The sequence below is a fragment of the Fusarium subglutinans genome (genome assembly GCF_013396075.1).
Source record: "Fusarium subglutinans strain NRRL 66333 chromosome Unknown NRRL66333_c0000020, whole genome shotgun sequence".
In the NCBI taxonomy this organism is placed as follows: Eukaryota; Fungi; Ascomycota; class Sordariomycetes; order Hypocreales; family Nectriaceae; genus Fusarium; species Fusarium subglutinans.
In genome coordinates, this window is record NW_023502083.1 from 80,246 (window position 1) to 216,555 (window position 136,310).

General features: G+C 49.2%; 37 protein-coding genes across 37 annotated transcripts; 21 read left to right on the plus strand and 16 right to left on the minus strand.

The window, feature by feature from the left end:
• Window positions 1–4,871: 4,871 nt before the first annotated feature.
• On the minus strand, window positions 4,872–7,759 carry FSUBG_2376 (1-phosphatidylinositol-4 5-bisphosphate phosphodiesterase; the record flags this gene model as incomplete). The annotated part of the gene is made up of 4 exons (XM_036680141.1): window positions 4,872–5,046; window positions 5,560–7,034; window positions 7,103–7,678; window positions 7,736–7,759. 4 exons carry the CDS (start codon window positions 7,757–7,759, stop codon window positions 4,872–4,874), a joined length of 2,250 nt encoding a protein of 749 aa, XP_036542053.1.
• Window positions 7,760–8,858: 1,099 nt separating this feature from the next.
• Window positions 8,859–9,227, plus strand: FSUBG_2377 (uncharacterized protein; the record flags this gene model as incomplete). The annotated part of the gene is made up of 2 exons (XM_036680142.1): window positions 8,859–8,935; window positions 9,026–9,227. 2 exons carry the CDS (start codon window positions 8,859–8,861, stop codon window positions 9,225–9,227), a joined length of 279 nt encoding a protein of 92 aa, XP_036542054.1.
• A 4,130-nt stretch (window positions 9,228–13,357) lies between these two features.
• Window positions 13,358–16,638, plus strand: FSUBG_2378 (SNF5-component of SWI SNF transcription activator complex; the record flags this gene model as incomplete). Its single annotated transcript, XM_036680143.1, has 2 exons — window positions 13,358–13,764; window positions 13,818–16,638. 2 exons carry the CDS (start codon window positions 13,358–13,360, stop codon window positions 16,636–16,638), a joined length of 3,228 nt encoding a protein of 1,075 aa, XP_036542055.1.
• A 2,926-nt stretch (window positions 16,639–19,564) lies between these two features.
• On the plus strand, window positions 19,565–20,659 carry FSUBG_2379 (cell wall protein; the record flags this gene model as incomplete). The annotated part of the gene is made up of 1 exon (XM_036680144.1): window positions 19,565–20,659. The coding sequence occupies one exon, from the start codon at window positions 19,565–19,567 to the stop codon at window positions 20,657–20,659; it is 1,095 nt and encodes a 364-aa protein (XP_036542056.1).
• A 1,864-nt stretch (window positions 20,660–22,523) lies between these two features.
• FSUBG_2380 (myosin heavy chain) lies at window positions 22,524–30,793 on the plus strand (the record flags this gene model as incomplete). The annotated part of the gene is made up of 2 exons (XM_036680146.1): window positions 22,524–22,619; window positions 23,720–30,793. The coding sequence occupies 2 exons, from the start codon at window positions 22,524–22,526 to the stop codon at window positions 30,791–30,793; spliced, it is 7,170 nt and encodes a 2,389-aa protein (XP_036542057.1).
• A 680-nt stretch (window positions 30,794–31,473) lies between these two features.
• On the minus strand, window positions 31,474–33,646 carry FSUBG_2381 (fused signal recognition particle receptor; the record flags this gene model as incomplete). The annotated part of the gene is made up of 4 exons (XM_036680147.1): window positions 31,474–31,719; window positions 31,774–32,300; window positions 32,356–33,337; window positions 33,413–33,646. 4 exons carry the CDS (start codon window positions 33,644–33,646, stop codon window positions 31,474–31,476), a joined length of 1,989 nt encoding a protein of 662 aa, XP_036542058.1.
• Window positions 33,647–34,353: 707 nt separating this feature from the next.
• Window positions 34,354–35,508, plus strand: FSUBG_2382 (Slh1p interacting factor; the record flags this gene model as incomplete). Its single annotated transcript, XM_036680148.1, has 4 exons — window positions 34,354–34,638; window positions 34,699–34,900; window positions 34,964–35,289; window positions 35,347–35,508. 4 exons carry the CDS (start codon window positions 34,354–34,356, stop codon window positions 35,506–35,508), a joined length of 975 nt encoding a protein of 324 aa, XP_036542059.1.
• Window positions 35,509–36,128: 620 nt separating this feature from the next.
• FSUBG_2383 (integral membrane protein Mpv17 PMP22 family) lies at window positions 36,129–36,887 on the plus strand (the record flags this gene model as incomplete). Its single annotated transcript, XM_036680149.1, has 3 exons — window positions 36,129–36,227; window positions 36,293–36,372; window positions 36,419–36,887. 3 exons carry the CDS (start codon window positions 36,129–36,131, stop codon window positions 36,885–36,887), a joined length of 648 nt encoding a protein of 215 aa, XP_036542060.1.
• Window positions 36,888–37,331: 444 nt separating this feature from the next.
• Window positions 37,332–38,495, minus strand: FSUBG_2384 (gtpase-activator for ras gtpase; the record flags this gene model as incomplete). The annotated part of the gene is made up of 4 exons (XM_036680150.1): window positions 37,332–37,765; window positions 37,922–38,044; window positions 38,102–38,196; window positions 38,401–38,495. The coding sequence occupies 4 exons, from the start codon at window positions 38,493–38,495 to the stop codon at window positions 37,332–37,334; spliced, it is 747 nt and encodes a 248-aa protein (XP_036542061.1).
• A 2,658-nt stretch (window positions 38,496–41,153) lies between these two features.
• Window positions 41,154–45,272, plus strand: FSUBG_2385 (sensory transduction histidine kinase; the record flags this gene model as incomplete). The annotated part of the gene is made up of 1 exon (XM_036680151.1): window positions 41,154–45,272. The coding sequence occupies one exon, from the start codon at window positions 41,154–41,156 to the stop codon at window positions 45,270–45,272; it is 4,119 nt and encodes a 1,372-aa protein (XP_036542062.1).
• A 984-nt stretch (window positions 45,273–46,256) lies between these two features.
• FSUBG_2386 (carboxymethylenebutenolidase) lies at window positions 46,257–47,200 on the plus strand (the record flags this gene model as incomplete). Its single annotated transcript, XM_036680152.1, has 4 exons — window positions 46,257–46,374; window positions 46,428–46,599; window positions 46,672–46,819; window positions 46,871–47,200. 4 exons carry the CDS (start codon window positions 46,257–46,259, stop codon window positions 47,198–47,200), a joined length of 768 nt encoding a protein of 255 aa, XP_036542063.1.
• Window positions 47,201–47,330: 130 nt separating this feature from the next.
• On the minus strand, window positions 47,331–48,259 carry FSUBG_2387 (uncharacterized protein; the record flags this gene model as incomplete). Its single annotated transcript, XM_036680153.1, has 2 exons — window positions 47,331–48,110; window positions 48,161–48,259. 2 exons carry the CDS (start codon window positions 48,257–48,259, stop codon window positions 47,331–47,333), a joined length of 879 nt encoding a protein of 292 aa, XP_036542064.1.
• A 1,162-nt stretch (window positions 48,260–49,421) lies between these two features.
• On the minus strand, window positions 49,422–51,191 carry FSUBG_2388 (minor histocompatibility antigen H13; the record flags this gene model as incomplete). The annotated part of the gene is made up of 2 exons (XM_036680154.1): window positions 49,422–50,217; window positions 50,269–51,191. The coding sequence occupies 2 exons, from the start codon at window positions 51,189–51,191 to the stop codon at window positions 49,422–49,424; spliced, it is 1,719 nt and encodes a 572-aa protein (XP_036542065.1).
• A 733-nt stretch (window positions 51,192–51,924) lies between these two features.
• FSUBG_2389 (peptidyl-prolyl cis-trans isomerase) lies at window positions 51,925–52,476 on the plus strand (the record flags this gene model as incomplete). The annotated part of the gene is made up of 2 exons (XM_036680155.1): window positions 51,925–51,957; window positions 52,018–52,476. 2 exons carry the CDS (start codon window positions 51,925–51,927, stop codon window positions 52,474–52,476), a joined length of 492 nt encoding a protein of 163 aa, XP_036542066.1.
• Window positions 52,477–52,936: 460 nt separating this feature from the next.
• FSUBG_2390 (transcriptional activator) lies at window positions 52,937–54,255 on the minus strand (the record flags this gene model as incomplete). Its single annotated transcript, XM_036680157.1, has 2 exons — window positions 52,937–53,986; window positions 54,187–54,255. The coding sequence occupies 2 exons, from the start codon at window positions 54,253–54,255 to the stop codon at window positions 52,937–52,939; spliced, it is 1,119 nt and encodes a 372-aa protein (XP_036542067.1).
• A 1,951-nt stretch (window positions 54,256–56,206) lies between these two features.
• Window positions 56,207–57,271, plus strand: FSUBG_2391 (GCN5-related N acetyltransferase; the record flags this gene model as incomplete). Its single annotated transcript, XM_036680158.1, has 1 exon — window positions 56,207–57,271. The coding sequence occupies one exon, from the start codon at window positions 56,207–56,209 to the stop codon at window positions 57,269–57,271; it is 1,065 nt and encodes a 354-aa protein (XP_036542068.1).
• A 389-nt stretch (window positions 57,272–57,660) lies between these two features.
• Window positions 57,661–59,569, minus strand: FSUBG_2392 (hexokinase; the record flags this gene model as incomplete). Its single annotated transcript, XM_036680159.1, has 4 exons — window positions 57,661–57,755; window positions 57,831–59,208; window positions 59,267–59,346; window positions 59,473–59,569. 4 exons carry the CDS (start codon window positions 59,567–59,569, stop codon window positions 57,661–57,663), a joined length of 1,650 nt encoding a protein of 549 aa, XP_036542069.1.
• A 3,512-nt stretch (window positions 59,570–63,081) lies between these two features.
• FSUBG_2393 (mannose-1-phosphate guanyltransferase) lies at window positions 63,082–64,374 on the minus strand (the record flags this gene model as incomplete). The annotated part of the gene is made up of 4 exons (XM_036680160.1): window positions 63,082–63,978; window positions 64,036–64,182; window positions 64,273–64,316; window positions 64,368–64,374. The coding sequence occupies 4 exons, from the start codon at window positions 64,372–64,374 to the stop codon at window positions 63,082–63,084; spliced, it is 1,095 nt and encodes a 364-aa protein (XP_036542070.1).
• A 3,655-nt stretch (window positions 64,375–68,029) lies between these two features.
• Window positions 68,030–68,789, minus strand: FSUBG_2394 (double strand RNA binding from dead end 1 domain protein; the record flags this gene model as incomplete). Its single annotated transcript, XM_036680161.1, has 2 exons — window positions 68,030–68,376; window positions 68,759–68,789. The coding sequence occupies 2 exons, from the start codon at window positions 68,787–68,789 to the stop codon at window positions 68,030–68,032; spliced, it is 378 nt and encodes a 125-aa protein (XP_036542071.1).
• Window positions 68,790–75,681: 6,892 nt separating this feature from the next.
• Window positions 75,682–77,424, minus strand: FSUBG_2395 (farnesyltransferase subunit beta; the record flags this gene model as incomplete). The annotated part of the gene is made up of 5 exons (XM_036680162.1): window positions 75,682–75,934; window positions 76,000–76,311; window positions 76,402–76,519; window positions 76,578–76,705; window positions 76,847–77,424. 5 exons carry the CDS (start codon window positions 77,422–77,424, stop codon window positions 75,682–75,684), a joined length of 1,389 nt encoding a protein of 462 aa, XP_036542072.1.
• Window positions 77,425–80,889: 3,465 nt separating this feature from the next.
• On the plus strand, window positions 80,890–81,969 carry FSUBG_2396 (uncharacterized protein; the record flags this gene model as incomplete). The annotated part of the gene is made up of 1 exon (XM_036680163.1): window positions 80,890–81,969. One exon carries the CDS (start codon window positions 80,890–80,892, stop codon window positions 81,967–81,969), a length of 1,080 nt encoding a protein of 359 aa, XP_036542073.1.
• Window positions 81,970–88,366: 6,397 nt separating this feature from the next.
• FSUBG_2397 (C6 finger domain protein) lies at window positions 88,367–90,902 on the plus strand (the record flags this gene model as incomplete). The annotated part of the gene is made up of 2 exons (XM_036680164.1): window positions 88,367–90,746; window positions 90,802–90,902. The coding sequence occupies 2 exons, from the start codon at window positions 88,367–88,369 to the stop codon at window positions 90,900–90,902; spliced, it is 2,481 nt and encodes an 826-aa protein (XP_036542074.1).
• Window positions 90,903–93,732: 2,830 nt separating this feature from the next.
• FSUBG_2398 (ubiquitin) lies at window positions 93,733–94,707 on the plus strand (the record flags this gene model as incomplete). The annotated part of the gene is made up of 2 exons (XM_036680165.1): window positions 93,733–93,970; window positions 94,028–94,707. 2 exons carry the CDS (start codon window positions 93,733–93,735, stop codon window positions 94,705–94,707), a joined length of 918 nt encoding a protein of 305 aa, XP_036542075.1.
• A 569-nt stretch (window positions 94,708–95,276) lies between these two features.
• Window positions 95,277–97,441, plus strand: FSUBG_2399 (cytoplasmic Zn-finger BRAP2 (BRCA1 associated); the record flags this gene model as incomplete). Its single annotated transcript, XM_036680166.1, has 2 exons — window positions 95,277–96,188; window positions 96,242–97,441. The coding sequence occupies 2 exons, from the start codon at window positions 95,277–95,279 to the stop codon at window positions 97,439–97,441; spliced, it is 2,112 nt and encodes a 703-aa protein (XP_036542076.1).
• A 1,851-nt stretch (window positions 97,442–99,292) lies between these two features.
• On the plus strand, window positions 99,293–101,697 carry FSUBG_2400 (glycerol-3-phosphate O-acyltransferase; the record flags this gene model as incomplete). The annotated part of the gene is made up of 2 exons (XM_036680169.1): window positions 99,293–99,517; window positions 99,613–101,697. 2 exons carry the CDS (start codon window positions 99,293–99,295, stop codon window positions 101,695–101,697), a joined length of 2,310 nt encoding a protein of 769 aa, XP_036542077.1.
• An 828-nt stretch (window positions 101,698–102,525) lies between these two features.
• FSUBG_2401 (sucrose cleavage protein) lies at window positions 102,526–103,794 on the plus strand (the record flags this gene model as incomplete). The annotated part of the gene is made up of 2 exons (XM_036680170.1): window positions 102,526–102,969; window positions 103,069–103,794. The coding sequence occupies 2 exons, from the start codon at window positions 102,526–102,528 to the stop codon at window positions 103,792–103,794; spliced, it is 1,170 nt and encodes a 389-aa protein (XP_036542078.1).
• A 1,470-nt stretch (window positions 103,795–105,264) lies between these two features.
• Window positions 105,265–105,731, plus strand: FSUBG_2402 (uncharacterized protein; the record flags this gene model as incomplete). The annotated part of the gene is made up of 3 exons (XM_036680171.1): window positions 105,265–105,334; window positions 105,388–105,528; window positions 105,580–105,731. The coding sequence occupies 3 exons, from the start codon at window positions 105,265–105,267 to the stop codon at window positions 105,729–105,731; spliced, it is 363 nt and encodes a 120-aa protein (XP_036542079.1).
• A 704-nt stretch (window positions 105,732–106,435) lies between these two features.
• On the minus strand, window positions 106,436–106,987 carry FSUBG_2403 (uncharacterized protein; the record flags this gene model as incomplete). Its single annotated transcript, XM_036680172.1, has 1 exon — window positions 106,436–106,987. One exon carries the CDS (start codon window positions 106,985–106,987, stop codon window positions 106,436–106,438), a length of 552 nt encoding a protein of 183 aa, XP_036542080.1.
• Window positions 106,988–109,042: 2,055 nt separating this feature from the next.
• FSUBG_2404 (chromatin-associated swi6) lies at window positions 109,043–110,154 on the minus strand (the record flags this gene model as incomplete). Its single annotated transcript, XM_036680173.1, has 6 exons — window positions 109,043–109,120; window positions 109,175–109,532; window positions 109,589–109,668; window positions 109,718–109,760; window positions 109,809–109,986; window positions 110,145–110,154. The coding sequence occupies 6 exons, from the start codon at window positions 110,152–110,154 to the stop codon at window positions 109,043–109,045; spliced, it is 747 nt and encodes a 248-aa protein (XP_036542081.1).
• Window positions 110,155–113,037: 2,883 nt separating this feature from the next.
• On the plus strand, window positions 113,038–115,078 carry FSUBG_2405 (uncharacterized protein; the record flags this gene model as incomplete). Its single annotated transcript, XM_036680174.1, has 3 exons — window positions 113,038–113,657; window positions 113,702–115,022; window positions 115,067–115,078. 3 exons carry the CDS (start codon window positions 113,038–113,040, stop codon window positions 115,076–115,078), a joined length of 1,953 nt encoding a protein of 650 aa, XP_036542082.1.
• Window positions 115,079–115,502: 424 nt separating this feature from the next.
• FSUBG_2406 (lysyl-tRNA synthetase) lies at window positions 115,503–117,434 on the plus strand (the record flags this gene model as incomplete). Its single annotated transcript, XM_036680175.1, has 3 exons — window positions 115,503–116,074; window positions 116,124–117,370; window positions 117,424–117,434. The coding sequence occupies 3 exons, from the start codon at window positions 115,503–115,505 to the stop codon at window positions 117,432–117,434; spliced, it is 1,830 nt and encodes a 609-aa protein (XP_036542083.1).
• Window positions 117,435–117,736: 302 nt separating this feature from the next.
• Window positions 117,737–119,227, minus strand: FSUBG_2407 (cytochrome c oxidase assembly subunit 15; the record flags this gene model as incomplete). The annotated part of the gene is made up of 2 exons (XM_036680176.1): window positions 117,737–118,811; window positions 118,869–119,227. 2 exons carry the CDS (start codon window positions 119,225–119,227, stop codon window positions 117,737–117,739), a joined length of 1,434 nt encoding a protein of 477 aa, XP_036542084.1.
• A 446-nt stretch (window positions 119,228–119,673) lies between these two features.
• On the plus strand, window positions 119,674–122,425 carry FSUBG_2408 (antigen LSA-1; the record flags this gene model as incomplete). The annotated part of the gene is made up of 3 exons (XM_036680177.1): window positions 119,674–120,120; window positions 120,171–122,192; window positions 122,243–122,425. The coding sequence occupies 3 exons, from the start codon at window positions 119,674–119,676 to the stop codon at window positions 122,423–122,425; spliced, it is 2,652 nt and encodes an 883-aa protein (XP_036542085.1).
• A 906-nt stretch (window positions 122,426–123,331) lies between these two features.
• On the minus strand, window positions 123,332–124,900 carry FSUBG_2409 (Ca2+:H+ antiporter; the record flags this gene model as incomplete). The annotated part of the gene is made up of 5 exons (XM_036680178.1): window positions 123,332–123,492; window positions 123,545–124,061; window positions 124,109–124,339; window positions 124,389–124,600; window positions 124,654–124,900. The coding sequence occupies 5 exons, from the start codon at window positions 124,898–124,900 to the stop codon at window positions 123,332–123,334; spliced, it is 1,368 nt and encodes a 455-aa protein (XP_036542086.1).
• Window positions 124,901–128,086: 3,186 nt separating this feature from the next.
• On the minus strand, window positions 128,087–130,857 carry FSUBG_2410 (glucan 1 3-beta-glucosidase; the record flags this gene model as incomplete). Its single annotated transcript, XM_036680180.1, has 5 exons — window positions 128,087–128,103; window positions 128,160–128,584; window positions 128,637–129,024; window positions 129,075–129,219; window positions 129,268–130,857. 5 exons carry the CDS (start codon window positions 130,855–130,857, stop codon window positions 128,087–128,089), a joined length of 2,565 nt encoding a protein of 854 aa, XP_036542087.1.
• A 1,706-nt stretch (window positions 130,858–132,563) lies between these two features.
• Window positions 132,564–134,983, minus strand: FSUBG_2411 (uncharacterized protein; the record flags this gene model as incomplete). The annotated part of the gene is made up of 6 exons (XM_036680181.1): window positions 132,564–133,231; window positions 133,284–133,443; window positions 133,731–133,770; window positions 133,820–133,873; window positions 134,042–134,792; window positions 134,848–134,983. 6 exons carry the CDS (start codon window positions 134,981–134,983, stop codon window positions 132,564–132,566), a joined length of 1,809 nt encoding a protein of 602 aa, XP_036542088.1.
• A 271-nt stretch (window positions 134,984–135,254) lies between these two features.
• On the plus strand, window positions 135,255–135,722 carry FSUBG_2412 (RIB2-DRAP deaminase; the record flags this gene model as incomplete). Its single annotated transcript, XM_036680182.1, has 1 exon — window positions 135,255–135,722. One exon carries the CDS (start codon window positions 135,255–135,257, stop codon window positions 135,720–135,722), a length of 468 nt encoding a protein of 155 aa, XP_036542089.1.
• Window positions 135,723–136,310: the final 588 nt, after the last annotated feature.

The following is a 136,310-nucleotide window of genomic DNA, read 5'->3' on the forward strand; positions in this document are numbered from 1 at the left end:
AGGTTTCGTCTTGCCCTACCTTGTTCTGCATTGCATACTGTCAGGCTGATCTGATCGGCATCTGGCCCGCCAAGTGCCGCTGCTTGCCTACTAGCCAGCCATGGGTAGATCTGGTTACAGTGCAGATGGAAGCTGCTTATCTCGGCTGTATGGCTGTATGTATGTTCGGTAGGTACCTCATCATACCTCATTTGGAGCTGAAGATATTTGTGCAGGTTCGGTGGCTGTCTTTTTATGGTGACCAAAGGGTAAGACTACAGTTTTTTATTAATCTATCAACTCTTCGAATAGGACGTGCCTCAAAAATATCATGCTGCAACCAGTCCACCCAGTCGAAGATGTCCCTTCTTGTCCAAGCAAGGCTCACATACTCTATATAAGTGATTGCGGTCATCCAGCGCTAGTCTTATGGCTTATATGAAAGTAGCATAAATGCGAGAAATGTTTCGAGTAAAGAAAACCTTGGCTTCTCTCCACGAGTGGTTTTCGTGGAAAAGCTCCTCCGTGGCTTTAGGTCGTATAGTTCCTGGGAAGCTCTAGAACTCTTCCAGTGACATACCAACATCGTAGTCCTGTCATCGTTAGTTGTGAGCGGCCCCCCCACTACACACAACCATTAATAGTTGAGCTAGCCTAGGTTAAGCCCAGCTGCATGTCACAGCTGAAATCCAACGTTTTGACTCAAACGATGGCTTTAAGTACACAGTTTAGGGTTTACACGACTCGTAAATGACAGGAAGGGGCCAGATTCTTGATTCTTCAACCTACAGAGGTATTGCTTAAGGAACCTAGGAGTACCTACCTGCTTACCCATGAAGGGTTAGGTTTGTAGTACAAGGTGCTAAACATCTTCCTATAGGCGGGATGCTGTAGCAGGGGTACCCTTGAAAACTGCGCAGTCAAAGATGCATCTACCCTGCCTGCCTGCTTGCTGTAACCCCTCGTCTTCATAGCCCCTCCTCCAATCGACCTCGATTGAGAATCGATCTCATCTCGGCTTCTCTAATCTTGAACTCAAACTCAATTTTAGCATGAGATCTTCCTTCTCCATTCCCATGCCTTGTGCTGATTTGGCTATTTCCGTTGGCAATGCACAAGTACCGATTTTCGTAACAGTGAGCGATATTGCCGTCACTATTTGAGCTGATGGCACCCTCGACGCTAATAAAGCTAGGTATTCACCAATGTGCAAGTTGTCTAGGTTGTGTTCGAAAGATAGGTAGTTCCAACGGGGAATTGCTTTTTTACAGACAGTCTCGGCGCTGACGCCATTGACGTTTATAGACTATGGACAGAGTAGAAATTTTAATTTTACCCTACAATGCGCCAGCGATATACCTCAAATATCCAATGATATCAACGACCTCGACCAGAATACCCAAGGTAAGTATGTGAGGTGCCTATCAAAACCCATATTGTTGGCTACTGCGTACGATCACCGTAACCCCCCTAGCAAGCCACGATCGATTCGCTTCCAGGGGGTGGGATGAAAGTTTTTTTTGCGCTATAATCTTTAGGCTGTATTGTTAGAGGTACTTAGATCTGCCTTAAATCTTCTAATATTCTGAGGTACCCTTGATACTAGCAGCTTGATTAGATTAAGGATCTATAAAAGCCTTAGTGGTGCCTTCTGGTCCTTAAAGGGATACATAACAGCCGAATCAGACTTTACTTTTGTTAGGCATGCATGGTCTTGACGCGTATAGCTACCTAAGGTAAATTGTATGTAATGTCTATCATCCCTCCTCACCTACCCAGCTACCTTAGCCTTCAACTTCATGTTGCTTTTTCGAGCTCCACTCCTCGTGTCTACAAGTCGGTTCTTCGCCAGCCACTGCGAAAATGACCAGTCCTTAATGGAGGGATATCGTTTCCGACGGGTGCCCAGCCAGCCGCAAACAGGTCATGCCAGATTCTCCTTTACGAACCCCCTTGAGTCGAGCCTGAGCAATTCTTGCTACCGCGGCATACTGCAAGCGTTCTAGGTTAACTGACTGGCACTTACAGCCATCCACCGCATAACCTCGAGTGGTATAATAAATCAGACAAAATGCTTGCTGTAAGCGTTTAGTAATACGCCTAGGGGACGGGGGTACACATGAGACTGTCTCACACCGAAATCCACCCATTTCCCAAACTTCAGTCTCGTGTTTTCGTCCCTACCAACCTAAACCCGGAAGTGGCTTCTACTGCGCGTCTTGACTCCGTTTAAGGATGCACCTACGGAGTACTGTAGACTGGTCGTTGACCCACTGCAAGGCAAGGCTTAGGTGCATCAGTTGAGTTAGATTTAGCCAACATACTTAGCAAACCTGACCTGGCTACCTGGCAAGGGGATGTATCTAAGGTGACAAAAAGCCTTAGGTAAACTTAAGTAAACGTAGCATAATCTAGTATAGATTTAGAGGATCTTAGACTAAGTATTTTTAGCACCTCAAATCAACCTCAGAAGTCTTCTTACACCCCTGGGCCTGGGCAAATTCGTCATTTTTGGTCATGATAACCCAACAACCAAGCCTCGGAACGACTCCACACCACAGTAAGGTAGCCACAGGTAGGCCTCATCACGGGACCGTTGAGACTGCAGCCACAAGTCAGTATCAATGACTAGCTCCGTCGAATGCCACAGCTAGATCCATAAAGCTCTTCCCTTGCTGAGACAAGCCCGCCGTTGAACCTTGCATGAGACGTAGCGTGCGCTGTATTGTGGAAAGGGAGGGACCTTGGCCACGATATGGAAAGTTCAAGCATTTGATACGATGGAGCGTGTACCAACGAAATCTCCAATCCATCCTGAAGGGTTGAATGTGGAACGTAGGTGTTGGTCTAAAGCCTCTAATGGCTACGAAGTACATACGTGTACAGCACTTGATGAAGGACATAACGAAATACGCACTGGCAACTGATCGTGATTGCAAATGGGAGGATCATGTCCGAGGTTCTGAAGGATCCGCCACAGTACACGAACAACATGATCGACTGCCTTGAGCTGCTCAATGACGGGCCAATGACTTTAATCAACAGTCAAACAACTTGGGATGCGATATCCAGGCTCTACTCCGTATCGTTTGTGGTCAGTCGACTGAGGCTATTTTGTTCGGAAATCAACTCCTGTCACTGCGAGCAAAGGACACGGCGCATATTCCGCTCTACAGCTGAGAAGAAACCATGGGTATTCCGAGTCAAGCCTAGTTTGCGATGGACAGATCGGGCCACGGCGCAACGAGATGCATGGAATCTAGGGTACCGTTATGCTGTTCGAATATTTAGGCCAGTGACAAGTAGCAAACCTTGTGCACCAGCCCCATCGTCCCTCTCTGGCACCAACAATCACCCTGCAGACTGGTTGCATCTACGGAGTAGCCGCGGCGACTATCGATCTTGTCCCCCTAGGCCTGCATGTGACTATCTCTACTGTATGCACCTGTGCTCAACTCGCCTTCAGATGAACTAAACTAGTACCGCTTGTGCCCGATTGGAATTCCCGGGCCTCTTCAGCCCTTTCAGGACATTAACTAGATTGGAAGATATGCAAGCTGAATGCACGACCACACGGCAATATTTGCACAATCTCTTGCCATCATACGCCCCAGACCTAGCTTACATATGCAGTGAGAGTGCGAGCGCCCAGCTCTCAGGACTACCATTATCACCATGGCCAATACTATAGCCTCGAGGTTCCTCGAGTTGGATAACGTTTAGTACTCATAAAAGACTGGCCATCCTTTGCAACATAGAGACCGCCACACGAGCCAGGCTTAGCACTATAGACTAAACATACCGTATCCCGTCTGATGAACGATTAGTGAGGTCCCTCCTACTGCGCTAGGGATTCCGAGGGGCGAAGGGTTAACACCAGCGGTTTGTTGAGGATGAGCAGTATCGCTACTACTTTTACTACTGTGTACTGTTGACAGCCGGACATATCAGCGCTTCGATACTGGCCAAACAAGGACTTGGCCCACGCTCATCTCCTTGCAAGTCCATAGTACCTTAGAAAACCAGGATGCTGAACCACAATGCCAGAAAGTTCCCAACGAGGTTTCGACTTGCATAACAGCGAACTGTGAAATTGCTCTTTCTGGATAGCTACACGAGCACGTTTCAAATAGAGCAAATTTTGATCAACTCATGACATGCGAGCGGGTAGTGTCCTCGCAGTGTGTATGCAGTAGTTTACTTGTGATGCATGTTAAGTGCCGCCAGGCTGGCACGCCAAGCTCCTAGCCAGGTGTTGTGTGTTCTTTATGCATGCAATGTCGCTCGATGCTGCAGCGGGTGAGAAAGAGCTATGTAGGCAACTTGGACGTCGTCTGAGCACTACCTATCATACGGGTGAACAAAGACGTTCCTCGACTCACAAATAGCCGGACGAGCAACGCCAATTCGACTCAGCACCGACTACGACAAACGGCGAAAAGCTCGAGGGCAAAGAGAAATGGCACAAAGTATTCATGGTTCCTGGGTATCCCAAAACTCCTGTCAAAATCTAACCAAAATCCCAGCAATACAACTATCAGCTCATTGAAACACCACCACAGAGAGCAAAACGGGTGCCAGTTACTTAGACCCCCTCCAAAATGGGGACTCATCCGTGTACACGATCTGACCGTGACTCGACACATTTTCACGAAGGGCGAAAGTGCCTGAAAGACTTGACGGAGCTAAACCTCAGGATGAAGAAAGTGCAATATGCTGGCAGCCAAAGACCTATGGTCAGCCAGTGTGTGACGCGGATCGCTGTAGACGCTGGCGTAGTGCTGTGCAGCATGCACAAAGCACCATCACAGCAGGAAGTTGCCACAGTACATGAGTAATGTCCTTGGGATCTGATGTACAGCATCATTCGCAAGGATGAACTATGCTATCGGTCAAACCAATGTCTTCTCAATTTTAACCAGCAGCTTCCCCCCTGGTACAACGCGGGGCTTCGAGTCCATGAGTCGGATGAAACGATAGCCGGGTCGTAGACGGTCTAGGCGGATACAAGCCCAGGCAAGCAGTGGCGAGCTGCCAAGCTTGGCTGAATCGTCCTCGACCTTGAACCTAGGGAGTTTATCGAATTAGTACGATATAAAACAAGAGTTGCCGACCAACAAGCTTTGCGTCCCGCCCCGCCCCGCTAACTGACTTGGCGGACCTTAAGGATGGGGAGGTGAATGACACGAGTCACCATCATGGTGCACCAGATATGACCATACCAGTCTAGATAGTGTGGGAAACGGCAAATAGCAACCCGATGATCAAACATGATTAACCGCATTTGGATCTGTGATCTGCGCCTCCCTCAGACCGAACTGGAGGTCTGTGTCCTGGGGGCAAAGCGCGTATTGGACAGCAGCCGATCCTTGATACCCAAGGAAGCCGATGAGTTATAACTACCACCGTAGGACAGAAAGGAGCTCACCGCTATAGTGTAGGCTCTTTGAGCGCAAAAGACTCACTGCAGTGTTTCCACGACACACCTGTGATTGGCAAGACACAGGAGACGGTCCGAGAGCAGGGGGTGGGAAGGTGGGATGCCGATACATGACAGAATTGAGAAAGTTGTCCACTAACCTGATGAAACTGAGCTCTTCAACCACCTTGGGAATGTTCAAGAACTGAAGGGTCGAGCCGTGGGGGCCGAAATCGGGATGGTCCGTCTTACCAACATCTGTTTTATCTTTGTACTTGTGCTCCTGCGTATATGCGTCACGTTCAGGGTCGGTTGGTTTGTCGACATGGAGCTCTGCCTTTATCAACGGCCTTAGGGTGCTGGCTGAGCGACCGGCGTCTGCTGAGTCGCCAGCTTGGATCGGAATGTGTTGTCCAGCAAAAACTATGATCCTCAAATTAATGGTACGACCTGGTGTGGCTTCGCTCTGAGTCTCCGCAGACTTGTTTGAACTTTGATAACCCTCTGGTTTAAGGACCCAACCCTTCTCATCTGCAAACATGCCTTCGTTGAGCATCATGCCTTCATCCAGATACTGCCAATTCATGGCGACCATCTGAACACCGCCACGCCAAAAGAGACTTGGGTCTGGATTTGAGCTATCGAACCTTCGACCTGCAGGGAAAGCGCGCATGAAGTATCCCTTGTTATGGGTAAACATGTCGCGATGCTGCTTCTGGTTAAGTTCCAGGATACGATTCTCGCTGATAGAAAAAATGTGGGCAGGGATTTTGGCTTCCTTAGTTGCGAGACCCTTGTAGTGCTGGCTGCGTGTGTACACAGCAAGCCTGCCAAGGTTCTCACAGATCCGGACCTTGGAGCTTGTGTTCTTTTCGTGTGAAGGAAACGTACTGTTAGAACCTGTCAGGGATGGACCTGTGGACTGCGAGGGATGCTCATCCTCAGACCCTGATGCATCCTCGTCATGTGCGTAAATAGCAGGTAAATCCATAGTGCTGGGCGGCACCACGATCTTTGCAGAAGCTTTCTTGACCTTTACGAGAATTCTCTTTCGCAGCTCGCCCAACTTCGGGAGTTGCAATCTCGGGCCAGTATCATCGAATGCTTTATCCACAAGCATCTCACCCCATTCCTCTTTCATGATTCTAACCATGACCTCTTGCTGGTCCTCGTCTGCGTGCACCTCAAGGCTGACTATAATTGGAAGGTCATTGTCGACGAATGCAGATTCGCCAACAGTTCTGCACACCTCTCGAAATCCACACGGCGCAGTCAGAGTCCATCCATGGGTCACAATTGGCTCGTCTTTAGGGAACGACTGCCTTGTGCGTGGTGAAAGAGGTTTGGCAACGTCCAGGCAGTCTCCAGATTCTCGTGTCTCGAGCGAAACGTGATTCAAACTCGATCGTGGGGAGGAGTTTCGGCTCCCTAAGCTGGTGCTGCGAGAGCGATTGGCGGTTTTGTCACCAAGATAGCCTTCAACTTTGTCAATGACCGTGGTGGCGACATTGGGAAACGATTCTCCCGAGAGTCCACGCTTGTGGTCAATCTTGGTGGCTCTGCCTCTCGTTGTGGGAATGATTGTATCCCCATTCCACACGTCAATCTCGATACAGCGGCATCCTCGAAGAAGAACCTATTGGTAACCAATGTCAGCTAAACAACCCTCCAAAGTGCTTGTGGGATTCCATCGAACAAACGTACTGTTCTATATGCTTCAGGGGAGCTTCTGCTCAGTGAAGCCAGTTGATTCCCAACCAGATAGGTGTTGTGACTGCTGCTAATAAAGTAATTTGTGAGAGGTTTTGACAGATCTTTCTCCGGCAAAGGCCCAGTGGCCTCCCATGAGAAGTCGGTAACCCAAGTGTATTTGAAATCTCCCAAGGAATAATCCTCTTTGGCAAGTTCGCTCACGGCACTCTCGCTTTCGCCCTGGACAGTTCGCAAGAACTCGGCAAAGTTGGCTTTAGATAGTCGCGGCTCTGAACCTCGCAGGTCATGGTATGTACGATCGAGGGCCTCATGCATCTCAGTAGTAATATGAATGTCCGGAATATCGGGAATTGGCGCTTGCTGGTCAGAACTCCGGCTGGAGCATTCGTCGATCGGTGGTTGTTTCTGTGCTGCAGGCTGTTCCCAGCCATACATGGGAGCTGGGGATGCCGCGGTGGTGAAACGAACCATGCCCTTGAGAGCGCCTATGGCCTGGAAGTTGGAATTACCAAAGATGGACATAGTACGGGCGCGGCGAGGTTTGTCGTCCTTTGCGCTACGGCGCCGCTGGAGTCTAATGTTAGTGGGTACGATCGAGAGATTTGAGATGCTGATATGGCTCACTATGAGGCCACAGAAGAGCGACATGGTGACGAGCTATGGTTCCCCGAGGCGAATTGGGGTTTGAAGCTGGCGATGTCGGCGACGGTTATATGGCAGAAACCATTGGAGCGAAGGGCTGCCCCGTTGGTCAACCAAGCATGAGAAAATTGCAAGCCCGGGACTCTTTTGCTTTGCAGTTGAGAATCGGTATCTTGAATCCGATCTTGAGAGCAGAGGTCCTTGGATTGAGCGCTGGCAAGTAAGAGGTGTTTGAAAGAAGGGGAAGAAAGGCGACAAAATGGATGGACTCGATGTCAGCACGCTTGTCTGATAGGCGATACATTAATACGGCGGTCTCCCCGGTTCAGTAGCCAAGCTAACAGCCGAGTCCAGTTCTCGCTAGCGTGCTGCAGCACAGCCCTAGGGGGATGGGTCGAGCAGGGGACGGGCTGAAAGAGAATGGATATCGAGTCCCAGGGCTGGAAAAGATTGGACCATGGAGGCTTGGGGGCGAAGAGATGATTGGAGAGGCCGTAGTTGACTGTCTAGAGGAAGCAGGGCGACCAAGCAGCATCATGGCCACGGCTGTTGTGTCCTCAGAATGAGGATGACTGTGTGAAAACGATTGCAACGGCCTAATGGAATGGGGGCTGTGCCGTGTCATGTTGTGCTGTGCTGCGCTGCCATGTGTTACTGTGCGCTGTATTGTATCAATGATGAGCCCTGCTATTCTCCAGATTCACAGATGCTTCAAGCCAATTGATTGATCTTTCAAAGTAGCAAACCAGTAACTTCTATGCTCTGCCAGAGGCATAAAACATTCCCAACTTGAATCCAATCAATCTTGAAACGCTCGGGACGGTGCGGGTGGGGCCGAAGCATCATTGACTAAGTAAGGTAAGGTAGTAAGCAGTGAGGTCATACCTTGGCCACATTCAATGACAGCGTTATTCACATCCCAAGGTTTTACTTACTCGAAGACTGCAGCAATTGGAGAAGTCATCTACAAAGACTGTTGGGCTTTCGTGGATATCTCCAAAGCTAAACGTATCATACTCTGCAAAGCTGCACCGAGACCAAACACTTTTGATCAAACTGGCGAGACTGAGTTATATACATCTATTAATACTGCATCTTCAGCATCATGGGCTTCGGTAATGAATACGAAGAGCAAGTTCGAGCGTGGGGTTTCGAGCGCGTCTTCACCTGGAGCGATTCGCCGTAAGTCTTCTTTGCTATTACGAATGTCTTTACAGCGAGAATTCCTGCAGCCTCTGCACGTCACATATCCTTTCTGATACATGATTATAGAAACACTCACTATCCGCCACACTCACACGCCGCTCTTACGACTCATCTAATCATTGAGGGCTCGATAACTCTTTGGTATCCGCAAGAAAAGGACCCTCAGAAGCAGGTATATGGCGTAGGGTCACGTATTGACGTCGATGCAGGAAGGGTCCATGAGGTTCAGGTTGGTGGAAGTGGCTGCACCATGGTGATAGGTGAATGAGGGAAAAGGTGCAAGTTTCGCTTTTGTGTTGAATTCTCAGACTTGATATCGATCGCAAGGCTACTGAGTTCATGGCTTAGGGTGGCTATGTCTTCACCTAATACACGTTGTATATAGCAATGTCTAAGGCTCAATAGGTATCTTACAATGCTCAAATAGCATACGCGTTATGAAATAGCGGGTGGAGTATAGTGTTGATGCGTCTTCCGCTGAGAGCTCTGGAAGCATTTCGAGTATTTGAGCAGCAAAAAGAGTGAGAGGATAGAAAGTGACTACCATGGTTGGACGAACAGGGAATCGAGCCCTGGACCACTCCCGGATGAAGGGTTGATGAGCAACGAAGCCATGCTAAGGGAGTATTATACCACTAAACCATTCGCCCGGAACTGTCGAGTTGCGGCTTCAAAGGATGTAGGTAATATCCGCGCTTGGCAAAGTGGACACTGTCAAGTTCCGCTCGTTCTCTGTAGATTGGAGAACGTTTTGCGTCAGTTGAGGATATCCGGTACAGGTTGCATACCTCGTTGAAAGCCTGTGAATAGGCTAGTGAGATGTATCGGTAAAGACAGTACTGCTCCGGGTTCTGTCTTTGTACCCTCGGAATCAAATCGCTGCGGGGAATGTCAAGAAGTGAAGAGGTTGGGTATGCATGTGAAGAACAATTGAGAGTTTGCTGACACGAATTTCACATCGTTGGGTGTTGGATATCTGAAAAGGCGGGCCAATGGCACACCGCATGTGATGGTAGATAAACTCTCATGTCGATCCCGGAGAATTCGATGGTACGAGTTCGCGATTCCCATGTGGGGTTATCCTGCAAACATCGTGCACTAGGAGTCTATGACTTGTTTTGATGATGTGATGATTGCGTCTTGTGTTAACCCCAATCCGTCAGCATACCATCCAGTGTCTAAGAGCTCTGATGTGAGAACGCAGTTGAGGGAGTTCGCTGAGCAACAGATGAAACGGTCGACACGGGTAGAAAGCAAAAAGCCATGATCAGACAAGTTCGCGTGTCATCTTGGATGTTAAATGAACCCATGTCGAATGCCCAGGATGGAACCCTGTCTATCTTGACCTGTCGGCCGATGGATGGGGATCCGATCCTTGAGGCTTGACCTTGAGCCGTAGCATTTCCCCACACTCAAGAGTCTCATTTCGTATAACTTATCATCCGGAATAACTATTGCTGTATTGAAGATTCGAAGTCAAGAGGTCAGGCGTCATGCGGAACAGGTCGGGAATGAGGCTAGCTCTTGTTAATTAGACATTCACTACGAAGTATCAAAAAGGCGAAACCAGGTAATTCTATCAACTAAGTCTAAGTTTACCTTCGATGGCGGTCAGTCTTATCTGCACAAGGCTCATGGCAAGGCATCCAAAGTCATTGAACATTGAGTAGACCTCACCTTGCACGCCAATATTTGTGAGGGGTCAGAAAGAGGCCTCGTAATGCATGCAATGCACGTTAGGATTGCTAAACTCTCGGCGGCATATGTCGGCCATGAAAGTCTGCTTGTGTTTATTCATGTTTACGTTGACATAAGTGCCAGAAAACTGGCAGTATGAGTTGATTAGCGCGCTCAACAGGAGGGGAGGCTCAAAGGCGATTTGGCTTATGCGTGAGCTATTGGCTGCAAGGCGCAGTGGGCATGGCGAGCGCGTGTGTGGCTATACGCGTGGATAGACAACAGAGTTTGGTGACATATTAACCGTGACCAAGTTTTGAACTATCAGAATGCCTGGATTTGAGTGATATAATACTGCCATTGTATGAATAGAATGCCTGGGTACCTACCTATAGTAAGCGGACGGTGTCGGTCTGACTTTGGTCTAGTCGGTTTATATGGCTTAGACTGCCTTGCGGATTTGGAGCTTTCGCTCTCCCCAAAGTAGTACCAAGGTTGCTTGCTACCTTAACCCTTTAGGTTATCTGAGCTAGCCTGAGGGTACATACATAGGTATCTATGGGTATCGTACGTTGAGTGATGGATCCCCTTTGAAACGCTCCGGTAGAGGTGGTAGGTGCGGGCTGCTTTCGGTCTTGGTGGAGCATTGCTATACAACATGATAAGATGACGGCATGGGGAAATCATGATGCAGCCATATCGTATCGCATCGTATCGTGTTGAGTATAAGTCATGGTGCGCGTCGGTCTCCATTCTACAACATGCCGACTCCGATGACACAGCATCAGCATCGCATCGTATCCACGAGGAGGGCGCTCGGACGGCTTGCGTGTTTCGTTTGGTGAGAGTTCTAGAGCTGACAGTAACAATGTCAGCCGAGTCGGGTCGAGTCAAGAATAGGTTTTATCCACGGCACTCGATCTGTAACGCTGCAGCTCAGCCGCTAGTTGGACAGAATCATGTCAGCTCCTCGTTGGGTAGCTTCGACCGACATGGAGTTCGATCTGAGCAAGACAAGACAAAAGAAACAGGTTGAGAAAAGAGGCTTGAGGTTCCGAGAGAGAGGCCGACAGGGGGTGTGAGTGAATGCTCTCCGCAACTTTGCAAACAGCCCGCCGACTCGTACTGCAATAAGAAAAAGTGGTACTGTCTGTTCCATAGGTAACGGGGTTTATTGGCCAATATGAATGAATGGGATATTATGGATTCGTGTTTGGCAGGATCGTCTATGAGACGGATAAAACAAAGGAGCTGGCGGAAGTCGTCCAAGATGATGATTTACACAAGCAAAATTTCGCGGATCATCATGGTGTGTAAAAATCCAAGACCTGATCGACCTGCCTGCCATCCCTAGATGACACGACATCCATGTTCACTTCGCTTGTTGCTGAGGCTGCATACACAATTGTAACTCAATTCTCGTAATCACTCCAGGTGGATGTGGCTGTTGGAAAAGGTTGATCGAGTGCAAGAAGCCCACCTCATGACGGAAACTCAATTATAGGTACGTACCTGCTAAAGTACTAAGGGAGATAACCTCGGATGATCGCTGAATAGGTAAGACTAAGACTCGCTAAAGTCGGCCTCCAACGCATAAATTGTGACATGACTTGTTGTTATCTCCAGGCTTCAGAGATGCATTGAAACCTTGGCGCCTCTGAATCGAGGGCATTTTTCCGAAGTCAATTGCCCTCCCAACCAGTTGATTGGCTGTTGGGCGGTTGCCAAAACGTGCAATCCAGTCCAATCGTATTAGGATCGGAAGTATCGATGGAGGTGCCTTGGCTAGTGCTACCTGGCTGCCTTAGCTCGTTCCCTTTGGTTCCTTGGTTTCTTGGTTGGTGGGTGGCCTTTTGGTGACCATTAGGTGTTCTGCTAAGGCTGCTAGTTAACCTCCAAGCTCTCCAAGCTCCACTCTCTTCCCGTCATATCATAGCTCCTCTAGCTTAACTACCTTACCTAGTTCCTCTCCAACATGGGAAACTTCAGAGTTCGTCTAATCCGGGAGTGACATGGACGCGCAGCTCCTCTTTTCTTGCATGTGTCCCCTCAGCAAGTTACTGTACCTACTATTTTCATCACATCGCATCAGCGCTATTCTCCGCTCTGCTCCCTTCAAGGCTGTGGTCACTTGTGCTGTGCTGTGCTGTGCTGTGCTGTTTGATGCGAGCGTCTCGTCTCGCCTCGTCCGGTCCTTATCGAGTTTGGTATGTTGGTTATGGTCTCACCCCTCCCATGGATCTCATACCTCACCTTAACAACCAGGTTCTCCTTGTCCTGGCCCGGGAGTTCCCCTCATGCGACGCCTACTTTCAAATCAACTCCGCCAAAAATGCCATGGATCTTTAAACTCGACTCCACCTTGTCCAACCTCCCCCCCTCTCTCTCTCTCTCTTGCTCTCTTATTCTCTTCTATTCTCATATCACCGAGCTTCTTTCTTATTCTCAGTCCTCTTTCTAGATCATAGACTAAGCAATCAGCCAACTTTACGAATATATACTCCTCCATCCTGTATATCGCGAAGCTTGAGCTTCAATTTCATCCTTCCTCGCGGCTGAATAGAAAGACGAGATAATTCATGTTTGACGGCATGGAGGCGTTTATGTACCAGTGAACGGTCGTCTCTGCTTGTTGAGGCATCTCACAAGCTCTTACGAGCAACCAACCTCCTCTCCTTCCGATATCATCTCACGAGCAAGGAGTTGAACCAATTTGGCCCAATGGGCAATGAACAATCCGCCGAATCCCCTCGCGGGCATCGGAAACTATCCAAGCCACCTCACTGCAGCCAGGCATCTGCAGCTGGTCTGCCATACACTGCTACTGCTGTGACGCCCCATCGTGAGCACTTCTCCAACTCGTATCTGGTCGGATCGCTGCCGCCTGCTCCCAATAAGGCTTCTACAACGAGAAGAGTGGCGCCTGGGCTCGGTATAGCCGTCCCAGCTCGTGACGCTTCCAGTCCTATACAATCACCTACATGTAGAGACCCCGTGCGCGATTTGAAATCGCGTACGCGGTCTATCCAGTCAGAGCAGTCTCCTATACTGCCAGCTTTCGTCAACAGCTCCAGGACCAGCTCTATTGCTCAGGATAGCAGCTACCGCCCACTGGCGCGCGCTGATAGGTTTGTGCAACATGTCTCCATGTCGATAAATAGAGCTAACTGCCTGAAAATAGCATGCCTGTTACTGTACGGCGTGGCTCTGCAAGCTACGATACGAGAGCTGCCGAGGCCAAGAAGCTTCTCAATGCAAAGGAGAAGCTCCCAAGCGAGCCCATCATCTCCAAGTCCAATAAACATTCTGATGAGATCAGTCAGGATGTGACGGATGATACCATCAACGCCACCCAATCTGCAGGTTCGTCCATTAGCAGAACAAATTCAGACGTCTCTCTTTACATGCCAATGCGCCGCCGCTCGGTCGTTCAAACTCCAGGCATAGCAACCAGGGCCCATCATTCCAAACCCCCAGTCTCAGCCAAGTCAAGTTTCCGCAAAAGTCTCCCAGCTACGCCCTCTCAGTCCAGGCACAATTCGATAGAATCTGGCATGGCGAGACGCATGTCAATGCCTACGACAATCCCTTCCCAGGCACAATCTCCGGACCGAGCCGTAACGCCGGTCGAAGCTGACTATAAACAGCTAGGCGGTATGAAGTTTGGATCCCTACGCATCACAAACGGGGCCCCCGGAACTTCTCCAATGCCTGAGGATGACGTCAAACAGCAAGGGGCTTCTGAGACGGCACTAGCAACCCCTCGTGCGGAATACTTTCATGAGCAAGCCAAGAACCCACTCAGATTGAGGAATCAGGGCTCGACGATGACAGAGGCCAATGAGCTAATGACGGGTGAGAAATCACTTACTTCTCGAGTGGCAAGCTGTGTTCCCGAGTGTTCGAGCGATGCAGAAAAATCTAGAACAGCCGATGGCGGAATGTCTGGGAACGGGAATGCTGTCTCATTTCCGGTTGCTGAGGTTCTGCACGTAAGGGAAGATCCAAATGCAAAGCCCGACCCCAAGAAAATGCAACTTGGACTCGAAAACAAAATGCTTAAAGGACTGTCAAGATCTGATAGTGGCTTCATTCCAAGTCCTTCGTCGGAGAAAACTCACCGCTCTGCGTCTCGAGTCGATAGTGGTTACAGTTCCAATGTCTCTCTCCGATCGTTGCCCAGCCTGAGATCCGGTGTCACGGACAAGAACACCATGACCTCCGAAAAGCTTGACGTGGACATGTCCGGGATGTGTTCGCCCTCGGATTCGAATTCGACTCGAACTTCTTCCTTAGTGCCTTCTCAGACACGTAACCGGCTGCCTATCCATCTCGAGGTCCCGTTGTCGTCGACAGATGATGATACCTCTTCGACTTGTCCAACAAGCCCCTCGAGCCCTGCTAGTCGTCCATTCTCGCCGTTTAGTCGTGGTAGCCGCATGCGCCTCTCTTCGTTGAAATCAAACAAGAGTTTCGAGCCACGGGTGTCGCACACTGCGACATCGCCAATCGTCCTTTCTAAAGGAGACTTTCAGGAACAGCTACCGTCACCAACCGCAGATGTTGGTCGTGGTGGCAGTAGGATATACAGGTTCCTGAATGCCTCCCGCAAGAAGGGGTCCCTAAAGACAGGGGCGGTGACTACGATCGAACAGGAAGTCACCACCGATCCTTTAGGGCTAAAGACAGGCTCCATACCTAACCCCAACCGACCTTCGCTTCGAAAGGAGCCGAGCAAGGACACTCTGCATACTATTATGAGTGTTGGGAGCCAGGATGCAATTGGGAGTACAAGACGCGGGGAGGACGTAACGCGAGGGGTCAAGAAGACCGTTATCAAGAAGATGTCTCGACGTCAATCGTGGCGCCAATCAATTGCTCAGTTATTTGGTTCTCGAAGCGCGGACGCTAGCCCTGCCTTGAGTTCCATACCTGAGCCTGAGCCCATACCAAGGCGCCCATCAACTGCCATGGAGCTAACTTCTCGTTCTTTTAATGCGGCTCCCAGCCCTCGAGCTGTGAGCTCGTGGTCATCTCGTCCGGCACCAAGAAAAGCTGCCAGTAGCTCTGGCAGCTTGGCTCTAGAGACCCGGAAGATGGCCAACAAGTCAAGCATACAGGAGAGCCGCGACAAACCAGAGTTAGCCCATCTTCGTACCAATGTTTCCGCACCTAACTTGTCAGCGAAACGTCGATCATCCCTGAGCCCATCTGTGCTTGAGATGGATCAGACACTGCGAACAAAGACTTCACCACCGGTGAGTATGCAGAATCGAGGCAGTAAGCCTCCTAAAGCAAAGTCACAGGCGCAAAATCGAGCTATGACACCTTCTTTCCCTATTAACTCCCGTCCGAGCGCCAGTCGTCGACTGTCGTTACCCCAAGATTATGGTCGCATGACACCACATAGCCGTCAGATCTCGCATGGCCGTACCGAGTCACGCAGCTCCAGTCGAGGCATGGCCATGAGTCCTACCGCGGGTTTAAGCTCCCAGCAAGTCAATGCTGTTCAACACTCCAGAGTTTTGTCATACTCGAGTAATGGTACGCAAGAGAGTGGTCATGCTGCCCAAAAAGTCAAGCATCACCGGCGAGTATCAGCACCTGCGCAGCCGCACCAAAATGCAAACATGGCGCGCTCTCGGAGCAGCACTACACTTAAACAAATACAGCAGCAGCAGATGCATCAGCAGCAGATGCTACAGCAACATCAACAACGACGACCTCGAACATCTGTCCAATCATGGGCCCCAATGGACATGCACAGCCTCAATCAGCAACTGCAGCAGAACTATATAATGCAGAATCAAGCGCTTGTCTATGGTGCACCAAACATGGTTCAACAATACCCAAACATATACGTTACAAGCCCAGTCCCAAATCATCATGTTCATGGTAGACAGGGTTCCCAGGGTGGGATGTACGTTCAAGATCCCCCTTTTCGGGTCCTCCACAGCTATAACTCCCCAGCATATCGAAACGTTCCTATATGGAGCCAGTAGCTCAGAGCCTCAACAGTTGGCTCGCCTAGTTCTTTGATTTCATCGAGATACCATATATGATAAAAAATGGTTTACAATTTCATTGATTCTTTTACTGCTTGGCGTTTTCGGGTAAAGGCAGCCTTTCCTTGGAGTACTGGAATTGGCCCACAGCGTCCACACGCATTCCTTCGTTCATTCATTCATTCAATCAGTCACACACTGTCTTTCATTCTAAGAAATTGCGTGTACATTCTTACGACCATGTGGGAAGTGTTATCAGACTTGACAGCTACATCCTCCAGTGCTGGAGTTTGTGTTAATCTTGGTAGTTTGTTGTTGAAAAGCATGGTCTTTTTAGGCGATGTGTGATTCAATATCTTAGCTTTACTATCTTACAGCGCATCGTTAACCCGTCCAGGGAGAGGTGTCGATAGGAAATGCAATTCTCATAGTGCAATACTATTTAATGACTTAGTGTCTGTGCTTCTCCGTTGAAACCATTAACTATCGTGTGTATGAAACAGTCCGGATAACCTCATGACAGACAGCAGACTGAGCTAGTTCGCTCGTCCTCCGCCTGCCCATCTAGTGCTTGCTTAGCCCTGCTTCTTGTGGGTATGACCTGGAAGGCTTCGGCTACGAGATAGGGGCAGAAGAAAGGGATTAGTTGGGCTGATATTAAGCATCCCCATGATTCCCGACACAGCCTCGCACAGATCGACAAAAGGATCCAGGTAGAGTGACGTAACATGAAAGACACGTTACTGCCCGACTCTCGATATGAAACAAATCAACAGACGAGACCACGAGAAAGGATCTGAGGGGTTGATGAGACTTGTCTGTAGGAAGCGAGGTTGGCGATACAGTATTTGCGCTGGTCTGACTATCAACAAAGCGTGACTACGTAGTAAAAATCCTTCACACCACCATAAGCAAGGAGGAACTTGATGACAAGTCACACCTCCACATGGAACCATGAAGGGCCACAGGGGCAGAGGCCTTGGGAACACTACCACGCTTCTCAGACAGTTGTCGTTTTAGTACGTGGGGAGAGATGGAGGTCTAGCATGATGCTGTAAATTAAGAACAAGAGACAACCTCGATGATATGCTGTAGTAGGTGGATTTCTCATGGCTATAAGATCTTCTAGGGAGCAATAGCATGACGACAATGGAGACGGCTGAAAAGACCAAGAACGAAAGAACAAGTGCTCCGTACGGATAGATATCTTCCTAAGGTACGGTATGATTGGCGATCCGGGAAGACGGGGAGTTTTTGGCATGGCGTTCCGGGGGGATCAGGTTCTTTGGTGGGTCGATGCTATTTTTGAATGGATACGTATCTTTTTAGGGGATGCCTTACCTATCCCATACATCCATGCGCGATGCCCGTTTCCCCATCGGACGACGCCAGCCTCCCGTTTATTGCTTCGTCTTTGATCCCCCAGACAATGACAGAGTGGATAATCACTTGATGGAGATAATACTGTAATTTCGTTGACAAGACCCTGACGATGAGCTATGTCATAAGAATGGGCCAGGGCCTGGAGGGAGCCGTTTGTTCATGGCGTCTGGGCGTCTACCGACATGTGAGCAGTTGAGTGCAGAAGAAGGGTGATGACGACGACTCCTAGAGGGCTGGTTGACAGGGGTAGGAGACCCATTCGAGATGGATGTTATACCTCTACTAGCCAGTTGACTTGAAAGCTGTGAAGCATACGGAGTATAGCTGAGTAGGCTATGGTGAGGAACACAACGCTTTATGAAGAGAGCCTGATGTGAAAAAGGACGTCAAGCTATACCAATTTGGAGGAGTCAGGAATGTCTCATTCATATATCGTCGGCAAATAGGTACCTTACCTAACTGGTGTCTTCCTGTCAGTAACAGCAGCGCACTTGCATATAAAAACAAATCATCCATGTGTGTCGCTCAGGGGACCGTGCAGAAACAGAAGCAATAGATCGCCCCAAAAAAAAAAAAATGGCATAGACAGGCCGTAGTCGAATCGGTCAGTGACATCTACCGAGACGAAACGCTGGCTCTGTTATGTGGCTTTTTGACTGAAGTTCCATATCGGCACGGGCAACCTTAAAAAAAAATCGAAAGTCCTCCACTGGTAAACCTAAGCTTCGAGCATGGTCTAGACACGTCCGTATCAGTGTGGCCGCCAGTGGCCACCAACGGGCTGTCTGTTTCGGTTAGGTACCTAGTAGGTAGGTGGTCTTAGGCGGCTCTTTAGGTGAAGTTTTGGCGCATGTCACCCAAACGCAGCCGACCTCAGCAGTGGCCTGCGCAGTCTGCTAGGGCAAGCACAGCCTCCATCCAGTACCACCGGATCCATGCATGCAAATACGAGAAGACCTCACAAGTCTCTGACCCATCTTTCCATTCCATCTATCCATCCATGATCCATCCATCAAGTTTACCCATATTTTTTTTCTTTGTCTGCCTGCCCTTGTCCCTTTATAAGTCTCAATTCCCGTCGGTGCCGTCACACAATCTTTACTCTCGTGACTCCATTCACCTTCGTATTACTCACTCTCGCTTTTCTGTCTTTGTTATTTCCTCTATCGTTTAATTTAACATCGTATCTCAGCTCAGCCTTGGCTCGTCGATCTCACTCTCGCTCACGCAACTCATTTGCATCAAACGACTCTATCCACTACAGATACAGAAACAGTTTTGTTATTCTTGGTCTCACGCCTATTCGTTCAGGTAGTCACAAACGACGATTTGACACAACTCTTGATCACGGATATCCAGATTCCTCACTTGGCAGTGTTTCGCTCCGAAGTTCGCGTCAGCGACCAGTTTAAAGCGCCATCACGCCTTCGTTCCCCTTGGTAGTTGTGAGCCAGGACGACAACCTCTACATATCTCAGCTGGCATATCCTGCCTACCCAGTCAACCTTTCTTTTCGCGACACTCCACAACCTCAGCCGCCATGTACATGACACGCCTTGTAAAGCTGCTAATGGTAGCGCTTGCCGTTGTCTGCGTCGCTCAGGCATCATGGATTGATATCAACAAGATTCACTTGCGGGAGCGTCGACTCGTCCGCAGAGCAAGCCCAAGCCAGTCCGATGACTCACAACCAAGCGCAACTGCATCTGACAGCAACCCTTCAGCTACTCAAGCAGACTCAGCATCCGATCCTGCTCCTACTGATGCAGCTGACCCTACCTCGGATGACTCTGCCAAAACCGATGCTGGGCCTACTCAGGCTACCAACGACCAAACAAAAGCATCTGCCACTGATGCTGAGCCTACCAACAACGATTCTGCAAAGACAACCGCTGCTGATACCTCCCCCACAAACGCTTCTCCAACCAGCAAGCCCGCTGAGAAGTCCAGTGCTGCTGATAGCAAGGCCTCCGAGACAGCCGCTGCCACCCAATCTGAAGCTACCGACAACGTCGAGTCATCGGCTTCTGCTACTGACGCCAAAACTGCTGCTCAGTCGACAGCCAACTCCCCAGCAGCCACCAGCACCTCCAGCAACAACCAGAACAGTGACGACGCCAGTAGCACCGCCAGCGAGAACAACGACGAGGCTTCCAGCACTGCCGCCGATAAGAACACCCAAACTACTGCTAAGCCTGTTACCTCTACACACGTCGCCGTCGTCACAAGGACAAACAGCGATGGTAACCTTGAGACCATGACCACTACGAGTGTGTCTACGTCAACACCTGGTCTGAGTGACGGTGATGACGACGGGAGCTCTTCAGGCATGTCGGCCAAGACCCGCAACACAGTCATTGGAGTTGTTGTCGGTATTGGTGGCGCAATTGTCGTTGGTGCCCTTGGCCTGGTCGCATGGCGAATTTGGGGCCGCAAGAAGCACCAAGAGGAAGCCGATGGTCTCATGGACTTCAATGAGAACAATAGCCGTCCTAGCAGCAACGGCCCTTATCACAGCGTTGAGAAGACTGAGTACGGTAGTGTCGGGAGCTCAGGGCCTCAACGCAGCCCATTCCAATCCACGCTAGACACTTATCACCAACCAACACCCGTGAACGCCTCGTCCAACTTTTAACGACGGAATCTCATATTTCCTTTGCATCATTGATAAAAAGCATTCTCTTTCCCTTTATTTTCATATTTTCCACCATCCGTTTCGATGGAGGTCATGGAGGTCATAGGCGTTTCGGACACGAATATTTTTCACAGGGGAGTCATATAGAAAGTGCTGTACGAATTTGATAACGAAAGTCACGGCTGCAATCGGCTGAAGCAGCATATATCCCTGGTTCCAGAACTTTGCGGTACTCGGGGGAAATTATTTGCAGCATGCATGATCTGGTTCGTGGTGCCAGTTTTTGAGTTGTCTGGGCTTGCTCATACTGCATATAACATATACTTCTTCCCTCCCGCAGCCAAGCCAATCATCCTCTACATAATGGGATTGTTGTATGTAGAAACTCAATTAATAATATCTCAAGTCTGGCTTGTATAATGCGTCCTTAAGGTCAAGCATGAGTGAGATGGATCTTTGTGAGTGTGTACGTGAAGCCGTGTTCCTCCAAACGTACGATGAGGCCGGTTATTGTTGATTTGACAGTGCCTTTAATATCTGGTTGGGCTAGGAGTCGAAACTTTCTCCTGCGTCGTCAAGGCTTTATTAGATGACAAGCTCTGTGGTGAGGACTTGCTCTCCCATCTTGCTCTATTTAATGTTGTGGACTTCGTGTGAATTGCCTCGAGCACCTATCTAATAACGGTGCAGAGCATCATGCTCACATTAACAACAATGAAAACATCTCTTCCTTTGAGTAGTATAGGTCTATCCGAATATATCCTACATTTTTGGGCCATGGATATCTAAATTTGTTGCTTGTGTGGCACTTTATTTTAAATCACTGTTTAGCGGCTGCTGTGTCGCTCGTAAAATGACACTTATGATTGAGCATTTCGTGCGTATGCACTGTAAGCGTATCCCAGACTGGGAACTGGGGCCTTTCATTTGCGGTACATGCCACACTAAGTAAGTCAAGTAAGTCCAGAAGAACGAGCTCATCGAAGGGGCTCAAAGGTAGATTAGCACTTTCAATATGAAGGACCATAAATACGTATTGGTACCAAACAGCATCTGTATATTTGATATAGGGTAAGAGCACCAAACTCGGGCTGCGCCAGATTCAGCTCACTTTGAGCTTAGCCCTGGCCTAGCATAGAAGCCCTTGTAGGCCTGAAGTGGAAAGGCCGACAGCCCGGGTTCCTGAACTGGCATTCCAAAGGTTAGCGACGGTGGAGGCCCAAGCTAGCTCAAGGTACGGGCGGATGCGGTCCCGACCTTTTTAAGGGTCCTAGTGGAGAGGTAAGCAAAAAAAAAAAGGGGCAAAAAAAAAAGACCTTTGAATTCATAAGATCTCAGTACAAGAAAGGAAGGTTTTGGAGTTATTGTAGGTGGGCATGATTTTAAAACTCTCATTCCGTCGGTTGATAGCACGATGATTAGTAGTTACGAGGTAAGGTCGGCCAGGGAGGTATGTACATAGTATGGTGAGTTGTCAAACTGGACCAGAGTTAAACTCCGGGGAAATAATTGACCTGGACTGATTCAATGCCAACCCACTTGTCCTAAAATGGATGGGACTGTGCAGGCATGTTCATCCTCGAACCATGGAAGAAGAAATAGAAGAGTATCGGAACCCGTGTTCAACAGTGGTGTGGTAGTGACACAGGCGCTGTAGGCCAGTAATGCCATATCTGCTGCTCTAATTTGAAGGTAATAAATCACGAGCAAATAAAGAGAAGCCTTAGTGACAACGTCGCAGCCGCCAGTACTCGACCTCGACCAGTTGTCGTGCTCCAGAATGCTGAAGACGAGTCGTGTGTTGAAACTGCTAGTTACGACATATGGAAATGATGAATGATACATCATCAAAGCGCAATTCGCAATGCAGACAAAGGTATCCCCTACCAACCTATCGTCTGTCGAGTTCTTCGCTTCGAACTTCTTCCAAGATGCCAGAGGCCCTTGGCGAAATTACGTCGTGACCAGTGCGGGTACCGACGAGAGCGGGTCTCATTACAGAATAGCTCCCCCTTGAAGATGTTCGCTGTGGAGTGCGGACGAGGCTAGCTACCTAGGCTATGTACAGCGATTCTTCAGTGGCCAACTGTTCAGTGTCTGAATTGGATGATTTGCTGTCAATCCTCGTGCTCTACAGCGTCACGAAGAAGGAAAAGCTGGGCCAGCACACACGCCCAAACTTGGAAGTGGCCGCCGACCAGCGCAGGTGCGAGAAAACGACCACCGACACCAGAGGCAGCTGCATGTGCAGGCACAGACACATGGTACTCGACCCTCTCTTGACTCTACCTAGTCCAAGTTAGCATGAAGTTTTGAGCTGCCTTGTCCACTCATTATCGAACAAAGCTCTCGAGGGCTCATCTAATCTCATATCGCGCCCCTCGAATGAGAGACATCTTCAATTTGCTCAACCGTGTCTCTCCCACGCAACTCCTCCCATCTTGTCCTTTTCCTACTTCTTCCCGTTAATGCTGTCCGCCCAACTTCGCAACTGACAACATTCCCAAAACCCCGATGTGCCCGGCCGGCATCATCCTTTTCTCATCTTTGCGTCTTCTGGCCACTCTTTTTTCTCTCTCATGAAGCTCTTTTGTTAGGTTCTCGATAGACACTTTTTTTTTTCTATTACTGTATTTCGCGCGGCACCCCTGGAAGTCAGTTTCCACACCCCGGAAATTTCCCACCTAAATAGCTCTCGAGGCAAACCGTCATTCCGTCCGCCCCCTTAAAGTTGGACAACGCGTCGCGTAGTATTCAAGTATTTCTCGACCGTTAGGAAATACCGGCCACGATTACGGTTTCGCAAACCTGTGTCCCCTCCCTCAGGCCTTCGAGATCGGCTTTTCAATTGAGCGACCGACCCTGAGAGAAAGGACTGGCTCTATTTGAGACTCAGCTGCAGACATATTCTTAGTCTGCACTGATCTCCCTGGGTGAGTAAACCGACACATTTTCCTTATTTTGGTCTTGGACATGTATGAGCTGGCAGAGCACACATTCATCTCCAGACGCCACTGCATAACTCACAGTTGCTGACCGGGTCCGCCACCAAACAAACAGGCCACTGTAAAGACGTCTTCTACAACGTTGTCGGCTGCTCCTCCTGGTGCATCCGCACAGGACGGTCACGGAGCCTCATACTCTCGATCCCGCCCTGCCTCACCGGCTTCTCCTACACTTTCGAATACGTCAACTGTTGACGGCGAAGAGGAGATCGAGTCTTCGCCAGTTCTTCCTCCGCTTCAAGCTCCTCGACTACCGGAAAGAGCTTTACAATTTTTGAGGACACCACCTCCCGACGAAACGCAGTTTGGTACCGCCAGCTGGGGCTCTCCATATCCCCAGTCAGATCGCAACCTTCGTCGTCATAGCTCTGGAAGTGAAGCCTCGGACGACTCTCCAATTCATCACCTGGACATCGAGACCCCTTTCCTGCGCCCAATTCCTGATCTACTACGTTCACAGTCCGACCCGCCAGGCTCTTCGCTGAGTGCTGCCGCCGCCGTCCTCGCGAATCGTGCTCGACGGCAGACTCGTGGTCTTACTGAGGATTGGATACGTACGCACACCACTGACGACCCAAACGAAGAGAGTCGACACTGGTTTAGTGACGGAAGTGGGAGCGAGCACTCTTCGGTGAGCGGCTCTGAACCTGGATGGTTGGAAGAGGGCGAAGCGCGCACTCCCCGACCCAATCAGAGAACAAGGGATCTGTCTCGAGAAGGATCTGGACACCATCCACGGGCCAGATCTAGCATCGAGACTCTCCGACCAGGAGATTCTCTCAGTCCCAAAACGGGACAGAATAGCAGTATGGCGACCTCCGAAGCCGCGCCAGTAACGCACGATGCGGCGAGCGACAGGTCTCAGGCCGCCTCCACCCCGGATGTACCTGTCGCAGAAAGTCCAAAGAAGCGTGTCCCTAGTGCTACCGTCAATGGGGAGCCAGCGCTGCCTGCAACGCCGATGAAGGGCACTCAAAAACCTCTTCCTAAAGAACCGGCACCAACACCTCGACTAAAAAAGAAGGTTCCATGGAGAGGCAAGAACATCATGGTTCTCATACCACGAGACACTGAACGAGGCCAACCTGGCCAAGCGCCCATGCCTTTGCGCCAAGATGAGATAGAGAGGATGTTTTCATCATGGGAAGAGCTCGGATATGACATTTCAGGCTTTGACTTGGAAGTTGAAGGCCATCAGGTTGAAGGCACAGCGGATTCTCAAACTCGAGATTCCTGGCCAGATTTTGATGAGGTGGTTAAAGAGAGGGAAGAGCGCAGCTTCAAAGTTACTCTTCCCGATTTGAATGCTTGGAAAGACTATATGAATGAGCTTCAGGAAGCGAAGCTGCGAGCGCTTGGTGTATCTTTTGGTGATGATGAGCCTGAGCAACCTTCTATCTCTCCTGCAACAACCGATCTCAGCCGTCAACCCTCGGCTCAGTATCCTCCTCTTCCATTTTCTCCTCCCCTACCCACATCATCAGCCTCAAGCAACCATGGTATGCCGGGATTCCAACCAGGCCATTTCGTACGGCCCTCGACGCACAGTCCGGGTCTTTCTCATGGTGCCTCACCACTTTCTTTCGCTGGTATGCCCAGTAAATTCAACCCGCGGCAATCCATCTCGTTCCCTGCCAACAGCTCGCCATTTGGCTTCCAACAACAATCTCCATCGGGTTGGCCAGGGCTTAACCGCCATGATTCGCCTTCTCTCATGGGCATGATGACTCCACAATCCCCTTTCGGAGCAGAGAGCCCTGCTGCCATGAACCTGCACCAGCGTCACCAGTCTCTACAATATCCCATGCTACCTCATCAGCAATTCTCATATTTGCAGCCTGCTCGAAACTCACCCCGCCTGGAAGAGGTTCGCGAAGACGAGGAAGAGCCTGCTAGCAAGAGCCCATCAAAGACACCCGAACCTTCTCAGCAACAGAACACGGATACCCTCCAGGCTGAGATTGATGATGCGGAGTACCACTTGGAAGAGCAGCTTCGCAACGAACTGGAGCACGAGGATTACAACCCCCAACCTCAAAATGAGCAACCTGCTACCCTCCCAGATCCGTTTGTCCCGGCTCATGGTCATCAAGCATCTGGTCAATTCACTGTCCAGGAGCGGTTTGCCAGTGAACAGTGTAAACCCCTGGTTCTGCATCATCCTCGACCTCATAGCCGTGGCCACTCTCTGTCACAGGGTTACTTCCGTGACCATAACGAGAACAGTGTTACTGCTGATGAGAGCAATCTCACCAAGTTCAGCAGCCTGAATGAAATTCCAGAGTCCCACAAACCTGACGATGCTTATGAGATTGAGACTAATCCCAGTAATTTGGGCACACCTGTCCAAGAATTTGAATTCCCTGGATTCGGTCACCAGAAGAACTTCTCGACCGCTAGCAACCCATGGAACGATGCTGGCTCAGTTGATAGCGGGAACAAGATGGATCGGCGCTCTAGCCATGCTAGCAAACCCTCGCTGTCCAAGCTTAATGTGCAAGCACCTGAGTTCAAGTTCAACCCTACGAGTTCCTTCACTCCTGGGCAGTTTGACTTTGGCAGCAAGAGCAATACTTTCCAACCTGGTGCCAGTAGCTTTGAGCCGGCGGCTAGTACATTCCAGCCAGGCACAGGAAGTTTCCAACCCGGTGTGTCTAGCTTTCAACCTGGCGCGAGTACTTTCAGACCTGGTGCTAGTAGCTTCCAACCAACTGCCAGCACCTTCCAGCCCACGGCGAGCACCTTTGAACCTGGCAAATTCCAGGGTATCGGTTTCGAGGCATCTGGATTCCAGCCCTCAGTGTTCCAGGCGAACACTCACCTTTCTGATACGAACATGTTTACGTCACCTCCTGCGAAACAGCCTACACATGTTACACCAGCCAGAATCAACGTCAATGCGCCGGCTTTCTCCCCAGGCGACAGTTCGTTTAGCTTTTCAACATCAGGCCCTAAATTCAACGTTGCTGCGCCTACATTTACGCCTCACTCTAACGCCTTTACAAGTCCAACCAGCCAGGGCCGTGGCAGCATCTTTGGAAGTATTGACCTTTCTTCCAGTGACATGCAGTCGAGCAAGAAGTCGAAAGCTGTTCCCATCAGGAGGCCGTCCAGTCAATCATCTGCTAAGTCTGATGAAGCCGAGCAGCAGTTTGATGTTGACGGTCGACCTCTGGCTGATGAGAACAGAGTTAAGCGAGCACGTAGCTCTGCGCCTGGCGGTGATGATGTGCCATTGTTCGCTGAACAACCTACCCAGACCGATGGATCGGCCGAAGAAACACTGGAAGCCACACAAGATGACCATGTTCTCCCTGCTGACACGTCAATGTCTTCTATTGTCACCTCGGACCAGATCGACACCAAGGCCACTACAGCCGCTCCCTCTGCGGCGCCTTCCGTTACGTCCACAAATGAGAATAATAACTGGAAGCCATTCGAGTTTGATTCCAACCAGGATATTCAGAACTTTAACGATGCTCGACCATTTGGTGAAAATGACTTCAAGCACGAGCACAAGAAGACTCTCTCCGCCACTGCCGAACCCTTCCAGCCTGGTGCGAATTCTTATGGAGAAACCACACAGACTGAAAATGAAGAAGAATCGGACGTCTCTCCCGTGGCCAGCCCTATGCTAGCCCGTGCTCCTTCTGGGCTTGGTACTTCTCGTCTTAACACCAGTCAGCCTCCACCGAGAACTGTTTCTAAGGGGCTTGGTGCTTCACGGTTTGCTGATCCTCCTAAGCCTGCTAAGGGTCTCGCTGCATCCCGATTCGCTGGCAGCCCGACTCTCGGCGAGAAGCCTCTTCCTCCTCCACCAGTCGAAGACGATGTCGTTGAATCGGTGGAGGAAGAAGCTAAACCTGAGCTGTCTGCTACTGTAACGCATCCTGCTGTTCGTGGCAATAATGAGCCTACATTTGAGGAGATTGACGCTGTTATGGATCAATTCTTTGATGATCCTACGATGGGTGTCAACAAGACTGTCGAAAATTCACAATGGCAGCAATCTAGCCCAGTTCGCACTCTTGCGTCTATGGCTACCTCTTCTCCCTACAAATTGGAGCCTGCTGCCGATCAGTACAACCGTGATGAAGCCAGCTTGACGCCTCGGGAATACCACCCGATTTCCGACGCTTCTGCTCAGCCGGTACCAAGCACTGAGCTAGAGGACCCATTCCTGGATCCTCCTGGAACATTGATCAATGCCGATGGTGCTGATGCTGTTGACGGCGAGAGCCTGCCCGCTAGTGACTGGGAGGCCGCCTTTACTGAAGACGAGCATGACAAACTGGAGAGTCGAGCACAGTTCTTCGATGGACGTGTCAATGAAGTTGTTGGAAATCTATTGGCCTCACGCCTGGAACCCTTGGAGAAGACACTTTTCTCCATCCAGCAAGTTTTGGCGACCCGAGCTCGACGTTCACCTTCTTCCCGACGCGACATGCGTAGCGTCTCTGCTGAGCTCCAGCAGAGCGACGCCGATGACGAGGATGAAGAACCCGTTGTTCGTCGCTCGATGAGTCCTCGACGGGACAGACGTCTGGACCAGATTCGGATTGCTGTTATGGAGGGTCTTCAAGCTCAGCAACGCAGCAAGCTTGAGGCCTCACCTGGCCCCCTTTCTGCCCCAGTCAGCTCCGAAGCACCGACCACTGCTATCCTTGAGGCCCTCGAAGGACTAAAGCAGGAGGTCACAAACAACGCAAACCGTGAAAATAGTCTGAAGAAGATGATCCAAGAAGCCATCGAGGCACGCATACCTGCTGCCCCCAAGTCTGAGGAGTTAGAGAACGCTAAACTCAATGAGCTTCAGGACAAGATCACCGATCTTGAGCAGCGTCTATATTTTGAGCAGACCAAGGTTGAGAATGAGGTTTCTGAACGTCGGGCGGCTGAGGACTTGGCGTCTGAACTCATGCGCAAGCTTCAAACTGCCGAGACCCGTATTGAGGTCGAGATCATAAACCGCAGCGTTTTTGATCAGCGCGTAGCCGACTTGGAGGAGAGACTTAGGGGAGCTGAAGAACTCAGCGAGGAATCAGTTGTTGCTCGCCGTGCTGCTGAGGATAAACTTACTGAAGCCCGTGTTCAGCGTGAGATTGCTGGCGAAGAGGTGGTCCGTCTGCGCGAGCTGGTCGAGCAAAGAGATCACAAGTTGCGTTCACTCGAGCAGGCAAATAGCAAGACTGCTATGCGCATTGCCCTCTTGGAGGCTGCTCAGAATAACGCCACCCAGGCTCAGCACGAGGCTGTTGCCAAGTGCAAGGGCATGGAAGTTGAGCTCAAGGATGTTCGACAAGACAACCACCACTGGCGTGCAGAGGCCGAGCGATATGACGAGTCTGCTCGACAGAAGGGCGCCGAGTTAATCCGTGCTCTCGAAGACAACCAGCATATGCAGAAATCCTTGACTACTCTTACGACACAACTTGAGGAGAACGAGCGTGTTCGGGAAATGTGGCGTGGCAAGTTTGTTTCTCTTCAAGAAGATATGGGACGGGCCGCTCGCGAGATTGCAGAAGAGAACGCCCGCCGTATCAAGAAGGATCAGGCCATGCTTGCTAGACAGGAGGTCCTGGATGCTCGTCTACAGGCTGAGGCTAAGACCCGAGAGCGCTTGGAGATTGAGATGGAGCGTCTGCAATCCAACGAGCGAGCTGGTATGCGTGCAACTAACGAGTGTGCTCGGCTTGAAGGCATTGTTGGCGGACTGAAGACAGAGAACCACAAACTCGAGCAGAAGGCCATGCGTTACCAGCGCGAGTTTGAAGAAGCTCGCGAGTCTGGTTTGAGTGAAGTTAAGCGGACCCGCATGGCGTTGCAGACCGAGATCGACGCCGCTAATAACCATGTCAATTACATCCGCGAGGAGCTCGAGGAGCATAATTCTAAGCTTCGCGCTGAGCTTGATAACGTCAGACTCGAAGTGGATACAGCTAAGGCTCAGAATGAGATGCTTCTTGAAGAGGCTGAAAACAGCAAGACAGCTGAAATTGAAGAGCTTACGCGAAAGCACCAGAATGAAATTGAGGATCTCCAGACGCGGTACGAGCGCCGAGTCCACAACGCGCAGGAAGATGCTCATAAAGCCGAACAGCATCTTCTCGAGCGACTTAGCTTGTCTACCTCCAAGACCGAGCATCTTCAGGATCGCATTTTGCACCTTGAAGATAAGCTGGAGATTGCCAAACAAGCGGCTGCTGCTGCGGCTCAAGCTGCCAAATCTGCCGGAGCTGATATCAATATCGCTGTTGCACAGCCTAGACAGGCATCCCGGGATCTTGAACCTCCTGAGAGAATCTCTCCCCAAGCTCTTCGCGAATCTATCATGGTTCTCCAGGAGCAACTCCAGGCCCGCGAGCAACGCATTGAGGAGCTTGAACACTCTTTATCCAAGATGGACCCTGACGCCTCCTCAAAGATTACCAAACGTGATGATGAAATTACTTGGTTGCGCGAGCTTCTCGCGGTCAGACATGAGAACCTGCAGGACATTATTGCCGCCCTGCAAAGTGATCGTTTCGACCGTGACGCAGTGAAGGATGCGGCGATTAGACTCAAGGCTAACCTCCAAATGGAGGAACAGGAACGAGAGAGAGCCATGAACGGTGGTTCTGCCATCAACCTACCAAACATTGCTCAGACAATTCAGAACGCTACGCCGCGTGTGGCACAAACGATTGGCCCTCTCGCGGCTGCTTGGGGCAACTGGCGAAAGGGGAACCGCAGTCAACCATCCCTCAGTAGCCTGTCTGGCGTCCTCAGTTCGCCAGCTCCTCGTCGAAACGCCACGCCATCGCGTAGCAACTCGACATCCCAGAATAACTCGCTGGGCGGCCTCATGACACCTCCCGCTTCTAGCCTTCGTCAAACGCCTCCAGAAGACAATAGGCCTCAGCCTACCGCTTTTGCCAGCACCGGGCGCCGATTTCCATCACAAAGCTATGGTTCTGCACGAGCACGAGGGGCTTCAAACACCTCACATCGAGCAGAGCCGACTGTTGCGACGCCACCGCCTAGGGAGTCGGAAGATGAACCCATGACTCCCACAATGATGCGAACTAGTGGCTACGATTCGGATGCTCAACCTGGAGACTTTGACGATAACGATTTCTTTGAAGACTGAACGGATTCAAAGACGTATCGGCTTCAGCAGGGGATACTCTGTCATGATTATTTATATTAATTATTTCCTTTGTCAAAATCATCAACTACGGCCGATGCATACATATGCGGTTCACATTATTACACTAGTTTCACCAAGACTGCGAACCTAGAAAGATACCCCCTTTTGGATTGATGTTTATGCTACACAGATTGGGATTATTTGTTCTTTATTTTCATGGAGTCTTTCATTTGTCTCGCATTGTTCAACTTCATGATGAAGCTCGTGTTTTGGAGGACTAGTTAATGAAGAAGGCGGCCAAACCTATACAAGAAAAAGGACTAAAAAACAACGGCTGAAAAATGATAGTGGACCAACAAGTTTTGTTATTTTAGTTATTCTACTCACTGTCGTTTGCATAGCGGTGTAATGGACGTCAATTTGGCGCGGTACAGCATCGAAGACGATTGCTCGTTGTACATAATCATAATCTACTCTCAAATGAATTGTTAAACAGTTGGAACTTATTGGACTGACGCACTGCTGTTATGAAGATGGCGGCACACTTGTTTTGAACCAGGCTACAGTAACCAGATAGCTGAGTAGTGGGAATCCTTCTCTTGTTAACATTATGTGACATATAGCTATCAGAATCAACAAACCACCCTAACGATGTCCAAGCCTACTGTTATTTTCTTTTTTTAGTTGTTACTGAGAAGCTTCTCTACCGCCCATTTTACCGAGAAGTTCCGCAGGTCTGAATAGTGCTGGCCAACACCAACAAAAAGTACAGGGACGTTTGTCGCGTGAACAAGACTAACCAGGGTGCCGACCATGTCACCAACAGTGTCACACTTGGAGATGATAAAGCCATCAAGTGTGCGAACAGCACCAAAAGCAGCGTTGAAGTTGCGTGCTTGAGCGACTGAGTCGGTACCTACGAGAGCCTGAGATTGAGATTAGCCAATGCCGAAATGGGTTTCAATGAACGGACGACATACCTCGCCAACCATGAGGATCTTGTCAGGTTGAGCAAACTTGGCAAATTTCTCGAGAGAAGACATAAGGCGCTGATCGTTATGTCTTCTGCCAGCTGTGTCAATGAGAACGACGTCGTAGCCCTCTTGCGCAGCATGGGTCACGGCATCCTTTGCAACCGTAGCAGCATCCTTGCCATAGCCTTTCTGGTAGAGTTCAACGCGACCACCTTCACGAGCCGTCAACTCCTTGAGGTTTCGGACGTGAACAGCAAGTTGCTCGACAGCGCCGGAGCGGAAAGTGTCACCAGCGGCGATCAGAACCTTGTACTTATTCTGGAGGAGGAAGAAGCAAATTTTGGAGAGGTTGGTGGACTTTCCTACACCGTTGACACCCACAATTGACATAACATATGGACGAGCCTTGCGGAGAGATGTCACCGGGGGAGCTGTGATGGCGTCTATTTCGCGAAGAAGGTCGAGGGATGATGTTGGGGTAAGCATCTTTGTGAGCGAGGCCTCCATGGCGGCTTGAATTCTGGCATTAATACCTGCGAAACTGGTCAGATGGAGTCAACAGGACATGATAGCGGTCAGTGAACGTACTCTCGAAACTGCCGGTTTTGACACCAAGCAATTCCTTCTCAACACCTTCGCATAGCCGGACAGCAGCTTCTCGTGCCACGTTCTTCTGAAGCAAGTGCTCCTCCATACCCTTCATAGCCTTGTCGAGATCTTCTTTGGTCAATGTCTTGCCTCCAACAACGTTGCGGAAGAGACCGCTAATAGCGCTGACGCCCGACCCCAGGAGGCCAGACCTGGTTTGTGTCTTTGCTCCCGCTGCCTTCTCTGCTTCTGAAGCCAGGATCTCATGCACCTCATCACCAAGATCCTTGAGTACGAACTTGCCCTTTGATGTTGAGCCCCATGTGTTGCAATCAATCTCATCCACTGCTGTTGATCGCCCCATTGCCTCAACCTCAGAGTCACTGGTAGCATGTGCCTTTGCGGAATAGTCAAGCTGGACATCGTCTTCCTCGTCGGCGAAGCCATCGGCGTCCCATTTGCGCCCCTTCTTGGCGACTGCCTTCTTCTTTCGCGGCGCTTCGTCGCCGGAAGACACCGGAGCTGAAGTCTGGTTCTTCGCTTTGCGCGCTCGGCGAGAAATCTTTGCGATAGGACCACCCTTTGCGACAAGGAGATGGTTATTCGGTGTTCCGGGTCGTGATCCGTTCGGTGTCAAAGCGGGGGTTGACTCGTCGGCTGAAAGGGCATCCTGAGGCCCATTGAGGTGGCGCCCTCGGTATGTTAGACCTGGCGCAACAGGAGGGTTGTCACCATTGTTCCCCGAGATGATTTCTTCTTCTAACGGGACTGCGCCAGCCGTGATAGTGGTGGAGGGAACCTTAGTACTAGTTTGGTCGAGCTCCTCGAGTTGTACGTCGAAGTATTCATCGAAGGCGTGGCATTCAACGAGGGTAGTATGCGGCTTGGTCAATTGTTCACCATAGAGGTTGACGAAGATAGTCTTGATATTGTCAACGAGCTTGTCGACCCATGAGAGGTGGAGGAGGGATCTGTAGACGGCCTAGAGAGGGAGTGGAGACGTCAGCGCTAAGGAACAGGGGAGAAGCCATCATGACAAGTAAGACCCAGGACTCACGACGAAGATCACGCCCAATTCCTTAACCAGAGTCCATTTGAGAGTATGCTGATCGCTCTTGTAGGGAATGTTGGCAGCCGCGGACCTTGAGTCGCTGAGAGCAATAGCGCCACTCTTCTCCTCGATAAAAGTGTCTGCGATGAAGTTGTTGATGATGGAGGGGTTTATGGGAGTGTAAGTGCGAGACCAGACGACCACGCCCGAGGTGGTTAATATTTCGAAGGAATCTAACATTTTGCGAGTATCTCTCTTGAGTGTTAGACAAGAGGAATTGAATGATGATGCTGGTGGGAGAATTAGTTAAGGTGCAAGCCAACGTGGAGGCGAATATTCGTTGGTAGATGTGGCTACTGTAGAGCACAAAGCAGCCTATGGAACTAATGGGCAAGTCTAGTTAGAGATAAGATAAAACCGCTGCACATCAAAAAGAAAGGACAGGGACTCGACCCGGACACGCCGTTTGGGCCTAGGCCATCCTTGGAGGGAGATCCAACCCTAGGAGCAGTCGTATTTCAATCATTGAGAGTACGGAGGTGAACATGACAATATGAATCAGGTCAACTGAGAATATTTTAGTTTCACTGCCTAATGATAAATATCGTCTGAAGAAACTCAGGCGTCTCTGCCTCTCTGTTGAATACGATATCGAAACAATCACGTGTTCCTTCTAACTTAAAGAAACAGGGGCTGACGTTGAGCTCCCTAACTAACTGTGGCAGTGGAGGTTGCCAGGCTGGAGCTCTCCATGATGCTAGCGCCCAATCAGAGGAAATCGACACATTTCCTGAACTTGACCTACCAGGAACTGAACAAACACCAGCTTTACGTTTAACCTCGTCATCAGCCATCACCCACTCACCTGAACCCAGCTCGAGACCTCGAAACGGCGGAGAAAAGCAGAAGAATACCCAGCGCATAAAGAACACGCACTCTCCTCCGTCATGCAGCGAGCGACATACGCGCAGTCGCCTCCCCTTCACCATCCAGTTCCTCAGCATGTGTCGACCGTCCCTCAATTAAGATCGCCGCCTCCTCCTCCAGGCTCCGCGCAATCACAGCAAGGCTACGCTGCCAACGCGGGAGGAAATCCATATCAGCAGCAGGGAGGCACCAGCGGCAACGTCTTTGGCCAGTATGGCAACTTCATGAACGACCCTACAGCGCAGGTGGCGGCGCAGTTTGGACAGACGGCCTTTAAGCATGGACAGGAGTATATGGAGCAGAACGTGAGTCCTACCAGCAACACGGTGGTCCTTTGTGGCACCTCGTACTAACTGCCGTGATAGTTTGGCCGATACGTCAACGTCTCTGCCCTCAAGCATTACTTCAATGTCTCCAACTCATACGTCGTCAATAAACTCTTCCTCGTCCTTTTCCCCTGGAGACACAAGCCTTGGTCTCGCAAGCAGGCTGTTGGGCAGAATGGACAAGAGGGCTGGTATCTACCCCCACGAGAAGACATCAACAGTCCCGATATGTATATTCCAGGTGCGTAACGCTGCCAAGGTTGGAGACCGTCACAGCTGGACTAGTTGGCTAATTGTAGTACAGTTATGGCACTTGTGACATACATTCTGCTCTCGACGTTGATCGCTGGTCTTAACAACCAATTCCAACCAGAACTTCTTGGAAAGACAGCTACAGTTAGTCTAATTGTTGTCATCGTTGAGATCTTCTTCCTGAAGCTGGGATGCTACCTCCTGAGCATCTCTAGCCAATCCCAACTCCTTGACTTGATTGCCTATTCGGGGTACAAGTTTGTCGGGATTATTACCACTATCGTCGTTGCCGAGATCCTTAATGGCGGCAAGGGTACCGGTGGCTGGGTTGGCTGGTTGGTCTTTGTCTACACTTACCTTGCAAACTCGCTCTTCTTGGTAAGTTGCATGAATAGTTGGCAAATGAAAACATACACCTGCTAACTATCTGCTTAGATGCGATCACTCAAGTACGTCCTCCTGCCCGAAACATCTGCCGGCTCCAGCGGGCCAATGCAGACGGACTCACGGGCGAAGCGCAGCCAACGCACAAAGTTTCTTTTCCTCTACTCCTACTTTGTGCAGCTCTTCTTCATGTGGCTTCTCACCAGGGCATAGTGAGTGATAGCTCACGAGTGAATCACTTGTTATGTCCAGTATATCTGCATTGCTCTCAAAGGGGGCTTAGAGACATCTGAGAGACATAAACATTAATATTGGTCAACAAACAATGGGGCGGAGAAGGTAATGAGGGATGACTGGGGATGTATGATAGCAGCTTGATCTGAACGACGAAGCATAAAAAACGTCAATGATTTTAATTTATTCAACCATGAGCTACAGATTTCAACGATATTTGCCCAAAGCCATTTCATGACTACTCACCTGCAGCACATACGTGTCTAGGTAGTAGAGTGTAGTTGGTGTTAACCAATTAGGCGTGGCTTGCATCAAACTACATCCCTCTCCACCCATGTCTTTAATTAATGATTCATTCGTGTCCCTGTATCTCTGGTTTCGTTTAAAAAACACAACTGTTCTCACGAGCTGCTTTTGTTAACCCTACAGCCCAGCACTCTCAGTACACTGGGTAGAGTGTCCTCGGAAATCTTGGCTCGCCTATCTTAGCGCCGATCTCACTGTCTCAACTTAACACGTCTCTATTCTTATCACCTCTTCAACATTGTCTTCTCTTCCATTCACACGAACCCTTGAGTTTTTGAGTAATAATAACAAAAATGGACTACCCTCCCGTCGTCATGGCCACTATTCAGAGTGCCGCCTTGGGTGGCATCGCCAATATCTTGGCTCAAGGCATTTCGGCCTACAGAGCTGGGGTAAATCTGGTAATTGAATACACTTTCAGATGCTTGAATGCTGGTACTGACTATTCTCATCTTAGAACGATATCGTGATAGACTGGATTCCTGTGTTCCAGTTCCTCCTCTTCAACGTTATCTGTACACCACCCAACTTCTACTGGTATGCTTCTTCTTCCCTTTGGAACCTTCAGACTGACGCGTCCCAGGCAAGACTTTCTTGAATCAACATTTCCCGCTCATCCTGATGATGTTCCTCAAGCTAAGGACTCCAAGGATGCTAAAAAGACTCAACCCAAGCTTTCTGTACGGAACACACTTATCAAGTTCTTTCTCGACCAGACTGTTGGTGCTGCTGTGAACACCCTGCTCTTTAGCATGTACACCCATGCCCTACGTTCAGCTATACAGCCCGCCCCCGTCATCACCAGTCTCACCAAGGCCATCACGTACTGGACTTCGCCAGGCACTCTGGACTTTGGACGTGTCAACTGGACAGCCGTTTGGGAGGCTTCCAAGGTCGATTTTGCTCCCCTTATATTTGCTGGATGGAAACTTTGGCCTGCTGTCAGCATTGTCAACTTTGCAGCGGTCAAAACCGTTGAGGGACGCAACCTCGTAGGTGCTTTGGCTGGTGTTGTGTGGGGAGTTTATATGAGTCTAGTTGCTGCCCAGTAAACCGGAGCGATGTACGTAGGCTTTAGCGATCGACTCTGGCTAAGCCGAAGCGTACGGGCAGATAGACAGCAACTCAGTCGAGTATACACGGGATACCGAGAACTCCCTGGTCGGTAGTTTTGATTTAAACGGAGGCAGCAGAACATGAGCATATACGTGACCGTGAAACCTGAATCAAACTTGTTGTATATTTGTTCGCTCTTCATTTCTTACGCTTGCATATCAAATTCCCAACCTCAAGCCTTCAAATACCTCAAACTACTCACTGACAGAACTTCCCGAAGCTATGCTGATTCTAAAGTGTCAGAGTGTGCTTCTGATGACACACTCTCGACTTCCCAATCAAACAGCGATTCGTAAACCGAGCAGGAGATGTCGCTGGCATTTTCAAACAGATCTTCTCCATTAAAGTCCTCCAGAGGCACAGATTGCTGAGGTAGAGGATTATGCCGAGGAGAGGTTGTGTCTGTAACACCGAGCGGTGATGCCCCCCCAACAGTTATGATCGTAGCGAAACCATGGCCTCGAAACAACACTGGCGCTTGCACTACCAAAACGTCTCGGGGGAAAGTATGATCGGGCACCTGGCGTTGGGTCAAATGTGGCTGGTTGACCATGGGCATTGAAGCCAATTGCTTCAAATGGTCGGTTGAACTGCTCAAGTACACTCGAGGGCATTGGTGCGGCCAGACGGTTTATATCGTCTACTTCCGAGTTCATTGCGAGGTCGGACATGGGCGAAGGCGGGTGTTCTGCCGAGCTTTCAACCTGCTTGGCTGGTCTCGGGGGTGACCTGGGGCACGCACGAGGTCTCATGAACCAATCTGGTTCTGGTGCTGTGGCAAAGACATTGAACTTTGTGAAGAGATTGTCGGCAACTTGATAACAATGCATAAGCCAGGACCGCATCTTCTAGAGGCAATCTTCGGTTTGCCCGGGCTGCAACATTGCGCAGGAAAAGTTGTAGATGAGTGCCAGTACCTATCTGATATCCTTGGGTAAGTCTTGGGCTTGGATAATGCATGACCATTCACGAGCTGCCTCGAAAACTGGATCGCCATCGGGTTCAATAGCGCGCAATGATCTGAGGATGTTAAGGTGATCGATGTTCTCGCAGCAAGGCTGGTAAGCATGAAGGCCATCGAATGTCATGAACTCTAAAAGATACATAGTCGGTATGCGAGGATGTTCGATCAAAATACTTGACAACCCACGATATGTAACATCGGTGTAAGGTAGTGCATGATGGTCGGGTATGTCCAGAAAGGTATTAGAGTTCTGTATATCGACAGCCCGACCGAGAGTATCGCTATTCGTATTTGTAGGTGATACCATGCTCCCATGTGCTATTGAGGGGAGTTCGATCGCGGAAGCCTTGAGGTCTTGTGGGTGGATCCAAAAGGCATAAGAATGCCCGTGGAAGAAAACGGCGGCACAATCTCCGCAGAAAGGCTGAATCACAGGTCGAGTTGTCCATATGGCATGATGACATTCGTGGACTGGGCAGAAGTACTATGCCTGTCGCCCAGTGAAAAGGCTATTGTGAGACAACTGATGGCGCTCAAGGACACCGTGAGTGTTGGTGGTGATGGAGAAGCACTTGCACATTGTGATATAATGAAAGTGAAAGACGATGATTGGAATGATTTCCCGTGAATTAGTGCTTGTCTTCAGATCGAAAGACTGTGAGATATTTCGTAAAGTTGAAAAGGATCGCAGTTGGATGTAGTCATACAAAAACCACTATGCCAATAGGCCCAAATAGAGTCCCTACAGTGAGGGCCTAAGGCAACAGGGATATTCTGTAGGTTCAGCAGATGCACCTCAGGCTTGGAAGGATCCATCTGTAGTGGCAAGCAGGAACCAGTGACGCCCATCGGACAATTAATAAAGGCCCAGGAGCCAGGTTGTCGGGCCAGGCACCTCTTGATACCTTACTCAGCTTGGGTAGGTACTGTGCTTGCTCTAAACGCGCCACGCAGAAGCCATCGTGGAGTTTAGGTACCTTAGGCAAGGCGCCTATCGATTGGGAGATAGTTGCCAAGGCAGGTAGGCATTCACCAACCATCAAACTGGAAGGCCAGATCTGATAAGGGCTACCAAGATCTGGCCAAGCATTTTGGCAGATCAAGCCCCTACCTAGATTGTTCAAGATGTTACCTTGTCCAATGCTATGCTAGTCCGCTGACTTGCCAAGGATTGGAAGAGATTGCTCCTCGTACGGAGTTCACTTCTCTGCCCTAGGCTATAAGTGTCTCTGCTGCGAATTCCTCCAGCAACTCAACAACTAGAATACATAGAATTCATCCATGGAACCTTTGCGTCTGTGGTGGGGCTAGGCCATCGCGGAGTTCCCCTACCTACCTACTTGAGATTGGATACCAGCATTTCTTAGCAGCGGCCAAGCCCAACTTGGTTGAAGCTTGTTGACTAGCACGGTACCGAGAGCTTGGTGAGTTCGGGAGATGCGCAAGCACCCGAGTGCGAGCCAAACTCAAACAGGTAGGATAAGCAATGTGCACGAGGATGACAGTTGTCACCCGAAAAGCTAGTAAACTTACTCACCATCCATCATCATTGATCGATCGATTCGATGCCCACGCCATGTGAGACAAATTCCGAGATCGGTGGGTGCAGTCATGCCAAGGCGTCGGCTGCGCATATCACAACGTGCCTCTGAGATAATAGTCCCCGATCTCAAATTCGCCGACACGGAGATGGCTTCCAACACGGGCAGCTCATGGCTGCAATGCTCTTAGCGCTGAAGGACGGGCTGAGTGACAGTCGTAGTTTTTGCCTCCGTAAGCTGCGTGCCGTGGTGTTGCGCTACACGCACATAGTTCCGTTTTGCATCAGAAACCACATACCTAGTGTCGATGCAGCGAATCAGATATCGCAGTTAGCGAGGTGCAGCTGCATGCTTTCAGGCTATCGTTATGCTCGAGTTGGCTTTGTTCATCTTGCGATTGCAATTATGCTTCTTCTTCTGATGAGTATTCGATAATCAACATCGTCTTTGTTGCAGCGGCGAAGTTCAAGTTGCGAGCGTTTTGATTCATCGCACTCAGCATGTGATTGTTGTGCTTGGTTGAATCCTTGTAACAGCTGTGGTCCAGGATCCCTCTCCATGGGGTTTTTGTCGCATCGAACTTCTCTTAGAAAACTCGCTCAGTTGAAACATCTCGAGTCATGGCACCGGCAACTTTCATTCTCGGCCACTTTCGACACCATCTCCCAGACATTGCCATCCCAACATTGAACAACGTATTCCAGATAACATGTTCCATTTCAGGGATGGCGTCTCTTTCTCCTTCTGTTTTTGCCCACGGCGCCTCTTTCAATGATGCTGGTTTTCATAGGCGGCCACCGGAGCAATTATTGCTTAGCCTCTCAACCCCCAGCCCCCATCTCTACTTGATCTCCAGTATATTGCATGGCGTGTGTTAGCGTGTGTGGTCTGTAAGGGGTTTATTTCAGGCGAGTCCGAAAAACTACGGTGAGGTCTTGCTGATCCATTTGGAGAGACAGACTGATGTGTTTGAATGACCTCGAGTTTCACTATGGGGAGTATCGCATGGAGCGGCTCTTATTCAGTGTCATATGAGTAAGAAGAAATCGAAGCTTGATTTAGAACCTGGAATCCAGGAATTCGCCGCCAGCCAAGAACCAAGAAGCAGGTACTGTAGTGGAGACAGCCACTAAAATGACCGTTCCTCTTTTGGTGGAAAAAGCCACTAAGTTTTGTCATTCATCATTCATCACCCGCTAACAAATTGGCGCATCCACTCAGGCTTCTTCTACAGCAGGGCGCAAGGCATAAGATACCCCACCAGGGCACATTGCTGGCTTACAGTAGATCCCCAATCCTAGCACCTGCCTGGCGCTGGCGATTCAGAACTTCCCGTCCCGTACCAACCAAGGCCAACATAACACGCCCATACCCATTCAATTTCTTCCTGACCACGACAAGACGATGGCTTCATGTTCTTCTTTGGGCTGAACAGACCCGGGGCTTTCTTTTCGCTTCCAATTACACGTCACTGATCGCGTGCGACTTTGACGACCTCGATCATCACTAATAAGATCCTACCTCGAGGTGCCTCCAATTTGCGACTGCAATGACGACACAAAATACGGCCAATATCTCACCTCTCTCTCAATTTTAGGGCGGCTGTCGTCCGCTCCCCCAGTAGTTGCTGAGCCGTATCGATTTCTGCCAGCCCTCATAGTCTCATAGTTTGGGCTTTGACATGATCACACTGCTCAATGCCGCCTCCAGCTCTCCAACACCTCGGTCTTATCGACCTCGTCGCTTCTGACCCTCGACCAACATTCGTCGTTGCATTGCCCGAGCAAACATCCTCCAGGATATCCCATTATTCAGCCGACATCCTGTATCGAAACCCTGCCTTACAGAACTCTTATACCCTCGACCACTCCATTGCCTCTATCCCTCAAGATGTTTCCCACTCGCCGTTCTGGAATTGGGTCACCAGCCCGCCATCTGCGCCAACGTCTCACACTGATGCCACAGGTCCTGCACCCACAAATACGCAACACTCGCTTCCATATCTTGGTGTTTACTGGACACGAAGCATAGTTCTGGGTCAATGGGTGGTGATGAGTGGAAATGAAACGCCTCCTTCCTCAGAGCCCCCGCGCAAAGTTCGAATAGAGGGAAAGGAGGGTGAGACAACTAGAAGATATCCCCAAAAATCGCCACTGGACAATGCGCGTTTACCGTCCCGAAAAAAGTCGGAGAGCAAAACTCCACTGCATTATCGCGATGAATCAAACCCAGGGCTCATGATCCCAGTCTCCGACTCCGAAGCAGAGCCATTTCTTGACGTGGTTCAGAATGTGGATTGGGAGTCGACGTCTCTAGGACCCATGTCAGATTGGCCCGCCCAACTTCAGCATACATTCAATCAACTCGTCTCAGATTCGCGACCAGTGGCGCTCTATTGGGGCCCCGAGTATGTCACGATCTACAATGAAGCCTTTTCAAAATACTGCGGCGCTAGACATCCTGGACTTTTAGGACGACCAGCACCTGAAGCTTGGCCTCACCTCAAAACTAGGCTCGATGAAATGACGGCTTCGCCATCGAATAACTATTCGAATGCTGAGGATGAGTCCAAATTTTTCATCCCCTTGGCAGACGGCTCGCATGAAGAGACATATGTCAAATCTTCTATGGTCCCCATTGTCTACGACAAGAAATGCCTCGGAATCCAGCATTCGCTACTTGAAATGACCTCAAGACGACTTTGGGAGCGAAGGATGAAAATGCTTATTGATCTCGGTGAGGCCCTTGTCTCTACGAAGGATGCCAAGTCGTACTGGTCCAGGACGATTGAGGAATTGGAACGCTGGAGCCCTACCTACGATGTCCCATTGGCTTTTCTGTACTCCGTAGCAGACGACGAATCCGACACTACCCTTTCAAAATATGATTGCCCCAAGATTTGTCATCTTGAGGGCTCGCTGGGCGTGCCAGAGGGACATGCGATTGCTCCTCAGACCCTCAGTCTCAGGGAAACAGATGAGGGGTTGGCTTCTGTCATGAGGAAGTCATTGGATCACCGCCAACCAATTCTTTTGCAGACAAAGGACGACACATTGCCAAAAAGCCTGTTACACGGCTTAGCATGGCGCGGCTTTGGTGACCCTTGCCAGGCTGCCATCGTGTTGCCTATTCGTCCAACCAAAGAGGAAAACGCCATGGGTATTCTGTTCTTAGGCTTGAATCCTCGACGCCCATACGATAACGATTATCGGCAGTTCATATCCTTGCTGAACCAGAAGCTTACAAGCTCTCTTGCCTCCACAGTTCTCTTGGAAGAGGAGGCACGGCGGCGGCGCAACATCACCGAGCAGGCTGCTTACGACAATGCTATGCTTACACAGCGACTAGAGTACCAAACCGAACAGACAGAGAGATCTATGCAAACGTTTACCGCGGTTGCAGAATTTATCCCCGTGGGTATGTGCTTTGTGGATGTCGAGGGTAATATCACCTTTGCCAATGATGCCTGGCATCGTATTACCGGATGTCCAAGAGGACCGATCGTGCAAAGCACATTTCTCGAGTCGGTGCTCGAGGAAGATAAAAAAAAAGTTATACAAGCATACAAAGACGTCCAGAAAGTCGACACTGTTACTTTCGAATACCGCATCACCCGAAACGAGAACACAGCGGGTCCGAAAAGCTTCAAGTCTTCTACAGGTCCTTTATCTTCAAACGACGAAAGAGTCTTGCGTCATATCCTGGCTTCTACAAAGGCCGAGAGAGCTCCAGATGGCACTGTCATCCGAATCCTCACTTGCTTGACTGACGTAACGGTACAAAAAGACACGGCCGAGGAGGCGGTTCGCAGGGCACAAGAAGCAGAGAATCTAAAGCGCCTCGCCGAGTTTGCCACAGTTGGAATGTACGATGTCAGCATGGATGGAAGATTGCTGAGCGCGAACAATCTTTTCTGGGAACTGACAGACTTGGAAAAGGTCGATCTCACAAAGACCGATGTGAGGCCCTGGCCAGAATGTGTTGTGAAGGAAGATTTGCATATCCTACAGGAAAGCCTCGATAAGCTAGTGGTATCAGGACGAACTGAAACGGCCGAGTTTCGACTCCGCAACGGCTTGGTGACAGAGGACAGCAACGGGAATTCAGCTGTGGCCCCGCGATGGGTGCTTGCTACGTTCATGCCAGTCAGAAGCTCTGACGGCGTGATTCAATCCTTTACCGGCTGCCTGAGCGACGTTTCGATACAGAAATGGCAATTGGAGCAAGAGAAGCTTCGCAAGGAAGAGGCGATCGAGTCGAAGCGTCAGCAGGAAAACTTTATCGATATGACCTCACACGAGATGCGGAATCCCTTAAGCGCTATCCTTCACTGTACCGACGCAATCATTGCCTCTCTTGCGAGAGTGCAAGATATCGGCGATGACTCTGCACCTCTTACACCAACACGAAACGGCTCTCAAGACGATGAGAGAAGTGTTGTCGAAAGATCAGCTGAGGAGAAGAAGCTTCTGGAGGACAGCATCGAAAATGCCGAGACCATTGTGACGTGCGCTCAACACCAGAAACGCATTGTTGATGACATTCTCACAATGTCTAAACTCGACTCCAAGTTATTAGCCGTAACGCCCTGCACGGTAGATCCGATCCAGATTGTAAAAGGCGCCCTCAAGATGTTTGAAGTGGAGGCTCGCCGTGTTGACATTGAGCTGACCTCTTATGTCGACAAGTCGTACAAGGATCTCGCATATGACTATCTGGACTTGGATCCAAGCAGAGTTCAGCAAGTCTTGATCAACCTCCTCACGAACGCGCTGAAGTTTACCAAGTCTGGCACCACCCGGCATGTTACTGTCGGGGTGAAAGGGTCTCTGGAACCACCAGGAGAGGCTATGACGATGGTTCAGTTTATTCCTCGATTCTGCGATGTTTCAGAGGAATATGACCAACCCGCGTTTAAGGGACGTAGTCGCTCTGTGTATCTCTTGTTCGAAGTAAAGGATACGGGCCAGGGTTTGACGGTGGAAGAGATGGGCAGCCTCTTCAATAAATTCGTTCAAGCGAGCGCTAAGACACATACCAAATACGGAGGATCAGGACTTGGGTTGTTCATTTCCAGACGCTTGACAGAACTCCAGAACGGTGCGATTGGTGTCTCCAGTCAACCTGGCGTGGGATCAACGTTCGCATTCTACATCGAGGCTTTTGTGCCAAGTGAAGCCTCACGGAATGAAGCGCTCGCTGCTGCGGCTGCAGCCAGGTTGATTACTGGTGCTGACGGTGCAGAAGCTGATGGCAAACGACCCTGTCGAGATATTCGCTTGCAGAAGCATCAAAATCCTAGAGGAAATGTTCGGCTTGATGGGATTCTTGTCGTCGAGGACAACCTGATCAACCAGCAAATCACAAGGCGCGGTTTGACGGACCGAGGCTTCCTGGTAGATGTCGCTAATCATGGAATTGAAGCCCTCGACAAGCTGAAACGCCGGCAAGGTGGTACTCCGGGACTTGGCCTCAAGGTAGGCAGTAGCCACTCTGGGAGGAGTAACGTGAACCCACTACCTATAGCTATCAATCTCGTTCTTATGGATATCGAGATGCCGATTCAGGATGGGTTGACGTGCACGCGAATCATTCGCGAACTAGAAGCGGAAGGGGAAATCTTCTGTGCGTCTGGCGGCCGCATTCCTATCATTGCGGTTACGGCCAACGCACGACCGGAACAGGTCATGGAAGCTAAGCAGGCTGGGTGTGACGACGTTATGGTAAAACCATACAGGATACCGGAGCTCATTGAGAAGATGCAAGTGGTGGTACGACGGATGGGAGGACTCAGCCCGAATTCCCCAGTAAGATGATTGGCATTGTTTAGAGGGCTGGAAAACAGCTACAGCCCAGGTGGAATTACATTTCGATTCACGAATGCTGGCGTTGACCAAGGTCAGGGACTACGTGTGGAATAGAGACGGGAGCATCATGTAGTTGATCTCACTCAAGCTGTCTGGAACAGGCTGAGACTGGTGAGATTACCAACCGAAACATGGTGGCTAAATAAAAAGATGGCATAAGAAGGAGTTCTGGTACATAACTGCATAGGCATAACGGAGTTTTGGTCTTTGGCTTGAGGATATAACTATCGTATATCACGGTATGGGACAGCGTTGAATGGGCAATGACCACCTTTTAGGGAACGGGAATCTGATGAATGAATTTTTAGAGCAAAGCGATAGCACTTTTTAAGTCTTAGATTCAAAACAAAAACAAAACGAATGTATCAGTCATAACCAGAGTAATTGTTTGCCGTTGTTGCGAGATCATTGATAACGATGATGTTTCCCCCACCCGGGCCCGGATGGGGCCGCTGGCTGATATCTAACCGTAGCTTGGGGAGGGAGGTGATGATGCCTTCGTGATTGAATGGCAATTCAATTGAGCATGAAATATTGAACTTGAGATATGTGTAAATGCATTAATGGAACAGAAGTGATTGCGTGAATAGGTAGGGAGAAGAGAAGTGAAGAGAGGAGAAGAGAGGAGAGTAGAGCTTGCCATCTAATTTCAAGGTGCTGTTCCTGAGTGCGTTGTGACATCATTGGTCCTTTCCCCAATCACCCCTCCCCTCCCCGCAATCGAGAAATCAACCATTTTAATAATTCCGTCACCTTCTATAATCACTTTATCGACTAGGTATTTTCTTTCTCACTTGCTACAGAAATAGCCCTGTAAGTCCTTAATCTCCTCTTGCCGGCTGAAACCCAACCGTTATCAACCACAAGACTCAGCTAAACAGAGATCTCATCTATTAGGCGAACCCCAGCAATTGCCATTCTAATTCATCCATCATGACGACTATGCCCGCATCTCAAGGCCACAACGAGGCCTGCTGCAACATACCTCCTGTTGTCTCTAAGGGATACGAAGCAAAGGGAACCTATAAGGAAATCGGAGGCTACAAGACTTGTAAGACGACTCCTAGCACACATGAAGAAAGAGACAACAATTAACTTGGGCAGATGTTACTGGTCCCGTCGACGCTAAGAAGGCCATTGTCGTGATCTACGACATCTTTGGATACTTTGATCAGACTCTTCAGGGAGCTGACATCCTCGCCTTCAGCGATGCTCACCAGAAGTACAAGGTCTTCATCCCTGACTGGTTCAAGGGCAGCCCATGCCCCATTGAGATGTAAGAGCTCACCTTCTCATATGTTCTAACAACGACTTTGTAGAGCCTCACTAACCGCTAATTTGATATCAGCTACCCTCCCGACAACGACGACAAGAAGAAGCAGCTTGGAGACTTCTTCGGCACCTACCCTCCTCCCAAGGTTGCCGGTCAAGTTCCTGACTATGTAAAGGCTGTCAAGGACCAGGACTCTTCCATTGAGAAGTTCGGAATTCTCGGAGTAAGTACTATTTGGTTGCACCTTTGTTTCAGTACTGACAAGTCTAAATAGTATTGTTGGGGCGGCAAGGTCGTTGCTCTCAGCGTCAAGGCAGACTCTAACCCCTTCTCCATTGCTGCCCAGATCCACCCCGCCATGGTAGACGCTTCTGATGCTGAGGGCCTTTCGGTCCCTACCATGCTTCTTGCTTCCAAGGAGGAGCCAGATGATGAGGTCAAGAAGTTTGAGGACAACCTCAAGGTGCCCAAGCACGTAGAAACCTTCAAGGACCAGATCCACGGCTGGATGGCCGCTCGTGCCGATCTCAGTGACAACCGCGTCAAGGAGGAGTACGAGAGGGGTTACAAGACAGTCCTTGAGTTCTTTGGTAAGAACTACTAAAGATGGAAATGTAATGTCTATCTATCGAGATGCGATGTGACTAGCCTATGAGAAATGACCAAAGAAAATAAAAACACTCATGTCAGACAATTGCGCTTGCATTTCTCATTATTCATAAAACGTTCTATACTCATGGTTGGGATGCCTTTTCACCAAATGCCAATACTTCCTCCATGTCAAGACTTTGAAACTCTCCGAGCTCGACCCTCTCCCCATTATCACCGTTTCTTATAGCTGTGGAGATCATGTACTCCTCGAGTAGCGGCATCAGTCTCACGTCCACGCCTTCAACCTTCTTGCCCCTCAGTCGAACCTCTTGGGCTTCCTTCATGTCTTCTGGCGGGGCAAAGTTGTGCATATCGAGGTCTTTTAACCAGCTTGCCAGAAGAGCGTCCCCTGTCATCTTGACATAGGCTTCACGGAGACACCATAGTGCATAAAAGTAGCGCAATGCACGATCTCGTCCTTGGACGGTAGGAACAGGGTTCATGCTCTTAAGCGCTGAGACTTCTCCCGCTCCAAAGACATCAGCATGAATGTCGACGAAGCTAGTCCACCCATCTTCTTCCAAGTGACTCAGATCTCGATCTCGCCGTTCTGATGGACAGACAACATCAACTCCCACGGCAAGGCCCTTTGGCGGATCGTGAACGGCCAGAAGAACCGCGAGACCAGCCTGATGCGAGACGTTAAAGATCAGCGGCTCGTCACCGTTTGGTAAAACAAACACGGGCTTAGTTCGAGCGTCTCGCGTAGTCTTGGCCTGGAACCAGGGGACGTGGCAGAAGCGAGCGATTGCGTAGCGCTTAACAAGAGCCGAAGCGAGAGCGAGCTTGGCATCGCGGACGTGATAGTATCTCAGAACAGATGATTGCTCCTCCTCGGTAAGAAGTGAGAGGGCACGTGAAGCCTAAGGTATGATATGAGTATCAGGTCAAAGTGGATGACTAGAGCACTTACAGCGGATGTGAGGTCCTTGGTCTTGAGAGCGGAGGGCCAAAGTGGACGAGTGTCGATCACCCATTGGATGACCGTGGGTGAGGATTGGGTCCTACTCATCGTTGCTACAACTATTGCCTTACAATGCTGGAGAGCTAGCGTTTCAACTGAACCATTTGAAGTAGGTGAGGGGAGTTGAGACGAGACTGTGACAAGACAGGTGAGACTCGGAAGCCGAAAAGACGAAACCGGGCCTGTCAGAGGTGGGGTCTTGATTACGGGCCGGCCGAAACGCTACAGCAACCAACACCGAGTATAATAAGAGGCCATGAAGAGAACTTTGAATGTGCTCTACAGGCTCTCATCCCTTTCTTCGTTCTTGAGACCTAGTTATGCAGTCGAGTCTTGTACAAGAATCCTGCACCCCTTTTCTCTCCTTGACAGCCACAACCATGATTAGCCATTAAAACCACCACGGCTCATTATGTCCGAGAGGAGACTTCCATTCTTATATTACATCACTTCTTTTTCTGCTATAGTTGAGGCCTTTTTCTTCTTCTCAGCATAGCAGTATCTTTTACTTTTACCATTTGCTGGCTTAAGCCAAACGAGCAGTGCTGCGCCGACCAGTGTATCTACCTAAGCCAATTCCTATCACCAAACGAAACAATAAGGATTATACAAAAGCTTCAGTCAATAGAACATAAGATGCACTCTCAGCTGGCAACACGCTCGACTTTTCACTATTCACCCGCCCATCTTAACGCCGAGTGTTGGGCACAACAAAACTCCAGAGGAAGCACAGTCCGAAGCAAAGCAGAACAATTGCCACCTTGGACCTGAGTGGATGGAACGACCCCTGCGATGAGTCTGAACCTTTACGCGGTGCAGGGGATTAAGGACGTTGGTGGTGGCCGATGTCTACTAATACAGACTCGAAATTATGTCTTTAATAAGAAGATACGGGGTACGCGTATGACGTGGATGGATACGGAGACACCGAGATAATGATTCTTATTTTACTTTGAAGCAGTCCAGATTTAATATTAATGTTAATGATAATGATAAAACCCCCTTCTCTCGGCTGCCTAGAAGTGATAGTTGCTTATGTGGGACAAATTGCTTGATGTATAGACACAGAGCCGGCCGACGGACGAAGCATTGAACAGTTAGTTCATGTCTACTCTATGACACTCATGTATTTAACGTCTATGACCTTCTGGCGAAGCATTGCTACTGCAATCAGCTCCCGTCACCAAGACTGCGGCCATGAAACCTCCGCTCATTCTGTATCTGACTCAGCATCAATAGAGAGTAAGAATACATGACGGTCTTCCTTGCTTTCGCTCTTGTCCCCCTCCTTTGCTTTCCCATCTTCTTTATCCTTGTGTTTGTCCCCGTCTTTCTTTTCGTCCTTTTTAGTTGTATCCACGACGCCATCTTCTAGCTTGCCGAGGGTCTTGGTCGCGTTGCCCTCGCCATCCAAGTCCACTACCACGTCAATCTTGTCGAGGCTTCCATCTTCGGTGTATTTCCACATCTGCTTGATTTCTCCACGCACCAGTCCTGTCAGCCAGAGAGATCCCAGAACACCAGGAACGAGATACAATAATGCGGGCTGGCCACGCTTGAAAATCAAGAGCATAGCCAAGGTAACCAGCATGCCGAGAAGATACCCAATGACCGAGGCATGAAAGTAAGTCTTGCGGAAGTGTGCAGCCGCCAAGTCAGGGGGCAGCTGTTGCGACCCAAAGATAAAGAATGCCTTACGCGTCCAAAGGCCATCTCCCCACTTGCCTTTAACGTTGACGTACTTGGCCTTGACCTCCTTGTGTTTAGTCTCGCTCCGTACGATGAGAGCACCAGACGTTGGGTCCTTCTCAATGAGCTTGAGGTCAGTGCTCTCATACTTGATCTTATGATCATAATGGAGCCAGAGGTCAAATCGAAGGGCTAGGGCCATGACCATGCCTGGAATGACAATATCACCCAGTCCAAGGATGCTCTTACGATCTGCAGCCTCGAAAGTGAGCTTGATTGGGACCTCCAACTTGGTTGCTACTGTAACCATATAAGGGCTGAGAGTGGTTAGCATTGGGGTCAACATCAATATCAATCCTATAACTCACGTGTAAAACACCATTATGATATCGTAAAAGAACAGGCCAACTAGGATCAGAGTACTAGTCAAGAAATCTGTGGGCGAGATAAGTTGAAGGGAGCCGTAGCACATGGCATAGCCAAGCATATTGCTCAACAACGGGGAGTTAGTTGATGAATAAATGAGCGCCGTGGCTAGTGCCATAACCAAGGACACTACATGAGAAAACTTGATTCGACCTTCCTCTTTACCCATTCCATGAACGAAGAGCTTGATGGCCCAATGCCGATTAAGGAGGCCTCGAAGCTCCCAGCCAGACTTGCGGATCTTGTCCGAGAACGCCAAACAAGCAAATGGTCCAGGAAAGGGGTTTTGGGTTTTAGGGATTGCCGCGTCGGGGTTTCCCGCATCATCGCAGACTTGTACTGATCTTGTCTTCTGGTCCGCTTCCCTTAGTCGCCCGTCACGGCCGCGCCAGTATCGTGGAAAGGCCAAGCTGGTCACTACCTCAATACCATGAGAATAGATTGATACCAGACTAGCAACCGACATGGTAGACATGTACCAACGCAGAATCTTGTTCAGAATATCAGGGTCCTTGAGCCACTGAATCAGGTAGTACAGGCCGATAAGGACAGCACCAGCCATAAGCGGGAAAACAATGGCATCGGAGGGCTCTAGTCCCTGGGCAAAGCTCTCCTCGTCGTCGCCTTTGGAGCCGGGCTTCTTTTTCTTCGCAGGTTGTGCAGATGGGGGTCGCCGAAGAGCAGCGTGGGCACCAAGATAGATGATGCCAATAGCGCTGAGCACGAGCCTGACTTCAAGCATAACAAAACTCAGATCTTTGATATGGGCAAATGATGAGAGCCAACTTTGCCCATTGGCGAGGGTAGAATTTAGAGCATCAAAAGAGCCCCCCAAAGCGGCTGGATCTGTAGCGTTTTCCGCCATGGTTTGGGAGGAAGACGTTGCTAATGTTGTTGTCGATGAAGAGAACGCAACGTGTTCTAAGCCTGGACAAGTTGTGTAAAGTGAGAGTTAAGGGTCACTGTCATGACATTTCGTGGCAAATTTTCAGCACGTTGACTCCGTCGTTTCTGCAGAAGAATTGCAGTAACGCTTTAAAGAAAGAAGGGAGAAAAGTAAAAGTTTAACAAAGCACAGAAAAATAAAAATAAAGTCCTGACATGCAGCAGTATCTTTGTCGAATGACGTCTGATGCAAGTGTAAAAGATCACTGAGCTGAACGGAAACAAAATGTTATGGGGCTGAAATATAGTGAGTGGTCTGCATTTTGTTACAGAGTTGCTTGACCAATCATGTACCTAGCTCGCAGTGCTAAAACCGTCAGGACTCATGGTGCATACAAATTGCGCCCACCATCATGTTGAATATATCTTAGTAGGTAGAGATAGAGCTGCTGATCTTATTTTAGCAGGAAAAGCACAATACATGTTGGCAGCAGGAAGAATACAAACAATGTACCTTGGCAGTAGGTACCTAGTGATACTAGGACATTTCATGTGAAATATTTGCTCGAAATTATATAGCCCAAGCACCAGTGACCTCACTGCTCCATGTTCGTAGACTACCTAAATAAAGCTGGTTGTGTCAATGGATGGGTTTGGCAGATCATAAATTTCCCCTCCATCAAAAACAACTTAAACCTTGCAGCATCGCAATCATGACAACGAACATATCACTCGAGACCACAATGGTACGTCGCAAACTCTCGTCTTTGACTACAACTACCTACTTAGGTACTGACAAGCTACAGGGCTCGCTCACCGTTGAGCTCTACACCACCCACGCCCCCAAGACCTGCAATAACTTCGCCACTCTCGTCCGCCGCGGCTACTACGACAACACCATCTTCCACCGCATCATCCCCAACTTCATGATCCAGGGCGGCGACCCAACAGGAACGGGTCGCGGCGGAAGCTCCATCTACGGCGACAAGTTCGAGGACGAGATCGATCCGGGTCTCAAGCACACCGGCGCTGGCATCTTGAGCATGGCCAACGCGGGCCCCAACACAAACGGATCGCAGTTTTTTATCACGCTTGCGCCTACGCCTTGGCTCGATGGCAAACACACTATATTTGGAAGGGTCAAGTCCGGCATGAGTACTGTGAAGAGAATGGGCATGGTCAAGACTGGGTCTGAGGACAGGCCGAACGAGGACATCAAGATTGTCAAAGCTCGCCTTGTAGAGGAGGAGGAGGAGGAGGTCTAGATATTAGAAAGTATTCTCGGGATGGTTGAGACATCTCTAGCATTGGCGTTCAGGATCAAAAGTTACAATTCATGGTCACGGTCACGGTCAAAGTCACAGGTCGCGTTCAAGATCAAATTTCTGCAAATATCCATTGTTGTTGTACTCATTACGCCAAAAAAAAAAACGCCCCGGTCCCTTTTCCATGGATGCTGTAAATATCCGGTCCCGGTAACCTTAGCCAACCAGCTCGCCATTCCAATGCAATGATGTATTGATGATAATACAAGTAGAGTAAATGTTCTTGAGAAGCAAGCGATAAGCAAATGATGTCCTTTGTCGCGTGACGTACTGCCTGCTTCTATCGTTTCCAACCATAAAGATTCATACTGATGCCTGTACGAGGCTGACGCCAAGCGGACAGCCTAACACGCCATCAGATCGATGATATATCGCTCATGATACTGTTTCCGAGCGAGATCTACTGAGGAGGGGATGAGAGAGTGTCTGAAGATTCTGACTCTCCAGTTGCCTCGCGGATGAGGTTAGGCTTGGGCTTGGGTGACCCCAGCGGAGGTTTGTTCATCTTAAGCTTCTTAACAGGACTGATACCCTTGGACACAACCTTCTTGGGTGCCACCTCAACGGATTCACTGTTGCTGTAGTCGGCCTTTTGCTCCTGGCTTAAGGACGACAGACCCTTGGGTTTGTCCTTTTTGAGGCTCGGCTTCGTCTTGAGAATCACCTTCTTGGTGACCGCTGAGGAAGCAGGCTTGAGCTTCTTTTTCTTGTGACTGTTCTCGGAATCTTCCTCTTCGTCGCTGGCATCGCGCTTCTTCGGGCTGGCTGCGCGGGAGCCTTGTGCTGGAGTCGCCTTTTGTGATGAAGGTGGCGTTGTGTCATTCTGAGATCCGCCATTACTCAACTTCTGCGCGGCAGCTCGACTAGCATTGCGACCACTGTTCCCAATGCACGAGCCCATATGGTTATTAAGTCGGGTGACGAGAATGCAACGCTTGCATTTGCTGCAAGTAGCTGAGGGGAAAGAGAGAACATTGGGTGGTCGCTGTTCGGTATTGGGAGAATCGGTGTTACTCTTTTCCATGTCCTTCTTCTTCTTGCCTCGACCAGGACCTTGAGGAACCCAGCTCTGGCCATAGATGTCACAACCAGGCTTATCAATATAAGGATGTTTCTTGCAGTAGATGACACCGGGATCGGGTTTTTGAGCGCCTTTTCCATCCGTCGGGTATAGGAGTCGGGGCAGATGGCATCGGGGGCACAAAATCTCGGCGGTCGTCTTGAGAGGATTGCCCTTCAGCAATACTTTTCCATCCTCGTATATGGCGGCGTCGGTCTCAATCCGTACGTCCGGTTTTGAGTCTGGCGTTGAGCTGTCGGACGCGTCGGATGCCAGCTTCTCGATGCGAATGGCAGCGGTGGTAGCCCTCGCCGTCTTCTCTTCGCGGTGCGTCTTCATCAATAGATCGCTCAGAACGTTGTAAAGCACATCATCTAGTACAGCATGTGCCTGAAGGAGGTTCTTATTAGCGATTTATTAGAAAAGGCATTGCCGATGGATGGCGAGCAACAATTTCGATGCAATGGTGCTGCGATAGGGGGCGCAGAGATGAGCAATCACCACAGAGGACATGATGGCGCTCGCGAACGACGACTGGTTTCGCATCGCAGGGAGGTGGACGAGTAAGAGATAGAGACCGAAATACTTACCAACTTATCCATCGGAGCAGCATCATCTGGAGCACTTATGACGCCCGCCCTGCCCGTGCCAGCATTCATGATGTCGCCGGATATCCTGAGTCCGAGCCAGGGCCGACAAGTTTGTAAGGAACAATACTGTAAAGCGGAGGGTGTGTAACTGAAATCGTGTGATGATGCCGAGGAGCGAAACGGCAGCTACCGGGCGGAGGGGGGGTGTGCACGGAATTGCAGCTGGGGTACAGTAGTGTTACTGAGGTGAATACGGAGTAGGGGCGCTGGTTATTGCGATAAGAGAAAAAAGTTTGGGGGAGAAAATATCAGAAGTTGAAGGTGAGAGAATTAATCGTGAAAGAGGAGGAATAATTAATGGGAATGTGTAAGAATGACGAGTAATTGTCACTCTGATCAGGATGAAACAATGAGTAAACCAAATGAGTTAACAATAGGGAGTGGTGAGATGAATAAGGTAACAATTGATGAGTTTCTATTCTCCAATCTTCGTTTGTAGGAGGTTCCCAGTGCAGTGCGCTACAAGTTCAGCGTTTGCGTTCGGCAACCGGGGAGAAAAACGAGATGGATCGATATTGACGAACGGCCCAAAGTGACGAAATAGATGGCTCGCTTGTTGAAGCGAGTAATTCAAAACGAAAAGAACAAGAGAACCCCAAAAGTAGCGACAAAAAATTAGATGCCAGCGATGAACAAAAGATGACGAGACGGTTGGTTTTGATGGTTCAAAGTCAGTCAAGGGGAAGATTTTAAGCAAAAAATTAAAAGTCAACGTTTTAGCAGAAGCCACCCGAGACTGAGCCTGAGCCTCAGCGGGAGTCAGTGTGCCCCAGCGCCCAGTGCTCACGGTATCAGCCACTGAAATTAGAGACGTAGACTTTGGGAGGTTAGTTGGAGGGGAGGAAAGAAGACTCAGGGCCTTACCCCACGGCTCGAGCCAACGGGTAATCCTAAATGATAGAAAGATTTGGGTAAATTAGTATAAGTTTAGGATATCTTTAGGATACCGTTTGCTGAGTTTATCTTGATATTCTATATTAAAGTCTGATGTCTTCTTGCTCCCTAAGGAAAGGGACATGGAGCCATGTCCAGTCATATAACGAATCTGACAAGATTAAAGGGTTGGTTGGTCTTTATCTTGCTACAGTCCGGTAATGTTATTATTCAGGTACTGAGTCTATCATACGGACGCCATGTGAGAGGTAACTAGTCATCAAGATCGATTGATCAAGATCCAGCAGCTTCGCTTATGTGAAGTTTAATTGACAACCATGGCAGATGCAAGGGCGATCGATCACCTTTGGCTTGTATGTCACTAATGCAGCTCATAGTGTACGACTTTTATACCAAAGAATGCCTAGAGAATTGAGGAACCCCAACATACAAGAGTCTGCTCAGATGGAGCAGTATGAACGGAATATATCCCTTACCGTATAATGGTTATACTCCTCCTTAGAGTTGCCCATGTGCCACGTGTTACCATCCATGTATCTACTAACCAAACCACTTACTCATCCTGCAACTCACAAACAACACCTGTCAATCGACTTTCAGGGGCGGGTACCCTTCAGAATATCGGCCGCTGCTAAATTTATCTAATTCCCATCAAGGGGCTCCCTTTAACGAATGGCGATCGACGTCAATCTAGATCTCTCACGTGCGATTGGCTATCCCTTCATCTTGAAAGCCATTCATTGGGCGATCTGCGCTAGTGGCTATCCAAGAGCCTCATCCCCTCTGGACTTCCATGCTTTCTCGACCCTTTGAATGCATACCTCCACGAAAGCATAATCCTCATTGCTCCGGATTGACACTTAGACTCAAAGAGTGCATAGTTTAGGGTTTAGGCCGGGTGTTTGTTTGTCTCACGTTTCCCAACCTTTTGTTTTCTTTTCCCTTGTTTACACTTTGTCGATATCTGATCTGTCTCATAAACAACCTCCGTCCTCTCTCAACAACATACAACCTCTACTTGTCTCGATCAACCTCCCACTACACATTTACATACCTCTGCATTAATATGTCACTTCCGTCCACGAAACCCGCCCAAACTTCTATCCGATCCTTTTTCACGGCAAAAACACCCAAATATGCTCCTCCGCCTTCTCAGGGGGCTCCCATAGAGCTCTCGCAACCTCCCCCGCCGCCTGCTGCTGCTGCTGCTGCTGCTGCCCCTCCACCAACCTCGAAGGCGCCAGACTCCACGATAGCCTCGTTCCAAATCCCGCCTCTGCCGACATCTCTCCCTCAAGAAGCTACGATCCGACTGGTCTCGAACGACGATATCAATGCCCTACGCCGTATCAACGCCCTTCTTCTTCCCGTTAGCTACCCCGACAACTTCTATCAACGTGCAGTTGATCCGGCATCTGGTCGCTTTTCCCGAGTCATCACCTGGACTCACGATGGTTCTGAAGCCAAGGTCGTTGGCGGCGTCGTTTGCCGCGTTGAACCCATCCTCGATTCCAACAGCCAGGGAGTCATGCCCCAGAATCTATACATTCAGTCGCTATGTCTGCTCTCGCCTTATCGATCGCTGGGTCTTGTGAACGCTGCAGTGGACAATATCATTGCAGGTGCTGTATCGGACCCCAACTTGAATGTGACAACTGTCACGGCCCATGTTTGGACCGAGAATGAGGAGGGTCTGAAATGGTATGAAGGTCGTGGCTTCAAGCGCGAGAACCAACCTATTGAGGGCTACTATCTCAAGCTGCGTCCCAATTCAGCCTGGCTAGTCAGCCGACCAACAGGCGCTTCTGTCCGGAACTTGCTACCTTCTTCCTCTCCAGCGCCTCAACCTAGTGTGCCTGCAAGCGTAACTGCTGATATTGCCAAACTGGACACAGCGTCAGGTCCTCCCAGAAATGGCACCTCGAGACCTCCTATGCCTCAGTCTGGGAAATCCTATCAAAATCAGCGGCCTGAGACGGAGTGGAATGATCTTCCTGAGGATATGGCGAACAGCCGTCTCGCACCACCGCCCCGGGTAGGAAGTACTGGCTCTGGTGCAAGCTCTAGAAGTAGCTCTGCGGCGCGAAAGAAGAGGGATAGGTCTTATCCCGCAGCTGCTTTTGGGAATTGAGGCATAGACGAGAGATGTGATTGATATAAACTGCTAGTAAAGAAGAATGGATTGCTTCACGATGGTATACGATTTCAACGGTTCGGATGGGCTAGACTCGCTTCACGAAAAGACACAATATTAGACTTACCATAATAATAACCCAATAATAAATCCAATTGCTCCTCGGGAAACTGAAAAGGAATCATCAGATGATCTCGTCATAAAACTTGGTTGCCTTATAATTATACAACATTTGAACATCAAAAAAGCCGAGGAGATGAAAATATTGAAGAAAACGCCCAGGCCCCAAAAATGAACATGACCACATCCCATCACAAGCGCATATATACATAAATCTTGACACGAGTTATCAACTCAGAAAACATAACACCGAAACTTGTAATTGCTCATCGACGCTTGTTATACCATATAGCTGCTAGCGCAAGGAGACCAACAGCACCACCAATGAGGAGTGCTTGGTTAGAGACTGGTGCTGAATCGACTATTAAATTGTTAGCAAATGTCGCTTAGGCAGAAGCCGAAGTCTGAATGGCTTGGGATGAAGGGTAGAACGTACGGATCGCATCAGAAGACTTGCGAGCGCGGTTGGACTCAGATCTCAAGTCAGTCAAATAATCTTCGGGCTTCTCCCTGCCAGCAGCCACCAAGGCAATCAGGGCGGCGCCGACACCGCTACCGTCCTTAGCGATACCGATTCGGATCTTCTCGGCACCATGTGGTCCGATGCCGTCAATGGCACGGAGGGCTTCGTAGATCATATCGCGGAAGAAAGGGTAGTGCTCGACGAGGCTGCCATCGACACCGATATCAATAACTTCTTCATTGAGATCATTGAGCTTGCCAGAGTTGAGGGCGATGGCACCGATGGCGACAGCTGACAAGCGAGCAGCGCGACGACCAACAGCATTGGAAACAGACTTGAAGGCCTGGGCGTCCTCGAGGGAGGGAGTATAAACACTGAGGAGGTTTTCGAGCTCCTGGCGAAGAGTAGACAGTTCAGGAGTATTATCGGCGGCCGCAACGGACATGATGGAGCTGTCGAGTCCCCAAGGCTTGAGGAAGCCAGACGATGGCGCGATGTTTGTGGTGGTGCCCCAGTCGTTCGTGCTCGAGTTGAGATCCTTGAACAGAGACGAGCTCTCATTGTTGATCATATCGGCCATGGCAAGTCGGACAATCTCACCCAAGAACATGCCAGACACCCGCTTCTCGAACATTTGAAGGCCAGGGTTTACACTTTGGGCGTCAAGAGCCTTATCCCAAGGTGTTGATGGCAAAACGTTGAGCTGGTTGTCAAAGGAACCCCACTCTGTGTTGACAACCATCTCTCCTGTTGATTGATCATACTCCCCAGAGATAGGCTTCTTGATGTTGCTCAATTTTTCCATGTAGGCACCGTTGGTACCCGTTCCAAAGATGGCACCGAGAACAGATCGGCTCTTGCTAGTTGAAGTGTAGGATCGAGCCATGAGAGTGCCGACAGTGTCGTTCACGAGCGCCGCTACCTTGACGGGGAGGTGGAGCTTGTCGATCTCGGTCTGGAGCAGAGCACAGACGTCCTTGCCTATGGCATCGGGGATGTCAAAGCCCTTGGTCCATCGAATCAGCAGGCCCTTGTTAATAGCTAGCTGCTTGACAGGGAAGCTGAATGTGAATCCCAGGCGGAAGATATGTTCATCGCGATAGCCCGAGGGAGTACTGGCAGTGTTGCGACGGCGGAGGTGGGAGTTGAAGTGGTCGGCATGATGCTCCTTGAGGAAGATCTCGATCTGCTTGGCGAGAAAAGAAAAGAGCTGTGCGGAGGTCTTTGCGACCATAAGCTCTTTCGGAATGGCAACCTTGTTGTAAGTGAGGTTAAAGGTGGTGTCACCATTGAGCATGATGGAGCAAACTCGGAAGTTTGTGCCTCCCAGATCAACGGCCAGATACAGACCCTAGTGAGGGAGAATCAGTCTGGGCAGCTTCACGAGCCACATGTGGGTAAAAATTTACCTTTTCTGTGCCATTGGGAACGCCGGTGACGTAGGTAGGAATTTGCTGGAGGCTGGTACCCTCTTTGTGAAGGCCCTCGTCTAGGAAATTGTGAGTTTGGGTTCTGTTGAGGGTTTAAAGCCAAAATGGGACAAAATGCTCATCATGACAACGAGCTACAGTAGCACCGCGGCGCAGATTCTACGTGGAGCGAGGGGTGAGCATACCCATTTGCCTCAAGAACTCCTTCACATGATTGTTGAGTTCCTCATCGGAGAAGTCGAACTCTCGGACGATGCGGTTGGACTCGTCAGCGAGAGCCATGGTGATAGCTGGTGAGGTTGGCGGCGTGGTCGTGAAGAGAGGGGTGATGTAGCAGACAGCTTCGGACGCTGAAGGGATTGGTGGTGGGGATGAGAGAGAGAATTGAGGGAATAAAAGGTGAAGGTTTCGTAGAGAGAATAATTGGAGGAGAGAGGAGAAGGAAAACAAAATTGAGGCGTTGGCGGACGACAACGAGGTCAAAAGGTTTCTTGGGAATTTGAGCTCTGGCTGCTGCTGGAGCTTGGCGTCACCGTCAGTGAGGACAAGCTGGGAGAGCTGCTGACGGAACCTGTGTCAGTGGCTGATCAACTACCAATGACGACTGGAAATGGGGATGTTTTCTGGGGCCTGGGGATCATGGAGCGTTACGTGAGTGATGACAAGGGCCAAAGTTTCTGAGACTGGGCAATTTGCCATTGAGCGCCGCCGAATGGGCCCGAATTGCAGTGGATTTTTCAATACCACGAGCCTCACTCCAGCTGCTTCCTTCTCCTGATTGAGGCGCCATCCCCATGGTTCTGAAGCACTCAACCCAATCGAAGTGTCGCCGGGCGGCCGTGGAGAGGCCGTTCAAGTGGAGAGATGGTGAAGGTGTGGTCGGTGGTGCTCGGGGTGCGGGGGAGAAAGCTCATAGAGGCTCCGCTAATACGCCGAACTTGGCCGTGTCTTGCTTGCAGTCTCTTGTTTTTTAGGGTGCTTGGTCTCTAATAAAGCATAATAATTATTTCTTGAGGCTCATGTCCCGCGTGCATATCCACTGGGATGCCGTCATAAGCCAACTTGGCCCCAATAAAAATTAAATAAAGAGTTGTCAGTCGTCCCCAGCCATGAAGATGATGCTATCGTCAAGTCCCTCAACTGTATGTATCCTCACTAGTAAGGTTTCGATCAGGTCATGCCGTGCATCATCTTCATGAGCCGAGCTCATCCCAGTCCCATTCCCAGTCTTGCGGTACGGACGGGTGATTTTTGGGCTGGAGAGCCAAAGATGGGGCAACGGGGAGACAAATGGACGTGTGGGTGAAAGGCGGGATGACGGGGTAGGAATGATACTGCAAAAGATATGATGGCCCCAGAAAATACCAAGCACAGGGAAAAAAGAAAGCCGTGTTGAAATGCCAACTTACCACTAGAATCAGCATGAGAGCTACACACGAGACAAGGAACCGAGGCCAAGGGCGCTTCTTCGTCTTGATCTCATGTCCATGTCCATGCCCATGCCCATGCCCATGCCCATACACCTGCACCTGCTGTGCCTCCATTGTCTAATTGACCACCACTTCTAAGTCAGGGTCCCGGCGGTGGTGAATTTCAACAAGAGATTTTCTAGCCTGCTTTGGTCGCGTGCTTGTCTAAGATTTTCTTCCCGATGAGTTTTCGCAGAACCAATGACTTCTCGATCGTAAGAGTGTCGGCAATGAGGTGACAAATAGTCAGAGAGTTCTTAGTAAAGTCTAGATCTCCGTTGTTGTGGTCATTGCTGAATCGAGGATTTTGAAACGGCCCGTCTTCTCCGTATCGGGTGCACCAGACGCGGAAGAAGAAACCGTCAACTTCCACATCAATGAGCCGCCCCGACTTATCATGCGAGATTCAGAAGGGGGAACTTCGGCGCTTGATCTGGTGAGTCTCCTGTTAGGTGTTGCAGAGGTCGGATTGGTGTAATGTAAGTGGTGGGCTGGACCCGACACAGCGTTTCGTGGCTTGAGCCTCAAGGACAATGATACACTGGCATTCACAACGTCAGGAACGACATACAACATGTCCCCGTCTCTTCCGTGCCGTGGTTTATCCTCGAAATACCGCAATGGTTCGAGAACAAAAGGGATGATCTGTGTCGTGTGGTGTGGTGTGGGTATAAAGAAACGTTTTGAACAAAATGGCAGGTGGTAAATAGCTTCACTTTTTATGCCTCAGATGTGGCTTGGTAACGTAGGTGGGTGAGTAGCCAGTTCTAAGTTGGAGACTCGTGCTCAGTCTTTTCCGTCTTCCTTGGTAGTTCTTGTGAAAACTTTGAGGACTTACGAGAGACAACACCGGTCAAATGTAAGAAAGAGATGGTAAAGGACGGCACCCTATTCCACGATACCGCTCTTTACACATAATAAGCTACCGTCCTTAACCAAGAAAAGGTTAAGCCACGTTCCCACCCTGGGGCAGTAATAAACCCTCTTATGAAATCCTTATTAGCTCGATAGTCTTCCTTGGATTTCAAGAATTTCAGAGAAGCCATCACTCTTTTGGCAGCACCGTGCATAACATCAGGTTCGAGGCCTGACTTACACTTCAATGTGAGTCTTTTGTTCTTGACAACAAATTCTGACGCCTCCCTGCTTCAAACTCTAGGCCCTGAATGATGAAATGAGGGCAACCGCTGAGCTGCTACTACCTTACGCTTAAATATTTAAGCCAAAGTTAATAACCTAAAATGCAATCATCACTTTCTATTGCAGTCTTCGTGATAATGGATGTAGTAGAGCCGCCATTATCTCGCAGTCCTGGCCAGGCCGCATTCCCTACTGGTTGGCCCATCTATGTTTGAGGAACCTGGCCGGTTGATCAGTTCTACAGCCAATCAGAAAACCACTCGCCAACGTTGCTCAAACTTTATAATCGAGGCTTCGGCTTCAATTATCTACCACTGAATATCTGTTATACTTGATGATAAACAGACCAGAAAAATCTCGAGCAGATTTATGTGCCCATGTAGAAAGTAACCTATAGAATCACATATTATCTATACTAGTGATGCAAGAAAGTTTAGGAGCTTGATCCTAAATGATATAAAGATTTAGATAGTTTAGTCTAAATTTGGGGGATTCTTTTCTGGTTTTATTTTAATATTCTCTTTTAAAGTCTTAAATTTTCCTACTCCCTGAGGCCATATCAGCTGAACGTCGATTCTCTCACTCTCGTTGGTCATGAACTAATCCCTCCACTGGATTTGAATCAAAACCAACAGTGTAGTCTAAGCTACGCAGTGCATGTCTGGGAATGTCTCAGAAAACGTCAGCAAAGCCCCGACTACACATAACTTGTCTTGCTGAGCAATCTTACACATCTCACAGGGGGGGGGGGAAAGCAGTTTAGTTCCAAAATGGTATTGAGCCACCTTCTTTAATACAAATAACTGTAACATAGACATTTAACATGACTGCCTCATAAAGCTGCCATGGACCCTGCCTGCCCAACTGCCTTGTTTTTGTCATTCCATGGCTTGCCTGCCTGCTCTCCCTCTGTAAATATCGACCTAGACGCCAGGTAAACACGCATAAAGGGGCATTAGACAATTGCACAAAAGTATTAAGATAGAGAGAGCGGTAGGCTCTTGATTTCCTCCCGCCTCGCCTCCATGGTATAGAATGGTGGCCAGCACATCTCCCCAAGAGTGGTGAATTTTGCTTCTTGAATTCTTCTTCGTCCTTGTCGTTTGAGATTAGAGCATAGATGAGAAATTGCTGGTGTGTCCTCCAGCGAGCTTCGAATAACGCGATGGTTCGTTAGATCGATCCTTACATGATAATGGCAGGAATATCGACGTTAGCCTTGATAGATTTGTGGGGCAGGACGCTGCCGCCGTTGACGTAGATTTCATCACCAATTGTGACATCGTCGCCGAGAACTGTCACGTTCTCGAGGCGAGCCCATCGGCCAACAGTGCTGTTCCAGCCGACGATGGTGGACTTCACCCAGGCGTGGTCCTTGACCTTTGAGCCACGGAGCAACACACATCGTTGCAGGCGGACACCGTCACCGATAACGACATCAGGACCGATTGTGACATTGGGTCCGATCCTGCAGTTCTTGCCAATCTTGGCAGAGGGGTGGATCATGACATTTCCACCGTGAACGTAGGACTCAGTGGGAGGGGTGAGCTCCTTGCTGCCCTTCTTTGTGAGGGAAGAAAGGTACAGGCATGTACCGCTGAGGAAGTCCTTGGGCTGTCCAACATCCATCCAGAAACCCTCAAGGTCGAAAGAATGAAGCTGGTTATCCTTGACCATAGCGGGGAAGGTCTCCTTCTCGATAGAAGTCGGGCGGAGCTCGATACGGTCGAGGATGGAAGTGTTGAAGATGTACATGCCGGCGTTGATACGGTTGCCGACGAACTCGACGGGCTTCTCGACGAATCGGTCGATCAAAGAGCGGTGACCGGGCTGGTGAACAACAACACCATACTTGGAGGGTTCCTCAACCTTGGTGACCACAATGGTACCCTCGTTGCCGTGGTTCTTGTGGAAAGCCAAGAGGTCCTGGAAGGGGTAGTCGCAGATGACATCGGAGTTCAGGACGAAGAAGGGAGAGTCGTCCTTAGCGAGAATGCTCTCAGCAAGCTTCAGAGGTCCAGCAGTGTCGAGGGGCTCAGTCTCGACGGAGAATTCGATGTTGATGTTGTACTTCTCCTCGTACTGCAGAAAGGTCAGCTATATGGCGTTAAGGAGAATGTAAAGACTCTAGGTTCTTACCTCAGCCAAGAACTTCTCCATGATCTCAGGTCTGTAGTTGACAGCAAGAACGATATCAGTGACACCTGCTGCGACCAGCGCCTCAATCTGGTGCACAATCATGGGCTTGTTGGCGAACTCGACAAGAGGCTTGGGGAGAGTGAGGGTCTGTAATGCGCCACAGCATGTCAGTCACACACAAAACAAATATTGGAGGGGGTGCACAGGAGTTTTGCGCGCGCCTGAGGGGTAACGTACGAGAGGGCGAAGGCGAGTGCCAAAGCCGCCGACAAGAATAAGTCCTAGACATTTTTAGCTGCTGGAGAGGTCGAGAGCAGCCAGATAAAACCTACCCTTCATGATTGCGGTATTGAGAAGCTGTTACGTGGTGGAATGCGTTGTGAGCAACGTAAGTCAACAGTGACAGAGAAAGTAAAGAACAGAGAGCGACAGCAGCGAGGTCCTGAAAAGAAGGAAGAAACCTCGACAGGATTAGATTAAGGAAGAATAAAATGTTTTAAAGGGTATCGGGTATTTCGAGAGATTGAGTATCTGGGTCAGAGTCAAAGTGAAGGTCAGAGAGAAAGGGGAAGATCAGGAGGAGAGAGGGAGAAGAAGAAGAAGCTCAACTTTGAATTCAGGAGAGAGACCACGAGCAGAGGGAAGTGGGGATATTCTAAAAAGGCCAACGTGGGTTAAATGCAGCCAGAGAGACGACTTGGGCAGGCTGAGAGTGGGGAACTGGGCCCAGATTACAGGGGACAACACGGGCTGCCAGTGCCATAGCCCAGGGTCTAACTCAGGTTAGGAACGTTAGTTTTCAGCGGCTTCAAGATTTGACTTCCAGCTACGATCAAGATCTCTGTAGAAACGCAACTCAGTCACTTGTTTCACGATGCTCGAGTTATCTAATCTGCCAGTAGCGAGAGGAAGTCTGATGCTTGTATCTCATTCACGTCATTCATTTATTGACCTCACAGTATGTTTCTGCAGTAACTTCCACAATGGCTATTCCCGCCGCCTTTGTTCCCGATCCCTTCATCTCCAGGCCAGAACATCGCAAGGAATGCATCTGGACTCTCGACTCCTTCACATCCAATAGTCAGTTAGTCTACGCCTCTCAGACTATTGCCATCTCCCATCCGGGCCACACAGACAAACGATCCGCGACACGAGGTCCTCTAATAGAAAGGGGGCTGCGTGCTCTTCTCACTCCAATCAAACAAGTTCTTGCGGGTCATTGTGGCTCTACATCTTGTCCGTCCCCTGGCGAAATTATATTAAACCCCCTGTTCAGCGGATGGTTATGTATTCTAGAAATTGATTAATATCTGACATGGTTTTTATTGAATTTGAGAACAATTAACAAATCATCATTTGAAACCTGTTGCGTTCCTCTGCCAGAGAAGGTCTGGGGATCAATATCAAATTCATCAGTGATTGGACCCCCTAATTACCTACACTGCATCACTCTATGCCAGACTGTGATTCTCAATACTAACAGCTCAAGGCTCAAGTGATGGCCCCAACTCCCATTCCAACAGTCTTTACCTTCTCATTTCTATCAGATTGTTAGCTGATCGAGGTCCGAGCCAGTGGCACCATCTTCTCTTCCTCAAGGCATTGATTTAGTTAAAGGAGGACAGGAGGTGGCCACACAACCACTCATAAGCTGACGTTCACTTTTACAACCCCTGACAAGGACCCTGCAGCTCATTTACGAGAGTTCCTCGTGTTAATGGCGATTTCTACATTGGCTTTTTCAACTGTGATGACCTTCCGAGTATAGCACGCACATAAACCCGTGACTTTATTCAGAGTCTTTGTCACGTCGTGAATAGAAACAACTGTTCGTAACACAAAGAAAGACGTTCCACCTCACCCCATATGACTTCACCGTCGAAGGCGTTTCCATCTCTCAGCCTCTCCCGTGTCTCCATCTAACAAGTCTGCTTAGTTTAGCGTGAGCCCCTCCCTTTGCTCTTCTCTATTCTGATTGAACTGTCAATAACCACCTCGTGACCCTCATGTGTAATAAACTTACAAACTCTGTCAACCTCCCCTCACCCTTGGACCCGTGCCTGTGTATGGGATTCAGTTCAGTCAAATCACGATCGACATGTATCGAAATGTTTGATGCACTATGTAACTCTCGTTCGATTATTCACCCCATAGTTTCTCGGTCTCACGGCTGCGCCATACTCATAGCTTGTTCGACGTCACAATAGAGGTTGAAATATGTAACAACTAAACGATGCACCGGCGATCCTCGCTGAAAGTTATCAGAGCCAGCAATAGAGTTTGAAGTTGGTGGTGTTGTGTTCCCACCTCGTCAACAGCTGACAGTTGCTCGCGTTACCCAGATCCCGACAAACTCGTTTGTTGGTCTGACTTGTCGTTTCCTTATTGATTGCCGCTTTCAACCTAACCTCGCTTCTGGGTAGCATATGCAAACATTGTGGCTTCCTAAAGCTTGGGTCTTGTTAGAATTGAATTTGAGCTGACTTCATCCGCCAACCTCAGACAACTGTTGGTACACAGGATCAAGCCATCTGAGTTACACCGGGTATACCCCAGCTTATTATGTGTGACACTGCAGTCCGTGGCTACATCTGACTGATCATCGCTCGGTTGGTGGTCTTCGCCCTGACTCCAATGTCTTTGAGCCAGCCTCTGGACCACTTAGTCATTCAAGCAGGTCTCAGAATGCATTCTGTAAGTCATTGGCAGGTTGGCGCGGAGCTATAATATGTTCTCCTCATTTCCCAATGGTCTTCCCTCAAAGCATTTGCAAATCTTTCTCTTGAAGCACCAAGGACAACGTCGATTGAAAGGATGGCAGAGGTAGTACAAGTATCACATGAGCAATTAGGAATGCATCAAGATCAGGAAACACAAGGCGAGACACAAGAATCTACCGCCAATCGAGATTTTAGTAATAGTAATAAAAAGGGTCATAATCATTATCGTCGTTAATAGCGCATTGCCATCAAATTGCTCCATATTCCATGGTAGTTCTCATAATTCATCCCAGTCTCATCGTCCTCCACATTTTCTCATATCGTATCGTGATTGTGAAATTCAACGCTGGCTCCAACCATGCTTGTGCTTTTCAATCCGTCAAAGCAGAATACATATCTTCTTATCAGAGTCCGCCATCTGGAGATCTGAGTAAAGTGCCACTCCTCGCTAATCGTCAATTGTTCAATGACCACCCGGAACAGTGTGCTTTTTCTCCTTGTCATAGTTCGTCAAATTGTCGTCCAATGGGCCAAACCCAGCTTTGTGCGGTAAGTGAGCAATAATGCCACTAACCAATTCAACTTTTAGCCAAATGCAAATGTTTTTGAACTCTCCCATATCCCGTTCTTCGATGTGTCACTGTTCTCGAGCATATGATATCAACCTGAATGGTGGGTTGGTGCGTGGTGGTGTTTTTTCAGACCAGTTGCCATATCAAACCCCATGCAACGTGTGACGGCATCCAACAGACCACCGGAAAAGGTCAAAGGAAGAAAATCAGAGTAAGCCGAATGTGTCGCAACATCGTCCCTCGCGGAGAAAAAGGACACCGAACGGTGACCTGCAAAAGAAAATGCCGCCCGTAGAAATGTAAGATAGCATCTAAATCGTGTCGTGTCGTCATGATTCGTTGGCAGCAGATAGGATATATCAAGATATATATCGCTGCTCCCCAGTGGAAAGTGAAGAACAATGAGGTAAAACAGTAAAAAGAAAAAGAAAGTAAAAGCCGGAACGTGGTGGTAGTAGCGGAAAAGGGTAAGCTGATAACTCTTCGTGAGAGAGACTGCCAAGGAGGAAGGTTGGTTTGGGTATATCCTTGGGATTGCTGTGAAGCATTTCAACCGCTTGTAAGTCGTCTTGTGTGTGTTTCCTTCTCCTCGTGTTTCTTGAACATGCTCCCATACGAGCTGGCCACAACGCTGATCCAAACTCATCGGAGTATTGCCAAGCTGGACTCAATAGCCCGCCAATGGCTACCTCCTAATGCTTTCTAGTCGAATGAGGCAGTCGAGCTACTGCTGGAATGGTGACCAGATCGCCTACTGTGGCGGTCGCTGTCTCGAGAAGACGTGTGACGGCTCTTACGGCGGCGAGACGGTTCCTGTGCAGGAAGTCCTTGAACGATACCATTGCGGGCCAGCATACCCCCATTGACAGAAAAGTTACGGCAGACCATGAAGGCACGCATAGCCGCGTTCTCTTGAGCTAGAACATCAGATTCGTAAGCGAGATCCGTTTGGTATTCGCGTCCATTGACGAGAACAAGGCAAGTATAGCCGCTATGGTCCCGGTAGCACTCGTACATGGGGTCTGTCCATCCTCGGCGTCGGCAAAGGCCTGTTTCGCACCATGTTAGCAAATGGGTTCATGTCTCTAAACTAGTGATGCCCAAAACACTATGCAAACGAACTGATGTTCATAACATCCTTCCACAGATTGAACAATGGGGATCAAGATGCCAAACCCGGCATATAGTTCAAGGTTTTCCATGTGCCCTCAGTCATGTAGGACATCAAAATACTGCTCAACTTGTGCCACACAACACAACAAGGGTAGAACAATAGTTGTCTGCCACCACATGCGGGGAACATTTACCCTGCACACGAACTTTTTTTGGCCCCTTCAACCAATTGTGTCCGAGACAAGTTGCTGATGCCATGTACATGATTGCCATTGAAAAAATGGTGAAGAGAGATAGACTTCGCAGCCGTTGACTTACTCTCAAGATATTGCATGTAGAAACCGCCCATTGTGATGTTGCTGTTGCTGGCTTTCACTAAATGTGACGAGTGGTGAAGTCGACGGTGTGTAAGGTTGCAGTTGCTGTTATGACTGAAGGTTCAAAAAGGCGGGAATTCAAGCATATAAGAGCTTATTGGAAGGCGGCAAAGACGGTGGAGAGAATGCAGAGCATGAGAGGGGATGTTTTTATGACCAAAGAATATCAATGGAGGAAACGCGAACAAAATAAACGCTTGTCTAGATCAAAATAGACGACTGATGCCGAAGACAGGGTTTAGCTCCGAGGACGAACTCTAGGATCGAGCGTTACAGCGGGTAGAGAGGATGTGGAGGTCGTAAGGGATGTCAGGAACCGAATTGCAACAAGTGAAACAGGCCTTGCAAGTCTTGAGCGGCTGTTGAGGGTGGAGGAGGGTTCTGTCAAGATTACTCGGTTCGTTGTGCCCAGAGTCAAAAGAAGCTCAAACGGCTGGCGTGAAAGATGAATTAAGAGGGATGGAGAGATTGAAGGAGCTGGAGGGTTTTTGAAACAGGAAAAGACGAATTTGAAAGGACGAGCAATGAGGGAAAATACACAAGGATAACCTTAGCTGTGTTGAGATATCCGTCTTGAGTAATACTAGGTACTGAGTGTATGTACATCCATCCGCTGCAGTCGAGTTGAGCCGATGGAACGGCGAGACGTGTGTGCCTTTATTCCAGACAGCTTTTTTAGCGTGGGACCGGGGGTGTCTGGAGACAAAGGACGACGCGCGAATGGAGGTAGATGCAAGCAACGATGCGGCTCTCGAAAGAGTGTGACCCATCTTGCTGTGCTGGCCTACCTGGTTGCCAGTTGATCAAAACCGCTGGCGACTAGGCCACTCCACCGCAACACATGGAGGATGCAGCGAGCAGGCGATCTCTCTGATAAGTCTCAAAGTTAACGCCTTCGGCCACTGGCGTACCTCGAAAGAACTTAGTAGGTTCCTATTTTCCGTCTCAGTCATTGCTCTTTAGCTAGCTGAACCTTTCTCGCGGGTCAATGTTTTATTTTCCTGTCTTGTCTCCATGGTGTCATTCTTCTTTGGCGGCCTTATTTGGCCCTCGTTCAAACTTTATATTGTTGTGACCGGTCGTTTGCTCATTTCTCTTTGTGATGGTTATCTACAGGACGAATGTAAGTAAGCATGGTCAAGGCTTTGTATCCGGCCGAGTACATGAGAAAATAAGAGCATGGTCTGGAATGGGGGGCGATGGGGCCAGTAAGGGCCCCGTTTGTGAAGCTCATGCAGACATGCGATTGAAGATGCACTGCGACATAGCAGTAATTTCAACTTGCTTTAGCTTCAAGTCAAGTGGCGAAGAGGAGATCACCGTAGTGGTCCAAGGCGGGTAATTCGTTTCTGTTGCCAGGCCGGACGTTCGAAAAGCCCGGTAGGTTTGAGAGGGGCGAAATCGGTAGTAGTCACTCTGCCGCCGCAGAAGCAGCTTATACCTACTAACAGTACTGCAATTCAACCTGACAGCCAGAGTAACCAACAGCATGTACCTGACTCTGACCACCATCCATATCTTGACGTCTGAGATCTCTGTTTCGGCGGCCACTAATGCACAGCAGTGAGACCTTTGGAGTACTGTATCAGTACCGTGCTGTCTATGAGTACGTAGTACTTTGTGTCCAAAGAAGGACGATGAGCTGCAGTGAGGGGCAATCCACCTTGAACCCCTCCTCTTGAGCCCCGAGAGCCCCGGTGGCCGGACTTGCTGCAGGACCAATTCGAGCTGTCCATTGTAACCGTAACTAATAATTCGAAGCGAAAATTATCAGGGTCGGGATTGGCATATGCTAGGATCATATTCTGATCCTCGCCAGTCGCGCGCGAAATGGTCGGCCGTGTTGTGCGGCCTAGTCTGATCGCTAGAGTGTCGCGCTGGAGCCGAGCAACAACGACTCAGTGGGAGCGGGCCACGTTCTCTTTCAACTTTATGTGGCGGTTAAGATCATGGCCGGTCCGGACACGGAAAAAAGCACATCAAGGAGAGCGCCAGGTTCTCATATTGCTCAGCTCAGGGGCCTATAGGGCCTCTCTTTGTATCTAGCGATGGGCGCTTCGATTCTTGGCCATCGGATGTGACAAGGGCGTCTAAACTTCAGTTCGGAATAGCATCATGAAAGCTGTGACAGCAGCGCTAAACTTTCGAATACGACTCCCGCTATCAGTTCTGTTACTCTTTGACAAATGTAAGTAAAGGGTATGAACAAATTCAACAGTGACACCACCCGAAGCAGGCGAGGACAGTCCACTTGGACGCTTTCCGCATCCCACTCCCTAGGGCCTGGAGAAAGGGTCGGTGAAGCAGCACGACGACGTGCATGAACAGTACAGTCAGTGGCTGGCCCAGATATTCAACTACAGACCCTTCCACCCCTGCCAACCATGCCCTGCGCCATGCATCCACAGGCGTGGGTGTGGGCGCCGTTAGGGCTGTTCCCAGCAAGCAGCACGTAGGAAAAAGCAACAGAGCTCTTGTTAACTGTGGCTCGAACATGACAAGAACGGTGAAAGCGCCAAGACTGATTGGATGATGAGCAACAGCCCCTGCTCGAATGTCTTAGGATAAAGACGGGGCCTCAAGATGAGTGTAACGAGGGATTGGCTGATTTCCATGTACTTAGGGACTATACATAGAACTGGATGACAAGAGAACTTTTTTTTCTCCCCTTTGAGCTTTACCTTGGACAAGCCAATTTCTCTAGTGCGATCCAAAGTCTGTACTCATGGTAGCAGGTACAGAGTTTTGTTTTTGAGGGAAGAGCGCGGCCTGTGCAGAAGGAAGCCAACGTGTCGAAGAGGGGGAAAGGCAGCCCATGGAACGTCCGAACGCCGTACTTGCCTTATTAACTACGCCAGGAGGGGTAACGTATGGAAATGAATGGCAGGAGGAACCCCAATAGAAAGAAAGTTGAGGCAAAGACTAAGGCAAGGTAAGGCAGGTGCAGACAAGTTTGGGGTCAGCCCCTACTAACCTCATGCATAGATGTGTTGGCAATGCCGTTTTGTTGATAAAAACAACATTACATTACTTGGGTAGGTACTCTATGTAGTAAGTATGTACTGTCCTGCACTGGAACCTCGAGGCAACTTCCAATGGCGGCATCTTCTCTCTGCACAAGCTAGTCGATAAAGAGTACTGTTGTAGGTACCTATGTACTGTACTGTACTGTATTGTATCCATGGGGGTGGCCATCTTTTCTGACTCCATCTGCACCGATATCAAATCCCAGCAACGTCGCGAGTGCATCCATTTTGAAAGAAGTTGTCAATCACATGCGGCGAATCAGCGGTTTCACCATGTCAGGTATAGGATATCTGGTCCAACAACACCTGCATTGCCCAGTTTCTTAGTTCTTTTACTTACTAGGGCCGAGCTAACGACAAAAGCATATTCGACGGTAAACAAACGACCTGCCAAGCATCTGCAGGACTGATATCAAGCTGCAGGACGTGGCAGGGATGTTGCTCAAATTCGTCCCTCGAAAGATTCTGTGGGCTTTGTGGAGGGACAAGGGAGCCCCCATGCAAACGCGAGCCATGACGGAGCGAGCTTGGTTGGAGCTTTTCAACGTCGAACAACGATTCGACAATTCGAACTCTTCCAGAATTTCTATCTTGGGTGCCGCTAGTTAGCTCTGACGTGACCGTCTCAGGCAACCCCATGACATGTCGACACGTCCTAAGATGCTGCCCACCAAACTAGAACTTGATGGATGGAGATTCCGAGTGTTTTGGGTTTGGGTCCAAACTTCTTGTACAAACAAGTCAGATCCGAAACCTTGATAACCGCCAGCGACGAAAAGGACTTGACGCATTGCACTTTTGCGAGCTTTGTCACCTTCAGCGTATCGCCAGTTGTGATGCATGCGGCGGCGCCTATGCGGTCTGGAGCAGCAACGAGTAAGGACTAATATGATCCTCCCAAACCGAATCATTGTAGCTTAGCATGGCTTTGTTACTCCGGTAGCAACCCTAACAAAGGTGGGATGCTTACTAGGACTGGATCGTGAGATCTCCACGTCAGAAAAACTTTGAGGGTTTGCTGGTTCCATGTGGCTACAGTTGTGTGTGCCCCACGTATATCGTTGGTTCCCTTTTTTGTCGACCTCAGCCTCATGTTTCCTGACAAAGAACATTGGGGAGGCGGGGTACCTACCTCGGAATTGCTGACATGATGGACGATGACGGTAGAGAAAAGAGCCTTAATGAACAGCGCGCCATTGTAATTCTACGTGTGCTCACTTGTTGAGCTTTTCGAGCTCCGTGACAGCTGTCAACCTAGTGCTAATGAACCAACCATAAGAGATAGCTATAAAGCCATGAGACAGGCTCCTTTGAAATCGGATAAGCATGAGCAACTCGGGGCTATTCACGATGGTCAGGCGCCTGGTCTGCCAAGGTCACATATTGCCAACCAGGATAGCTGATTACCATCTTAGAAACACAGAACAGTGGTGTCTCTCAAAAGTCTTGTGGAAGTTCACACTTATCTTCTTTATCCTCGTAAAGGCCCACTCGATAGGGAACAAGGGTGCAGATGTTGTCCGCTCGAAGAATTGATACCAATGGCAATGGCAAGAATCACAGATGGTTCACGTAAACCACATAGATATCCTGGTTTCAAGCTCTGTGTCCACGGTCACAATGTAGCATGGACGGCCCTGGGCCTTCTTCATGGCCTTCAATCCGCAGGTAAGATGACAAGACAACTTATTACGTATGATCGGTAGTACACCTTGTAGTTCTCAGCAGGGTCCAGCTCGGTTATGTCTTGCCGGTCGATCAAGGTGCTTGGGCCTCTTCGATTTGACGATACTGAGGACTCTGATCTCGAAGGATGGCACAACTCGCAAAATTGTAACCATCTAATCGTGGAAATGCTATTGCCATATCTGAGACAACTATTTAAACGCCCCTCGTGTTCGAGGCGGGCTAGATCGACTTGTTCTCAATTTAAGCAGCATGTCCCAAACGAGACGACCTCCATGGGATGGTTTTGGACGACAGAAGAGCACTGCCCGCTTCAGTTTAACTCTGCTACATAACGGACGTTAGATGTCTGATACCATCATGCCGATTTGGCTCGTTTATGACAAGCAATAGTGCATAATGTTGGTTTCCAACGTGATGTAATAATACGCTGTTAGCTGTTCTCAAGGCGAAGCTAGATGTTGCACTTTCTGCTTTTGTCTGCTTTCAAATCTCAGTCGCCACTTGTATCACCAGAAAAACAGACGTAAGAGAACTCACTAGGACTTCAGGACATCCGAGAGTGAGATCTGGAAGTCCAGTACTAGTTGGTTCTGTTTCAGGTAGCAGATGTCGATTTCATACCGATAATGTAGTGACACTGGCTCAGCCATAATTGGAAGATCACTGCCATGCGATGGGAGATCTGAACTTGATTCAAGGTAATGCAGAGTCTTCTGTTTGCCTGACGTTTCTTATCACCATCTGCTGGAAGCCAACCTCTAGGCTGTTCAGCGCGGATAGCTCCCACAGATTCAAAGTTGTCGACATGATATTTCTTCTGCTATGTTACTTCATGAGTAAATTGTTCATCTGTAGCAAATGGATATTTGGCTAGTCCCAAGTCTTGATAAAGGTGCTTGTATTCACATAGAGGATGGACACTTGGTTCTAGAACTAAGCCAGGAACTTATGACAGGGCATTGGCGGATGTAGGATGACCAATTGCATTTTGACGGCATGTTTGAAAGCGTTTGGCTCCCTCATGCAGTTGCTAGTAAAGACTAGACTTTGCGTGAGAATATGAGTCCTTTATATGATGGCTTCGTACTCAACATTTCACCTGACAGAGCAACGATTGGGTTCATCCTGATGCGCAAACAAGCAAAATTATTGAACAATCCTATTCAAGCTTTCGCCCTGCTCGCCTTAAAGTAGCTAAATCGCTGTCGGTGAGGACCAGACGATAGAACGTGCTCCCTTCAGTGAAATGCTACCCTCTTGGACATCGGGGTAGGGTTGTGCCGGTTTAGCTCTCACAAAGCGTAACTTCAAAGCAGATTTTCGAATAGCACCGCAGAAGAGTCCTTTGCGTATTTAATTGCTGCTTTCAAGATGCAGTGTCGCTGGTGGAAAAGAGAAAGAGACACAGTTCACCATTGACCTCCTCACAATGCAAGACATATAAAATAAAATATTGGGCTCTAGAGGAACTAACTAGCAGTCAATAATATCTTTAAATCCAAGCCTAATTCTATTCTATCCTTTGAGAACACATCTCTTGGTGCGTGCTCCTAGAAATTGTTCTCGATTCCCCATGCAGGTCTCAATTCGATACGGTTTTCTGTGTTTAGTATTACAGGATCAAGTTACAGTGGAGCAAAGTCCAAGCACTCAATGTCCCAGCAGTATATGACTCAGCTAGATATACAGCCTTGGTTATTTGATCGAAATGCATGTTAGCTGCACTGTTACTCTGTCATGCCTGTTGACGACACGACATGGCGCCATCAAAGTCGGGAAGCTGAATGTCCCCCCCACGAATCCACTGATTCTGACTCTGATTCATGCATGCACTGCGGTCCATGTTTGTTCGTGTGCTGTATCTCTGATCCAAGATGGATAAGCCCAGTTTGTCCGACCTCGACGACGCAGGTTCCATGTCGTGCTTCGGCTACCAAAATATGTATCTCTGTCCAGGATAAACCACCACAGAGTTGGTAGATCTGTGTGCCCAAGCAATCAATGCATCAATCTTCGCTATTTCATGTATACACCCTCACAAGATTCCCAGCATATGAAGTACATTGAAAAGTGGCATGTCTCAGCTGCATGGTCTCTCTTTTCTCATGGCTTCCAAGCCCCATCCTGCACTACACGAGTGCCACTTGATCTAGAAGCCATGTTTGGACGAAAAGTAACTCTGTATAGCCTCCACTTTATGCTGCGGGATAACGTAGACGGGATGCACGGTAGCAACTCGATCCTCCTCATCAAAGATCTGTTCACCATCCATATACGGTGTCACAGACCACGAGTCGCCTGTCACATCTGCCTCGTGAGGCCGAGCAACATCCAAGTTCCACTTGTGCTGCGCTGCACTCAAGCCAGAAAGTACATAGCATGTGTGGTAGGCGTCGGAGAACCTGTTGTCGGGCTCGAGTCAGCGCTCATTCGGAAATTCTAGATGCAGGGCCACCAAGATGCATACTTGCTCGGTTTGTCTCTCAGACCACCCCGCTTAGACTGGTCTTGACAGCAACAAAGGATGTAGCGGATCAAGCCGTCACGGCTGAAAAGGCTACCCTTGGCCGCAGGGAGCGCGTGGCCGCCTGAATTGGCCTCTTCCCCTCCAGGGCCGGACCCGGGTCCGTTGAGTGCAGCCTCGATGAGGGGCCAGCATCCTCCGACCCAGTGACTGTAGCAACCGTCAACTAGCTTATTGGTACGACCTGAGAAACCACCCTCTGGGGCGTACTGTCGCGAAGACAGCCAAGAGATAAGCAGTGGAACATTGAGATGCCTACAGAGCAGAAGCATCAAGACAAGGTTAGCATGCGATGCACCGCTTCCATGTCACAACATGAGTGGTTAGACAAAGGGAGAAGCATACCTCGGGATGGAACGATGTGGAGAATCAAGAATCGAGAGGCATCCGAGAGCGCAAAAGGCATATGCACCATGTGCTTCGATGCCCGGCTTTGCCGACACGCCTCCCTCGTGCGTTTGGCCTTTACGGTGGATGATCAGAGACGGAATCGTTGCTTTCGGATTTCGTGCGTCACTTACATCGGTGTACATAGTCTGCAAGCCCAGTGAATAGGCCAGTGTGGCCAGCGGATCGTGCAGGAGAGTCCTGTGATAGCTCAAGAGGTAGATTGAGTAACGTTATGATGACGGCCGCGCAGTAAGCCCCCCTGCAACTTTGTTAGAAGGAAGTGATCGCAGATGCGTCCTTGGGGTTCACGGCATGAGACCGATGGGGAACTGCGGGCCTTGATCGCCGCGCTGCAGAGAAGAGTATCGAGGTGTAGTGTCGTGGTACAGCATGCACATACCTGACGTCTTCTTCGCCGCCGAGTGCCATCTGGAACCCTGCATCGGGCTGCTTGAGTGAGCATAGCCATCTCCACATTGCTCGACGGTCGATGACCTCGTAGGCGTCTTCACCGCCGACCAGGGCCAACGACAGAACGGTTGCATAGGAGGTGGCGAGATGCGAGGTATGTCCGAATCCGCCAGCGAAGCCTCCATCTTGATTCTGCATAGGTCGGACGGTATCGACAAGTCTCTGGCGGTACTTCGTGACATCCTCTCCTAGGAGAGCAAGAGCAGACAGACACCAGTAGAAAAACCAGGGCCGACTGGGGTCAGCCGGTGTGAAAGCAGCGGGCAGCTTTCCCAGCTGCTTATGCAAAAACTTCACATGGAGGCGACGGTCCAGATGGGGCAAACCGTGGGAGTTGCAGTGGTCGAATTCTTCACCTTGAAGAAAAGGTAGGACTTCGTCTATCGTTTCATCCTGGACACGCGATGACTCCGTGGGTAGGCTATCGCGGATGAGAGGTTCAGTAGTGAAGAGAAGCGGTATGGAGAGTCCACTATCGGGCTGTGGCGCTGTTGCAGCTGAAGCCATTCTTGTGTTTGATCTGATATTGCTGGTGACAGTATTGTCGCTGCTGTTGTTGTTGTTGTTGCTGCGTGGAAATAAAACGCGAGGTCGAGGGCGTGTGAGACGAGAACGGGCTCTCATAACTCACACAGTTGATGAACCAATATTTATGTTATCTCCCGTTGCCTTATTTGCGCTGCTTCAACAATGAGAAGTCTGGCTGATATTGTTCTCCAAGCCATGGTATCTCGCAATCCCATCTTACCCCCACATATTGGACTCAAGTGGACGGTTTCGTTCCCATGCCCAATAAGAATATGCGTTTGGCGGGGCATTCTCTTTGTTGGTTACTTTAGTACCAACGACAGGTCATGCCACGAGGTCGATTCCCTCGAGTTTGTGTTGGTTTTAATATGGGAAACCCTATTATATTGAGCTTGGATCTGATAATGGCTGAAGCAGAATAAGTTGGACTGTGGTGTTGCAGGTAGTACGTGATTTGTTTGACTTGAAGAAACGTCAATGTGGTAGGTAGGTAGTTGCAAAGACAGGCAAACCGTGTGAGCTTGCAACCACTATAGCTCTGGATACCCTCTAACATTGAAGATAAAAAGGCCAACAGGAGAAGTATTAAGTATAAAAAATTAAGAACAAGCTGGGAAATAATTGCCTGTGAAATGGCCATGTTGCTTGGTCACGGAAGTTTATGTATATTTACCTACCCTACAGTTCTACCCTCCCAGTCAGGCTGGATGTGAAGAATTTAGAAGATGATTCCAATCCAGCAAGGACAGCCTCAGGAAACTTTTATGCGACCGATACCATTTTGTGGTTGCTCTTTTGATTGCTGATGATACACTTTGCACCGTTAGGAATGGGTTCCCGTACGAAGTTGCAGGGAGTCTTCAATATTTGTTTTGTCACTTTTATGTAAGGCAAGTCTCTCCCACGACATAGGTGATACCCTAGGAAACACTAGGCTAGGAATATTATAGTATCTTTCAAGTCATCTGAGTATTCAGATCTTTCATTGGGTATGAAGGTGAATTCTGGATTACATCCTCTTGCGTGTGGACACAGAGACACTCCAGGCACTCAATGAGCTACAGTGTTTCTGAACTAATTAGTATTTTTCGTAGATAGTGTTCGTGGCTTTGATAATTCCTTCCTTGGCATAGGTGTAAGTAGCTTGGCGATATTCAGTTGTCTTTAAGAATCGTGGCCCATTATAGGCGCGGAGATTCAGTTAAGAGTCAGACTCACTGTCAAGCCCAGGTTTTCTATATCTAACAAGCAGCTATCTACTCAAGAACACCCGTGAATAACATGTCGTATCTACGAACGAAGCCAAGGCAAAATACCCATATACTGCTGAAGGGAACCTAGCAGATCGCAAGTGATCGTGTAGGGTATTTTTCAAGAGGGAATAGAAAGAGAGATTATTATGAATTTACATTAATACTACAACTACAATAGCTGATATCGATGTCGAACCTGTAGGACCCTCCAGTTCTTGGCGTTTTGCATGTCAGTGAGAGACCTCGGGTATAAGCCGAGGAGACCAACGACAACATGAGATATGCAGCTCAAAACGCATTTAACACACAGTAGCTGTATTTGAACGTACAAGACGGAGCAGAAACAGCAGTTTCTAGCCAGAACATCGACAGCCTGTCCTCGGCCACCGTCAAACCATTGCACGCCACATGTATCGGTCCGAAACAGCCAGAAAATTCTTGTTAGCAGGTTTTCTAGAAGCAATTTTTGCATAGAGCATGGTTCTCAAGTACCGACGCTAGGATATTGTAACTGGCACGTCAAGGCGGAGGTAAGTTTCCGATTAACTTGGCCTGTAAGTCTCAGAGAAGAAATAACACATTCAACACAAAAAAAGTGTTGCGCTAGTTGATTAGTCGTGCAAGTGCAAGAGTTGTTCGGTTTCAGACGGCTCAGTTTCACACTACTGTAGCTATTGCAGCAGGACGTGATCATTTGCACATTTAAGAGAACTTGACTGGATTAACTATCCCAACAAAGGTGAGACAAAGACGGGAGGACGCAGATCCCAAATATTGAGAGACATACGAAAAAGAAAGTCCGACGCTACTCGCGGAAGTTGAATAAGTCGAGCGAGCAATGTCCTTCGAAAATCCGAGTTCTCGACCGAAGCTTGGCCCGAACCGAGCCAACCCCCAACTTATGGTCTTTGGCTGGTGGGGGCGCTAATGAAGATCGATTAATTTAATGGAGGGAGATATGGTTGACCATTTGATGTTGTGATAGAGTTGTCTAATTATTATGTTTGTAGTTGTGAGTTGGTATGGAAAAGACGTGGAATCGCGAGAGCCAGAGTTGTGTCGAGGAACAGGTATGAGCAATTGAAGAATAATGGTATCGTGCTTGTCAAATCTGTTTAATAACGAGATAGTAAATAACAGGCCTGGGACGTTCTCACCTTCGAATCCGGTTGATAGCTCTACCTCGTTTAGTAATTATGTATTGTAAACATATATCAGCATATGGATGCGTTGTGCAGGTCTGCAGGACCAACTGTATAAGCCGATTGGTTTGCCGACATATAATGTCATGTCACTCTAGCATGACAAAGGGCCGATCCGAGGAAGTACATATACTGCGGAATATATTACAATGAGAAACAGATTAGACGCTCTTGTTTGATACGCTGACAACGTGCTTTAGATATGCTGGAATTCCGCGGGAACAAAACACCACGAGATATTCTGGTGCAGTGGCATGGCATCTTGCTCCAATATGCACCCATGTAAGCTTAGCCTCGACACTTCCCGGTGGGGACATGACCGGAACTCAAAGACCGGCTTGTCAAACCGGTCCGGGGCATATGCACGATATCATCCATGGCACATAGCCGAGACAAGGAACTTGGAGTAGACAGCTCACAGTGTCTTACTATGAAAGCCATCAAGAGATGTGTTGTGTATGAGAGAGATGGAAAAGAAAAGAACTATAGTATAGGATATAGCGCTAGCTGTATATAACAGCTTAGGACTGTAGTTGTGAGGTTGCAGAAAATCGGATTTATACTCCATCAAAGCTCAGAGCCTCACTTATTTTAGTGCCCCCAACACCACATCGGACCCCGCGCTTAATTGATGCTCATGCAGGGAAAACCCACCAGCTGTGCGTATCCGTCCAGTCCAAGCAATATCCCTAGACTTTACGTTTGCTTTTTCTGTGTTAAATCCTGGAATCTAAGCGGTTCACTCTGCTGAGTCAGTCTCTATACAGCCTGTAACCTCGGCCTTTCTGGAGAGGTCCAAGAGCACTCACTCGTGCAACTATTTTACCACTTTTCTCTTCTTCTTCTAACCTATAAGTCTAGTGTCGTCCATTCGTCTACTAAGTTAGTGTCCTTCTATAATTTTTGTTCTTCTCTGCGTCATTGTGCGGAAAGATTTCAAACTTTGTCGTATAACTTAACTACACTCACATATTATTTAATAACACGCCATGGCTACACACTGCAACGTCCTCCAACAGTTCACCCGTACCGAGGAATCAGAATTCAAGGGCATGATTCGCTATGTACCCAACCGGAATCGATTGCTCCCATCCACTACATCCATCTCCAACCAACCACGACTCCAGGCTTCTTCTCTAGGCCAATTGGATTGTCTACCCGCAGAGCTTCTATTGTCTGTGCTTGATCTCCTCGACTTCCAGTCTCTGTCCCGCCTGTCGCGGGTTTCTCTTCTAGGAAAGGATGTGGTTGAGGACCTGCCGGTGTACTGGGAGACGGTCCAACATGCTCCCGAGGCTTTGGCTGTCTTGGGACAGACTCAACTTTTGAGCTACCATCCTGCTACCTTGCTTCATTCTGCTCTCCGGCAGAGCAGATGTGTCTCGTGTCTCGCTTTTGGGGGATTTCTCTTCCTGCCAACCTGTGAGAGGGTTTGTTTTGAGTGTCTCTATGAGAACCAGGCTCTCCGGATGACGTCTCCGGCTATGGCGAAGGAGTGCTTTAGTCTCACTGATCATGATCTCCAACGTATTCCTGTTATGCACAGCGTTCCTGGAACCTTTGGTCTGAGGTTCCAATTCGTGCATAAGCAGGCTGAACGCCTTGTCAGCGTCAAGCAAGCAAAGGAGCTTGCCCTAGAGATACATGGCTCAGCAGAGAAGCTGGCCAGACTGAGACCAACATACCGTCCCGGGAGAACGTCCATGAAAGATGCTGCAATATTCAGGCACTTCCATGAGGCTCCTTTAGACCCTCCAGGCTGTGATCTCTCAAGACTACCAAGAAAAGCCGAAGTTGTAGAGGATGACTTTGGCGGAATGGCTTCCATCCGTTTCCCATCCCTCTCAGATGCCGGCGCTGACAAAGGTGTCCTCTGCCAGGGATGCCTTGTCACTTATAGCCACTACATGCAAGGCATGCTTCCTCAGAGTACGCTTTCCGAGCTTGTTCCTGTGGATGTTGGGCCTTATCGACCTCTTCTCGCGCTGTTGACTCGTCTATGGCCAACAAAAGGATTCGCTGAGCACGCACATCAATGCTATGGAGTGCACCGAATCTTGGGACAGTAAGAGTCCTATATAAGGACAGAGCTAGAACAACCTTAACAAAGACCTCAACTGAGGTTTGTTGACTTTTGAGATTTGTTAACACATTTCTTGATCTATCCTGGCTGATGATTGCAGGATCCTCAAAGCCCTGTAGGGCTAGTATCTTCTCCCTCTCCTAACATGTCTCTCATATGCTCATGTCAATAAGTTGTCGGTTTTGCACGCTGATGGTTCTCAAAAGTCTCACTGCTATTCATGATCAGCCAACAGGTTTGTGTTTCTATCCGGTTGCGTTTATATACCCCATAGTCGATGTTGATGGTAAAAGAGTTAATTGATTTTAAATGTGTGTTTCTGATTAGCTCGTCAGTGAATACAGACCTAGTCTTGGTAACAGGTGACCTTGATATTGCATTACCTTAACATGGCTTATTTGCGTAGTGGTCCTTTCATCAAGTGAAAGGCAGTTGAAACATCCAGCACTTGTATCTTTCCGTTGCCCTCTTGCAAGAGGATATAAATCAAGAGAAGCGAGACCAACAAGTTTGAGGGTATTCCATATGATCATTGAACATATGTTTGCGTATTATCTAGCTTATCTGCAATACCAACAGGTCTGTGGTGAAGCAACATGATCTAGTTATGTGACGATCTTTTGCAGACTGGAGTTTGCAAACAAATCTCTCCGTTGACCGGCAGAGCGAGGAATTGAAACGTTTAATGATTATGGCCCTACCAGTTTGCATGTCTCAATGACCCACCTCCTCCAAGAGTCGATGACAGTTGTTGGCATAGTGTAGTACGATATGAAAGTATATTAGCAATGCCATACATCTAATACATCCTGTGTTTTCGAAGTATATGCTTCCATGTAGACTGCCATACTATGTGGTTCCGGGTAATGTTTGGTGGTGAAGGAACGTGTATAGAAACTATACGTTCTGTTACCGGAACTCCTCTTAGAAGACTGAGTAGCAAATATCAGAGTGACACGGCTCGAGTATGTTTTGAGTGACATATTACAAACACAATGGAACTTGGCAACAAAACCACTTGTCCTCAGTCGAGTTGTTGTGTAAATTAGATGGAACAATGATATAAACCGGAAGTCGATGGATCCAGCTCCGGTTGTAGCCAGCCTCAGGCGAAACATACACCATGACATGATGCCATCAGCATGATTCCTATTAATCATATAGCTGTGCCTCATAGCATAAAAGTCAAGCCACTCAAAGGCATGTAGTTGAGGACGTTCTCATAGGGAATGCATCAACTTCACAGCAAGCCAAATATGAGTCACAGTCTTTCGACGACTTCGGAGTCTCGAGCAAACTGCTTTGCCGAACACAAAGTGATTGGAAGGGTTCCAGACCAAGATGCATGTAACAACACATACATGCATATGTCCCCAAAGAACCATTATTAGCTACATAATCTGGCTCAACATCATATACATGCATGCGTGGGGCCCAGCCTATTATCCTAGGTGAACAGCTGCAGAGCTGCCCAAAGGCAATGAGACGGGAGCCAAGGTGCCTTGGGTTTACCTGCAGAATATCATCCAACTTGATGAATGAAAGCCGATACTATGCAGTTTGTAACACCACGATGAGGATGTTGATAGTGCAGTGAGGAGATATTCTATCTTGAGGTGGAGCAGTTGTGAGTTGTCAATCAACAGTTTGTGGTAACCAACGGCCACACTTGCACGACAACTGGTGATTCTGAGTGTAACTGCAGAATCTGACGACATAGCATTGATTGAGTAGTACGAGTGAGACTACTCAGTGTTCCTCGCACAACAATTAGAGATTAAGGACGAACTTGACGTCCTGCGCGCAGGAAACCACCTCTGTGATGTGAGATAAGGTACTTGGCACAAATCTCGGTTGTTAGCCTCTGGAATGAAGGATGGTGATAGTTTATCTTTTTGGTTTCATTTCTCATAGCTGCGTGACCAGTTTATGGCCACTAATACGGATTGCACCGGATTGATCCTTAGCCGGTGCAGGTGAACACAAACTCAGCCCCTCGTAACTATACGACAGATCGACGTGGCCACGACGTTTTGATAGTGCGCACGCATGATGGTCTATAGGCCACGAAAGATGAGACCAGATGTTACAGAGGAGGGATTAATTAGGAATTCCGCATTCCTTGCGTCCCCGCGGCTCATGGCGGGGATGATCGGCTCGGAGATGTTGTGGAGGTGAAGCGGAGTGTCGGGGGCCGATCTGCATGTTCTCGGCCAGCCAGATCAAAGGTGAAAAGAGAGAAACAACACGATAAGCGGCAGTATTGATTGAAGCCTCCTTAATTAGAATCCGGATCGAGGAATGGAGACGTTTCTTCCTCAGTGTTTGGTCAAAATCTTCACCGCCGAAGATTGTTCCCTGCTCTGATGAGCGACAAAATCTACCCCTGCGTCAAAAATGGTCTGATGGCAACAGAGTTGCCAATAGCCGGCGCATCGAATCCATCGACTGTGGAACTACCGGGAGATACGATGCGGCTACTACGGACAACTACCAACTATGGCTACAGTTAACTCGTAGCGTTGGCCAGACCCAATCGTGAACAACATGCCATTTGCCTTGATAACCTGTTTGGCCCTGCAGAGTCTGTAATCAACATGAACCCGATCATTGGATGAGCCGATTAAGTGTTGGCGCGCGCTTTGTTCTCAAACATCCTGACTCGTGCTATTATGTTGAGAAACAAAACTAGTTAATCCGCATGAATTATCAGAGACGCCGCCGCTACACCACGCATCATCGATTCTCCGGGAATAGGGCCGTAGATCCATCTGGGACTAGACTCGATATAGAGACATACCAAAGGGGGCACTACCACAATATGAGACGTGCACACGGAGAATAGCCAGGGTGTTGAAGAGAACCCTGGTTGTAGCATCAAATGCGGTCAACACTTCAAGAGTCAGCTAAGGAAGCTGTATCAGGGGGGAGTCAGAGGTTGATACGGAGCATGTCAGCTTACATTCCCTCGACTTCATGAGATTCGAAATCTTAGCCTTAGTGTTAGATATTGTCTCATCCCACTCTCTCGAGGGAGCTTCTGACATCACTGCCCACCTTCTAGCATGAACGTGCGTTGCGGTCTGTCCGCAGGTCGCAGAAAAGACAGTGCGCCATGTCTTAAAGCCTCGTGTTACTGCTGAGCTTGAGAAACATTACACAGAGACACCATATGGTCTTAGCTTCATTACTCCGGAGAGGCTGGCCAGCGTTCTTTACGTGGCTGACAAGACACAACATCAGGCTGTGCATTGCCCTGATACACTTGTATCGCCGGCAGTTCCTTGTCTCCTCCATGATCGATATATCTATGTATGCACGCCTAACGCGGGAGATGCCCAGGCTAGATCAAGATCGCTGATAGCCTGAAGTGGACTTCTCGCTCGCCCTGATGCTTTACATACTTGTCGTGCAGAATTCACTAGTTGAGACACTAAATAGGAACCAAGCTTGTAAGGCTCCTGATCTTGTTTGCTATCAATGCAATTGACCACTGGATCGACGATTGACGATTCTCTGCTTTCAGCATTGTGATGTTATGCCTTCGCCAATGCAAGCCTGGGGTAGCCTTGTCAGTTGAGGAAGCATGGTATGCGTCAAAACACTATTGAAAGCCTAATGAGCGAAATATCGACATCAATTGAGCTGTACCCAACATCAATTACTCATTCTCATCTCAATTATAGCGACTTCATCAGCCCAGCCCGACATTGCATGTGGAAGCAACATGCATAGAGATCAATGGACACTGATGGACGCTCTTAATCGTGATCAACCACATTAGCTAGATATCCGCAAATAAACGACGTATCATGAGGTTGAATGGGAACTGAAAAGCTGACGAACGATTTGCCGCATTTAACACAGGTTCGCGGGACATATCGTGCATCTTCCGAGAGCATCATAAACCAGATTCTGCTGAATGCCGGTTATCTATTGGCTGTGATGGCCTGAATGGATATGTTTCTGCACTGATCCCGGACGTGTTCGCTGGCAATCACGAGTACACCAGACAGCCAAGCGGATGGGGTGTTTGAGGGGATCGACGGCTTAACTAAACCAGCCAGCCCTTGTAAGACCCTGAGGTGGAGTCCGGGTCTTGGTCTTGAAGGGTTAGTGTTTCGGCGAAGCTGGCGCTGGGCTTGTTCTCTTGTAAACTGTGAGGCCATGTCCATGGCAAGGGTTGTGAAGCATTCAATGGCTCTCGGCCCATTGCCTAGATTGCTAAAAGTTTGATGGTTGGTGAGATGGCTGAAGATGATCCATCTTGGAGTTTTACCATCCAAATGATCATCCAATGCTTTGTGGCAACTTTCTTGGTCTGTCAAGCCATTGCGGACTCTCTTCTTCATTCTTTTGGTAAAGGCCGTCAAAATCCCGAGACTCCTCACTCAGACAGTGTAATGCGTGACATGGCTCGGACCGTACAACTCATACCTTAGTACCGGGGGTACAAAGCAAGTCAAACCATCGCACGTGCAGGATTATGGTGTAGCATTCCAAGCCTCGAGACATTTCGAAAGGGCCATGCCGCCATGGTTGTGTTACCGTCAGCATGTGGCTTACCGCCGTATTGTTCATCCTATACAGGTTGAGAATGACCTGCAGGCCTCGGCGATGTCTTCAGATTTCACTTGATCTCGGAGTGGGCGAGCGGCGAGTTCTGCTGTGCTGTTTACATAGGCTATAGCAGAACTGCAACTGCACCACATAGTAGCAGACGAGATGCACGACGTGCAGGCAAACGGGATAGGTAATAATATGCAGAGGACATGAAGTGAAGGGGATTGGCCAGATGGGCATTTCGTGATATGTGAATCCTACTGGTGCTTATCTCGTCATTGCCACGATAAACCCATTTGCTTGCAGTGCAGCAATGCAACCACCACCACCAATGCTGTACTGTAACCATGCTTTGCTGCAAGGTGAGCTGGTGGGAAGGCAAAGGATGACAGATTATCTAGTTTGTGGACAGTCTGAGAGCACACTGTGTTCCGGCCAAAAACCAGTCGGAACGAAGCTACTGAAGTGCCAAATGCACTGTATGATATCCGGTCCGGGCCCTTTTTTGACACTCGAAGGGCATCGGTGGGGTGGCCTCAATTCATACAAGGTTGGGACTAGACAAATAAGATGGCGCAAGTCGAGCAGATCTGAATCTTATCACGACATTGACTAATAAACAGCCTCATCTTTGGATCACAGTGATCACAGAGAGCTCAGATGATATCGATATTGGAAATTTCGTATCGATCAAGTAGAATCGTAGGCCAGTCACCATCTCAGGAACATAGACAGCTGGGTACCTGGATTTCATGCACGATTTATGGCCACAATGGATCTGCTGGCACAACAGACCCGCTACCTATCGTGATTCTCTGACAAGCGGGCAGCCAAGTGAAAAATAGTATGCCATGGCCTATAAGCTACTATCCCGGTGGGGGGAGAATGGCTGGATTATGGGCCCTCTGGGTCCTGACTAGGGCCTTGATCACTGGCGATAGGTTGAGTCTTGATTCATGGGAAGTATATCGAGTTTCGACTGCATCGGGGGCAGAATTCGTGTTACACCATGAGGGAATTGATATGCCATGGATGGTGTTTTATCGCAGAATCAGAGGGCGACATATGGTAGAGCTGAGTGTGGTATAGTTAGACAGTAATCAACAGCATAAACACTGAGATAAGGGTCTGTACTCTGAGATTTTTCACTGAGACTGGCTTTCTGACAACCGAAACCTTGGAGCATGGCTTTCGAGCGATGGCGGCGGCCGCGGCTACTAAGGTGGCTGGCTAGACTCGGCTTGGGGTAAACCTGTTTGTGTTTACATGGCGCCAACGAGGAATTCTTAACAGATGAACCAGGTTCTGTCATGCCATCGATCCCGCTTCCACAATTGGTCAATGTCCAACACCCCAGAAGAGGCGCAGGAGGGTTGCAGCAGCAGAACAGCCAGTACAGTGACCCAAGGGTTCCTGGGGTGTGAGCCTGTGAGGTGCTAGTTAGTAGTCGGGATCCATGCGATCCATAGCGGGTCGTGTGCTCTTCACTGGAGCGGACGCCGCCAGCGGATAGGCTTATGTAGCGTCCCCTCTAGTGGGTGGGCGCCTCCATCTCAGGTGGCTTGGCCATTGGCTGCATGTCCCGACGGCTTCACCGCTTCTTCCCCCATCGACAAACCGCCCACAGCAGCGAGACTAACCCATGATCTACCCGCCGTTGAGCCTTCTCCTCCTTCTCCAGCTGCTCCAAAACCTCAGACCTCCTCCCTTCACCTCAACAAGGGACTTCACGAAAGAGCGGTGTCCTCCGCTTAGTTCCTACAATATTATCGATCATCCGCCTTTTCCCACTCCGCTTCCCTTCTGTTTTTTTGCCCAGAATGACTTACGACTTCAACAACGGCGGGGGTGATGCCTATCTCGACTTGACGACCTTCGATACTCGAAATCGCGCTGCTTACCAAACGTACTCGACTGCCACGACCCATTCGAGTCCTTCGACTGCTTCAAACATCATGCCCCAGGACGCCCGGCACTGGGCTGTTCCCCTCGATATGTCTTCAAACAACTCTCACGGCTATGCCTCGATGAGCCCGGAGGAGCATCAGTCTTCTCCTCCCTCTCAATCAGCCAGTCCTCATAGCCAGCACTCGCCGCTACAACAATCACCTTTTCAGCAAAGTGTGAACCCCTTGACGGATTGGGCCCTTCAGCAACAGCAGCAGCAACAGCAGCACCTCGCTGCTGCTGATATGACCCAGTTCATCCAAGATGCTGCCCTCATGAGCTTCAATGCCTTCCCTACAAACTTCCAGCCGACCAACCCCCTTGATTATCTTCCCGCGACTACACAGGCAGCTCTTCAAGCCAATCTCCTCGAATCGACATTCAACGGACTGCCAATGGACGACCACACACAAGCCGTATGGCCCAACGCCGGAATGGGGGACTGGCAGGAATTCCAGAATACTCTGCAGATGGATGGATTACCTCGTCTTGATAGCGTCGGAAGCAACTCACCTACCGGTACATACCTCGAGGTTCTGTCTCTACCCTCATCCTCGGGTGAGGGCTGGGCCATGGTGGATTGGAATCAGCCCAACTTTGATCAGTTCCAACAAGCTCACGCGCAGGGCGCTGCTATCTTCAACCCTTCCCAGACCCTTCACTTGAGAACCAATTCCGATTCATCCGATGGCGCCAATTCTATGGAGTTTGGAAGCTTCGAGGAGATTGCGCCTTTCCCTTATTCTCCTTTCTCTCCCGAGTCTGACGGCTATGTCGATGCTGGTAACCACCGCAACTGCTTCAGCAATGATGGCCACGCTCATAACCACGCCCACACTCACACACATGTACATGAGCCTGTCGCAACCAACACTGTCGCTACCACCGCTGTCGCCACTGTCGCAACTGTCCCCATCAAGTCTGAACCCTCTTCAAGCCGTCATAGCCCCGGCAGTGGTGCCGGATCTGTATCCCCATCTTCTAGCAGCACTACCCGCCGAAACTCGGGTCCTCGTAAGAGCCCCATTACTAAGAGCACCACCAAGAATGTTGTTCGACGTATTTCCAATGGCAAGAAGGATGGTACTGTTGAGAAGAAGGTTGGCCGCAGAAAGGGACCTCTTCTACCTGAACAGAGAAAGCAGGCTAGTGAGATCAGAAAATTGCGAGCTTGTCTCCGATGCAAATTCCTCAAGAAGACTTGCGATAAGGGTGAGCCCTGTGCTGGTTGCCAGCCTTCTCACGCCCGTCTCTGGCAGGTCCCTTGCACTCGTATCGATATCAAGGATATTGGTTACTTCATGAAGGACTGGAAGGCCGACTACGAGCGACACATGGACCGTGGTGTCTCAGTCTACAATGTCAAGGGTTTCGCCCAGAAGGAGACCCTTATGTGGATCACCCACGGTTACGGTTTCGCGCTCCCCGTTATGGTTCGCGAGGTCTTTGTTGCCGATGATAGCTGCTTCTCGGTTGACTGGGTCGAGTCTACACTTACCGACCAGGAGCCTATTGACTTCGAGACCCGCACTGAGAAGCTTGACGTCGGTGCCGAAGGCATTCGTCTTGATGCACTCTCTGAGTATCTTGATAAGCACATTGATGGTCCTTTCGAAGACTTCATTGACGACCATTTCGAGGGTACACCTTTTATCACCGAAATCCTTAAGACCGCTCACCGCTACTATGTCAAGGAGAAGATGCCTGTTATCCGAAAGTCGCTTAAGCTGGTCCTTGCCTACAACCTCACCATGCACATCACCATGGTTGAGAACCAAGGATCCGAGGTTGACCTCGATGGTCAGATCGACGATGAGGACTCCAAGTACTACGGTCGTACTGTCGCCCCCGTCATGATCAACTTCCAGATCAAGTGTGCCCTCGCCGACATGTGGCGTGAGTTGCAGAAGGATATTCTCGAGGAGCTCTCTGCCCTCTACTCTGGTGTCTACAGTGGTGAGAAGATGAAGAACTGGCCTACCATCTTCATGATTGCCTCCATCCTCCTTGCCGTCTGGGAGGAGATGCAGTTCGATTGCCACTACCGAGTCCCCGACCCTGTTGCCGTCAACAAGTTCTGCACTGATATGGAGACAACACCTGTTGGTGTTATTGTGGGTCTTTTCCACGCCATCTCCCAGAAGCTCCCTGCCTTCACCGACTGGGATACACGCAAGCATGGCCACCTCCTCCACAACAACACCTCGGTCTGCGAGGCCATGACTGAAGTGAGACAGCACGTCATCAAGCACGGTATGTACACCTTGACAGTATTGTTCTTATATCTTGTACTAACAACCCATCGCAGAGGCTTATCTTCGTACCCGCAAGGAGTCAAAGTTTGACCGCTACGACTTCGACTCCCTGTCCAACAAGTTCCTCTCGAAACTTGTTATCCGGGCCAACTAAGATACTGCTACTCAAGTCACGATGCTATGACACTGTCAAAACATATGATAAGGTCCCATAGGAGCCTTCTTTTCCTTTGTTGCATTTGTTTTATCACAGCGAAAGCGTTGACAAGGCCTTTTCAATCTTGGTCAACAACGACCCCAGATTTGTCCTTTTTGAGCATACGAACATGACTCTTAACATTCTATCACGGCTGGTCACCGCCCGACAACACGAAGCTACCTGACACGGGAAAATGTGTTATGACCTTCTTATGACTTTCTTCTATGATTGTATGACTGAAGAAGACAGAGCGTTTAGTTCTTTTTATCATATTTTATTGTTTTATTGTTTTAAAGTCTTGGAGAGAGAGAAGAACGACCGTACCATACAGATGATAGCGAAACTCACCCATTTAGTGGTGTTATTACGGGATCATGTTTGATGATGTGGCATTTGAGGAATGATTGAATTCGCATGGCTGATAAGGCCTATATGGGAGGTGTGTGTGATTTACAGAGTCTTTGGAGGGCGTTGGTGAGCTCAAGTGGGCTGGACTCGCGACAAGCAGAGTGCGACGTCGACGACGAAGAGCAGAGTAGAGCGAATCGTGTTTTATATTTTAGCAGTTTGTCAAAGGGATATTGGGATAGTTACAAAAAAGGCTCTATGCTTGGCAAGTGCTACAGAGCTACCACAAGTATATCGAATGGAATTTTTAAACCCTTGAAACTTGAATCTAAAATGAACAGAAGCTATGAATCTGTGACCAGCCCATGATCATGATATCTCTGAACGGTTAGATAACTAATGCTAGGGGCCACTCAAGGGTAGGCAAGAAAACTTGGGGCTATTATCTTAGTGATATCATCAAGGCTACTCCATTCCTATAATGTTCTGCCTGAATCATTGCAAGTTACATTTTCAGAAGCTTTTGAGACATGTCTCACTCGACACCAAGATATTTCCTAATCCAGGCGCATATTTGCAACGGCTGGAGGGGAAAGCGAAAATTACAGTCAGCCATAGCATTAACTGAACACCATGGCTGTTTGGCCGGACCGATGACATTGGACACCCTCCGGCATTGTCGAGCCTCGGGGGGCAAGAAAACTCAGACCTAAATATAAGGTATCAAAAATGAACTCAGTAAAATATATCCTAAACTTATCCTAAATTACCTAAATTTTTTTATCATTTAGGATCAAGGTCATGAGTTTTCTTTCCTCCCCTAGTCGAGCTATCACGAAATCGGGGGTCTGCGTGGTTCACGAGGTTCCTTGCCTACACCACAAAGGCGGGGTCATGATAAGACGCCATGTTGAGCAACAATTGTTTGAGATAAGCTCATTGTTAGCTTTGATAACGAATCGAACGAAACAGTGAGACGATTGTTCCGAGATGGAAGCAACGAGATCACTATAACTGGAAATGAATGCTTTCGAATCCAAGGCATTACCATTGATTCAAACTCGAAACGTTACCAGCCTCGTTGTGTTGCATGAGTCCAAAAAGTTGATGCGAACAGGGTAGTCGTTGAGACAGGGTCCTCACGGGCCAGAATTGATGGCTGATGACGTCGCGAGCACCGACAAGACCGGATTCAGCGGGCGGCAGAAGTCGGTGACCCCCGGGACATTTGATCTGGAAGGACTGAGAGGTAAGGCGTCAAATTTTCTACTGTGAAAATTCAGCATTGCAAACGGCAAGTGAATCGAGTGCTCGACTCTTTGATGCCAGAGAGGTGTCCGTCCAGGTACACCAAGTCCTCCCGTCTCTGATAGTGGTGCTAGACCTACTCCGTATCCTGTCAAATCCACTTTGAGTTATCTCGGCGTGTTGATCCAGAGGTTCACCATCGGTTCCTGAGTCAAAGGCTTGGTCATTGAAGCTTTAGGGAATGATCACCTGCGATCTCCCAGGAAAGGCCTGAATAATTAGCCATTCTTTTTAGACAAATTTTTTATGGTCGAATTGCGTCTGTTCGAGACATCCAAACATGCATCGCTTTTTGTCTTTCCCGGGGTAAAGTGGCGACATGCCCGCTCCAGGCTCCGCCACTCCGCTCTCATGCATCCTAGCGCTAGACCGTGGATATCTGCTGATGTGGTGAATCACGGTGAGATGGTGAATGCGACGGTAATGGATAAGTGACTGCGTCGGTCCACGGTAGACACGCTTTGAGTTGTGAGTTAAAAGGTTATTGTAGGCACGTCAGATAAAGACTTGTATTGAACTTAGGGCCAAGGTATGCTTTTATATTTCTAAGTGCTTCGAGATCACCCTCGAAGATGCTAGAGCATGAATGAACAGATAAACATCCAAACACCGCTCCTGACATCAGTCAGACGTCCAGCCTTTGCGAACCTTCCATTGGACCCACTTTACGGGGATAAGTGATAGGTCTCGAGTACTTTGTCACAAGCAGTAAGGTTGCGCAAAGAGAAAGTATCTACAACTTACTGTGGCGCTCTGCAGCCTGGCCAGATTCTGGAGCCTTCCCTAGTCGCAACCGTCATTGGCTCTCATGAATCATCCGCCCCCGGAAGCTGCGCTCCTGCCTCCTGGGTTCCAGTGTCTGCCACGCTGCATTGCTGGTGCCGTTCGTCACTGGCAAGCGTAATCCAGTCACTGCGCCCCCTCTCGCCCGCCCGCTTGATTATCAAACAAACCTTTCCCCTCAGCAGGTACTTAAACCTCTCTCACCTCTTTCTAACTTCATCCTCTTTTCTTCTCAAAACATCTCTCACCCAAGACTTTACTTTCGCTCAAGACCAGCGATAAGAAATACCATCTCTCATCCGATCACCATCTATCCACATCACTTCTGCAATAGATCACCGCCATCATGCAGATCTTCGTCAAGACCTTGACCGGCAAGACCATCACCCTCGAGGTTGAGTCTTCCGACACTATTGACAACGTCAAGTCCAAGATTCAGGACAAGGAGGGCATCCCCCCCGACCAGCAACGCTTGATTTTCGCCGGCAAGCAGCTTGAGGACGGCCGCACTCTGTCTGATTACAACATTCAGAAGGAGTCCACTCTTCATCTTGTTCTCCGCCTCCGTGGTGGTATGCAAATCTGTAAGTTATATCGACCTCGTCGCCGCCACATGAGCTACTTCTAACAACTCCTCATAGTCGTCAAGACCCTCACTGGCAAGACCATCACCCTTGAGGTTGAGTCGTCCGATACCATCGACAATGTTAAGTCGAAGATTCAGGACAAGGAGGGCATCCCTCCTGACCAGCAGCGCCTGATCTTTGCTGGAAAGCAACTTGAAGACGGCCGAACCCTTGCCGACTACAACATTCAAAAGGAATCTACTCTTCATCTCGTCCTCCGCCTCCGTGGTGGTATGCAAATCTTCGTCAAGACCCTTACTGGAAAGACCATTACTCTGGAAGTCGAGTCATCCGATACCATTGATAATGTGAAGAGCAAGATCCAGGACAAGGAGGGTATTCCTCCGGATCAACAGCGACTCATCTTCGCTGGCAAGCAACTTGAGGATGGCCGAACTCTTTCCGACTACAACATCCAGAAGGAATCTACTCTCCACTTGGTTCTCCGTCTTCGTGGTGGCATGCAGATTTTCGTGAAGACACTCACTGGAAAGACCATCACCCTTGAGGTCGAATCCAGTGACACTATCGACAACGTGAAGAGCAAGATTCAGGACAAGGAGGGTATCCCTCCTGATCAGCAGCGTCTTATCTTTGCTGGTAAGCAGCTGGAAGATGGTCGCACCTTGAGCGACTACAACATCCAGAAGGAGTCAACTCTTCACCTCGTTCTTCGACTTCGCGGCGGCCAGTAAGCGATTGCAACGAACGGTGATGGATTTTATGATGGCGTTAGGGACTGGCAATGAATTCGAGATCAGGCAACTTCCAGGCCTGTCATGATTATTATGTAGTTTTTGCCCTCGCGAATATTCCGCAAGGTGCTAATAGACTAATGAAGTCTACTTGACTATTTGTCACCTTCTCTAACCCTCTTGTTAATTGTGATGTTCCGTGTGTTGCCATGTAAGTGATGTTTACGATGTGTGGAGTTGCCCCTCAGTTACCGGTTACTCCACAACGCAGCCAGGTCATGATGGGTGGGGCTGACACAGACCTCATGAGCCGCAAGTTGCAAGTTTAAATCTTTCCTCTTTTAATACTCGTGTACCCACCAAGTCAGGCCTCCTCTTCGTCGTCGTCATTGTCACACCCAGGCATACGATGATTTATAAGTATCGACCCCTTCACCATCATCTATTTTGGCCTCCTTAGCAACAAACGATACACTTCACTCTCTACCTAGACCAATCTGAGTTTGCGACCAAGACTTCGTGCATCTGTCTCAAGCGAGCGGTTCAGCCGCAGACTGATATACTAGGCTATGCCGTCTTACTTCTATCACCTCAAATTCGAGCTTTATCCGACTCCTGATCCGGTCGCTGCAACATCGGCAGCTAAAGCTCAAGACGAAATTTGGCTTCCGTCTACTGAAGCGACTGTCTTCGACGACTTTCCATCCCATCCGCGACCAGACCGACGAACCACTTATAAAGTATCGAGATCTATAGATCCCCAGCACGACTCGGCGAACCACGCAACTCCATATACTTTTACGGGGCAAAACTCGCCCTCGTCGAATCTCGGTATAATAGATTGTGGCGCAGCTGCGAGGCCATCGGTCAAAGACTCCGGGCGGAAAATCGAGATTGTAACCGAGAGACAGTGGCTCGAGCGAGCTAACAGCTTTCCGCCCCCGAACCCAAGTGTCGCGATACATCCGCATAACGCAGTTAGAGACTGGCGGTTTGGCCGTGTTAGCCTCGAGACGGTCGACCTTAGGACTGGGCACGCAATGGCAGGCGAGACGACCCGAAGCGGCCCTTCTGCGGCTCCTTCACTGGGCCCAACATTCGGGGGAGCTGGTACGGCGACAAAAGCCGAGTTTCTTCCCCTCGAGACAAAGAATACTGAGCTCGGCTGGGGAGTCGTACACTTTTACAGAGAAGAAGATGAGACTTCCGGGCTTATCGAAACGAACCATCAAGAAACTGAAGCAAGTGGCTCAAAGGATACCGACTGCACAACTCTTTGTATACCAGCAGTCCCTGCATATATGTCGCCAGGTGACCTGATGGGTTTTGTTGGAGAAAAGTGGAGGGGAGATATCAGTCATTGCCGTATGGTTATGACATCACGGATGAACAGATACCTTGTCTTGCTCAAGTTCCGAAACAATTTCCGGGCCAAGCAATGGCGGAGGGAGTTCGATGGAAAGGTCTTTAATACTGTGGAGGTAAGTGGCCAAAACATCCAGTTTCTCTAAGCCTATCTCTAACAATGATACAGCCTCAAATCTGCCATGTAGTTTTTGTCAAGAGTATAACATTCGAAACACCAACACGCAGAAGATCGAGCGCAGCTCTTTCCCCCTTATCCTCGCCCGCTGGCATGTCAAGCAGTCTCAGACCGTTTCCTCCACCGACACCGAATCTTGTGGAACTGCCAACTTGCCCTGTCTGTTTGGAACGCATGGATGAGACAAACGGGTTGATGACAATACCATGCTCTCATGTGTTCCACTGTACATGCCTTCAAAATTGGAAAGGTGCTGGATGTCCTGTCTGTCGATTCACAAACACCTCACCCAGCTCAGAATCAGACCCTCCAGGGCCTCATTCAAAGCCATTTGGGTCTGGGGTCTCGAATCTCTGCAGCATCTGCGACTGCGCAGATGATCTATGGATTTGCTTGATTTGTGGCTACGTGGGCTGTGGCCGATACAAAGGTGGCCATGCAAAAGATCACTGGAAAGAGACAGCCCACTGTTTTGCTCTGGAGCTGGAAACACAACATGTCTGGGACTACGCTGGAGACATGTGGGTTCATCGCCTGATACGAGATAAAGGTGATGGGAAGGTTGTTGAACTTCCTTCGAGAAACAGGTCAGTCGGCCATCTGGAGGAAGAGGATGTTGTTCCTCGAGCCAAACTGGACAGCATTGGTCTGGAGTACACGCATCTTGTCACGAGTCAACTGGAATCTCAAAGGGCGTACTATGAAGAACTGATCAGCAAGACTGTCGATAAGGCCTCGAAAGCTTCTGCCGCAGCTGAGGAAGCTGCAGCACAAGCCTCAAGGGCTATGGAAAAGCTGACAGTGCTCGACGAAAAGTATACAACCCTGAGCCAGGAAACAATACCAGAGCTAGAGAAGCAACTTGCTCGGGAGCGCAACAAGGCGAGCAAGAGCGAAGCATTAGCACGCAACCTTGGCAAATCTCTCCAAGAGGAAAAGCGTTTGAACGAGGGACTGATGAAGCGGATTGAGCATCTCAACAGCGACCACGAAGCGATAGTAAAAGAGTTGGAGAAACTCAAAGGAGAGAATGCCGACCTTCAAGAGATGAATCGGGACCTGAGCATGTTTATATCGGGGCAGGAGAAATTGAAAGAGTTAGAGAATGAGGGTAAGATTGAGGAGGGCGAGTTAGAAGGCGGCAGCGCAAGTGTGCCAGAGAAGAAGAGCCGGCGACGGGGAAAACGTTGAGTGCTCAAGATTACTGGACTAGAGCTGGATATTTCTCAGCGTTGTTTTTGATGAATTCGAGTTTGCAAGGCGTGGGAGGACGTTTAATTATCTATAGTGCTAACTACCTAATACCAATAACAACTTTCAGGCATCATGACAGCAGGTAAGGTATGGTGAAAAATGGTATCTACCCCCCAAGTCTATGACCAGAGATGAATAATGGCAGTAGTTACGGCATAACGCATCAAAGTTGCATATTGAAGCAGGGATTTGGGGAAATGTGTGTAACATTGTGCAGCTATACCTTACCCAACCCAGCATCCCGTCTATTCTCTTCTATTGAAATCTGAAGATCCTTTCGGCCTCGGGATGAGCAGACGGTCTTACGGGTTGAGAGGCACGGCAATTTTATAGGTACTACCCAAGCTTTATAGTGCACACCCCTCGTTTTGATGGTGCATGCATTAGAGGTCTCAACTGCATTGAGACCACTTGATTTGGCATTTTTTGTTGGGACTTGGATAGTCATAGATAGACAAGATTAACGCCAACCAGATTCTACTTGTTTTCAACATATTTTGATCTCTAAATTTTGTGACTGTAATGAGGGAGACTCCGACAAAGAGTCAACAATTAACATGTGAATACAGGTGCACGGATGCGTTTTCCTCTTCCTTGCTAATGTTTCTCGGAAATTCGCAAAGAGAATTCGGTAAAGGACCCATATGAAGAGGCACTGTAGCGTGATGCAGCGGATGGTTCCGGGGTTGAGCAAACTATCAGTGGCTGGGGTGGTGACGATAGTGGTGTGATGAATTAACTTGTGATTGATTGATGGATAGGTGACTCGGGTTTGTGATCTCTCGGCAGGGCAAAGTGGGCAAAGGGACGACACATATCTTTGTTCTTGATGCAATTCAAAGACGGCCTCCTGGAGATTGAGGCTCTTGACAGTAAGATATTGCTGTACTGTTCATGCAGAACCGTTATTTGTGGCTTGTGACCGACATGCTCGGGTTAAACAATGTCTTTGATGCCATAATGATTGTGCAAAAACCCTGGTGCTCCTTTCAACCTGCACCATCCCCGTACCGTACCGCACCGGATCTCCGATATAAGTGGAGTGATGATAAACAGTTTGCAAGGGCAAAGCGCCGAGTGCGAGTACGTGCGGGTTGGTACGGGGTTTGCGCCGCAGACTATAGTCTATAGGGCTTGGAAGTATATATCCTCGGTCGTCAGAAGGGATTGCAAACGGGTGATTGTAACTAAAAAGGAAGCTCGTAGACGATAAAGACAGTCAGTGCAGCAACAACAAAGAAAGAGGAGCCAATTGTGATGTGCCAAAGAGATATGTCAAGTGCCGTGGTTTTTAACTCATCCTATGAAGATCATAGCTTGTCAGCTTTAAAACCAGCCTTTCCTTACTGGGCAGACACCTCTCCCTCCATCACTAAGTTACCTTCCCCTCCTTCAGGTGCAGTACAGTACCTACATTCTGTTGCCAACCCCAGCAGCCCCAGCTGTTTCTCCATTTCCATTTCCATTTCCATTTCCATCTCCATCTCCATCCTGCATCTTCTTCCATAGGTGCCCTTCACCCTTGTCGTTCCAGGAATGCAAACCTCTCTCTAGAGCCAACACCTTCGACTATTTGTATATATTATATCTTGTCATATTACCTCCCGTCTGACCGTCCAACCTGCGTTCGCTCCATAACTGAGGCCCGCCGCCCCTCACATCGATTCCAACTCGCTTGTCTAGCTCTGTCGAAATTTTTATTGTACAACATCTATCCACAGCTCGACTTCGAAATATCCTTTCGCGCAACTGCTTCCGTAACGCTGGGCTCTCCCTCGCAAGCCCGTAATGTCTAAACATGCTGGGACAAAGGACGCGGCAGCGCCGCAGTCCGCGACGAGCCCAACCCCGCAGAAGGAGCTCTATCCCATGGTGAACTGGAAGTACGATATGTTCCTGTATACCGTTGGCAACATCGTCGATATGTTCTTCCGAGAAGTTGTGCCTCGAGGTGCCTGGCGTGTTCCTCAGACTGGCCCTGTTCTGTTCGTTGCCGCGCCACATGCCAATCAGGTTAGTTGTGCATAATCTGGGGGAGCTCGTGGTTGAAGATAGAGCGCACCAGGAATATGTTGTACAAGACAAGACCAGCTACTGACCTGCATTAGTTCGTCGATGCGATTATTCTTCAACGTACCCTCCGTAACGAAGCCAAGCGCCGAGCATCCCTCCTCATTGCCCAAAAGTCGGTTCACGGCTTCATCGGATGGGGCTCGCGACAAGTTGGCTCAGTTCCCGTCGGTCGCGCTCAAGATGCTGCCAAGCCAGCTACTGGCACCATCTACCTCCCCGATCCTATCAACGACCCAACTCTTGTTCGAGGTATCGGTACAAAATTCGGAGAGGGAGAGGGTGAGGTTCAAGGCATGCTCTTTCTCCCCTCAACCAAGAACACCAGTGGCGCCAGTGTCGATATTTCTCAGATTATCGGTCCTGAAGAGATCCGTGTCAAGCGACCTTTTAAGAGCAAGATCGCTTTGCAACAACTCACAGGCCGTGACGATATCGACAAAGATGGGAACTTCACCAACAAGGACGTGAAGGGTCCTGCTCCAGGCTACCAGGGCACCAAGTTCAAGTTGGCACCCCACATTGACCAGACCAAAGTTTACGAGGCAGTATTTTCTCGGCTCTGCAATGGCGGCTGTGTTGGTATCTTTCCCGAGGGCGGTAGCCATGATCGCACTGAACTTCTACCTCTCAAGGCTGGTGTTGCCATCATGGCCCTTGGGACTCTGGCCCAAGATCCCGATTGCGGCCTCAAGATCGTGCCCGTGGGAATGAATTACTTCCATGCCCACAAGTTCCGCTCACGTGCGGTTGTTGAATTCGGTGCTCCCTTTGAGATCCCTCGTCACCTCGTTGAGCTCTACTGCAACAACCAACGGCGCGAAGCCATTGGCCAAGTTCTTGACACAGTCTATCAGGCTCTGAACTCTGTCACCGTCTCTGCTCCCGACTACGACACACTCATGGTGATCCAGGCCGCTCGCCGGCTCTACAATCCCACCGGCAAGAAGCTCCCACTTCCTGTAGTGATCGAGCTTAACCGCAGATTATGCATGGGATATGAGCGATACAAGAACGATGAGCGCATCACGTCCTTGTCTGCCGCAGTCAAAGAGTACAACTCTCAATTGCGGTACCTCAACCTAAAGGACCACCAAGTCCAGTATGCCAAGATGAACATGATCAAGGTCATATTCCTTTTCATCTACCGATCAATCAAACTACTCTTCCTCTTCATTTGTACATTGCCAGGTTTGATTCTCTTCTCGCCTGTCTTCGTAGCGACGAAGATCATCAGTCGACAGAAGGCCAAGACAGCTCTGGCGGGCTCAACAGTCAAGATTCGAGGCCGCGATGTCATGGCGACTTGGAAGATCCTTGTGGCAATTGGGTTTGCACCTACCCTCTACCATATTTACTCGGCCATCATAACTTTCAAGGTGTGGCAAGACTGTCTCTGGGGTTATGTTCCTGAGGGCGTACCGCTGCTGGTGGTCTATTTCGCTTTGTGGCCCTTTATGGTTGGTATCACTTTTGCATCACTGCGATTTGGTGAAGTTGGTGTGGATATCTTCAAGTCTCTGCGTCCGCTACTCCTCTGCTTGACACCTACATCCAACTACAACATCCACAAGCTACGAGAACGACGAGCCGAGCTGAGTGCTCAGGTAATAGATGTCATCAACACGCTGGGGCCTGAGATGTTTGATGACTTTGAAAAGGCACGACTTGTGCCCGACCTTTACAAAGCCGAGAGCGGCTCATCCACAACCTCCAAGGCACATCGCCGCAGAGACAGCGATCAGTCCAGTACTGGGTATGAGCCCGAGACCCCACCAGCTCTGTCGCGACGAAGCACGACACAGTCTAGCCGAGCCCTCCCGCGCAACGATTCCTTCAGCAATATTGGTCACGTGGGCATCTTCTCTACACGGCCGCCTTCCAGAGCCCGTAGCAGGTCAAGGTCAAGCAGCAGCGGGGGTGGGTTCGGATCTGGTGGATTCCCTATCAGTGGGTTCACCACGTTGGACTCCTCAGGTGGATTTGATGAGGCGAGTCGCAAGATTCGAGAGGCTATGAAGAATAGGCGACATAAGACAGATCAAGAAAGGACGGATCGTGACGACGAGGATGACGACAGTGAAGAGGAGGGTTATGATGAGGCTAGAAAGAAGAACGCGTAAGCATTGGAGAGCAGATGACAGGCAGAAGCGCCAACGAGGGATAGGAATGCCTCAAGCAGCTGCGGAGTATAGCTAAACATTTTGTATTATTTGAATCGGCTACCGTATAGCATGTTTCTTTTGATGATTTTTGAGGAACATGAGTGGACTAAATGACACGAGGACAAAGATTATTGACGGAGTGAGTAGTTTTTGGATCCTGAGGATCTTGAGGATCTTGACACGACCGTTACATCTCAATCTTGAGGAGTTTAATCAAAACCTTAATTATTCTTATGCAGAGAATTGAGAGAAACCTGGGGCTACGAGCCAGTCTAAAGAAGTGTTTTCTTCGTTTGCACAAATGTTGTAATTAATAATAATGCTGGGGTTAGTCCGGGGCTGAAATTGGAGACCGGGGAAAATGACAGGATCTGATAACTTTTTTGTGGGAGCGGATGCAATTTAATGGCGTGCCGATGTTACAGCACCTACCTACCAGGCTGTCAGGTCAGGCTCGGTGATCGGAGATAGACGGGGGAGGCAAAAGAGCGAAGGAATAAAGCGAAGTGTTTGGGTTATATGAAGCCATAGGAGACTCGATATTGGTAATGCAGAGAAGAAGAAACGATCTCATCATTTGAATCATCCTCCATTACAGTAGCAGCGTGTAACTAATTATCTGATCGATCATCTGATTATCAATCAGTAACATCCCCAAAAGCTTGCTGGTATATCCATTACCAATTAATTATTCAAGTGGATCAGTGCCAATCCGAACCGAACCTACGGCATCTGGAGACGTCAACGGCCCTAAAACCTACCTACCGAAAGATCTCCTATTACAACATGACCCTATCATCCTCATCCACACACGACAACCCCCCTCCCTTTACCTCACCTTCAACCTCCATAACAGCCGCTACGCCGTCCTGGCTTCCGCAGCACAAGCCCGCGAAGCAAAGAATGGCCCTCTCACTAAAGAACCTCATGGGCTCCGTGCTCGGTGGAGGATCTGCAAAACAGGATACTAAGCCCTCATCTTCGGAGCTTTTTGCCAAGACGGACCCAAAAGTAGACGGCGAGGAATGTCTGCACGACTGTGAAAATTGCTCCGTGAGGTATCCTCGAGGCTTCAAGATTGAGGAGGAGGATGTGCTCTATGGACTTGTCGAGCCTTGGAGTACGCATCTCCTTGTTGGAACAGGCAAGACGGACTGGGTGAGGGATGTGGCGGACGAGAAGGGGAGTGTAATGGAGGCTTTTTCTAAGGCTGCCGAGCCTGCGAATGGGGTGAGTGTTTATCTCATATGAGTTGGTGTATGAGACGAGGGTATTTTGCCTCATATCACCACTCATCGAATTTGATAATTGCGGCGCTAACAAGCACAGAAACTCAAGCTTTCGGCATCCAATATGCCGACTCCTCATGACACAGATGACTACTCTGAGCCTACAACTCTTTTACTGCTGCCAGCCTTCAAGCTTCTTCACAATGTTCACCCTCTCAGTGTACCTAAGATTGTTACCGAAGTTATCAACCGGGCCCCGACTAGCACTTCTCCCCTTCACCCTACGCCGCTACCGGCCTCTCTTCCGTCTCCCGACCCGGCCGCCGGGATCCCGGATGTCTCTCTGAAGGACTGCCCTCACAACGCTGTAATCCTCATGTGCAGTCATCGAACACGCGATGTGCGTTGTGCACAGAGTGCGCCGATTCTGAGGAAAGAGTTTGAGCGCCAGCTTAGGCCGTTGGGTCTGTATCGAGACTTGCATGATGAGAGGCCTGGCGGTGTTGGTATCTACTACATCAGCCATGTGGGAGGACACAAGTACTCCGCCAACGTCATGATCTACCGACGGCCGAATGCATTTGGTCTGGATGATCCGGTTCCTGAGCTGCAAAACGGCACAAATGGCGTTGAGAAGAATGGCAATGGTACCAACGGTTCAGCAGAGGAGAGTGTGGGCGCATCGCAGGGTATCTGGCTGGCACGCGTCATGCCTGAAGATTGCGAGAACTTGATCCGATATACAGTCTTGAGAGGCAAAGTGGTCAAGCCTGAGCGTCAGCTACGAGGTGGATTTGATCGTGGTCGAGGCGTCATGAGTTGGTGAGAGGCGAACTGATAAGAGATGGACTGTTCCGGACGGAAAGGTTGATTGAGGAAGAAAATACCCACGGTTCAACATGATGGGAGTTTCGTCAAGCAGCGATGCTAAACTTTTGTTACATGGCGATAAACTGCTCAGATGATATGTATAGAGCATACGACATAGACAGCGAGGACGACTGGTTTCTGAAGGATTAGAGATATTGAGGCTACAATCGAGTACCGTTGCACTGCACATCTACCGTAGTAGAGATTTCGTCAACACGAACGATGAGACCGTAAAAATAAAGTCAAAGATACACTCTCACAAATCCCAAAATTTTATCTCATCCTTCGGGAGTCAATTCCACTGGATCTCGACCCCAGCCCTCAAGCTCTGCAGGCCGCGTCGTCAACCTCCTCGATACAATCGCATAGAGAACCTCGTTGGAGAAGAGATCTGCGCTGCAACAGACGTACCTGCAGAACAAAAGAGCCTCAGTTATGGCACGTACTGTTATTTAGACAATGATTGGTGGTGGAGAAAATAGGGAGAGTTGAGACTTGAAACAAACGGTGCTGGCTGTCAGGGAATAGGCTGCGGGGCATGTGTTTTACTGGAGGTGAATTCTCCGTGGGGCATTCACTGGTGGAGATGGGTTTTCACATTGTTTCCTTGCGTTACGCGTCGTTTGTTAGAAGGCTGTGGGTTCATTTATGGAGACGGACACTGTAACTCTTGTTTTTGTAAAGATGTCATACTGTGACAGTGTAGATCATGAATCAAGAGTATTGCAGGCAAGGTTATAAGTTATCTGAATAAATAAAGATGATATTAGTATAGATACAGATAATTAAAGAATAATTAGAGTTGTTAAGCATAAAATCTTAGGTACTATCCTCACATAAAATGCCACAGTTTGCTCTGTATCAATACCATCCAAGCATTCAGCAGAGAAACATCCAAGACGAGACAAGCTTTTACCCTCCCGTACCCACCCTTGTAAGCTTCATCAAGACGATACAGACCATCCCCAACTACCGGCCCTCCATTGGCCACACCGGTTCGCCCAAGGCTACCGACACTGTGGAGAGTCAGTCAACTCATACGCACCATCCTAGCCTCTCATTTTCTCACCTTCCATGATCGAACTTATGTAACTCACGGCTGATCACTCAAGGGTCTCTCGGTATATTCCTCCATCACGGTAAAGATGTGCAGAGCTACCAAGGGGGAAAGTGGTCCGCTGTAACAACAGATATATAACATGGCCTACAATCTCGTCAAAAACAGGCTCTTGAGCATTCCAGCCCATCATTTCTTCTCTATTCTTGACAACATCGTCTTGATCTGTGACCTACTAAGTTATTTTTATCTTATATCCTTGTTGTTTGAGCTGGCCTCGTTCGTTATAAAGACTTCAAGTCGTTACCATTCTTTCTCGTCCTCAGATCAAGCAACTTTTTCTGTCACTACCTTTAACAAACCGCTAAAATGAAGACTGGTTTCATCGCTCTTGCCATTGCCGCAGTGGCTCCCCTTTCCGTGGCTCTCCCTTTCCCTCGTGAGTATACCTCTTGCTCATATTGTGTGACCGGCATACTGATATTCATATAGAGGCTGCCCCTGGAGGGTTCTTCCCCCCTCATCATTCGATGAATGGCACTCAGCCTGGAAACCACGGTCACTATGGTGGTGGTCAGAATGGAGGACCCGGTAGTTGGTTGCCCGTGCCTGGCAACGGCCAGCAGCCTGGTGGTGAGTGATTCTATATTATGTGTCAACTCGAACTAAACTGACTCTTCACAGTCCCTACTCCCGGACCTACACCTACTCCTCCTCCCATGGTCCCTGTCCCTCTTCCTTCTGCTTCCACTCCTCCTGCTGTCCCTCAGCCTCCTCCCGCTGCCCCTACTGAGCCCGTCGTGGCCCCAACTCCTACTCCCATTGCCCGCAAGTAAGGGTCACAATGACAACTTCTCGAATAAAGTTTTTCAGATACACATATATGATAGTACATAAATGAAGGAGTAAGAGGCCTAGGCTAGATTTCTCACAGATGAATAGAATGCCGCAAGTCGGGCTGGAGGCGATCCACCAGTTGTTTTCATTATGTGCCGTTGTGCATGTAACTTTCGTGCCCTGGACCTAAAATGAAGCGATCAGAAACACATAAATATATGGTATTTCGAATGAGCCTTCAGTGATATACGAAAGACTTCATTTTGGTTATGAAAAAGGAGAGTTGCCTCATTGAGCGAACTTACAACACCTAGGCCAATCAGAAATAAGAGTCTCCTCGACAGGGTAAGCTGCATCGAACAAGCGAGGCTTGAGACGCCCTTTGAGCAGTGACAATTTAAAAGACACATATTCTGACGTTCGAACAGTTTATCCGTGGAAGATTTGATGTCGAGAGTATTTGAATATCGTAAGTAGAAATCAATTTGCATCCATTACAGAGATTTGTAGCAACATGCATATAGTTTTGGTTTATTCGCTGAATTTGACACATGCATGAACTCTCCCGAAGCTGATAATCAATTCTCTGCTAATCTGTCTGGAGACCACCTAGCCTGAGTCGAATAGCATGAGAATCAAAACTTCCCCCCTGGATATCCTGGAGTCTGAACTCATTCTCCTCACCCCTCCAGAAAGTCTTTTCTTAATCTTCAATAGTTCGGCTTGTTCCTCCTGAACCAGTGGACGCGGAACTACTCGAGTTATCACTGACATCACAAAAATGGCAGCTGGCTGCCACTTCTTCGTGATACTCGACGAACTCTTTACGAAGTTGGATGAACGAGTCGGATCCCTCCAGCCGGGCCAGCTCACGGCGTCCGGTCTCGATGAGTCCCTTTACTTCGGCCAATCGCATCCGCTTCTTGAAGAGTTTATCATTCAAGGTATCTTGGCTCTTGTAGCTCGGAAACGGGTATAACTTGTTGGAAAAGGGAACGAAAGCCTCGATGTTGTCTAATATCCCTTCGCCAAATTCCATGCGGTCGTGAGGGTCCAGTATGAAATTGCTCCAGCTATGCTGGTCGTCTCTTTCAATCATAAGAATGACTTCGTTCTTCCAGGCCTGGTAGTCTTGATAAACCTCGAGGTACTTTCCCTCGAGGGCCGAGGGCTTTCCTGACACGCTCATGATACTCAGGGCTTGTCTTGTCCGGGCAATCCCTGCGCCCGAAGGGGTCGTCGTAAAAGTGAGCATAGGGGAATTCCTGGTAACGTGAGATGCTGCTAACACTCTTGTTTGTGTCAAGATCGTCTATACTCAACTTGGAGGCCTTCTCAATAAGATCCGGCATCAGGAAACTGGAATTTACCATTGTAGTGATTTGAATAGGATTGTTTCTTAAGGACGTGTTCAATATATCTGAAGAATTGGCGAGACTGTGTAGTCAAGAAGGGAGGACTTTGGGGTGTTGTGAGCCTCTCTTTAAATACACACTTAGAGTTATGTGTCATTGCTATCACGGCAAGCCAGGTCTGAATAACTGCAAAATGTTGTCAATCAGCACTAGTTGGCAATGATTCAAAGAGCAATGTCTTGCGTTGACGAGCAGAGTGGTTTAACGACTGAAGGCCCTGAGCAACGGCACAACCGATCATTTTTGTGTGTAAGTGATACATACATGTATTGTTTCATTCACATGCCATAACTAGGCCTCCTAATCATAAAATGTAGTCTATCTTCCGTACAAAATGCATTGCCCATATGCCAAAGGGTCATAAACATATTCCAAAAACACATAGCCCATTCAATGTCGCCATGATATTGCGCCTTAACCCGAACATGAGTGATTCATAAATCAACCATCCAGATATTACCAACCCGCCCACATTCCACCATGATTTTATGTTGTATCCAAAACAAGTGGCAGTAAATAACCACGAAACCGCTGTGCTCAAAAGTATAAACAAGGAAAAGAACCACCACTGGGTATCAGAAGCTTGAAAGCTTGAGAGGTGAATGAATTAGTCGGCAATGTCGCGGCTGGAGTGGCTGCTTGATGTGCCGCTGCCTGTCACGCTCATATGATTCTTGGCCATAGAGACGAGTTTCCAAATACCGAATGATACGCCTGCCAAGATGATGAAGAGAATGATGATAATGATGGCGATAACATCGTTCTTTTTCATGATGGCGGTTGAAAGCGGATCGATTGGTGGGAGACGTTGATGTTGTGTATGGTGAGACTTTGGGTCGTAGTGTTGCAATACGTTGAGATTGTCTTTGTTGCGAACAATGGACTCAAGGGAGATGTTTCAATCTGAGACAGTTAGTTCAAGGGTCCAATTAGACTAGACTGCTGAGGCTCATGGGGTAGACATACCCAGTCAAGAATTCTGTTGTGGTAGAGTAGAGAGAGTAGAGTTGAGTTCAAGTCCGAGTCAAGAGGTTGGAGGAGAGTCAACGTAGTGCAACCAGATGAACCAATCAATCACACAAAGTCGTACAATGGAGAGTCGTTACAGTCGTAAATGTCCAAAAATCTCTCAATTCTTTATTCAAGAAAATAGGTCGTAAGATTCGTTCCTTAGAAAAGAGATAAACAAGATCAGGAACTGGAATGCGTAGTCTCACTTCACCAACGACCACTCACTCTATTATAAGTCGTTGCCCCGCCACCGTCTTTTTCTTACAGCCCACAGGTACCTAGTCGCTAGTAAATGGCAAGGCTGGGAAGGGGGAGACCTAAGCTCGCTGCAATGGTCCCGCTGTGGAGACCTTCAGGGGCCTCTGACACGCTGGAACGTCTTTGGGCTTTCCCAGCCTCGCAGAAAACGTCACCTCAGGTCTTTTTTTAATTGACCGTTGTCGCGTCAAGGCGCGTTTGACTGGCTCTAAGCCAAGGATCCTAAAAAGACCCTGCCTGATGTGCCGCACTTCCACGGAATGCAAGGCACGAGTCTGACATCTTCACATGAATGCTTGCACAATGCTTATACACTATCAATTCACTGTGACTCAATTGCGTAGCCAACACGCTCCCTCATAAAACTACAGGCTTCAAATACACATGCTACGTGCGCCGTGTTTCTCCATGATATGATGTGAAGTCTTGTCTGAATACCAGCATTCGATTCCCATTCCGCGTGTAGACGCATGTAAGTCAAATAGAAAAACAGAAACCCATTCCGCGACTTAATGGCCATCGCCCGTAACGCCATTCCATCCACAGCCACATCGAGGATCAGTACAAAATGGATACTTTACATGGCTGCTTCTCCCTCCAATTCCCCCGTCCTTGTTCAAGTCCTGCTAAGTCTCTGCGCCATCAACAAGAGCCTTGTTCTCATCTCTAATGATCTTGACATGGCGCTCGTAGAAGCGGAGCATCTGTGTTACTTCTCGTCAGTGAATGCGACATTGCCAAATCCCCAAGTCACTGACCTTTTGTGGGCATTTCTTGTAGATAACGTCGGTGTCGTGCTTGGTCTTGCGGCCGTTCTTCCAAATAAGATAAACGATCAACTTGCCACTGCCTTCATCCTCGCATGCATCAATCGTCTCAATCTCCTCTTCCCAGGACCCTGCTGGAGGGCTCCAATTCTTCGCTGTCGCCGGAGTTACAGAATTAGCCGGGTGCTCACGTCGCGGTCGCTTGGTTGTCGACGTTGTGCTAGGGGTGCCATTGGTGGTGGCACGGCGGCGCTTCTTCGTTTTTGATGCTGTCTCATGCTCTTCAAATAGTTTCTCGCGGCCGCCATATTTTTCGAAGTAGGCGTCGAGGATCTCCTGGGCAGACTCTCTGGAGATGACACGTCAGACAAGGCCTTGAGCAAGTCATGCGCCTCTATCACCTACCTAAGATTCTCCTCAGGTTCCCACGTCAAATCTTTTTTGGCCTCGTAGCCTTCCCACTTGACTTGAAATTGTAGACTTCCCTGCGGCCACGGTTATTATCTGATATAGAGTTGGGCTATTATTCCCTACGTCGTCGTAAACCATGTGTTTTTTTATAGCTTCAACAACAAATCTGTAGCATGTGAGCTTGGCCCTTTCGACACGTTCGCTGATGTCTTACTCATCCTCATCTAGGTCTTCATCTTCTTCGCCGTCGCCGTCCTCGTCGTCGGAAGCCTGCTCGGGCTTCATATCGTCGATCTGATCTGCCGCAGCGGCGGACGTTGACTTCTTACGGCTGCTCGCGCGAGGAGGCGTAGTGAACTCCCCAACTTCGGAGGATTCCTCATCACTAAGAGCTGCGCGATAGTCAGCAATGGCAGGATATCAATCGCGCTAGAAATAGAGGCTATATTGTGTATAGAACCGGAGACGCGATCGCGATGCGCTCATCGTGCGGCGCGTGCGACAGGTGTCGGCGCAGGTGAATCAGGCAGAAATAATAGTAATAACATACCAGGGGGCATTTTGGATATTTCTGTTTGGCGTGTGCTAGTCTGTGTTGAGATACGTTGTAAGTGATTACAAATTTACGGTGCTGATGATATATTCGAAAACAAATCGTAGCTGCACCTCAATTCCGCGACTGAAGAACGCTTTTGGAGGAGGCAGTATCTGTGGCTGTGGCTGTGGCTGTAAATGAGTTGTGGCACAGAGCACGTGACCCTATGGCAACCTCTGGATGAGGAATGCTTCTCTTTTCCAAACTTCAACGTCTACTCCCGTGTTACTTTATCTCATCGGCGTGTTACAGTTCTCGCCAAATTGCCGTGCTACACTCTGTCTGTCCTCCCTCCATTGTTGGGCTTCCCAGTGTTAGCTCTCAAGTTATCTCGCCCCCTTGCAAAGTGAATGGAGGGCAAATAAAACGACGATTGGAAGGTAGCCAATTCCAGAATCAAACAAAAGCAAAAGTTGGCAGGATGCAAGTAACATCTTATTTCGAAATAAGGACATGCTATCACATACCAGTATGCCAACAACTTGATGCCAATCAGCACCTTTTCTTTTTGTTCAGCTTGCCATGACTTGGCAAATAAACGCCAGCTTGAGCTGCAGTAGCAACTAGTAGCAAAGGCCAAATAGTTGTGGTGCACCAGCGCCTATCATGCATGGTCTCAGGTTAAGTACGTAGAGCTATTTGCCATCTTGTCACGCTTGCGGCTCAACTCAGGGGCTAACAAGAGACAAACAACTGAAGCTCAGCAATAAGCTTTGCCGATGTACTAGACATTTCCCTGCTTTATACCGGAGACCCTGAGCTTCTCAACGTGGAGTGTAAACCCGGCCTTGGATTGAACAGGCAAATGGGACTGATAGATTCCGCTCGAAAACGCGAATGGAAGTACGGATGAGAGTTGCCGAGGGCTGCATTACCAGATGAAAAGCCAACTCCAGACAAGCAAGTTGCGTTGCGTCAGTTTGAAGTAAGGAGCTGCAGGCTGTAATTAAAGATTGCAAGTAAATGACGACTGAGTGGCTCACTGATCTCTATGTGAGATAGTACTGCTGCAGTGTTAAAGGGGGTTGCAGAAGCTCACCGTCTGCTGGTCCTATGTCGTGTCTTGGACATGGATCCTATGCCTAATAGCAACCCCATGGTCGGTGCCACCCATGCTTCTACTTGAAAGCCAATCTTGTGCGAGTTCAGGCGCCTAGCGCTCAAGGACTGCCGATGGCAGCGTCCAGTCGGCTCAGAATTTGTTTCCCCAGGCCATCTCAGTCTCTTTATTCGGGGTTCAGAGTCGAGATGTCGTTGGGTCCTTAGATCGACAAATGTTTGAACCTTGTACCAGTTTATCTTTTGTCTTTGGTTGAGACATACCCGACACTTGCTTGCTTGCTTTGACTTGACCTTAGCACTAGGCTTACATAAAGGGGCTGCACTTGGGGAACCAACTGAACCCACTCTATTACGATATGCAGGATTGAGGCGTCATCAATAGCGGGCTGAAAGTCCAATTGACAAAGGCAACCAAACGGTGGAAGTAAGGGATGTCATATAAGGCACGGAGTAGTAGACGCCAGATCCACGATCTATAGGATCAAGGCCGATCCTAAGGCATTAATTATACAGTGTTGATCCAATCAATACCTACATAATTTTCGCTTTCGTACGAAAAGGAGCTCGTATTACGAACTGGATCTCAACAAGCTATCAGCCTTTTTAAAACTTTGATTGACAGCAATGCAAGTGGAGCTTGTGAAATAATCAACGGTCATGAATGAGTTTACCGTAATTCAGTCACATGGGAATGGAGAGTTAGTTACGAAGCAGTTCCATAGTTAATAGAATTTTAGCTAAGGCGGCCATAATTTTAGAACGAGAGATTGTCGTATTTATAGCTGCATATCCTCCTCCCTTTTAGCGACCCTGAGCCGATCACCACCAATGCTGATGCCCAAATTGAGATGGCAATGGGACTTTTGATCAAGTTCAAACATTCTCGAGAACATCCTCATTGAAAGATAAGATAGTTCCAATTGAGTTTGATCTCTAAAGATCGCATCATTTCTAAAGATCTCACCGTTGCAACCCCCTGGGACCGGACTGGTCGCCCTGCCCTCGCAGGAACCACAGCGTCTGTCTGGAGCATCCATCAGCGACAGTTGCACCTCCCGACGGCGCTAGGATGGACCTCTTAGAGCAGCCCGATCAGCACTAAGCGAGCAGCGGGAGAGACATCCAGAATTCCAGACGGCGGGACGGCCACTAAGCGTCAGGGGTACCGTTGGTGCTAACAGCGCCAATCTGGGGCCTGGGGGTCTTGGTTGGATCCGCCCCTGAATAGCCCGGAGGAGGACAGGAGCGAGGAGGCTTTATTTTAAAATGGAGAGGGGGGGAAAAAACCAAAGAACAATTAAACCTAGGTAGCGATGCTAAGAGACCTGGCTTCCCCTTTAGTCTCCCGCCGCCTCTAAACTTCCTTCTATTGCCTTTAACCTCTCGAGCCTCTATCTTCTTTTCCTTTCAACCTCCATTTCTTTCTTGTTGCTCCCTTCCCGTCCGCTCTTTTAGACTCTCTCAACTTCCTAACAAAACTCCCCACCGCCTCATTCCACTCCTTCAACAATCTTCATGCTCTGTAATTTTGCATGAACGTCCATTGAATTCCCTTACGCCCGGAGGTCTCGGCCCCAATACGCTCGTTCTTTTCTCTTCAATCCTCGCTCGCTACTATACTTATGATTGACGCCTGTAACGCTCCCCAATTGGAGCTGCAGCCACTTTTTACGTTCTTGTAGTTACTGCCTACCGAGAGACCTTTCCCCAACAGCCACCGTATTTTCGTATCCTTCTCCCCCTAATTTTCGATATTGGGCCCTTCTGATACCTACCTATCTTCAAAATGCCCGAATCTACTCCCCAGACGGCCGACTCAGGAACACCCAAGGCTGGTGCCCCTAAGGACAAGAACTGCCCCTTTTGTGGGCAAGCTTTCACCTCTTCTTCGCTCGGTCGCCATCTCGATCTGTATATCAAGGAGAAGAACCCAAAACCCGCGGATGGAATTCACGATGTCGATGCTATCAGAAAGCTTCGTGGTGGCATCACCAGACGACAGCCCCGGGGTTCCCTTGGCGGGAGGCGTGAAGCCTCAACTCCAGTGGGAACGCCCAGGACACATGTCGTAAAGGACACACCCCTTCCTGAGAATGAAGACTTTCAGTCCCCTGTTCTCTCCAAGGACAATCAGCTCTCCGTTGACTCGACTATGACATATGCGCCAGCTTTCCAGCCAACATGGGAGGCGACGGGCGTTATGAACGACATCCCGAAACGTGGCAGCTGGGAGAGCGATGCCGCACCCGAGCCACCAAAACGCCCTGGCATGCAACGTACTGTTAGCAAACAGGCCATCCAAAAAGCCCAGTTTGATGTTAAGCAAAAACTTTCAGACGCTATGGATACAGCCCGTGCCGCGGAGCTCGCGTTAAGGGAGCTCCTCAGCTCTTGGAGAGCAGCCAAGTATGACTTGACGTTTTTTCTCAATAATGATTATGCTTCTGTAGTGCTAACAAGGGGAGCAGGGTACAACTTGACAGCAACTCGATGCCATTCGATTTCGATCCCCTATCTCTCGATTTTCCTGCCCTCACTCTTCAATGCCTACAGCCTCCACCGACTCTTTTTTCGTCGACGCAACACCCCACCTCCACATCTTGGTCAGTCCAATCGCCAGGTCACCGCGAATACGAGGCTCTACGGACTTACTTCGCAGGAGAGTTCAAGGCTTGGAAAGTGACCTGTGCTTCTGCTACCACCGCCGTCATGGATGAGTTCAAATATCCCCCTTCGACAAATAATAATTTCCGAAACCCTCGGGAGTCGATCCGCAAGGCTGAGAAAATGGCCGAACAACTTGAGGCGCAAATCGATGAACACCTCCAGTCAGCATACGCAGTATGGGAGACTCTTCCGATTCAACGGCAGCAAGAACTTTGGATTCTGGAGTTAGCCCGGGGTGTGGGAAGAAAGCACAAGGAGGCTGAGAAGATGAAGGAGAAGCAGCACAGGCTCAAGCAAGAGAATGCCAACCTCAAATCCCAGATTGAGCAACTGAACAAGCTTCAGCAACCCAAGGAGTTTAGGCTTGCCCCACCAGTCACGATTCCACTTGAAAGAGAGTTGCTTTCTCTTTCTTACGAGCAGGCTGTCAAGGGCGGAAGGGCTGTAGGTTTCTCTATCGAGGATAACCAACTCGACCTCGGTGCTCTTGTGACCAGATCCATCGAGCGCTGGAAGAGTGTCATTGCTTCTTCAAGGGCCAATGCTGCTGGGATGAACGCCCAGAGGACGTTGGAACAAGCCAGCCAGAACCAAGCCTCTGCCGCTGCTGTCAACGGCACTCAACCAACGCCACAAATCCAGACGCCATCCCAGCCACATTTTCAAGCACAGCAGCAACCGCAACGACCACAGCTTCCTAAACGTCAGTCAACAACTAGCATTAACGGCGCTCCGAGCGAGCATTGCACTACTTCGGCCTCAACAACTGGTCCATCATCAATCGCCGAGGCCAGTGATCAAGATGCCGATGCAGAGATGGAGGATGATGACAGCTTCGCCATGGTAAATGCATCTCCAGTCAAGCCTCAACCACCTGTCCAGCAACAATCAACTCTAGAAGTACCACGAACGCGGCCTACCCAACAGCAACAACAGCAGATGCAGCAACAACAACGAGCAGCCGCACAGTTTATGATGCCCAACGGAACTGGGAGCCCTATCAACCGAAACGCCATCAACATGAGTCGTTCGATGCCAAATATGAATATGGCGATGCAGAACGGAGCAATGCATGGTGCAGACATGGCCATGGCTATGCAAGGGGTACGCGGGGATGCTATGTTTTTGGAATAAAACAATGATTACAGTTGGGCGGCTAAAGTTGAGAATCACAATAGCTGATTGGCTAACAAAAAAATGTATATAAGTAATGACGAAGACTCAGAGCTAGATACAACCTGCTCATGATTCAATAATATGACCAAATTCGGAGAGCTCACTGCTTCTATTGCTTCGTTCTCGTGGTCTTTTGCCGTATATGGACATTTCTACCAATGATTTTAGCGGTGGCTGAGCTCGTCCAGAGAATGGATGGAATGCCTGACTGAAAATTTACCCCGCGATTGTGGCGCCCAAACCAATGGATTTCTTCTGCCCCTCCAATGCCCTGACTGTTTCCACTGACTCACCACATCCATCACAGCTTGACTCAATTTGCCGGCAGCAGAGACTTAAATCAGGAACTGTCGCCTGATTTGGAGATCTGCCATTTCAATTATTCCCACCGCGAAACGAGACGCAATCATGGCTGACGCTGCTGCCCCCCCGACCGAGCAGGTCTCCAACCTGCACCTCGATGAGGTAACTGGTGAGAAGGTCTCCAAGACCGAGTTGAAGAAGCGCCAGAAGGCGCGCCAGAAGGAGGAGGAAAAGAAGAAGAAGGCTGCTGAGCGCGGCCCTGCTCCCGCTCCCAAGAAGGCTGCTGGTGGTGCTGAGGCTGCCGAGAAGGACCTCACTCCCAACCAGTACTTCGAGATTCGATCGAGGACCATCAACAAGCTCCGCGAGACCAAGAGCCCCAACCCTTACCCTCACAAGTTCAATGTCACATACGACCTGCGAAACTTTGTTAAGGAATTCGGACACCTCAAGTCTGGCGAGCATGCCAAGGACAAGATCATCCAGATTGGTGCCCGTGTCCACGGAAAGCGAGCATCTGGCTCCAAACTTCTTTTCTACGATGTCCGAACAGAGGGCGTCAAGGTCCAGATTATGTGCCAAGCCCAAGAGGTGCGAGAGGGAGCTCCCGCGTTTGATGCTCAGCACGAGCACCTCCGCCGAGGTGATATCATTGGTGTTATTGGCTACCCCGGCCGGTAGGTTACGAATTGTCCTAGAACCGTAACATATACTAATTAACTGTAGAACTGCCCCTAAGACCAAGCTTGAGAAGGGAGAGGAGGGTGAGCTGTCCATCTTCGCGACTGAGGTCATCCTCCTGACTCCTTGTCTCCACGCCCTTCCTGATGACCACTACGGCTTCAAGGATCTCGAGCAGAGATACCGCAAGCGATATCTCGATCTTATCTGCAACGAGAAGGCCCGCAATGTTTTCATTACTCGATCCAAGATGATCACCTGGATCCGCCGATACTTTGACGAGCGTGACTTCGTCGAGGTTGAGACCCCCATGATGAACCAGATTGCTGGCGGTGCCACTGCTAAGCCCTTCACTACTCACCATAACGAGTACGACATGCAGATGTTCATGCGTGTCGCTCCTGAGCTGTACCTCAAGATGCTTGTTGTTGGTGGCCTTAACCGCGTGTACGAGATTGGACGTCAATTCCGAAACGAGGGTGCTGATCTCACCCACAACCCCGAATTCACTACCATTGAGTTCTATCAGGCCTACGCCGATGTCAACGACCTGATGGACATCACTGAGGACATGGTTTCTGGCCTTGTCAAGTACCTGACCGGTGGCTACAAGACCACCTTCCACACCCAGACCGGCGAGAAGTACGAGGTCAACTGGGAAAAGCCCTGGCCCCGATATGAGATGATTCCCACCCTGGAGGAGGCTACCGGAGAGAAGTTCCCTCCCGGTGATCAGCTCCACACACAAGAAACCAACGAGTTCCTCAAGAAGATCCTCAAGAAGATGAACCTGGAGTGCACACCTCCTCTCACCAACGCCCGCATGATTGACAAGCTGGTTGGTGAGTTCATCGAGGAGAAGTGTGTTAACCCCTCTTTCATCACTGGTCACCCTCAAGTCATGAGCCCCCTTGCCAAGTACCACCGTGAGATTCCCGGTCTGTGCGAGCGTTTCGAGGCCTTTGTTTGCAAGAAGGAGATCGCCAATGCCTACACTGAGTTGAACGATCCCTTTGACCAGCGTCTGCGTTTTGAGGAGCAGGCTCGTCAGAAGGACCAGGGAGATGATGAGGCTCAGCTCATTGACGAGAACTTCTGTACCTCGCTTGAATATGGTCTGCCTCCTACTGGTGGTTGGGGTATGGGTATCGACCGAATGGTCATGTTCTTGACTGACAACTACACCATTCGTGAGGTTCTCGCTTTCCCCTTCATGAAGGATGATAAGCTGGAGCAGAAGAAGCTTGCAGCCGAGGTTGCTGGTATTGAGCCCATGCCTGAGGAGGGCATTGGTAAGCCTGACCACTCCTGAAACCGAGGACAAATTACTGACTTGATTGGGTAGCTCACAAGTAAAATGGGAAAATGGGATTTACTGGGTTAACTGATAAGTTGGAATGCATGATTTTACGCTGTGACAACGACATAAGAATGGTCAGATTTCCAGTCTGATGGAATTAGAAAGAAAATAAAATGTTTTTATAAACCATGTTAATGATTCTTCTAAGAGTCGAGTGTGTCCAAGATGTTCATTATATGTGTCATTTAGCCAGTCTACCAGCCTTTCGTTTCGTTATTCTATTGATGCTATTGGGTACCATATTGTACAAGAATAATATACATGCTGTTCTTCAGTATCTTACAACGCCACCAACTCTTTATTTGGCAGCAGCCTGCTTCAATCGCTGCTCGAGGAGACGAAGAGTGGGCTTGGGAATATGTAGTCTGTGGGCCAAAACCAGAGCCATGGTCAACACACCAAGAGCACCCGCCTGGTGAGCTGCGGCGAGGGAAATTGGCACCATATAGATGAGAGTGCTGATGCCGAGGGCAACCTGCAAAGATACAACGTGGAAAAGGCCATCGGCGCCCTTCTTGATGTTGGCGGGGAGGATAGCCTTAACACGTCTCGTGCGCGCGTAGACGAAGAGCGAGAGAATGGAGCAGAAGGTAGTCACAGCAAGAATTCGGTGGTTCATCTGAACAGTGCTGGGGTTCTCGAGCATGTTGCGCCACCAGAGATCAGACTGGTCCTCCTTACGAGAGTAGAACTTGTCCCAGAGTTCCTGCTTAGGAGGGAAGAGACCAAGACCCATCTTAGGGAATTCGTTATAGATCAGACCAGCATCGAGACCAGCAACAAGACCACCAGACATGGCAGTAATAAAGGTCAGAGTAGCAAGGGCGAAGACAACGCGGCGCATAGTGCGGAGACCGGGCTGGCTCATAGCACCGATCTGATTCATGGCTGCTTCGGGGTTCGCGAGCCAGCGACGAGTTCGGAGAACAGTCAAAGCAGAGAGAAGCATCCAGGAGTAGCAGACAAAGGCGGTACCAAGGTGAGTGGTGAGGCGGTACTGAGAGACCCGGGGGTGAGAACCAGGAGCAAACAGGTCGTCCTTGAGACCAGACTTGACCATCCACCAGCCAATGATACCTTGGAAACCAATCAATGCAGATATTCCAGCAAGATTCAAGGCCATTTTAGGTGTAACTTTGCGGCGGGCGACGAGGTAGGCGGTAGGAATGACAAAGGTCAGGCCAATGAAGCGACCCCAGACACGGTGAAACCATTCCATAAAGTAGATTTTCTTGAATTCTCCGAGGTCCATATGAGGGTTGAGAAGTTTGAACTCGGGCGACGCACGGTACTTTTCGAACTCGGACTCCCAATCTTCTTTGGACATGGGAGGAAGCGAACCGGTGACAGGTCTCCATTCAGTGATACTCAAGCTGTTCTGGCGTTAGCTGGCTATTCAATTGGTCTGCAGCAAGCAAAGAGAAGCATACCCAGACTCGGTCAAACGTGTTAGACCACCAAAGACGACAATACCAAAAACACTAACAGCGCTGCCGAGGAGCCAGTAGCCCACACCTTTCGGGTTGGACTCAGGCCATGCTTTCTTGGTAGCTTGAGAGACAGAGGGAGATGTGCGGGCAGAGACCTGCTCGGCGATAGTTCCAATTGGTTTGTTGATGGCGGAATCAGCATAGGATCGTGATCGGACAGCGCTGAGAACCCGCGAGGGCATGCTCCGGGGAGCACTTCGAAGGCATTGGTTGCAGACAAAGAACTTTGACGGTCCAGACGCTGTGGTCGTGGCCTGGAATAGTAACCTCCGGAGCCCGGGGGCAAAGGAAGACGCCATGATCGAAGCCAATGTTCAGAGGTCGGACGAGCAAGATTGGGAGGAGTCGAATTGGACGACGAAGAAGACGAGGAAGAAGTGGCTCACTTATAGATCATACGAGACCTTGGCCATAAATTCGACATCCGATGTGACTCGGTATTCGGTGCTAAACCTGGTCCGTAGTGGAAAGGCCCCTGTGGTCTTCAGTGGGATCGACCCCACTAGAATCAGCAATTTACAACGTCTCTGATAGGCTTATCTTACACGCCATTTACACTCCATTACACGCATTGGTACGTATAGTGCCCCGCCAAGGGTCATCTCACCGCCAAACTTTTTATACGGCAGAAAAGCTGGAAAAAAGTGTTGCTCTGAAAGCTGTGTCGACGCCATTCAACAATTTCACGCCGCTCCGCGCAACGCCCATACCTCGATATATTGGATACCAGCACTTGGCAGTAACAATGGGCGGAAGACAGGCTCACGGGCGACCCCTTATTGCAGCCCCTAAAGCTAAGGCCGGCAACAAGAAGTCCAAGGCGAGATCACAGAAGAATGCACTCGATGCATTCGGTATCGCACAGGAGAACTTTGCGCCGAAACAGAAGCGAACGCCTCGAGCACGAGAATTAGACGCTGAAATCGAGCGAAAGCATGGCCGCGAAGAAGAAGAGGACGACGAGGACGAGGAAGAGGAAAAGCCACAGAAAAAAAAGGTCAAGAGGCCTAGTCGACCAATAGACGACGATGCCGATGATGGAAGCGATAGTGAAGGGAACGAATGGCGACTGGGAGGTTTAAGAGATGACGATGAGGATTCGGAGATTGAGAGTGACGATGCGTTTGGCGACAGTGATGAAGACAAGTTTGAGGGTTACACGTTCCGAGGCAGCAAGACTACACAGCGTGAGGTAAGTGTGTTCTGTTCTCCAACAGCTGATCCTATTCTAACACCCAAAAGGACGATGACTCAGAAGACGATTCCCAAGACGACGAGGGTGAAACGCTCGGCGCAGATGCTATCGACTTAGCAACAGTTCTGGACCAATTCGAGGAGTCAGACGACGAACCCGTGCAGAAAGATCACTCCGGATCGTCAGAGTCTGACGACGATGCATCCGACGAATCGGAAGAAGACGACGACAGTGACGATGACGAGAGTGACGATGAGGAAGCCAGCCCGGAGAAGCTCGAGGCTCTTCAAGGCATGATCAAGGGATATGGAGGTCAAAAGGACTATGAAAACGACAAGCCCAAGTCAAAAGCCAAGATCAGTCTTGCTGATCTAGGAATGACGGGCATCAACGACGTCAACGTGAAGAAATCTATGAAGCTGATGAGTAAAGAGGAGAAGGAGAAGCGTCCCGGTGCTTCCAAGAAGCTGGATGTGCCTTTGGCGAGAAGACAGCAGGACCAACTTGATCGGAGTGCGGCCTATGAAAAGACCAACGAAACCCTGGATCGATGGAACGACACCGTTAAGCAAAATCGAAGAGCTGAGCATCTTATGTTTCCTCTGCCTCAGAACTCAGCGACTGCCGGTCTTGATACTACCGAGATACAGCCTCTCAATGTGTCAAAACCGAGCAACGAGCTCGAATCTGCCATCATGTCCATCATGGAGCAGAGCGGTCTCACAATGGAAAAGCCACAAAAGCCAAAGGAGAAGGACTATGATGAAGAGGGCAATGAGCTCACCCGTAAGGAAGCTCTAGCACGCAAGCGTATGGAACGTGAGCTCAACTCTCGAGAGGCCAAGCGAGCCAAGCGCATCAAGAAGATCAAGAGCAAGGCATATCACCGCGTGCACAGAAAGCAGCGAGAACGCGATGAAATGGCTACAAAGGAGGCTATGGAAGAGGCTGGCGAGATTGACTCTGAGGAGGAGCGTGAAGCGCAAGACCGCCGACGAGCGCTTGAGCGTGTTGGCCAGCGACACAAGGAGAGCAAGTGGGCCAAGATCGGTTCCAAGACAAAGCGAGCCGTATGGGACGATGATTTCCGCGCTGGTCTCACTGAGATGGCGCGCAAGGACGAGGAGCTTCGAAGGAGAAAGGAAGGTCGTGCTGGTGGCTCTGACGATTCGTCTGAATCAGACAGTGACTCCGACGGGGGCGATGCTTCTCTGCGTCGACAGCTGGCGGCTCTTGAGGAAGAGGAGGATGAACCTCAGAAGGGTCTAATGGGCATGAAGTTCATGCAAAAGGCCGAGGCCGCTAAGAAGGAGGCGAACGACGCTCTCATCAATCAGATCCGACGAGAGCTTGATGGCGAGGAGTTTGATGGTTCTGCTGATGAGCTGGAAGAAGTGGGCCGACGCCAATATGGCGCCGCAGATGGTCAGCCGTTCAAACCTGCTCTTGAGAAGTCTACCAAGGTGTCTAAGAAGCGCAAATCCGAGGATGCTGATGATGACGAGGACGACGATGTCATAATAACCACCAACGGTGCTGGTATCAACCCTGCTATTCCCAACATTACATCCCTCTCCGAACCCGCCTCTTCAGGAACCACAGGTGCATGGTCCCGCGGCGAGACACGCCGCAAGAAGAAGGGCCAATCTAGCACAAACATTGGTGATCTCGACCTCACATCCAACGTCCTTGTGGCCTCCAAGCCTAGCAAGTCCAAATCCAAGTCAAAAACACAAACTGCTGAGGATGCTTCAGATGTCGAATCCGAGACAGACCTGCATCTACCTATGGCGATTCGTGATCAAGAAATGGTTGCTCGTGCCTTTGCCGGTGAGGACGTGGTCGGTGCCTTTGAAGCTGAAAAGACAGCTATCGCTGAGGATGAGGATGACAAGGTCGTCGATAACACAATTCCCGGTTGGGGATCATGGGTAGGTGACGGCGTGAGCGCAAAGGAGAAGAAGCGTCACCAGGGCCGTTTCTTAACAAAGGTTGATGGTATCAAGAAGAAGGATCGTAAAGATGCCAAGCTGGACAAGGTCATTATCAACGAGAAGCGCATCAAGAAGGTAAACAATCTCACTTTCACTCATCTATACAACATGCTAACAACTTCTAGAACGACCGTTATCTCGCATCTCAGCTCCCTCACCCCTTCGAGTCCCGTCAGCAGTACGAGCGCTCGCTGCGCCTACCTGTTGGACCAGAGTGGCAGACAAAGGAGACTTTCCAAGACAGCACCAAGCCTCGTGTGCTTATGAAACAGGGCATTATTGCGCCCATGTCCAAACCTACTATTTAGAATTTTCGATGCATACTCTGACTGACATACATACATTGGCGGTTTGAGAATAAAAAGCTAAAAAGCGTCTTTCATCTATATCCTCTGAAATTGAGGCTGTGTTCTGTGTGATGTCGGATAGCTTGAGGTGAAGCTTTTGAGGTGTATAGTAACATTCCTGGCATCTGGTACAGATATGTGACGACAGCCGATTGCGCCAACTCATTTAATGAGTCGCACACCACATCCACGTCAACTTATCTCACCTAACGAGACTTTGTAGTGCGATGTTAATTTTATGTTCATGTTCATCTTCCTTGTCACTCGGCACTCGTGGATTAGCATCCAGCTCACGACTTCGTTTCCCCGCTGGCAGGTAACTCTCACAAAAATCACTTGATCATGGTGTTTCAAAGACTGGGGGCATTGTTGCGACTCATTCACCGGCGAGTGTCAAAGAACAGATCAATCTGCGAAAATATTGATTAACTACCCGATCAACCTTTACGTGCCTGAATTCCATCTCTGACCTCGCAGTCCAATGATATAAGCAAGAAAAATCCAATAAGCTTAGAGTCCGGCAAGGCCATTTCCTATTCCTCATTTCTTTTGACACAATGAAATTTCGCGAATGCGACTGAACCTCCCTATTCCTCTTCCTGTTTCATTCCAGAGTTTGATGGAGTGTCTGGGACTCCTGTGAAGCAGTCCTATCCAGCGGACTGCAACCGCTTAGTAATACAAATATGAAATTTGACTCGATTATCCGACTCTCTTTTGACAGGTCGTTGAAGCCACAGTTTTCGATGGCATTCCTGGCTATCCAAAGCAAGCTTCTTGATGGGACAAGTCACTTGTTGGTAGTCATAATATGTTTAAAAAATTAGTTGATTGATGATGATTCAGACATCAGGGGAATTCTGGCACTTAGTTGCCAGGGTCCAAGACATCGGATGGAGTGGCATAGAAAGCCAATGCGATGATAATATAGAGACCCATAAGCATAGCACCCTCCAGGTAGTTGGATTTGCCATCCTGGACAATATACGTAACAACGAGGACAGAGACTCCAAAGGCAACAGTTTGGACTGGGAAATTTGTCAGTCGATATTACACGGAACGGAAAGGGATCAAACTCACAAGTCTCGAAGTGAAGAGTCATGGGGGCACCAATGATCCAGCCAACGATGACGAGGAAGGGCGTAACCAGGAGGGCAATCTGGATGGAGGAACCAACCGCAACACCCATGGCGAGATCCATCTTATCACGGAGGGCGACGACAACAGCAGTGACGTGCTCAGCAGCATTACCAACAATGGGAATCAAGATCAGACCAATGAATCCTCGGCTAATTCCGGAGGTCGTGACAAGATCATCAATGCTGTCAACGAGGTAATCTGCGCAGACAGTGACGAGAACTGTAGTGACACAGAGGACGGCAATAGCGGCAATAGGTCCAATAGTAGGCTCCTCTGGCTCAACCTCCTCACCGTCCTCGTTCTGGTTCTCGGCGTCGAAAAGGTTGCTGTGTGTTCGGAGCTGGAAGACGAGATATAGGACGTAGAGTAGGAGAAGAATGATGGCAGTGCCACGAGAGAGTGTGAGGATGCTCTGGGCCTTCTCCTTGGAACCGCTCTGGTCAAGAACTGCGTAGAGCTATAAAAGTTAGTCGAGCTTTTGAGCAGGGTTCAATTCCAACATACAGCAGCGGGAATAACGAGCGAGGCTGAAGACAGTGTCATGAGGGAGCAAGTTGTCTGTGCAGTGGCTGAAGAGAAGGACTGCTCTGTGCCATTGCCTGACTGGCCCCGATGAACGAGACCACCGAATAAGAAGCACATTCCCATGACCAGGAGAAGGTTAGAAAGAATGCTACCAAGCATAGAAGCCTGGACGAGCTCAATTTCGTTTCGCTGGAGAGCAACAATGCTGACCTAAAGTACGATTAGTCGTGAGCATGAAGTGAAGCTTGGGGCATCATACAATAAGTTCCACGGCATTTCCGAAGGTAGCATTCAGGAGTCCACCAAGGGTCTCGCCAAGCTTCATCGAGAACTCTTCTGTCGCAAACGACAGAACGGCGGCGAGCGGGATGATAGCGAAGAAGTTGATGGTGAAAACGGCAGTGGAGCCCCAGCCCATCTTACCAGCGACAATACCGAGAGGCACCATAACCAGGAGAAAGTTGACATAGTCTAAGAAACAGTCAGTTGTGTAGGCAACCGTACCGCGAGAAGCGCAAACATACTGCTGAGAAGGGTGACCTTGGCGATGTGCCAGGAGTAAGCCAGACTCCTTACGGCAATGTTGCTGTTATCGATACCCGGTGTATGCTTCGAGTCGAAGAGGAACGTCATGGTGCTCGAGTCTCGGCTGAGACTGATGTGGCCGTTGCCATTGCTATGACCGGAGGTGTCATTGGGAGCCGACGAGGCACCGCCATTGAGGAGCGGGCTATTCTCGTCGGCTGTATGGTTGCGAGGTTTGGCAGACATTGATCGTCTGATCTGAAGGTTGAAAGATGGAAGAGCTGTTGGTGGCGATCAAGGCACCGACATGGTCAGCGGACGAGTCTTTGATATAATAAAAAAGCAGTGAGGAAGTATCAAAAGGCGGAGTAGACGGTTGTTAAAAGCAATAAGCGACGGAATACAACGAAGTCCTCAAAAGGGAAAGTCTCAAGAAGGTTGGGGTAGGCTGCATGGTAGGCTGACAATGGGACCTGGGCCTGTAGAGCCTAGATCGCTTGGCCTTGTCTTCATGGGGCGGATGCTTTGAGCTTGTTTGTTCTTGACATGGAAAGGAGCGGATCCTGCTGCGCCATCCTTGATGCCCATGCACAGAGGCAAAGATGCAAAGTGAAGATCATGTCTGAAGCTGGCGCGTAGATAGAATGGCGATCACGGCAGTGCACTTAGGTCCAACTAACGGCGCTTGCCAAGAGAGGGAGACAGTAATGACAGACTTGGAGATGGAGGGAAGATACAGGAACGGGGGGGGCTCGAGCTGACGGGAGTAAAGCCCGTGTCAGGCATTTATCGCGTTGCGAATAAACTCACTCTTTCACTCGATATCTTGTACCAGGTGGCAAGGCCCGTAGCCGTCTCCGTGTCCAAAGGAGTAGGAACCAGAAAATTGAAGTTGACGTAGAAGTGAGGTTGAAAGAAGGATAAAACGATGTGGGCACGGAGTGGTAGAGGGCAACAACACGTAGGGATAGGGATATAATATCGTGAGTGGCGGCGGCGCCTTTGAGACCCCCGTGTGAAAGAAGCTAATCTTGCACTTTGTCTCGTTCTGGCTGGTGTGTGGCACTCTGTGCTCAGATGCAGGGATGGTGACGGTGATGAGATGGAGATGGAGATGGAGCAGGTTTAGGAAAGATGCGTCGATGAGGATATGGTTCTGATACCAGGGTGTTAAGTGGTTTACTTTGTGAGTTGCAGAGACAGGTAGATAGGCTTTGAGGAAACCGTGGTTGCTTAAGTGATGCTTCATGATTTAGGAGAGCAAAAAGAAAAGGCTAAATACAGATGCAAATGCAGCTGCAGATAGACATTTTACTTACAAACCATGATTGCGTCAAGCTTTCGCACAGCCAATTGATGGAATTGATTGATGCGTGTGTATGAGGTTTAAAGGTTGAACGACCACAGGATTGATTGAGTCGGTCTGGAATGAGCGGAACAGAACGAAACGAAACGGGTAACGAAGCGTATGACGATCCAATCCAACGACAATGGTTGAATAGAAGCAGGTAGACAGGCAATGAGTGTGTTGTCTGTATGTCTCTCTTCAATTGTGTTTTCTTTCACCCCCGCTCAATGGAATGTGTACGTTAGACAGTCCAAAGGAGGGAAGAATAGCGTCGGTGGGTAAAGAGAAGCGGGCGTACATAAACTACACAGCCCTAGAGATCTCCAACAATTAGTTAGACGACGGGTGATGATGCTGTTGATGATGATAGACTTGTGGGAGGTGGTGGTTGTGTTGCAGGAACGAAGAGAAACAACCCGCGTTGCCCCAGGAGGCCTCCTTCCTTGGTTATGGACTGGTCTGGTTTGGTTACGCAAGGGAAAAAGCTTAGCTTGGCCCTGGAAGCAGCAGCCGAGCGAGTTGACGTAGGGCATGGGTTTCCCAAGGCCCAAGCGGATCGGCAGGGTTACATCAGCCAATCCCATCCGGCCACTGACAAAAGAAGCTGGCCATCAACTGCTGAGCTACCTGGGCTACCCACTGACTGAGCTGCTAAGCTACCCACTTTTCAGGGTGAACTCCAGGTTGTCCTGTCACTGATGCTCAATTATTCGGCGTGACGCTCTAAGCTCCATCGAGAAACTGCCGATTGCAGCTATCGACGCAGCGGCCCAAGAAACAAGTTAGATTAACTGGTGGCTGAGCAAAAAAGCTTAAAACTTTGAATGTGCAAGCGCTTTTTTCCTTCTGTGTCTTTGTCTTTTGTCTCTCTGCCATTGTAAATCTCGTCAAATAAGGGAATTGTCGAAATTAACGCATCTTCCAAAGTAATCTAAAGTCGTCAATAGCCGTACGCCTCGCAATTCTCCTTCTTCTTGGCATCTTTGCACCCCTGATTTTTTGCGGACAGATATCGTATAACTGCGGATATGCAAGATACATCATTATAAGTGGCTACGGAGTATATGTGCTATCAAACGTCATGTAACTTGCGTCGGAGTCCATCGGCTTACGACATAATAGACTCCGCCATAATTCTCTGCTTTTTTGTTTCGCCTTGCGCAACCTGCTCGGTCCTGTCCACTCTTGTCCGACGTTGCCGTGTCGCTGGGATTTACGCCAATGGACAACTCGTCATATGTAACTTCAAGTTAAGCAAGAAAACCCGTTACACCGATTCTTAACTTTTATGTCTTGTCTCATGTAGTGTTCTCTCTTCGGTGTGCAGACTAGGTACCTTGGTCAGAAAACAGTGGCCAGTTAGCCAGTTTATCCTCTCGAACACATTTCAAAAGAAACGTTTGTTGCACTCACTGTTTCAGGCATATGCAAGCTTCAAACTGCCCCATAATCATTTCCCACTTGGTAGTCTCCAAGCCTGTTCAACTCCCAACTTGTCACTCTTTTCCTCTTCTTGGTCAAACTCGAGGCGGTGTTAACAACCTGTTTCTTGGCGACCATCCACATCTCACTCACTCCCCTTGGGCTTGGCGCAAATCTTCATCAAGGGTCGTCATGGCTGCGCCCCAATCAAGCCGGGCCAGATAGTCACCTCCTCAGTACAAGCACGTGGGTTTAATTGATTTCATGTATCCGAGTTCCGGTATCAACAACACAGGTCACGGGTTATTCAGTCTCTATCGGACTTCGGGGCTTCTCAAGCTTCGTCTTCCCGATATTCGACACGGCTTAAAGGTAATCAATGAAATTCTAACTCGCCCTGTCTAGGGTCTAACATCTGCCTCCCATCTGTCTAATCTGGGTGAGGTCAGGGAATATTCAACTGTACTTCTTGCTTTCCTCTTCCATTTCTAACACATGCAAAGCCTATTCTTTCTGCCCATTCCAATTATACAAAATAAATGTTCCCGTCGAGGTATCGCCATGTCTATGTAAGGTATGTTCAATATTTGTACAAGGTGCTTATCTCAGCACCGACGCTGACGTTTTGGTCGCAACGCAGCGATCTCACTTTCTGTTTCTCATCAAATCTGGCCCAGAGCTGTGTCATGATTGTCAGCCACTGTAATCTTACATTTCACTGTTCAAAAGACTTACCCGCAGCATACGCCATATACCATGTCCTTGATGCTCCGCCATCGATCCAGTTGGCATCAAACTTGGACTGTGTGAAGAAAGTCCAGGCAGTCTTAGGCTGAACTGTTGCATAGTTGCCATAGATGATACCCTTCCACAGGTTGTTAAACTTGTCGACACGGCCCTTGCTAAAGTAAGTGTCCCATTCCTGCTGAACGAATGTGGCGGTTCGGGCCAAGTTGGACACGGGTAGGATAGGAATCATGTGAATGCCCTGGACTGCCTCAATGGCTGCACTGAACCATGTTGTGTGGTGCACCTTGTTCTCAAACAGAATACCCGCGACCTTGTTGCCGATGAAGTTCTTAGGCTGCACGGTGTTGGAGGTGGTATAGTAGTAGTAGTCTTGCATAGCGCGTGTCATGACGGCAAGCTGGAGGTTTGCTCTATTCTGTTGTCAGTTGTCTGTTATCAAATTTCCTGGACTGCCCAACTTACCTCGCGACCATGTTAGTGTCCTTAATCACTGTACCCCACATCTTCAGAGCATAAACAGACATCATGTCCTCGGAACTCGATTCTTGGTCCTTGCCATCATACATGGCAGTCAGACCATGAGCCCAACTATGGCCGTGGTACCAATCAAAGCTTCGCCACACGGGAAAGTACTTGTCGCTGCTGCTCGGGTTCGCATAATCACGAACAAGAGAGTTGACGTAAGCCTTGTTGGCAGCAAGCCATTTGCTATCCATAGCGCCAATATAGGCGGCAGCGAGGACGTGGTAGCCGTAATGGAAATGGTGATCATTGTAGTAAGTGTTTCCAAAATCGGATCCTGCTTGGCCTGTCTCATAGGATGCAGAAGAAACGACTCCGCCCCAGACGGCTATTCACCTGATTAGCTAACGTAAAACCCAGCTTTGACAAACACCTTACATTCATAGACAAGAGGGTAGTTCTGCTTGTTCGAACCGAATCTGGCAAACGCCTTCTGAAGTTTGAGTAAGCCAGCCTGTGCCAGAGCCTTATCTCCTAGCATGTTGTTGATGACATAAAGTACGGAACCAAACTTTGCCAAAGCCTACACTATGTTAGTATATTTCTCACGGAAGCTTGACGAGGGAGTTACCTTTCCAGAAAAGTACATCGAGTCTGTATTAGCCTGCGCGTCCATGTCTTGCGAGACCTCGGACTTGGCAATAGGTGCGATAATTTTCTTTGCATTAGCAGTCAGACCACGGCTTCCTTTTGCCGGATCCCAGGGAGCAAAGCCCATGTCGACGGGCAGCGCAGACTCGACCATCGTCCAGGTGGTTCCGCCAACAGCAGTAGCAATACCCTTGGTAGGTGTCTGGAGCGAGTACGTCCTCATCTCCTTCTTGGTTGTAGCATCGAACGAGCTGACGTGGTGAGGAAGAGCAAAGATCCAAAGCTTTCCGGAAGCGTGGCCAGCTTTGGTCCATGTGAAACTGTAAGTGCCCTGCTTGCCAACAGTGTTGCCGCTGACTGTCATGCCAGTGGCATAGATACCACAGCCGTTGTCGAGAACTGCCTCGGATTGTCCAACATTGGGATCCTTCGCAATTTGAATGAAGCCATAGAATGGCTTGGTCGAGGAAGCAAGACCGTTGTTGGTGACCTTGAGGGTAAGAGGGTCACCCTTGGTCTTGTAAGCGTACAGACGCCAGGTGGTGCCATCTTCAAGGACGAAGTTGTACTTGCGCACGTTGGACTTGGGATCCTTTGTCACTTGTGTCATAGTTCTGAAGTAAACGCCAGTCTGAATCCAAGGTGTACCACCACTGAAGTACGCAGTCGTGAAGACGCTACCTTGGTAAAGGGGAAAGGTGATTGTCGCGGCTGACTTGCTGTCCTTTCTGAGGTAAGCTTTGGCATAGTGAGCACTAATAGAGTCCATAGTCAAGACGGTGTTCTTGCCAAGTTCCTTTGCCGAGATGATCATGGACTGGATACCAACAGGGTTGATGTAATACTCGACGGCACCATTAGATTGCACGTTGCCATATGTACGTTGTGACGCCTCGACATGAGAGATAGACATGCCCCAGCTTGCTGCCGGGCCAGTGCCGCGCCCCCATGTGAGCGAGTAGGGGTAAGTATAGACGGGGGTATTCTGATCACCAAGGTAGAAGTTGGAGTAAAACTTGTTCGTGCCAACAGGGCTGTTTTGATTGACCATGGGCGTTTTGGCAACAGGGTGAGTGGACTTCCTCTGGAACATCGATGGAGGAGCGCTCGTATCGATGGGGTTGGCGAAGATGTTGGGAGCGGCAGCCATTTTGGAGAGACCTGAGGGTACAGAGTTGCTTGTAGTAGACGTAACTGGCTTCAGTAGACTTGTAGGGCTGGGAATCGAAGTGCTTATAACGGCAGGTGCTGTAAGAAGCGGATTGTATAGCTCCGTTACAACGAAACCTTCGGTGTGAGGCTCAACGTCTGAAAGAGTTGGGAGGACTTGAGCTGTGGCAGTAGTTCCAACCTTGCTGGTACTGACTTTGACGCTTTCAGTGACGGGAATGATGTCGTCCTTGTCGTAGGTTGTCAAATACTGGAAAGCAGATGTTTCGATATCCCGCTTGAACTCTTCGTTGGAGTCGTCCCAGGAGTCAGCAGAGTCGTCTTGGCCTTGAGGCAGGGCTAGGACTTGTCCCTGGGTTAGCCAAAGAAGCCATACGGGCAAGATAGTGCGGGTCTTCATGATGGGCAAGTAGGGAGTGTGATGCTGCCTTGATCAAGAAGATCACAACCTCGATAAGACTTATGAGGCTGAATGAAGCTGGAGGACAAGCTGAAAGGTAGGGGTTCCATGGCTCATATAATATAGCCGCCCTACGTCCAGGGCCTGCTCCTTTCCTTGAAGCCATCGAATGCGGAAAACCACTAGTCCAGTGGCACCACGACTGATAGAGCTAGCATGCACTTACATCGGAGAATGAAATGAAGTGGACTGTGTCTCGGCGGCACAAACGAAGAAACGCATGTGGCTTACCTGGAAGCTAGACCAAGCCTAGAATTGACCACCAAAAGAAATGCTGGACTAGCGAGCCAGGGTTGACAACGGGTTGGTCGAGACCTAGCAGATGCCAGCGAAGATGGCGTAAGCGATGATAGGTAATAGGATTTTAGAAATTGGATTCTCTAGGATGGCGTAGGATGCGAATGTGATAGGATTCCGAGGTTGTGATGATGATGATGTTAATAGGGTTGAAGTTGAACGAAAATGGCTGGAGGAATTCCATCTTTATCTTCTCCTCTTGAGGAGCCAATGCCAGAGAAGCTTGGCCATGTGCTCTGCTTGACCATCGTTCTTTCTGTCTCTTGGGTATCATTGAAGCCCAGGAAAGAGCATCGTGAACAGTCGAGGCGGGGACCTTTTTCGCATTCCAGATCAAGTGTCTGCGGCGCATGTTCTCAGTCTCACACACAGGGTATGTGATCCATGGCGCGTCGTGATGCACCTCAAAGGGGAAATCGCCTAGATGCTCATCTGTGGCGTCCCCATGTGCCTGCAGTAGAGGGGCCAGTTAATGGCCTAGCGCACGCCGCACTTGGGCATGGGCTGCAGGGCGCTCCTAGTTCCAGGAACTATCGATTCGCGATGAGTTAGCCTGTGAGACTATTCGAGGGATGGCTTCGGTTGAACTCGCCACACCTTCCAAAATCAAACGTTGAAATTTGCTTCAGAGTTCAGCTCCGGTCGTTTGGGTGAGCTTTCAACCTTGTGAGTGGACGCCACTTGTGTTCTTCATTTATTTTCATGGCTTGCGTTCCCGAACCAAGTCTCAGCCTTGAGCGTTGATAGCTAGGTGACTTCATAGCTAAAAATATTTTTTTGTTTTGCATATAACCCATCCTTCATGCTATTACTTGAGTTAACAAAACTGTCTCCCAGCAGAAACATCACCAGCCTTGCTTTGTCTTCGCCTGACAAATATTCGCCTGATGAATACGAAGTCATTTGTCGTCTGTCTGGTGGCCAAACTCTCTTCTCCAACCGCTCCATCGTTGATGTTGCATTCATGAGAAAGGCAATTCGATTCTGAACCGAGACAATCACTTGACTTCATATGTTACGTTAGAGACCGTTGAGGCGAGACAACACTTGACTCGTGGTAACATTTACCCAGACACCAGGACGGAGGAGTTCGTTAGAAACCGAGACATGATCCAGTGACCAACCGTTCCGGCGTGTCTGAAAGACCCTAAGGCCATGGGTCTCTGGCCTCTAGCACCCTTTATCAATCATGGTGATTGCGTATCGCATTCCAGACCACGGCACAATGCGCTTGGCCATGCCAAACACTACTTGGCAACTCTCTTTTATTGTTTCTTTCTGGTCCAGCTAATAATGAACGCCCGCTAAAATGCCGTAGTAAGTGCGCCAGTAATCAGGACATATTCAGTTCACAATCCTAGCGCATCGTATTTGCCTCTTCCACCCTGCTCAAGAATCTGCCGAAGATCCAGCCGCATTTCTTTATGCGGCTTCTGCTGCCGAATGGGCTGTTCAGCATGGCCCGCGGACTTCGATGTCTGCCTCGATGTCTGCTTTGATGCTCGAGATTCTGCCATTGCCTTGATGCGTTTTTGTTTCCTCTCCGCTTCCTCTTCACTCCGTTCAGCTTCTTTTCGACATCTTCGGATTTCACTGCTTCGTAGAACCCATGGTTTGTCAAGAACCTCGGACTTGAACTTGACTCTTTTTTCCCAGAGAGTAACCTCTTGCGCAGTGCCTCGTACCTTGGTCATCTTCTCAATGGTGAGTTGTCGCTCGTCCCTGAAAGTAGATAGGCCTCCCTTAACATCGACAACGCATCCAACATCAATATTTGGGAACGGGTCTTGGGTTTGAGGCGGGTCAATATCCGCTTTCTTCGGAGCAGCATATCCTGTTGTCGCGCGACCATCGTCTTCACCAGAGATTGGTATGGAAATGGTGCACTCGATGCATGCACCACTACTGTCGTCTATTGTATACACGCGTCGGCTTGCGAATTCGTCAATGGCGACGACTAATCCGACTATGCGCACCCATTTGATGGGTAGATTCCCATAGAAGTAGAAGTTTTCGCCTGGAAATTGTCAGTCTAGAAGACAGTGAAATATTCAGCAGCTTAGACATACCTTCAAACCCTTCGTACTGACCAAGGTCATGGATATCAGTCACACGAAAGAGGCACCATTGGTTCACGGTTGGCGCAAGATGAAAACAATACCGAGGATAGATTGGGGGCTTGGCGGATTCGCTCATGGCATCATGATAGCACTCTTCTTCAGACGAAGGCTAAACCATCGTTAAGCATAGCGATATAGAATCACGCTCTTGCGTACCTATCTTGTCGTGGTGACGCGTTTGAGAGAAGGTTAAACGAGTAAAGTGAGACCTGGCGATATTCACGGTGGCTTGAGAAGCCCCACCATAGCTTAGTGGACACTGGAAAAAGACTGGCCCGTGACAACGTCACGGATTCATTTCAGTCAAGTCATACATTACTGGGAGTCCTTGCCGCAATAAGTCTAGAGATTATCATAGACCATACCAATTATCAGAAGCTTTACAAGAAAGCTTACTTGGGAGATATGAGGTTCGAGGTTCGTTAGGAGAACAAGTCTGATTCATGTCTGTTTGTCTCCATCATGTCCATTGACTGAGGACTGACCTTTCCATCTTGTTGAAGGAAACATAGTCGGAGATCATGCTGCACTGGGCAGTACTGTTGCAAGCTTAATGTGAATCATTCAATTCTTCTCGGTCTAAATTCTTTGCTTGTCCTAGTAGTGCATCCTTGCCTTAACCTACGCCCAAACACCAAAATTCTTGACCCATTAGTCACATTACCGCAATCTGATATCGCACTCCACCTAAAGTCTATCGTTTTGACCTCTTCGAAGCCTTCAGACGAGAAGCAGCTGCCTGAAAGGCCTCTTCCGACGGCTCGTCTTCAACAGGCCGCTTCTTGCCCTTCTTGCTTTTGCCCTTGCTCTCTTTGGCACCATACTTCTCAGCGAGATGATCCAGGAAACTCTCTGAGCGATCTTGCTGTCTCTTTTGGATCAGTGCTGCCAGGTCGTCCTCCGAGTTTCCCTTGCCCTTCTTCTTTTTTCCCTTCTTGTCACCGCCGAAGAGTTTATCGTGCACACCTAGCTCCTTTGCATAGTCCTCGGCCTCCGTGGCTTCAGCCCGGGCCTGCTTCACACGGCCCTCTCGCTTCTTCTTCGTCTCTTTCGTATAGGCCGGGAAGCTGGGCACTTTCTTGCTCTTGATAGCCGTGTCGATGATCTCGCGGAAACGTTCGTCGTCCTCCAGAACGTCGCTAAGAATGACTCTCTCGTACAGCGCATCCATATCGCCTTTGCACTGTTCGTATGCATCGAGCACATCTCCCTTCTCTTCATCAGAGCCTTTGTACTTCTTGGCAAACTTCTCGATCGCATCGCCCGACACAGACTCTTTGTATTGCTCTCGGTAGTAGTCGCTCCAGTTGAATCCTTCTGAGTCTACGATCGATTCGGAGGTCGAGCCACTCTCGTCATACCGTTTGCGACGGGCGGGATCGGAGAGAATAGCGTAGGCGAACGCGATAGCTTGGAACTTCTCGTGCGCAGCATCCTTCTGATCTTGTGGCACCTTATCTGAAAAATCGTAGGGTCAGCAGTGCTCATCTCTATTGTAACCGAATTGACAAACCTGGATGGTTCTTAAGCGCAGCCTTTCGATAAGATTTCTTGATGTCATCGGCCGTCGCAGTCCTCTCGAGGCTCAAAACCTCATATGGGTCAATGGTGGGAGGTTCGCTCTCCAGCACATCTTCGTGGTCCGACATCGTATTGATATCGTCGATTTTGGTTGATCATGCAATGGAGTGCAAGTTGGATTAAGCTCAAGCTCGCTGCTGGTGGGAGACGCGTTGCAACGCGCTCACGAGAAAGGTGTGGGGCCAATGTTAAAGTGCCTTCGGTGATCGGAGTTTACAACCGCCGACCGTTCAAGATGGATCAAAGCTCCCGCATCCAGACATCTCGTCATACCTCATCCATACATGCCTCACATCAAACGATATGACTACCATAGAACCTGGGAACCATAAGACCGCAATGGAGCGTGCCTTGGGCTTAGCCAACAATTCCCCTCCCAAGCCCACCAACTTCCGTGTGGGAGCTCTAGTTGTGAGGCTAAGCGACAACAGCATCATTGCCGAAGGATACACTCTTGAACTTCCCGGGAATACCCATGCAGAAGAGACATGTCTATTAAAGCTGGCTGAGCAGTATGGAACGACAGAAGAGAAGCTACCAGATGTCTTCGACACACCCCATGCTCTATACACCACTGTTGAGCCCTGTTTCAAGCGGCTGAGCGGCAAACTCCCCTGCGTCGAAAGAGTCTTGCGCCAAAAGTCATGGATCAAGCAGGTCTATGTTGGCGTTCAGGAGCCTGAGACTTTTGTTGGGGAGAATACAGGTCGCAAAACGCTCGAAGATGCCGGTATTGAGATCCACCATGTCTCAGGCTTGGAAGATGAGATTCTCAAGGTTGCGACTGCAGGGCATATCAAATCATGAGCTAATCTACATGTGAGATCCAACTGCTCACTCATGGGTGTTAACGAGTAATGGATGGTCTTGTGGCAAATTGGATAAATCTTTCAGTTGGATCTGAGATGGGTAAAGGAGATGGCAAGTACCCCCCTATGTTGCCAGAACATCTCAAGCTAATCAACCGTGTTCCCTCAGAAATCTGTAGTTTAGTCATATCGTCAATATTCAGCGTTGATACATGCTACACTGCTATAAAGGGCTATCTTCCCCGGTATGCTCTGTTTGCGTTATATCAGTCGGTACACCAAGTCAGAAGGTCAGCTATCAAATTTGCGGACTTGCATATCACCAATCGTCAGTTGATTTATGCATTTCAATGTCAGCAACGATAGTACCGATCTGTCCTGATCGGCTCGCGTTGAGTTCCGCCAACAAAACCCTTGTACCATGGTATGCTTGCGGTTGCCACGTAGCACACCGGTGATCCATATGTGCAACGTTGACCAAGATTCTTCCATCTTTATCATCGTTTTTGACCTTATATTTATGTATTTCCACCCCTAGCCGTACTGTGTTGCTGCTACGAGAAGCACAAATGATGCATTCACATGA